Consider the following 144,179-nt stretch of genomic DNA (forward strand, 5'->3'; position numbering starts at 1 on the left):
ATTTATACCTCTTTTTAACCTTTTAAAAAATTATGTCACCTGATTAACAGACATCTATAATTTCAATGTAGAATTTATTAAGCTTTTATTTTATGACTTATTTTTTGAATTTGTTTTAAGAAGTTCTTTTCTGTTTTAAGATCATAAATATTTTATTTTCCCATCTTTTTACTTTCAACTTATTTGCATCTTTATATTTAAAAATACACCTCTCATAGGCAGCATGTCATTGGATCTTGCTTTTATACTCAGTCTGGCAATCTCTGTTTTTTAATTAAAATGTTTAGTACATTTATATTTAATGTAATTATTGATATGGTTGGGTTTAAATCTCTTAGTTTGCTATTTGTTTTCTGTTTATCCTTTCTGTTTTTATTTATCTGTTCCTCCTTGCCTGCCTTTTTTGGGGTTAATCTACTACTTATTTTTCCTTTATTTCCTTGATTTACTTCTTAGCATTATTCCTTTCTTTTAGTGTTTTTTTCCCTAGGGCTAAACTATACTACAGTTTACATTTTAATGTATGTTATTGTGTGCTTATTTCTCCTGGAACTTGGTGTTATCAGCACCACACTCTAACCAAGCGAGCTAACTGGCCAGCCTTGGGGGGAACATTTGTGTCTTAGACTTCTCTCATACTCATCATTATTCATTCATTCAACAAATATGTGTTTAATATCTACTATGTATCAGGGACTGTTCTAGGTGTTGGAAGTATAACTGAACAAGATAGACTCGAAGCCCATAGTCTGTTTGAGGAAATGGAAAAGTAAGTAGGGAACTTGCAAAAAAAAAAAGAAATGTCTGAACTGATCCTTGAAGGCTGAGCAGAAATTGATCGAGTGAAGGCAGGGATGTTAGATTGCTTCAAGTTGTGGCAGTGGTGAATACAAAGACCTAAAGGCAGGAGGAATTGGCAATTTGTTCAGGGAGTAGTAAGGCACTCAGCATGGCTGAAGCACAGTATTAGATGGTGCACATGGAGAGTGGATTGTAGAATAGAGTGCAGGTTGACAAGTAGTTTAGGGAGTCCCTGTTTGGCAGCTTCTAATTTTCTCATTGAATTAGGAATCTAGATTTGGGTCTACAGTATTGATGTCATTAATATTCATTAATTGAATAATGGAAGAGATTCTGGGCAGAACTACCACCTATAAAACATGTGCCTCCTCTAGATGGCTATAATGCCTCAGTTTCCACTTTGGGGAACGTGTCTTTTCAAGTAAAGACATTTTGATTTTGATCTTGATTTTCAAATTCTGTTGTTAGGAAAAATGTGTTATTCCAGAGGGTGCCTCTTGTAATATAATATAAGCAAGGGATTTTCCAGGGTTATTGGAGAAGGGAAGGAGCATCAGTCTCCCTGTATCTAGATTGCTACAGATGAGGAGGTGCCAGCATTCTCTATATACTCTTGAGTAAGTCCTTGCCCTCTCTGGGCCTCTGTTTTCTCTTCTATATAATGAGGAATTTGTAAAAGATTGCATCTGAGGACACTTCCAGCTCTGCCATGCCATGGGTTTATCAACCATTGATGCCTTTATGGGAACTGGCTTATTCAATGTTTCTAGCCATGAAAACTTTCAGAGAGAACTCATGGGAATGTGACCCATGTGTATATATAATAATAAGGCCTCTGGTTGCAAGGGACAGAAACCAACTTAACATAGCTTAGGTAAAAAGGGAGAATTTATCTACAGGCTATGGGGAGGGGAATGACATGGAACCTTAGGACAAGAATAGAGCTAAGCGTCACAAAAGGACCAGAACTAGGGCTAGGAACACCTTTAGAGCTTATTCTCTATGAATTGGGTTTATGTGGTTGGAAGATGAGGTTATTGGTTTGGGGACTGGACAGATATGCCAAAAAGGGTCCTTTCCACCTCCTGGGTTGTTGGTTTTCGGTGGGGCAGATGTGGCAGAAGTGTGGGGAATGTGGGCCTGTCCAGATGAGGCTGGTCTTGAGGAGTGTCTTTGTGGAAGTTTTCTGGCTATAGGGGTGGATAGGATGTGGGTGCACAAGCTTCTGGAATCTGAGGGAACCTGGAAGAAGAAGGGGTGTAGGTGTGACAAACTTCATGCTGGGTCACACAAAGAAATCAAACCTATTTTGGGGGGCTCTTTTGCTGGGCTGGGACTTAGCCTTGCCTGGCTCCCAACAGAAAACCCACAATAGGCTCTTCTGCTTCCAGCCAATTCAACATGGGAAAAGAAGAGGAACCAAATGTTCTTACTAATAAGGAAGCCTCAGGGTGGAGTTAAAGGATATAGTGGGGCTCCTGGCCACATTCCCCCATAAATGCAAAAGGCTAATTGGTGAAAGCAATTCTTAGGGGTCAAAGCAAGGGAAGTGGGGAGTGGAATAGGGGCTGCCTGATCCCATTTCCAATGTCCTCATCTTTCAGTGAACCTTCCCCATCTCTCTGCTGTAGAGTGAAAGTGTCCCTAGGCCAAGAGCCCAGGGCTCCAGACAATCATCAGGATGGTGGGTGAAGGCCCCTACCTTATCTCAGATCTGGACCGGCGAGGCCGGCGGAGATCCTTTGCAGAGAGGTATGATCCCAGCCTGAAGACCATGATCCCAGTGCGACCCTATGCAAGGTAAGTCAGGAGGTGGATTGAAAGGAGGGCAAGGAAGGACCTCCAGGAGCAGTTTCTAGCCCATCAGGAGAGTGGGCAATGCCCCTGCTCCCCATGTGCTGCTCTATACACTTGTTCTTTTGTCCATCCACCTATCGATGCATTCATTCATTTATCAAACACTTATTTCCTGCCTCTGCCTATCCTTTGCTGAAAGGGAGATAATAGCTATTGTTTAAGGAGAGCTTTCCATTTGCAAGGACCTGTTCAAATGCTTTACAAACATCTTCTCATTCACTCTTCTCAACCACCCTGGAGGTACTGTTACTATCTCTATCTGATAGGTGAGGAAACTGGGGCACAGAGAGGTTCATCACTTGCCTAAAAGTTCATCAGGTAGCCTTTGCTAAACAAACTGCCTCAACACTTAGCAGCTTGAAACTCTGCCACTTACTTAGCTTACAATCTTATGGGTGACCCATTAAATAGAGCATCTTGGGCCAAGCTCAGCTGGGTGGTTCATCTGGTCTTGACTGGGCTGACTCATGCATCTGCTGGTCAGCAAAGTGGCTGTGCCTCTGGAGGTTGGCTGGCTGTTGGCTGGCAACATGGGGGCAGCTGAGAAACATGGTTCCAGCAGGCTAGGGAAGAGTGGAAGCATGCAGGGCTCATAGCATGCGCACCACTCTCTTTTCTTCATTGAATTATATTGGACAAAGCAAGCCACAAGTCAGCCCATACTCAAGGTGGGAGGAAATAGACTCAATCTCTTGATGGAACGAACTGCAGGGTCACATTCCAAGGGCTGGGATGCAGATGGGGAGAAAGAATGGGGTCATTTTTGGGCTCCAGGTTAGGAACTCAGGCAACCTGACCTCCAAGCTCACATGGTCACTTTTGCAGTATACTATATTATTATATATGTTATTAACATTATGTTAACTGTAACATTATAAAATGCTGCCTTTTCTACATGGAAGGGGCCCTGTAGCTTGTTCTCTGAGCAACAGAAAGCCAAGTGGCACCTTTATAGTGAGGCGACACTGCACTGCTCTCTCCCAGCATCTCTGGACCAGAGATGCACACATCTGAGCCCTCTAAGGTGCAAGGTGAAGGTTGAAAGGTGAGGGCATGGGCTATTGTCCTTAGCCCTGGGAGATCTGTAACCACCCACCGTTTAGCTCAATTTGTAATTGCTTTGTGGAAAGACAATGCAGGGTAGTGCCTACAAGAATGATGGGTTCCCTGGAGTCAATAAGCAGTGGGTTTGAATGCCTGTTCCAACACTAACCAGCTGTTAAGACTTTGGGCAAGTACTCTAACCTCTCTGTGCCTCAATGTTTTCGTCTATTAAATGGGATCATACTACTACCCTACAACCCATCTCACTGAGTTGTTGTGAGGACTATATGAGGAAATGCATGACTTTCTCATGAAAGCCACCTTTCAGGGAAACTCTTACTATGTGTCAGGCACACGATACCTCATTAATATTGTCTGTAGTGGATTGAATTATGTCTCCCCTAAACTCACTGAAACTTGAATTGTGTCCTCCAAGTTTTATGCATTAGAAACTTGGTTCCCACTGTGACTGTTAGGAGGGTGGGAAAACCTGTTATGGTAATGGAAAGGTGGGGCCTTGAAGAGGTGATTAGATTGTAGGACCATGCTGTAGGGAATGGATTAATAACGGTGATCAGGGGTGTGGTTCTGAGGGCTGTAAAGGAGAGTGAACGAGGAGATTGGCCTCTCTCTGCTCTCTGCTTCCACCATCTTGCACTGTGAGATCCCTGTTACCATCACCAGATGTACTTTTTGGACTTCCCAGACTCAGAAAGCGTAAGTAATAAATTATAATCGCCCAGTTCCAGGTATTTTGCTATAAGCAAAAGAAACAGACTAATACCTTGTCTTAGCTTGGCTTCTCCAAAAGCAGAGCATCAGTCAAGAACTTGGATGCAGGTAGCTTATTTGGAAGGTGATCCTAAGAAGCAGAAGGGAAGATGTAGGGAGAGTGAGTCAGGGGTGTGGCACCCATGTCACTGCTGTGGGCAAGAGGGACTGGATTCTACTAGGTCCTCCAGAGAAGTGTCCAATTTTCCCAAGGAATGTGAGGTGGGCTCCCTTATTCCATTAGTTAAGGTTTGCCCCCAGGAGCATCAACCCCCTGCAATTCTGGGCTGCACTTATGCTCCCGAGAAGGCTCTGAAACAGATGGTGAAAAGAGGCACAGCGTGCATTTGAGACAGGATGCTGTTAGCATGGGCTTGCATGAAACTGTCCTCCACAGCTGGGATCAGAGGGGATGTGAAGGGCTCGTCTACAGCATCTGCTACAGATATAAAGCTCTTACAGGGCATGGAATAGAAAATTAGCACTCAGTAATTGCTAGAGAATATTCTGTGTCTCTGACTTTTATTCTGTCTTAGATGGTTAATTCCTCAAAGACAAAAGCCATGGTCTTTTCCCTTCTTTTCCTTTTCCTTCTTTCCTCTTCCTTTTCTTCTTCCTCTTCTTTCTTTCTTTTTTCTTCCCTTTCTCTTTCTCCACCCTTTGGCCTCCCCATCTTCCTCCTTTTCCTGGTAGCTAATATTTATGCAGCACTATCCATGTATTAATCCATTCAGTCCTCATAATAAATCATGAGTTTGCCTCTAGCTTTTGCCCCTTGGGATGCCTCACCCCACATAGCACACGCTGCTCTGAATCCTCCCCATCCTCCTGAGAGCAAAAGATAAGTGCTTGACCCCACCAAGGGTCAACTAACAGGTCTCTGCTTTCTCCTACCTCAATGGAGCAGGTGCCTTTTTCCCCATGGAATGATCATGAGGGTTAGACATTGGTAAATGTTCAACAACTGGATCACTGGAAAAATTTCCTGGTTGGCAGTGCTTATCCATTTTTATGGTGTAAATACTCCCATCATGGCAAATTTCCAGCTATCAACATGACATCACTGACTGCAAAGTGGGGGAGAGATGCACCATAGCACACCAGTCTATGGTACTTCCACCAGATACACACACACACACACACACACACACACACACACACACACGCAGATAGAGTAGATGTAAATAACCTCAGGAGCACAGATAATAGTAAGGTAACTAAGAAGGGGTGTATTTTGAGTATGATTACCTTTGTCTTTAAGATAATTGATTAAAGTTTATGTAATTTAATTCTGAATGTTGGCTGTGTTTAACAACTGACTTGCAAATTTCTTAAAAATGTAACAATCAGCTCTCACGAGCTGGCATGAGCTGGCCCCAGCACACAACTACTCAGAGGGCTAATGAGTGCAAGTCATAGGTTCTAAGCGTGGCTGTGGTGACTACTGCAGTTACAAAGCCAAGCCAGAGAGAGAGTCAGGGCAATGACCCCAACACCCTGGAACACTGAGCGTCTCATTTGTCTTCAGGTTGGCACCCAACCCAGTAGACGACGCGGGGCTGCTTTCCTTCGCCATGTTTTCCTGGCTCACTCCCATGATGATTAGAAGCTACAAGCACACGTTAACTGTGGACACCCTGCCCCCACTGTCACCCTATGACTCATCTGACACCAATGCCAAAAGGTACCAAGACTCATTTGAGTCACCTTGGGAGAGGAGCCCACCCTAGGTCCTTAGAGCCCTTTTGTATGCTCCCATTTCCCCGATGTGGAAATTGACACCCATGGTGGTGGTGACCCTTTTCAGTGGCTGTTCTCTGAGACTTGGGTTGGACTGCCTGAACTTCTTGGCCCAATCTCTGGGGCAGTAAGGATTAGGTACAGTTGGTAAGGAGAGAGGACTGGTTGGAAGGCTACAGGCTGAGACTGAACCATCCTGGCAGGGGTGTTGGCTGACTTTGATGCTACATCAGGACAAAGGTGGCTGGCATCTCACTTTGCTCTCCGCTGGTCAGACCCCACCTTGGCTGCAGCATGCAGCTCTAGGTGTCATGTTTTCTTTCACCTTAAAACTCATCATTGGACTTTTATGTTGCAAAATATATTTAGGTTGATTCAAATGAAACTGCCCATATTTGACAATTTTGACCTGTAAAAACATTAACGTCACTGGTCCCACCTAATTCATATTCATTATGAACATGTTAAAACAACAGAAGTTTAAGTAGTGGAAGAATTCATGCCATTCTCCTGCTCCACTCCCTAGAGGTAAGCGTTGTTCAAATGTTGGGGTGGTTCTTTTCGAATTTTTCTACTCTGATTAAACACACCTTGTGCTGCTACCTTCTACCGATCAATTCCTCATCTTCTTTCTCCCCCCTCACAGATCACAAGTTTTTGTTTTGTTTTGCTTGTTTGTTTTTTGTGGCTGACCAGTATGGAGATCTGAACCCTTGACCTTGGTGGTGTAACATCGTACTCCAACCAACTGAGCTAATCGGCCAGCCCAGATCATGTTTTTAAAATGCAAACAAAATATGAGGCATACTATGTAATGGTGGGTCACTTTGCTCTTTTCAGTCAAGAGTCTATAAAGATTTTTCCATGTCAGCACAAAGATATCAACTTCATTCTTTCTAACAGCTGCATTGAACTCTGTGGTCCTGATGACCCAGTCTTCAACAATGGGCAAGTTCTTAGAGCCCTTTGCATTTGTCTCTCTTGGAAGTCTCCTTATCTTTGGGCACATGGGGTGAAGCGCAGGGCACAGCCTGGAGTATTTACTTTAAGGGCTGAGAGTGTTGGTCATAGTCTTGTAATTGCTTCTAGAATTGTACTTACCCTCATCTGTGCCCTGGTAATTTCCAAAATCTGCAGTCTGGAGAAAGTTGCCAGGAAGCACTGAAAGAAAAGGTCTATACAAGTGACTGTGGAGGACCGAATTTTCCTTCTACCTATCTGGCCAGTACTTCTCCATCTGTTTTGGGTGTTTCCTTCCACCACCCAACATCAGCTTAGATCCTCTTCTCTTCTGTGCTATCTCCTGTTCTTAGGTGATCTCATCCACTCCAAAGGCTTAAGCACTAAATACATGCTGACTATCTCAATAACACGTGTCCCTAGTTCATGCCTCTCTTCCAGACTCTGAATCCCTCTGCCCAGCATCCAACTGGATGCTGATATCATAAGCATCTTATATCTAAAGCTGCATTCTCGATCCTCAGCTCCAACCTGACAATATTTTTCTCCTCCTCTTCTTTTCCTCTTCTCCGTAAGCTCCATCTGCACAGTTCGTCAAGCCAGAAACTGGGATCCATGCTTGAGTCCCCTTCCCTTTTCCTCCACATGTAATCATCAGTAAGCCTTGTTTTCTCTCTGTGTCCACCTTTCCTTACATCCCCTGCTTCACTGTGCCAGGCCCCGCCTGGATGCTGCCAGTCTCCTACTGCAGTGTCTGGCTTTTGGCTTTGCTCCCCATAATTCATTACTCTCCCAGCAGCCAAATGATCTTCTCGATATGCAAAATGATCTTATCACATTGGCTTAAAAACCTGCAGTGTCTTCCTGTGCACTTGGGATGAAATCTAAACTCCTTCTCGAGGCCTCTGAGGTCCTGTGCGATTTGGGCCTTCAAGATTTGGTCCTGCCTTGGCTCCCAGTGTCTTGTCTCAGCCTCTCTCCTTCAAGCACTGTGTTCCTGTCACACTGGCTGTCCTTCAGATCTCTGAAACTGAGAGCCGTCTCTGCACTGGAGATTTTTCTCTTGACTCCTCTGTTGCTCCTGTTTTCTTGTCAGAGCTGGTATTGAGGCAGACATGGACAGTAGGTGGAGGAAACAAAGGCCTGGGAAGTGCCCAAATGCCAGAGTCATACCAGCTCATGTCCAGACAATAACCCCTGCCCTTCCTGTGTGCCACCTGCCCAGGAAGAGAAGAAAGGAGAATCGGTGCTGCTTGCCTGAAGACAACGCTGCCAGGGACAAGGCAGGGAGGGCTAAACACCTTTGCAAGGGTTTGTCTGCCAGAGCAGCTCCAAACAGCCCAGGGAAAGGTTGACCCCTTTTTCTCTTGCTGTCCTTTCATTGCAGATTTCGAATCCTCTGGGATGAAGAGGTGGAAAGGGTGGGTCCTGAGAAGGCCTCCCTGGGCCGAGTGGTCTGGAAATTCCAGAGGACACGTGTTTTGATGGATATTGTTGCCAACATCCTGTGCATCATCATGGCAGCCCTGGGGCCGGTGAGTGGGGGTGGCCCTTCCTCTGCCTTGTCTCTTAGGTCCCCAGCCTGGCAAAGAGTGTCATTAGTTACTTTCTCTACGAGCTGGTGGGTTGAGTACACTGTCATTATCTTTGTGCTCCTCAGGGGTGAATTTTCGTAAAGCTAATCTTTGTCAAGCACAGCAGCAGCCACTGAAATTAATTAAAAGGTTTGCCTCATAAAGTCAGCGTGCTGACCTCATCTGAGGCCTCTTCCGCCAACCTCAACCCCCAGTGGCCCTCTCCTCCCCCCACTGCACTGTTTTACAGACGGTTCTCACTCACCAAATCCTCCAGCAGACTGAGAGCACCTCCGGGGAAGTCTGGGTTGGCATCAGCCTGTGTGTAGCCCTTTTTGCCACCGAGTTTACCAAAGTCCTCTTTTGGGCCCTTGCCTGGGCCGTAAATTACCGCACGGCGATCCGGCTGAAGGTGGCCCTCTCCACCCTGGTTTTCGAAAACCTGGTGTCCTTCAAGACATTGACACACATCTCTGTTGGCGAGGTAAGCTGGTCCAGAAGGAGTCCAATGTTAGAAAATGAGTCCCGAGTTTTCTGAATCTGTGTGAGATGTTTTTCCTGGGTGGAACACCTGCTTCCCTTTTGCTTGTCCATGTCCTGCCCATCACGTACCATGTCCCTGAAAAGTGAGGTGATGGAGACTCAAAACACTGGAGAGATTCAGGGAAAGGAGGGCTCCATTCAAGCTGGAGAATTTCAAAAAGCTTACTAGTTCCAGCTGGAACAGGGCCCGGGAGTGACTTCATCCAGTCCCTTTGACTATCAATGAGGACACTGAGGCAGTGCAGAGCACCCCATGGGCATTTGATACATCTGATGGACTGATGGATCCAGTCATTCCAATTGTGTAGCATTTGGGGTGCCAAAGCCATGGTGGACTTCAGAGTTGACATTTTCTTAAGCCCTAATCCTTAGCAATAAAATCTTTACCACTTACTCAAGAAAATTTCCCTAATCAAGGGAACCCCAGGTGATGTGAGGAATGAGAAAGGATTTGCTTCTCTCACAGTTACTCTTTTAGCATGTTCAAAGCATCCTGTATCAAATATGACTAGATTCAGCTGCATGTAACAGGAAACCCAAAATAACGTTGGATCAAGCAAGACGAATTTTTTTCACTCTATGTAAAATGAGGTTGGGAGAGGGCAGTCCAGGTAGGAGCGAGGGGAGAAGAAAAAAGGGGGTGCCTTCCAAGTTGAGTTGGCTCCCTTGAAGAATACATCCCCAAAGTCCCATTCAACCCTTTGGCTTACATGTCATTGCCCTTGACATAGTCACATGACTGCACTCCTTCCACAAAGGAGGCTGGGAAATGCAGCCTTTTAGCTGGGCACATTGCTTGCTGCCTTGAATAAAATGGAGTTATGTTCACAGGAAGTAGGGGAGAATAGATGTAGGGTAGGCAGCTAGCAGTGTCTCTCCAGCACACTCCTAGACAGTAATGTTACTCTTTTAAGTCTTTCTTCGCTGGAATTCTTAGTCTTAAAAGACTGGCCTTTCCGAAGTCGTACCAGAATGAGACCCATGAAACTCATCCTATGGTCACCCAGTGAACCCCTCCCCCTTTAAGGCATTTTTTCTCTTCTTCTCTCCTTAGACCCCTGAGCCATCCTGAAAGCCTTCAATTGAGGAAGTGTTGACTCTTCCAAATCCTGAACCCTTGTGCTTTCTTTCCAGGTGCTTAACATCCTATCAAGCGATAGCTATTCCTTGTTCGAAGCTGCCTTGTTTTGTCCCTTGCCAGCCACCATCCCCATCCTAATGGTCGTTTGTGCGGTATACGCCTTTTTCATTCTGGGGCCCACAGCTCTCATCGGGATATCTGTGTATGTCATATTCATCCCCATCCAGGTAATGGCAGGCCTTTGCTATTGTCACTGCTTTACATTTGCATTTGGCACACACCCTTTCCCTGAGGTGGACAGAAGGATTCATTTCCAGGGCATGGACCTGAAGCCTGTGCCCTCTTTGTGCTCACAGTGTGCTTCCTTTTGTTGACACAGTGTAGTGTGAATGTGAATTCTCTGGGGTGTGGGGGTCTGCTTTCTTCATTTGCCAGAGTCCCCAGCACTCCCCTTGCATCCAGGCAATTCATGCATTTATATCACCCACCTGGTCCCCAGTGGCATCCCCAGCCCACGTCAGCTGCCACAACTCCAGGGAAGGACTTGGCTGAGCATGTCAAGCCAACTTCTCTTAGAACTTTTCCTGGCACTTAAACTCCAATCCTTGGATTTTTAGGCCAACTGCAACTCAGCAATTCTCTCTGAACAGAGCATTTTACCTTGATTTCAGATGTTTATGGCTAAGCTCAATTCAGCTTTCCGAAGATCAGCAGTTTCAGTGACAGACAAGCGAGTTCAGACAATGAATGAGTTTCTGACCTGCATCAAGCTGATTAAAATGTACGCCTGGGAGAAATCTTTTACAGACACCATTCGAGGTAGGATGAGCAGCTGCTTACTTACCCTGTAGAATGTGCTCTTCTAAGAGGTTCTTAAGCTTCCCAGGGCCGGGCGTTCCAGAAGGAGGCTACAGGGACCCCCTGAGCTGCTCTGCAGGTCAAGATTTTCAAAGGATTATGGAGATTTTTATAACAGACACAGGTGTCTGTTCTGGTGAACCCAAGGGTGAGCGACATATGTTTTCACCTTTACTGGGGCATGTGGATTCTGGCACTGACCAGTTATCTTTTACAAAAATAATCCACTAAAACATTGTGAGCAGGAAAAGTGCTGTCTCAAGCTGTTTCCTTCACAAGAATATGTCTACACACCCATGCCCACATTCAGGCTTATATGTCTGTCTCCTCCTCGCTTGCAGCAGGCTCATTGTGTTTGGATGGCCACGGACTCAACATTCCTTGGGCAAGGATGCATGTGTAGTTTCATTTCTTTTTAAGATGATATTAAGACTATTTCATTCAAATATAAATGCAAATCTAATTGCAGGGACATTTACATAATTGCTGACATAGACTTAGGTGGTTGGTTAATGATCTGAGCCACTGTTACGATCGACTCTCTGGATCTACATTTACACTTCTGCACCAGCATGTAATTGGGGCTGAAGCTGGATATCTGCACTTCAGGGAGTGGCTTTAGAAAACCCGCTTCAAGGCTCACCAAAAGAAGTGCCCCAGATTGGGACACCAGCAGCCAGCACCATGGGACCCTCTTGGAGGATCCAGAAATACTTTCTCACACTCTGAACTCACTTCAATACTGTTTAATTTGACTTGATTAAATTTTATTCCATTTGACTGAATTCAATTTAAACCAACTCAATTTAACTCAAGTTGGTTTAATATAATAAATGTATACCACGTTGTTACTATGTGCAAGGCCATGGGAGCTACACCAGTGATCAGGAAAAGGTTCTCTGCTGTTAAGCTCAAAAATAGCCATGTTTGTTGGCTCTCCCTCCAGAATATATCCGGGATCCATCTGCTTCTCTCCGTTGCACTGCTACCCAGTCCAAATCCTCTCCCTCTTGGACTATGGCAAGAACCTCCAAAGGCTCCCCCTACTTTCCCCCTCCCCCCTGCAATCCATTATGCACCCAGCAGCCAGAGTGACCTTTTAAAAATGTCAATCAGACCCTGCCCTCCCACTGCTGGAAAATCTTTAGTGGCTTCTTATCACACTTAGATCATTCCAATTTAGTCTTTGGAATGAAATCCAAACTCCTTCATATAGCCTGTTAGGTCCAACAGGATCTGGCCCCTGGCACCCTCCCTGACCTCATCACATCTTACCCTGACCTTTAATAACTCCACTCGAGCCATACAAACCTTCTGTCTGTTTCTAGAACAACATGCCATGTTCATTTGTGCCCCAGGGTCTTTGCACTTGCTGTTTCCTGTCTGGGATGCTCTTCTGCTGGACACTCATGGTGACTTTGTCTTGACTTTAGGTCTCCTCTCCAAGTCACTGACCCAAAGAGACCTTCTGGACCACAGTCCCAAGCTTGTCCATGTCCTACTGTTGCCTCTTAATCACTTCACTCTGTTCATTTCTTTTATATCACCCAACCCAACTTGTAATTATCTGTTTATTTCCTTACTGTCTATCTCCCCCACTGGAAGAGGGTTGAGACCCTGTTGACCCCTATATTCCCCAGCACCAAGCAGAGCGTCTGGCTTGTAGTAGACATCAGATTAAAACTGGATGAGTGAGTGAACACGTGAATTCATGACTGTATAAGGTAAAATGGGGAAAGAGCCACAGAGAAGCCAAGGGAAGCTCCACGGGGGAGAGGGAGAAATGCTCTTGAATTTTTGTGGCTGTCCTTGGGACACTGGCCAGGGGCCCCCATCTGGCAGTCTTCAGGCCAGCATATGTTTTATTTGTTCTCTGCAGTATTTAAAAGGTTTTTTTCAATCATTTCCTAACATTTAAAAGTATGGAGATGTGTCATAAAAATCTGGATCTCAGGCTTTGGAAGGGTTCAAGGTCTGGTAACGCCAGGCTCCCTCGCACTGGGAAGTGGCTGTCCCTTTCCTGGAGGCACGTGTTCCCCCTTCTGCCACACTCCATGCCCTCCCTCTGGCCTTACATTCTGCCCACTCCCTTCATTTAAAGTATGTGCCTGGCCCCCCTAGGCATCTGAGTTTATGATACACAGAGTATCAGGACTGGAAGGGACCTTGGGAACCACTCAGTTATGGCAGCTGACATGGACTGAGCTCCTAGAACATGCTGGGTTTGTGCTGGGGGCTTTCTGTTTTTCCTGTCATCTAAACTGCCACTCATGTGGAGGAGGATCAGGCAGGGCTAATACATTACTTAATGCTGGTGCTTGACATGCAAACTAAGACCACCGTGGGCTGTTTCCAATTTTGCAGATATAAGAAGGAGGGAATGGAAATTACTGGAAAAAGCTGGATTTGTCCAGAGTGGAAACTCAGCCCTGGCCCCCATTGTGTCCACCATAGCCGTTGTGCTGACATTCACCTGCCACATCCTCCTGGGACACAAGCTCACTGCCCCTGTGGTAAGAACCATCTCTGCATCTGCCCTCTCTTGTATCCCAGCACTTCCCAGGTGGGAAGCCCGTCACTCCCTTTGCTGGACGCTGGCATCAGAACACCCAATCACAGCAGGCCGGACTGTGCCGGAATTCAAATGCAACTTTTAGAAAAAAGTGCTCGGGCTGGCAAGGAGCCCGGGAGATCCCAGCCACGATCTTTCCCCAGTCCATGGCAGGGCAGGGGTAGTAGTTAATATGGGAACACAATTTTTCATTTGGGAAAAAAATTGAAACAAAGAGAGCACTTGGGTGTCTTATTCATATATATGAGAAAAAAGAGAGTTTGAGAACATTCTCTCAGTGGGAGGAATTGTAGGTATCAAGAAAGGTAGTGGTGCTGGGATTGGAGTCTGGGCTTAGAAGCCGGGTCTGTCTTGTTTAAATGCTGACTCTACACACGGAAGCATCCCTGGCTCCTAATGGCTGTACAAGTGTTTGCTGTTCTTATTAGCCAGATTGTCATCCAGGCCAGGCAAATGTGTGTTGAAAGCCTCAGAGCGAGAATTGGGATGAATGTTAGATGTTCATGTTTTTTACAAGGAGACCTGAGCATGCAAAGGAAAAGAAATGCTGAGCTAAAAGGAAAATGGCTCCTGCTTAAGAAAGAAACAGCTATGGGCTAGTTGGTTGCTGAGCTGGTTAGAACATGGTACTGAGGCCATCCCTGTATTGGCCAGCTGCCAAAAAGAGAAAAAGTCAAACAAAATAGCTAAGATATTAACCAAGTGTCTGCAGGGCAAATAGTTGGAGGAAGTCAATGAAGGCAAGAGAATAAAAGAGAGAGAGAGAGAGAGAGAGAAGGAAATGAGCAAGTGCAGCATTAGGTAAAGCACACAGAGGAAGAATTGTACCCCAAATTAGCATCTCAAGGGAAAAGGAGGGGTGATGCTTGCCAGGCCAGGATGTTCTCACGGGGCCATCATTTGTGGGACTGTTAATCTCATTGCTGCCCTGTTTTTCTTGGTGAGGTGCTGTTATTTTCTCAGGCTGTTCAGCAGGTCGTAGCTCATGCGCAGTTTACTCTCACATATTCTAGGGCCTCGAACCCAGCCGTGAACCCAAATGAACGGCAGGGATGTACTGAAGCCTGACGGGATGCTGCCCAGTGATTGTGGCTGCTTTCTATGATCCCAAACAAAAATGTATTTCTTTCTCCAGCAACACATCAAGCAAATCAATTTGAAAACTAACTGAGCTCACATACTTAATATTTTCTAACACAGTGGTTTAGAAGAAATCTAGACCCAAACCAAATTCCCTGAATGCAATGCTCTGATTTCTTTGGATTCAGAATTCTCTGTAGTCACTTCTTCTGCTAGGACTGTTAGTGAAAGGTCATCCCCAGGATGCTTGGTCCCATCGGATAGCCCAGGTACTCTGTCAAACAAGGCCTGGGCTTCCTGAGCCACTGTAGTACTTTGGGACCTGGGAGAGTTGAGTTCCCTTTGGGGATGTATTTAGGACCACATGTGATGGGAACATCCTTCATCACCCTCTTAACAAAGTAACTAGGATTAGTTACAAGCCTAGGGCCCTGACCATGGGGCCCATTCAACAGCAGGCAGGATCGCTCAGGATTGTTGAAAGAAGTTGTGTTATTAATTTCTTCAATGGGTGGCTATAGGGAGAGGCTGCTAATTACAAGTCAGATGAGAGATGAAGTCTGAGGGGTGAGATCAAGTATCCCTGGGGTGCCAACAGAAGGGAGGAACGTGTCTTCTCCGAGACTATACGATATTAACTACGCACTAGGCAGGGCTCAATGGGAAAGGCCCCAGTGAAGAAAGGAGGTGATTTTGGGGGGGGAACTGCAGGTGAATAAAGGTTCTCAAATCTGGCCTTGGTGTGTGGGGAGGCACGGCATGAAGTTCAGGTCCTGGGAGTAGGAGAACCAGAGGTTGCTCTCCAGCAGCTAGCAGAGGGAAGCAGGACCTTCCAGGGAAACTTCTGCCTTCATCGTTGGGGCTGGCTGTGGTATAGAGGAAGATGCTTTAGCTCTAAAGAGTCAGATGCCTCCAAGGAACTGAGAGCAGGGAATGAGCTAGGAAAATCAGTATAGGGTTGTGAGTGAATGGTCTAGGTTCGAATAAGGATGTGGTACAGACGGAAGTTTTCAAATGTGTTTAGGTGATGGTCTGCCTCAGACCTTCTCCCTCTGGATCAACAGAGATAAGAGGATATATTTCCCACCATTTTGGTGAAAATCCAAAAGCAGAATAGATTAAGATGCTGCTGTCCCTAATGTGCCAGCCTGTGGTTTCTGAGCCATGAAACGAAAAAATCGTTCCTTTGTGAATCCCGACTGTGCCACCGTTTCTCATCTCAGTGAGCTTTACCACCATGGATATAATGGTTTAGAGCCAAGGCAGCCTCCCATCCTAAACCCTCACCTCTCTCTTTTTTTTCTTCAGGCATTTAGTGTGATTACCATGTTTAACGTAATGAAGTTTTCAATTGCAGTCTTGCCTTTCTCGGTCAAAGCAGTGGCCGAAGTCAATGTCTCTCTAAGGAGAATGAAGGTATAACTAACACTGGGTGAGTTGGGAAGAGAGATCTCATTTGTGGGTGGGAAAAATGCTCAGATAGGGGGATGCCCCCTTGGGGGTCTGGGTCACTTGTTGGTTTGACATTGGAAGAAGGATATCCATTCAGAGTTGGGTTGATAAATGCGCTTGGAAGAGGGAGCAGGCACAGTTTTATAGGTAGTCTTCACTTGTAGGAAAATGAGAAAGAGCCTCTGTAGGTGGAGATGATCTTCCTGAGCCTCTACTCTTTATCCGAGCCATAAGTCTCAAGTTGTTCCAGGAGTAGGCTTTGCACTCAGTCAGTCCCCCTTTACCTAGATTGTCCAGTGATGGGTGTGGTGACGGAAGTGATGAAGAGGGTGGTGGGGGCACCGCATTTATGTAGTCATCTGTTCCCTTTATTCATTTATTCATTCATCAGAGACTTGCAGTGTGCTCCCTATATACAAGGCATGTGGGAAATGCAAATGTAAGGAAATATAAGGGTCTTTTCCCTTAAGAAAAGTCTTCTCCGTTCCAGAATAGGACCAGGTGCCCTAGTAATTTCTATGCATGGTAAGGATATAAGTGACATGCGAGAAGGGCACATGAAGTGATTTTGCAGTTCTGGTGAGGAGAGGAAAAGGAGAAGGGCATTCCAGAATAGCATGTTCAGACATCTATGAATTGAGTGAGTGATCTTTTTCACCCACGTCAGAAATCTGGAAGTGCTCTTAAGCATCCTTGGTTCCTGCACCCCGCTGATCACTTACCTTCCACATCCAACCAGTCAAGAGCCCTGTTGAGTCACCTCCTGACTCCCTCCATTGTAAGAGGCACCGTTATAAGATCGGATTGGAAGGTGCACTGTTGGCTCATCACTTTTGAACAAAACACAGGAATCAACACCATCACATTAACTGTACATATTCTGGTATCAGAAAACCATCAAAGGTCCTTCCTTGACTAGATGAAGGATGGCATTTCTTGAATCTTCGACCTTCACTCTGTCTCTATTGCCCTCACCTTCATTCAGGGCCTCTATCCTCTCTGGCTGAACTATCACAGTGACTTATAAACCAATCCTCCTTTTTCCAACATTGCCCTCCTCCAATCCATGTTGCACTCAGCCCCTAGAGAGCCGTTAAATTATAGGCCTGACCGCTGAAACTCACCTGCTCAAAATCCTTGTCCCCTTGTCTCCTGCAGGGCTGAACTCAAGCCCTCCATCAGTGGGTCCTCAGTGTTGTCTCCTCCTCATTTCCTGTCCCCTTCCTACCTTGAGCTCTGTGCCTCTGTAATCCTGAATTGATAGCTTCGTGCCTCTCATCCCAACAAACCGTGCATTTGCATGCTTCCTTGCTTTTGCCTATGCTGTGCCCTCTGCTAGAATTCTCTCTTCCATTCCCCCCTCCCTCACCTCTGCTTGTACATCACCTGTACAGACTCAGCTCAGGCACCAACCACACGGACCATGTAGTTAAAGAGGCATTTGTCCCAGATAGTATGAGCTAGTGGACTATTTCTGCTGCAGCTTCTCCTGGGGGAATAATTTCAGAATCTCTTTCCTAGATGTCCTAGGTAGAATTGTCAAGGTTGTGATTTGGGGTCATTAAAAGATATATTGGGATGATTCTTGCAAATGGATGACATCTTCCCAGTTAATTTTGTCTCTTTAATCTTAGACAATTCTCATAGATAAAAGCCCCCCATCTTACATCACCAAACCGGAAGACCCAGATGATGTCTTGCTTTTAGCAAATGCCACCTTGACATGGGAGCAAGAAGCCAGCAGGAAAAGTGACCTGAAGAAAGTACAGAACCAGAAAAAGCATTTTTTCAAGAGGCAAAGGCTGGAGGCTTATAGGGAGTGCAGTCCATCAGCCCAGGGAGTGGCTGGCCCAGAGGAACAAAGTGGCAGCCCCAAATCAGTTCTGCATGACATAAGCTTTGTGGTGAGAAAGGTGAGTGTGTTCCAAGGCATGGCCTCTGTCCTTGCTCCTTGTATCGTGCAGCTATGGCCTTCTCAAGGTCTAATACAACTCAGTTGGAGCTGGAGGTGGTGGTGGGATGTCTCTAACCAGGGTCTCTGTTTTTCCCCAAACTTTAAAACTATGTATGTGAACATTCAAGGCATCCTCTTCAAGCTTAGAGGAGATGGTGATTATATTAGTAGTGATTTTCAATGCCTCCTTTGGAGCCTGTTGCAATTTTGAATGGATAATCCATTTCAGGCGGCTGGGCTCAAACTGACTAGCTTTCATAAATCTTTTTAGATTTATTCTTAATTTCACACTGGAGTATTATGGTAGATAATAGTAACTGACAATTATGAGCACTTGTTATTTACCAGGTACCTGATTAACTCATTTAACCACCTTAACAACCCTATGAGGTAGGTACTGTCTCTACCCCCACTTTGTGATTGAGGAACCCAAGGCACAAGGAGGTTAAGTAACTTGCCCAAGGTCACATAGCTAGCAAGTGGCAGAGAAGGGCTTCACCCCCAGGACAGCTGGCTCCAGAGTCTGCACACTTAACCACCATAAAACACTGCTCTTGTAAAAAGCAAGATGAAATCAACAAGCTACCCAGCAAAGGAAGCCAGCCAGGGTCTGTCCTGCTCCCTTTCTGTAGGATTGGGGGGGGGGGCGGGGATAGAGTTTTTAGATGAAGCTGCAGATTTAGGGAATGTTTGGCCTTCCCTGCGTTTCCCACACGCATCTTCTTCTAGCTCTGGGAACTCAGCAGCAGAACTCCCAGGGTGGCAGTGTTGATTTTGCTGCCGAGGGCTCAGCATTCATCTTGTGCCGAGTATTTTAATCTCCCATCTTGTTGACTCACTCTTTCCCCATGTGAGCACTATAGAAGGAGAGGTTCTCATTTATTATGCAATGCTCAGCTCAGTAGCCGGCATGAGAATGGTACCTCTTGTAGCTAACAAGGCTGTCTGCTGTGTATTCATTGGGAACCGTATTCGGTCGGCTGAGTGCAATTGAGCTTTGGTCTCAGTTAAGTCCTGCTGAGTGCAGCCACTTGGCCTTCTTGTCACTCTTCCCGTGCCCATGTGGTGCAGCCCCTGCCTGCTCCAGTCCTGCCTTTCCCAGTTGCTTCAGAGAGGCCCAGTGAACTGCCCCCGTGTTCTAAAGCCCTCCAATTGCTTTACTTCTAATGCTCTTTTCAGTACGTGGGTAACACCTGGATTTGTGCTTCAAGGACATTGTCAACATTTTGTAAAATAAGTCAAAGATGTAGTGGGGACAGCACAGTGTTATGTGGATTAAGGGTAAGCCTTTGGAGACTGTGGCCCTCAGTTCCAGCCCCAGCCACTTTCTAGCTGCTTGTCCTTGGGTGTATTGCCTAAGCTCCTGAAGCTTGTTTCTTTACCTGCTCCATGGATTTTATTAGTACCCATTTCACAAAGCGGTGATGAGAACTGAAAGAGATAGCATATAAAAACACTAAGCCCATAGAAAGTCTCAAGTGATGTTATCTATTGTTGTCATCTTTTCCTTCAACAACATCTAGCTCAACCACTTCCTTTAAATGTCCTAAATTCAGGGCATTCAAATTTTTCCAGGTGTAGCTCCATGATCCCATTAGACTGTATCTTCCACCAGGTAAGGGTGTGTTGTTCTCAGTCATGTCCTTAGCACCGAGCCCAGCGCCTGGCTCACAGGTTCCCAATAATGTTTGTTGAATGAACAAACGAATAGCCAGAAACCCAGAGAATGAATGCCTCATGGATTTTGTGCCGGAGACAAGGATGAATCTAGGAGGATTTTACCTGGCCCCAAGTAGCGGACAGGACTCAAAGGAGAGCCAAGGACCTAGTGAGGCTGGGTCCATACCTGTGGTCTCTTTGTCCCAAAGTCTACATGATGCTTTAGTTCCTTGAAGTTCTTTTAGTGGAATGTAAAAGGATCAGTTTCACTGACATGCAGCTTCAGTGACAAGGTGGGCTCCGTAGGGCAGGGACTCCGTCAGTTCTGGTCACTGTTTTATTCCCTGTGCCTAGCATGGTGCCTGGCATTCAATAAAGACATGTCAAAGGAGTGATTGATGTGCTGGGAGTGGCAGGCAGGTGATGGGCACTCTGGTCTAGTTTGGGGTGGGAAAAGAGCCATATTTGGCCCCATGCTGGGCATCTTTGCTCTAATGGACTGCAGGGAGCAGCTCCAAATGAGAAGTTCTTAGATGTTCCAACTGCAGTATTGCAGTGTCTGCTTGAAATTAACAGTGGGCACCTCAGAGTCTCCATGTGGGCTGTTCCTCTACCTGAGTCATTTCCCCCCGCCCCCAGATATCTACGTGGTTCCCCTCCTCCTTCCCTCCTTCCTGCAGGTCTTACTCAAACCTCAAACAAGGCCCACGTGACTTGAACTTTTAAGTGTGCTCTAGACATCTTCCAGTGGCCAGATCTGCATCTGTTTCCAAGGGCTCTCCACACCACCCACAAAGTGCTAAGGCATGGAGCCTTAGCCTAGGAGCAACCCAGGAGCAATGACTGTTGGGATATTTATACCCCAACTCCTTCCCACAATGGGTGGGATGAAACTAATCAGTTTCCCAGAGTTTCTTCCAGTTTTCCTGTAGGATTGAGCTTCATTTGTCTCCTGTGGGAATTGACCTAATAATGTACCCTTTATGGGCCACCTTTCCTCTCCTATATCACTTCTCCCTTCCTTACTGGTGTTTTCTGTACCTCTGAAACAAGCTGCTTTCACTCAAGTCCTTGATTGGGGGTCTGTTTCTGGGAGAACTCAAGCTAAGACATCTACCTTTTTAGTAAGGCTTTCCTTGTACCCCCACCCCACTCCCTGTCTCTTCCCTGCTTTGTCTTTCTCCATGGCATGCATCTGACCTACCCCATATTTTATTTGTCTCTCTTGCTTCCTGTCCGTCTCCCCCAACTAAAATGTAAGCTCCGTAGGGGCAGATCCAGACTGTTGTCTGTTGTGATTATAGCTGTACTGTGTTATTGCTGGAACTCAGAACAGTGCTTGACACATAGCAGGTTCTAATAGCGATCTGTTGGTTGAATTAATGAATCTGCAGCTGTAGAATAATCCATGAACCCTATCAGTTGGAATAATGTCACCTCTCGGTAATTTCCGATTGAGTTGTTATGGTGCGGAAATGCATAAAAAATGACTTTTGAAAAGCACCTAGCTGTTCATACTTCAAAGGCTATCCTTCCTTGTTCCCCTGGGTTGTATAGCCTTTACCTTCCATTAGATTTGTTTTCCTGGAGTCTGGGTACAGGACAAGCATCAGGTCTGGGGCCTGTGTCTCCCAGCCTAGCACAAGGCTGCTTCACATTTGCGCTTTTGCGTGATTTCCAGAAGCCCTCTGGGCACTCTGCTGTGCTGAGCAAGGGAAAGCACTTAATTAAGACTTACATTCCTGCATCCTCCCAGGCTGTGTGTATGGGGATAAGGTGTGAGGCTGCAGCTGCCACCCCGTAGAGCCAGCAGTGACCCCTTTGATCTCTGCCTGGCCTGGTCAGCATGGTTTGTGAGCGACACCTTTGTTTGGCTCAGGACCCTGTAAGGACTGGGAGAGTGACTGTCTTACCTCTATTTCTCTGCAGGGGAAGGTCTTGGGAATATGCGGGAATGTCGGAAGTGGAAAGAGCTCCCTCATTGCAGCTCTCCTAGGACAGGTAAGCTAAGTGGTGAGTGCCATGAAGATGGAACAGTAACATCACAATGAAACAGCTCCCTCCCACCGTGTTTGGGGCCCTGCTAGAACCCTGGACCCAGCGGATGGGCTTGGCTGCTCTGGGCACCATGCACAACATAGTTCATGGTGATTTCTGGGAGGTTAATGCACTTAACAGCTCCAGGCCCCTTGGCCAGACCACAGCTGAGCTTTCCACACTCAGGTTTGCCCACTGAGGGTGTGTGTTGAACGGTGACTGCTTCCTTGCCCAGAGTTCCATCCCAGTCAAAGGAAGAGACAGGTCATTAAATCCATGGTTTTCCCCGTGACGTGGCCTGTCCTGATTTAGAAAAGCCAGCAAGGCAGCTTGGTAGGGAAGGACATAGAAGTCTGGGACTTACAGTGACTTTAGATGTATTTTTCCTTCATTCATCTCCATATCCCCAGTATCTATCCCAGTGTCTGCCCAGAGCAGATGCTCAACGAAGCCTGCTTCAGTGAAGGAGTGGCTGAATGAATGCATGAACTAAAGCAACAATGTGCTTCCAACTTCTCTGCAAACCTGTTGCAGGAAGGTGGGGGAGGCTGGGTTCTTTTCCCTTCTCTGCTACTTCTAGCTGTGTGACCCCAGGGGAAGCAGCCAGGCCATTGCCTGTATTCACAGGCCTCTATGTTGCCATGGCTTCTAAGTTGCATTCCAAATGAATGAGAAGTTTTCTGGAAAGAAATATTAAGTCCTCTTTCTTTGCACTCTGCTGTTCCTAAAGAGAAGGCTGGGCAGCTGGGATTGCCTGTAGTAGGAAGAGGTTGGAGTGCCTCTGGAGAAACAAAGGCACCAGGCTCAGAAAGGTCCCCCCAGAACCGGGTAGGGGGATGTGTCTTATAAGCTCCAATGTGAGTGACTTTGTTTGGCCTCACTTGATTCATCTGTAGAAAGAGTGACAACTTCTTCCCTGCTTGGAGGCAAAGGTGGGGGCTGAATCGGGCGAGCTCCTGAGGTTACCCAGGATCTGGGATTCAGTTCGTGTGCCTCTGAGATGATCCTGGAGTTGGCAGGCACTTTAGAAGTGACCCAGCCCAATTCTCCACTGAATAATGTGAACCTTCTCTATGTCATCCCATATGAGAGATGACCCAGCCTCTGCTCAGGTGTCTCCAGTGATGGGGAACTTATTATTTCACAGCCAGTTCCCTCTTTAGAGAATTTTTACATATTTTGGAGTGAAATTTGCCTCCTTTTTAATTTCTATCCTTTGACCCATTCTTTCAGAACTTTTCAGAGAAAATAGAATCTATCTCCCGTGCAACAGTGGTGGGATCAGGCCCTTCGCTGTGGTCACTGTGGAGGCAGATGGCACGCCAGACTGCCTGAGTTCACCACCTGTCTCAGCCACGTGCTTACCGTTTAACCTTGGGCAAATAGCTTAACCTTTCTGAGCCTTGGTTTTCTCATCTGTAAAATGAGACTAAGGATAGTTGTGGTGAGGATTAAATGAGTTAATGTGTGTAATAGTTGGTTATAGACTAATTCCCAAGGTCAGTCATGGTGATAAGCATCTTTTACACGCTTAAAACAGTGCATAGAATGTACCCTACACATTCTAGCTACTGCTATTATTACTGTTATTGTTATTATCATTGTCTCTTCTCCACATCTAATTCTCTGTCCCTTGGGCCATTCCTGAGGTGAAATGACATCCCATCCTTGGACCACCTTTGCTACACCTCCTCCCTGCCCCCAGACACACCCCATAAGCATCAGCCCTGACGCTCCCCTCTCTCAATAGCTTTGAACATTGCATCAGCGCTAACACCTGCCATTATCAGATGCCCACCATACGTGGTCATCTTAAATGAACTCTTGCACTCAGGGTCACAAACTAAAGCCCACGCATGTTTTTAACTGGATTGCTCAATATTTTTGAAAAGTCCAGAAGTTCCATGTGAAGCTGAATTTTCCACTTCTCATGAAAAACTAGAAAATCTGGCCATACCAGCCCTGCATCCTGCAACTGAGTCAAGGCTCTCTCCTTAAGACAGGGTCTGTTGGGCCGACCCTGTGGCTCACTCGGGAGAGTGCGGCGCTGGGAGTGCAGCAGCGCTGGAAGCGCCGAGGCCGCGGGTTCAGATCCTATATAGGGATGGCCGGTGTGCTCACTGGCTGAGCGCAGTGCGGGCGACACCACGCCAAGGGTTACGATCCCCTTACCAGTCACAAAAAAATTTTTTTTTTAATTAAAAAAAAAAAAAAAAAAGACAGGGTCTTGCCAAGGCCACCCTTTATAGTGGTGCAGGCTGTGCCCTGCTCCTGGGGCCTGGGTGGGGTGGGTGGGATCCAGCCTGTGCACCTGGAGGAAGTCAGCCTCTTGTGACATGTTTGCACAGAGGGCATCTTGTTGTAGTTGGCACAGGAGTGCTATGCCTGCTAGAGCCGTCCTGCAGCCCGTGCTCTCCAGCTTGCAGCAGGACTCTCCACTGCCTCTTTTCTAACATTTCCCATCTGGCCTCTTCCAGGTGGTGGACTTAGAGACCCTCCATCTGCACAGCTGGGCTTTGCAAGTGTGTGGACAAGATGTCTTGTCGACCCTCTTACACCTTCATAAACAATACGCATGGAGCATGTGGGTGGCGGGGTACAGTGGACATTCGAGGAAAAGTCCTCGAGGTCTGGCATCTGAAGGTTTTCTGGTATTGTTGCTCCAGATGCAGTTACAGAAAGGGATTGTGGCAGTCAATGGAACTTTGGCCTATGTTTCACAGCAAGCATGGATCTTTCATGGAAATGTGAGAGAAAACATATTATTTGGAGAAAAGTATGATCACCAAAGGTAATATTAACTTTCAAAGCATGCAGCACTTTAGTAGTTGGTACACTCCACTACAGATGCTGGTGCCATTGGTAATGATTGCTAAGTGGGTTTCTTTAATGAGCTCTGATTAAACATCCTTCAGATCCGCTGGGCATTGGTTTTTCTCTTCCTGACCAAAGAGTTCAGGAGAGGCACCTTCTGCAGACCTGTAACTGCACACTGAGAAGAGCGCAGAGTCGACACTTCATTCCCAGGGCAGAGAAGCATATGTTCTGGGGTTTTCTGTAACAGGGCATATGTTGTCTGACTGGAGAAAAATGAATCTGGCAATTTTGCTTTAGGATGAGTAACCAAAACTTTGCTTGAAATCGTGAGTAGCAAGTATGCAATTAATCAGCTCTGACATTATTAATGGACATCAGAGCCTTCAGCATTATTGCTGTTAGTGTCCTCAAAATGATCTAATAAAATAAAAGCAAGGTTCCAGACATAATTATTTGACACACTTCAGAAAATAATAGCTTCCTACAGTTCTTTGCTGAGTCTGGTGTGTTGCCAGGTGTGTTCTCTCATTTGAGTCCCATAGCCACCTGTTTAAGGGGATCTGGCATTATATCCCCATTTTCCAGATGAAGAAGCTGAGGCCCAGAGACATGAGTTGACCTGCTCAATGCCAAAGCTATTAAATGGCAGACTTGAGTCTTGGACTTCTGTCTCGAACTTCAGTCCAGCATCATTTGCTCCTGCTGGGGCTGCCTGACAGCTGGGTCACCAAGAAACCTCCCCAAGCACCACAATGCTAAAGTAAAGAGAAATGGAGCTGCTATTAGGAATCTGGCTGTCAATTCTCCAGTGGTAGTTTGGACTTTCCCATCTTATTGTCTGAGCTCACAAACTCTGTCCCTGCTGGCTGGCATGGGTCAGCATGTGGGTTCCCAGCAAGAAGCTCATTACATCACCTCCTCTTCCCTGGCTATGGTACCTTGTTTCCAGAAGGCTCAGGTGTGGCAGGAAGGTCTGATCAGTGTGGGAGTCCTTGGCACCTGCCATACTGCTCTACTCTGCATCTCCTGGCCTGGGGCCCCTTTGCCTGTGCTTCTCCCATCCCCACCTGGAATGCCTCCTCTTTCTGTGGAAGCAGGCTGGAAGGAGAGTTCCTTTGTTTATCAATAAGGATGTTCAGAGGGCAAATATTCACCAAATGCCTGCAATGTGCAGGGCACCATGGGGACACAGACATGGCGCAGGTGAATGCTTGCTCTCAAGGTACTCAAGTCTGGAAGGGGCTGTAAGAGATGCGCAGAAATGACAGTGCACCAAGAGGGAAAGTGCCAAGTGGCAGGAGACTGTGCTTGGATTGTTCAGAGGATCAGAGATCACTATAGCATGGGAGGATCAGGCAACAACCTTGCAGGATGGATAGAGCACCCTTCTTCTGCAGCATCTTTAGCAGAGTTTTGCTCTGAGGGTGGAAATTGTGGCTCTTGGGACCACAGGAAGCAGGAGGGTGGGAGGAAATTTACGATGATGGGTGGCAAGGGGATAAAGATGTGCTGAGCTGTGTGTCTTGTAGTAGAAGATTGGCAAGGGTAATATTAATATTGTAATAATATTAATCACTCCCCTTGATGGAGAATTTGTAGTGCGCCAAGGTGTTGTGCTAATGGCCTTGAGTATATTTTCCTGTTCCATTCTCACAACAACCCAACTGGAGTTATTAGCCCAGTTTTACAGAGTGGAAAGTGAGGATCAGGAAGTTATAGTCACTTGCCCAAAGTCACCTGGCTGGATTCAAACCCCCATCGTTCTGATTCCAAAGCCCCTGGTCTTAGCCATTATGGTCCATGAGTACAATTCTCAGGGCTGTGCCCAGGTTCTCCCCCAGAGGCTGTTGAGTGCTGTGGGTGGGGGTGAGGGCAGCTGCTCTGGCCCTGCCACTCTCTCCCTTGCTGCTGCCCCTTGGTTGGGGAAGTGTGTTGTGCAAAGTCTGAGATGTGAAGCCTGCCCATTGTCATGCATCAAGGGAAGGGGATCCCAGTGATGAGGATGATGAAGATAATGATGATGATGGTGATGGTGATGATGATGATGATGATGATGATGATATCAGTCTATCGGCCAACCAAGCAACCCCTGTGGAAGTACGCAGTCCATCAAGCATTAAGCCTGATAGAAACCAAGGGCCCAGCCATGAGGTCCAGCAGCCACTTGGATGGGTTGCAAACCTGGACTGCCACCAGGTGCACCAGACATTCAGAGCAGGAGCCAGTTCCCAAGGCAGCTGTGTGGGGTACTGCGATGCCTGTGGGAAGATTATGTTTACAGTGGGGTTGAAATGCAGAGAAAACCGAGGGAGGAGAGTGTGGGCTTCTCTTCTTATATGGGGCCTAGACATCCACTAACCACTGACATTCCTAGATAACTTGGTGTCAGAAGTCCCCAAAGTCCCCAAGAAGTGGACTTCTCCCTGGGGCTGAGTAGGGTCCTGCCCAGTGGGATGGCTGTGGAGCTGAGCCCCTGAGCTCTACTGTCCTTTGCAAGATGAGGTGCAAGAGTCCTAGCAGCTTGGCCACGGCAGAGCTGGGTAGTGCCACATTCGTCACACCACCCATCGCCCAGACTCCAGGGCTGGATGGCAGGAGATGCTGAGGGAGCAGGGCAGAGAGGCTGGGGTCCAAGAGCCTGGGTCCTGCTCCCACTCAGCCTCTCTCCCTGTGAGGAGAAATCCCTCTTCTCTCCAACCTGGTAGGAGTGACAGGTGGATAGAGCAGCTCTGTGGAGCAGAGAGTGCTCGGCAGATGTCGAGGTTGCCATTTGTGATCACCCCAGCCCTATGCTGTTGTCCTTCCCCCACCCACACTCTTCTAGGAAGCTGTCCCCAGGGACTCCGCCCACATGGGTGACCCCCTTTGCTGACTGCCCACGAGCAGCGCCAGAGTGCCTGAGTGTTCCCTTCAGGGGTTTCATGTACCCTAATGTCATCTTCCCTAATTGACAGGAGCCCTGTGAGGGGAGGGGCTGTGCCTGAGGCATCCCTGTATCAGGTTGGGGAGGGGTCTCAGGGATCAAGGGGGCACCGGCTTTGGGCTTCAAAGACAGAGCAACTGTCCAGGGAGCCTTGAACATGGTTCCGGCCACCTCCTCGCCTTGTCACGCATCACCAGTAGCGCCCACAGAGGAGCCCGCGGCAGCTTCTCATGGCGCTGACTCCTGACCTTTGCACCCACAGGTATCAGCACACAGTTCGCGTCTGTGGCCTCCAGAAGGACCTGAGCAGCCTCCCTTATGGAGACTTGACCGAGGTGAGTAGAGCTGGCTCGACCTCATCACAGCTGCGTGGCAGCCCGTTTGCCCAGGTCCAGAGGGATCACACTAGCAGGCTCCACATCCAGATGCCCAGAGGACAGAAAGGTCCCAGGAAATGCAGGCAAAGTTCAGGCCCTACCCATCCTGAATTCTCCATCTGGCCTTATACTGGGTGGACATCACAGTGGACTGTGGACGTGGCACCAAGCCCACTTGTGTTTGGCTCAGCGTGGTCACTTCCTGGGGCCACTCCACATCTGCATATCATCTCAGGAAAAGTTTCTGGTGAAAACTGCTTCCTCATCTCAAGGGCCGTCCTCCAAAGCAGGAGCCCAGGGGTGCTGCATGTGGCTGGAGTCTCAAGCGCCCCTTCTGGTCTTACCAACTTTGCCCAGCCCAGGAGTGCAGTGGTCACCTCCAAAGCACTGGCTTGGTCCTGGGCTGAGCCTGCCAACTTGAGTGAGCCAGGGGAGTCACCTTGCCACCTTCCTGTCTCCCCATCCCACTTGTGCCCTCTGCACAGTCTTCTCTGCTTTGTCCAGGAGCCCCAGAAGAGATCAGAAGCTGTTTGAAGGAAGACCAGTTCAGAGCTCATTGTCTTTCTCCACTAGTGCCTTCTGTCTGCCTGTGTTGAGAAAATAGCCACCACAGCCTTCCTGGTCTGCATTCGAGGGCTTCCACTCTGCAGCCCTGGCCTACCCTTCCAGGCTGTGCTCACCTACACCCACCTGCCCGCCAAAGTGTCCACTCACCTCCTAGCCTCTGTGTCTGCTCCTGCTATTGCTACCACCCTTTGACTTTCCAATCCCAAATCTACCTCCTTGAGGGAGACTTTCCCAAGTTGCACAGTCTGAAGTATCTTGCCCCAAAGTACTCAGTTTATGTGACTTGGTACTTGTTAAATTCTGTTTCATAGCATTATAATGTATATATGACTAACCCCCCTGGCTAAAATGTGAGCTCCCAGGAGGTAGGGGACTGTTCTTGCCCACTTCATGTGTCCCGTGTCCAGTGCCCAGCTCAACACCTGGCTGAACGTAATGTGGGTTTGCTTTGGGCTCAGTTGGATAGAATCACCTGAAGGAGGCAACCTGAGCTTTTCATCCTTTCAGGAAATATTTGCTGGACACCTGCTGTGTGCCAGGCATGGTGCCAGGCCTTAGGGACGTGATGATGGACAAGGCAATGGGCCTCCTCTCTTCACAGAGCTTAGGGTTGCCTGGCGGGGGTGTGGGGGAGAGTTGATCCACAGGGAAACGAACAGAGCTCCCTTTTCCATCTGCTCCCAGCCACTTCTCCCTCCTGTCCACTGGCCCATCCTTCCAGGGCTTTCTGCTCACACAATTCCCTTCAGTGTTCACGCTCAGCATGAAGCCCGCCCTGTGGGGCGTGCACTGGGAAGGGGGTCGTATGAGGCAGGCACCCCTCACCCAGCACCTAGTTGCCACTGCCACCCAGGCTTCCTGGAGAAGGGAGAGAAGTGGGTCTCTTCTGCTCGCCATGATGTCTAGTGTGGTCAGGGGTCCCTGAAAGGGCTGGAGGAGCTTGGACACAGTGATGGCCAGTCTGCTTGTCTTTCCCCTGAGTCCCAAGGAGCTTCCAGAAGCTCCTGTCCTCTGAGAACTGCAGGGCGGTGGGTGGGGCCCAATGACGGGCAGTGTCATTGTCCCTGTCTGCAGATCGGGGAGCGGGGTCTCAACCTCTCCGGGGGACAGAGGCAGAGGATTAGTCTGGCCCGTGCCATCTACTCCAACCGTCAGCTCTACCTGCTGGACGACCCCCTGTCGGCTGTGGACGCGCACGTGGCGAAGCACATCTTTGAGGAGTGCATTAAGAAGACGCTCAGGGGGAAGACCGTCGTCCTGGTGACCCACCAGCTGCAGGTGACTGGGACAGGCAGGGTCCACAAGGTCATGGGATGGCACCTGATATGATACCCACAGGGTCTCCTCTTCTGTCTAAACCTGCCTCTCCCATCACCTGGGCAGGGTGGGGAGGGAGTAGGGGGTGCAGGAGACACTCATGACCCCCAGCCATCCTGGCTTCCACGTGGCCCCACCTGCTCCTCTATGTGCACCATCCCTATTGGCTCTATCTTTGGGTTCAGTGGGGCCAAGACCTCCCTCCACCAGAGTGCAGACTCTCCAGGAGCAACTGAGTCCTACCTGTGGGGTGGATATGGGACACCGATCCTCCAGTTTGGGTCTCCTGGTAGTGAGCAGGTGCGGAGCTGAGGGCAACAGTTCAGACCTCACCCTTCTTCCAGCAAGGCCTGGGCAGGCCTAGGCCCAGGGGCACCTTGGTTTGGATGGTGGGGGGTGGGGGTGGGAGTGGACCCTTGGACGAAGATCCCAGACACCCCAGGCATCACATCCCAGGGGAAAGGGGCTGGAGGCCAGGACTTTGGTGTTAAGGCTCTGGGGAAGCTCTTCCCTGCTCAGAGCCACAATCTTAGGCTTAGGAGCATGAATCTCATTGAAGAAAGTGACTGGGCTTACCCTGAGTGAGCTAAAGAATTTAGCAATGTGGGGACAGTCCTTGCTGCATCAGTCCCACATAAGAAGTCCTGAAAGCCTGGTGGGAATCTAAGACCCTCCTCCACGCTGAGACAAGATGAATTTCCCTCTCCCAAACTGTCTCTCTCTCCCCTCTCCAAAGTGAATCTCCAGAGATGTGCAGGGTGTGTGTGTGCCTGTGTGTGTGCGTGTGTGTGTCTCCTGCCTGCGGAGATGTCCCACAGGACTGACCTACATTGAGAGGTCTGTTGGGGCAGGGGAGCAGAGGTCCTGTCTTCTTTACTCTCCTGCCCCCTGCAGGGAGCATGTTAAATAAGGGCCTGGTCTGGGCACAGGAAGAAGTCTCATTGCCTTGCAAGGGTAAGTCAAGCTGGGGTAGGAAGGAAGGGTAACAGCAGCAAATAAGGGTGCATGGCTACAGGATGCTGCGGCCAGCATTTTAGGGTCCTCTAGCAGCGGCCAGGAGGACAAGGCTGAAGGGGGAGGAGTTTCTGAAAGACACAGGAAAACTAGGCTTTCCCAGAACTCTGATGCTATCCTAGCTTGAGCCGACCTTTGCCCAGGGCTACAGCTCTGCCCCAGAATAAGCTCCGAGCATTTGAATTTTGCATGTGAGGGCTGTCTGGGTTTCCTGAGTGTGCTCGATCACCTCCAGGAAGCATCGAGTTGCGCTGGGGTGGGCAAGAGCTCCTAGTTCCTCTGCTGGCCAGGACTCAGAGTGGAGGAGAAGGCAGGATTTCTTTTGGACCCCCACAAGAGACTGGGAACGGGCTGTGGCCCAGCCAGGGTGCCAAACGTGGTAACCACAGCTCTGCGCAGTGAATGTCCAGTCCCTGGAGACAACCTGCAGTAGGGAGGGCTGTCCTGAGGGGTCCTGGGGATCCGGAGGGGGCTGCCTCACACTTGACAAATGTGGGTCAGAGCTGTTCCTCCAGGAGTCCTCATGGAAGAGAAAATCACTGACTCAGTTCTAGTTCAGTCTTTGAAACTCACTAACCAGCAGTATGACCCTAGGCCAGAACTATCTTTTTTCTGGGCCTCAGTTTCCTCAAAGAGTGTATCTTTCCCAAGGTCATTTTATCTCACTTTCTGTGTTTTGAAAAATGCAGGCAGCCACCAGATGGCACTGGAATCTTGGTCCAGCTGTCACTCGTGTGGGAGGAGGGGACTCAGAATCCCAGAACTGGAGCCCCAGGGCTTTTCCAGAACATTTCTCTGCTGCTTTTACTCTCTAGCCCACAGGCAATCCAGATGCTTCTGAGTGCTTGGGTTGGAGGATTGCTCTTCTATTTACTTACAGAAACAAATGAATGAGGAAAGTTTGTTTAGTTCTTGCTGCAGTGAGCTGAGGGCTGGCTGGCCAGAGGCGGCTTCCCCAGGAGCTTCTGGGGTGGAATGTGTGTCCTGGCACAGGCAGAAAAGGCTGTGGGGCTGTAACAGGCCCTACAGTGCCTCATTTTCCCCATCTGGAAAATCAGCTGATGATAAGGCTACCTGCTTTCTTTACTGGGTTGTGATGGTTTGAGAGATAAGAGATGAGATTAGGCTTTGAAAAGTTAGAAGATGCTGTATAAAGGTGAGAGGTGGTTTTCTGGAAAAAGGCTCTGTCAGAACGTGCCTCAACTGGACATTAAAAGCCATGTCGTTCCTGCTTGAGCTGTCTGAGTGAGTGGACAGGAGTTGGACATTTAATCTAGACATAAAGGCTAGAGCTGCCCAAACTGTCAGAACTACTATCATTCAGCCTTTGAGGCACCACCCCCTCCTCTCATACCCCGTCAGGTGTACAATGACCAAATGTAGCTACTTTTTTCAGGCTTCTAATTGAGAGCATCAAAGCTTGACCTTGGATGAACCCTGGAGTACGGGGGAAGACCTCCAGCCAGGGCTGCATAGCCTCTTTAAGTTGAACCATCTTAAATCTCACAACATCTTGCCCACCTCTAGAGAGGGGGCTTTCTGCCCTCAGACATGTTGATCCTATGGGGAGAACTCTGTCTCATTTAAAAATGAAAGGAAACCCCTCTTAGCAGAACTCTTTGATCTCAGGAGCAATATGGAAATGAAAGGAATTCAAATTAGAAAAACAAAAGTGCTTCAGGCAAAATATGGGATGCCAACATTAAACATGGCTATATTTTTATAGCATAGGTAATGCTGGTGTGAACTCCTCAGGCCAGGGAGTGGGGCCTGTTGGCTGGGAACTACGCCATGGTCTACTTCTCCTGGACTAAATGGGTATGATGAGGGGCCTTGTCATGTTATAATAGAGGGAGGCCATCTCTGAGATCATATTTCCCCCCTCTACCAAATCTTGGCTGCAACGACCGTCAATTTAATTTTCCAAATCTCCATGATCAGATTTGTTAGGAGGGCAACTCATTTAAGAAGCAGATGCAAAGGAAGATTCAATGTGCTTCACTGTGACAGCCAAGTACTCATGAGAACTGTGGCTACTACTTCAGTGGTTCTCAAATGGGGGACATTTTGCAATGTCTGGAGACATTTTTACTTGACACAACTCGGGGAGTGGGTGCCATTGGCCTCTGGTGGGTAGAGGCTGGGAGGCTGTTAAATATCATACAATGCACAGAACAGCCCCCCCCCACCCCCAAACAAAGAAGTATCTGGCCCCTAATGTCGGGTGCCAAGGTTGAGAATTCCTGTACCAGATGAGCCTGCAGGATGGGAGTTTGGCATGGGCTCTTGTCTCTCTTACCAAGGCAGAAGTATATGGTAAATCATGTTCATATCTCTGCAGTTCTTGGAGTCTTGTGATGAAGTCATTTTGTTAGAAGATGGAGAGATCTGTGAAAAGGGAACCCACAAGGAGTTAATGGAAGAGAGAGGGCGCTACGCAAAACTGATTCACAACCTCCGAGGGTTGCAATTCAAGGTAACTCTAATATATCTGGGCAGAAGAGATTGGGAACCATCCATCATGACTTCAGGCCTGGGAGAAGTTCTCTCATTTAGCTTTCAGAAGGAATTTTGTTTTGTCTCCAGGATCCCGAGCACCTTTACAATGCAGCAATGATGGAAGCCCTCAAGGAGAGCCATGCCGATAGAGACGAAGATGCTGGTACAATCAGAGTTAGAATCCCACCTCTCTTATTGCCCTGAACTCATGAATGGACACAGATCTGTCTTTCTTTCTCACCCTAGTTTTGGCTCCAGGAGATGAGAAAGATGAAGGAAAAGAACCTGGAACAGACTCAGAATTGGCAGACACAAAAGGTATATACCATTCATTCCCTTGGTTATATTTGTTGGGTATCCACCATTTGGGATAGAGCAGTGAAGGCATAGTGTATGTCATCTGGAACTGTATGGTCCACTGGAGTGTGAGCCTTGGGGCTCAAATGCCTGCATGCAAATTCTGGCTCTACCACTTCCTGGTTTTGCAAACTTGAGCAAGATACTTGACCACTCTGAACTCTAGTTTCCTAATCTGTAAGATGAGGAAGTAATAGTATCAACCTCATAGGTTCTTGCAAAGGTTAAATGAGAAACTGTAGTTAAAGTGATTAGCACAGTGCCTGACACATAGTAACCTTCAATAGTTATTACTATTATTATTGCTATTAGCTGCAGAGAGCAAAGCAATGCACGGGGATTCATTAGAGGCAGAAGCAGTACAAGAGCTGTTTCTCACTCTTTATGGGGAGCACTGAGAAAGGATTGTGAAGCAGCACAGGGATCGAGGTGGGATAAGATTATACATTCTTTCAACAGATAAGGTCTAAGTATCCTTCTATGTGTCAGGTACTAAGCTAGGCTGGGGAGAGAAGGAACAGGTGCCCATGTTCTCAGGACCTTATGGTCTGGTGGGGGTCGCAGGCAGACGGATCATCGTGGGGAATTGTGATAAGAATAATGGGAGTAGGGGTGGGAATAATGAGCAAGTCAGGGAGGGCTTTGCAGAGCGGGCAGCCTTTGAACTGGTCCTTCAGAGATGTGCAGGAGTTTGCTGGGGACACTGTGGTGAGAAGGGGGAGAGGGTGGAGGGTTCGAGGTTGAGGGCACTAGGACATTCCAGGAGGGCAGGGAGGAGAGATGTGGAGATGAGCCCGGAGAGGGCCAGGCTGCTCGATCGCCTCTTCTTCCCCTCAGACATTGCTGCCTCCCATCCCTTCATCCATTCCATACTCCTGGAGCACCTACTGTGTGTCCTGCCCTGTGCTGGACACTGACAGGGCAGGGGTGAACATTCCTCAAAGTGCCCACAGTGAAGCTGTATCTCCAAGTTAGAGTTCTATTCCTCAGTGTGTAGCTGCAAAAACAGCTCATTTCATTAAATTTAAGAAGCCATCCATTTCTTAAGAGCACTAATTTTTACCTCCTACTTAGAAAGAAAAAAAAAAAACCTCTGCCAACTAAACAATATGACATACTATTGAATCGAACACACATCCAGATTTCAGAGGTGTTAAAATGTGAGTCCTCAAATCAATGAAATTTGGCACCCTTAATGGCACTTGTGAGCAATGCAAGCAGGCTGGAAAGACAACATATTTTTACTGCTCCAAAGGCTTCCTAGGCTGAAGTAGAGTACTTGGATGTCTCTTCTGGGCTTTCAGGAAAAGCTCCAGGCTGCCCAGGATTTGGGGTCCTGTGGAGAGAATCATCCCTGCTCCTCATTTTCTATCCACCCTCCCTGCTCTAGACAAGCACATGAAATTGTGAAATTTCACTCTGAAGGGTGACTGGATCCTCAGGATAAACAAATGTGCTGTTAAATTCTCTGCAAGCCATAGGAAGGGAAGACGCGCAGGAACCAGCACTGTCCACCTTGCTGGAACCCAGAGCATTTTCTAAAGAGCAGCAAAAGCAAAAAAGAGCATCAGCAACACCCCTGCAGGGGTAGCAGTCTGCAAGGGGACTTGACCAGTTCCTTCTGAGCCCCAGGATGCAGTTCATAAGGCTCTGCACACGTCTCCCTCCTTTTTCAGTCTTGGAGGGGGACACCAAGTGCGAAAGCCAGGCTGAACATTTTCAAAGAACGGTGCAGGTTGCTGGGTAGCATCACGGTGGCTCTATTCAAGGAGGTGCCCTGGAGGCATGAAAGCGTTCCCTGTCAGGGCCAGGGGTAAAGACTCCACGTGCGGGTGCCCCCTTTTCTAGCTCTATTCATCTCTGTTTATAGAAGCCAGGTACGGCTGATGATTTTGCTTTGGAGTTGACATTTTCATGCTTCTCAATAGAGGAGAGGGAAGAGATGTGCATTCCGTACCGGCCGCTGGGAGCTGCTTTAGCCAGCACCCCTGTGCCTCTGAGTGTTTCCACAAGAACTTGACAGTCACTTTCTCTTCCCCTTGGGGAATGCAGAGGACTTGGGACAACCACGTGGAGGGATTCAAGAGTCCATGCAGCCACTGACCTAGGAGGATACTCTGGGCTTGCTTCTGCATGGTGTGAGCTCCAAGAAGACCAAACAGCCTCCTTCCTGTTCACCCTGGAGCAGATGTGGGTGCCTTACCACTTCCATGCATGCATCATGATTCTCAACTGCCACCTCTGCCTTCCCCTGCCTGGGGGCTCTCTCTGGTAGCTGCCAGCCACAAGTCAAGCTGGAAGTGCTGGGAGACTAACATTCCCAGGGAGTAGCCCTCACCCAGTGGCGAGTAAGAGATGGTATAGAAAAATCCCAGATCCCTCATGTGAAAAAACTTTGAGGTGTATGTCTACACTGGCTCTGAGATTTCACTACATGGGACTGAGCTCCAGTCAGCCACCGTGGTCGCTGGCTGGATGATACGCCTTTTATCGTTGCCTTCCCTTCACTACTCCCTGTAGCTCCCCAATAAGCTACATGTATTCATATCCTCTTCTTGAGATCTGCTTCTGGGAGAAATAGACCAAGACAACCCCTGTGTCTCCAGGGCCAAGCACATAGTAGAAGCTTAATAAACCTTTCTCAAAAGACCAAAAGCCACCTACCTCCCAGGGCTGTAATGAGAATCAAATGAAATAAAATGAGCAAACGTGTGGGGGAAACTTGAAAGCAAAGTGCAGATGGAAGGACGGGCCATCCGTGCCCTTAGTGGTGGTGTGGAGTATGCAGAAGGGGGGTGCCCTCCTCTCAGGGCTGCCACACCAGCAGGGAGGGCCACAAGACTTGTGTTTGTCTCCATAGTTCCTGCGCAGCAACTTGTCCAGGCAGAATCCCCCCGGGAAGGAATCGTGACCTGGAAAACATATCACATGTACATTAAGGCTTCTGGAGGTTCGGTATAAACCAATGTGTTTCTTGATTTAAGTTGCATTTTAAAAATCCTTTCCTAAACTGTTAGGTCCACGTTTTATGATTTCTTTAACAATTAACTCTGTTTATGCTAGGGCCATTTATCAGTGCTTTTATTTTTTTCCCTCTAAAAACTGAAGTCTGATAATGTAGCCTCCTAAATGGAATCATTCTTTATCTCCATTAAAGCTGCCAGTTTCTATTTTATTGAAGCCGCGTGAGCAGCGGCACACACCAGCTAGGGTTCTTCCATCACCTCGCACTCTAATAGCTGGGCATAGTAGCAATCAACTCATCGCCTGCCTTCCGTACAGGATTGCCATCCTGATGTGCAAAACACACCGGTAGTTTCATTCCCTGTCTCTCCAACAGGACTGGGCTTTTGTTGGTTTTTTAAAGAACACCTATCACTTCTATGGTTTTTCCAATATGTTGACAATTTGGACCCATTTTTTTAGCTAGATGGAACAAATGTCCCTGTTGGGTATAGGGGTTCAATACCCAGATGAGTTACATCAACCTAGAACGTGGTTGCAAGGGTGATGGTCTTTTTCCTGCAGACTTTGAATTTCCCATCAAGGTTGGGCCCTGAGGAAGGTACGCCCATGCCACCCTCCCACATTCATAACCCCTTGGACCTCTCCCCTCCTCTTGCAGGGTACCTCCTTTCTCTCTTCACAGTTTTCCTCTTCCTCCTGATGATCGGCAGCTCTGCCTTCAGCAGCTGGTGGCTGAGTCTCTGGTTAGACAAGGGCTCACAGGTGAGTTTCCCTTTGGCACTGGGAAATGTTGAGTCTGTGTCTTGGAGCAAAAAGGTTGCTGATGGAGGGTCCGATTACGCCCAACACCACACAATGAGCTCATTTTCATCCCTCTGACCCTTTTCATGAAGTTGAGATAAGTAGCTTACCTCATGTGATTCAAACTCCTGAAATCCCCTTTGATTTTTTTCAGACAAGCAGCACACCTGGATTTTTATGTGTGAGCTTCAGATTTTAAAGGGTTGGCTAAAAAAGATTGTGCCAATCCGATGCAGCAGGTCTGTGGGGTCAAGCATGTGCAGGACAGGGTCAGTGCTACAGCCTCTGTCTAAGCCTCCTCTGAGGAGGTGCTGGGAAGGGCCAGGAAAGCCCGACACAGATGTGTGTCTTCCTGCCTCTGAAGAGAAACTGGCATCTTCCATCCTGGTGCCAGAAGGTTCTGCATGGCTCTGCTTCTCAAAGTTGCCTCTATGAGGACTCAGTCCCTGCAAATGCTACAGAGCCACTGGGGGCCTTTCTGTGGACCCGTCCTGGGAAGGACTAAGAAGTTTTCTTTCCCCTAGCTTGCTGGAAGCTCTACTAGCCTTTGGCCAATTGTTTTAAAGCTTTTCTGGAACTTTGCTGTGGGGATGCCTGCCCACCCTCCAAAATTACATTTTGGTATAGTTCTGTTGCTATGACAACCAAAGTAAGAAGACATTGGGGAGACTTGGGCAGGGGAGAGGGAATTTGGCACAACTTCCTGAGGCCATTCCCAACGGGAGAGGCCAATGGATAGCCTGTTCCGTGCAGAAATAGCCATGTCTGGAATGCATGTACTCTCCCAAGTCCTCACTCGCTCATGAAGAGCCCTTTCCTTAGAGACCCTGAGGTTTAGAGTCAAGGTGGAGCCTCCTCCTAGGCTTGGTGCTTGCCCAGTAGGCCAATTGCCATTGGCTAATTGAACTTGCAGCAATGGTGGCAGACCCACGTGCTTGCTTCTGATCTCCTGGACACTGTGGGCACAATGGAAGGTGCAGAAAAGTCTCCTCTTTGAGCTGGGCCTTTTATTAGTTCACTCCTCAGGGATGCTTTTACTTTTACGGATCTTCATCCATCAGCCACCTCTGGTTTACATTTCCGCTATTACTGTAATCAGCAAAATGGCATTTAGAAGAAAGATGCTTGTTTGCTCCCCAGAGGCAGTCTTGACTTTTAGCACACAACCCAGGGAAAAATGAAACTGCCAATTTCTCAGGAGGAGGAGATAGCCTCTCCCCAGAAATCCTGGTGAAATTGTGCGTTCTCACTGGGTGGGAGGGAGCCACGGTTTCTTTGAATCTTCCAAGAGCACCTGGTGCTTGCCAGGCTCTCTCCTCCCCAGCAGGGACTCTGGGGCAGTGTACCAGAGCCTTCCCAGCTGCCCCTTGGGAAAAGGAAAGGGAAGGCATGTGGAGCTGGCCCATTGTACAGAAAAGCCCCTGAGTCTCCCCAAAGGCTTGGTGGCGGCTGCTGAGCAGCTCAGCAAGTTGGAGGCCTGTCCCTGATTCCCTGTCCTGTCTGGACTGCCTGAGGGTTGCTCAGCCAGCCTTGTGGAATCCAGATTTCCTGTCTGCATCTGTGCTGTTCCTGGTCCAGCACCACCTCTGACCAGAGGCTCCTGAGGCTCACATGGCTTCTGAGACGGCTGCCCTGCACCCTCCTGGTTTACCTGCTTTGTTTTTCCCACTGACTGTATCGTTTATAATCAGGTGCCCCTTGAGGTCACAGCCACCCAGGAGGAGGAACCATGCAAAGCTTGGAGGCTCTCAAAGGGAACTGACTTGATTTTACCCACCTGACTCAACTTAACAATTACGCACCTCCTTTTAGTTTCTTCTCTTTGGAAAGATTCTCTAGAAAATTCCCATTCTCTAGGCAGTTTACCAATTCTTGGTGCTTCTCTTGCTTTTCTCCAAAGATGACCTGTGGGCCCAAGGGCAACAAGAGTGTGTGTGAGGTGGGCAAGGTCCTGGCAGACATCGGGCAGCATGTGTACCAATGGGTATATGCAGCCAGCATGGCATCTGTGTTGGTGTTTGGCATCATCAAAGGTGTCACCTTCACCAAGACAACTCTGATGGCGTCCTCCTCACTGCATGACAGACTGTTTGACAAGGTACAGCCACTGGGGCTGCAGGCACATCTGGTTATCTGGTCAACAGGGTTTATTGAGAACCTACTCTGGGTCGGGTACTGTGCTGGGCTCTGGGGACAGACACGGCCCTCACGGGGCTTGGAGTTCCATTTGGAAAGTGTCTAATTACTGTCTGTAAAGGCAAATTCCAGAAAGCTGTGGGAGTACATCAGGGGCCCTTAAGCTAAGCTTCAGGTGGAGGTGAGAGAAGCCACTTGAAGCCACTCTGGAGCAGAGGTGTGCAGGCCAAACGGGCATCTCCTGCTGCAAAGAGCCCTGAGAACCACAAGAGCCTTAAGACGTACTTCTGGCTCCTCCGAATTTCTACCGCACTAGGTAACAGCCATCGGCTGTGAGGACTGTCGCCAGAGTGGATGGGTGGGGTCCACCCTTTGTGGGCAGAGAGACAAAGTGAAACTTGGCTTCTTATTGCCCTGGGGCACAAAATCTCTCCCTCCCCCCAAAGCAGCAGCCTTTCCCATATTTGCATCCCAGATTTGGAGGGGAAGTCTGACGTGCAGGGGCTCTCTCTGGACTGCCACAGGCAGACCGAATCTCTCCCACATCCACTCTCATTCATGATGACTACAATATAGCGAGCCTGCTCACTTTCCTATCATTGCTTGACACTGTATTGTACCCTGGAAGAAAGGTCAGGCCCTGGGCTCACAATGCCAACCCTGGCAGAGCAGCTGGGGTTCACTCAACACATACCCCAACTCTGACTGTCTGCCTTTATCCCCAGATCTTAAAGAGCCCAATGAGCTTCTTTGACACGACTCCCACTGGCAGACTAATGAACCATTTTTCCAAAGATATGGATGAGCTGGATGTGAGGCTGCCATTTCACGTGGAGAACTTTCTGCAGCAGTTTTTTATGGTGGTGTTTATTCTTGTGATATTGGCTGCTGTGTTTCCTGCTGTCCTTCTAGTCATGGCTGGCCTTGCTGTAGGCTTCATCATTCTTTTATGGTAGGTCTGTGTCTGTGCACTATTTAAAAAGGAGAAAACACATACACACACACACGCACACAGCTAGATAGGCACAATGACCAGGGAGCAGGTGATATTGAGTGCTTGCTGTCTTCTCTGCTGGTAGAGCACATTGATTTTTTTTGCACTTACTAAACGCCTGGTACTAAGCTAAGTGCTTTGCATTCATCTGGCATTTTAGCCTCAGAGCAACCCTGAGAGATGGATATTATTGGGAGTTATGTCAATAGTCTCAGGCTAGGAAACTGGTAACTGTGGTTGCTGTCTGTCTGCTGCTATGTCCTTAACCATGGGGCTTCACCATCCTTGCTGCTGGAGAAGAGAGGAGACCAGTCCTCAGTCACACTGAGCTTTAAGAAATAGCCCCCGGCCCTAACCATTGATGTGGTTAGAGAAAGGCCTCAGGCTGCTTTGCACTGGGGGATTCCTGCCTAGGCTGTGCAACTCCCCCCACCCCACCCCCCTCCGTCAGGAAAAGCAGGAGGGCAGCAAGATTCCAGCCCCCCAGAAGACCCAGCTCCCTCTGTTCCTGGGGTGACCTGGGGTTCTCAGCAGGTAGCATGGTGTGTACGGGGTAAGGGCAAAGGGTTACAAATCAGGAAAATTTGCACCAGAGCTCTAGCTTTGCCAAAAGCTAGCTGGAGGGCCTTGGAGAAGTCTGAGAAATGCCACAAGCCTCAGTTTCCCCTCTCTCCAGAATGGTAATCATTAAAATATATGCTTCACCTGTTTCAGAGAAGTTGGGAGGATCAAATGAGACTGCACAAGCAATTTCTTAAATTTCTTAAGTTAAAAATGGATTCAAATGTTATTCAAACTTAAGAGTTTCCATAGAAAATCAATGATTCAAAATAATCATGTGTTGTGCTCTTAGGTGTGCTCAGCCCCCAGCTGGACACTGAGGATGTTGAAGAGGGTCCCCCAAATTATAAAAGATTCAGCCCACAAACCCTGGACCTGTCTCCACCTGTAGACAGGGTTGGTTGTTTTCATCCGGGGACACCACACTGAGATCTGAGTTTTAGAAATATTACTTTGGCCACAGTGTGGAGGATGCATGGACCTACAGAAATATTAGGGAAGGCTACAGAGTAGGAGTCTCTAGAAATTTATATTGTGAGTGAGAGTTGACAAGGACCAGGCACGGGCAGCAGCAATGGGAGCAGAAGAGAGGAGCAGAGCAGATTAGAGAGCCATTGCCAAGATAGTGTCATCGGGGTTCCATGGCTGGTGGAATTTGGGGTATTAGGGGGACAAAGAGGCCAAGGACAGCTCCAAGGTGGGGAATGATGTGAAAAGAGATAAAGGTGATGTGGGAGGAGAAGCAGGTTGGGTCATCAAGATTATGAGTTTGTTCATCAAGTCTGCGGTGGTGCCAGGGCACAATGGTACATGTGGCTATAGGGACGCACTGGGGCTGGACAGCCAGACTCGGCACGCATATGGGAGTTGGTGTGACTGTGGGAACTAGCACCAGTGCCCTGGGGGTAGGGAGAGCACTGCAGTCTCCCACTGCCCCCGCAGTGAGAAGGGACACACGGCCTCAGTCTCCAAACTCAAGGCTTTAGTGTGATGACCAAATAAAAGTAATTTCTGAAAGTCCTTTACACAGATAAAACATGTCCTGAGTGTCAGTTCTTCAAATAGATTCCTTGGGTTCGTGTTCATTTTTATAATCCCTGTGTTTGACCATTGTTCTTGTCTGTCCACCTGTTTACGCTGTTGATTTACTTAGCAAAAGCTATTTCTCTGCCCTGCACCCCCTCTTCTTGCTATCAAGACAGGACAGACCACAGCTGCCCCTAACTGTATTATCCAAATGTTTTCAATGAACTCACTTGAGCTCTGAACTAATGAGGTTTCCCCCACCCACCCCACCCCCAGGTTAGTTTTAGCTGAGAGTCAGAGGATGGATTATATTCTCTCTTACAGGCCAGCTACTGTGCACACCCGAGGCCACTGCTCACCAGGGCTCCTGCAGCTTCAACACGAAGGGGAGCTGCACCCTGTGGGGGGTTTGGTTTTAAAGCCAGCTCCTGAGGATATAATGACATCTGTTCAAATTTACCTTTGAAAATGCCTTTAGAAGACCACACACTGGCAGTTGACACACCAGGTTTTCCTCCACAGTTAGATCACTTTTTCTCTGGTTGGGCACCAAAAAGTGGTTGGCTTATATTTAGGGGCAGCACTGTATGAGAAATTCTGGTCTTCAAAGACTAGAATCACAACCTGTGCAGCGAGACATTCCTGCTACAAGAAGCACTCAGAACTAAAACCAAAGAACAGCAGGCTCACATTTCTCAGATCCCACCTCTCCCACAACCAGGGCGGACACCCCTAGAGAAGAATGGCGTGCCTGCTCACTCGCCCTAGTTAGACGGCACCGTCTCTGACTTCAGCACTGTCTGGAGTGCATGATGGATCTGCATGTGCTGAGGGTGGGCCCGCTGAGACCCCACATTATGGCCCTCTCCGTTTTCCTGCAGCATTTTCCGCAGAGGAATCCAGGAGCTCAAGAAGGCGGAGAACATCAGCCGGTCACCCTTGTTCTCCCACATCACTTCCTCCATGCAGGGCCTGGGGATCATTCACGCCTATGACAAAAAGGAGGACTGCGTGACCAAGTGAGTCCTGGGCTGGGCCCCTGCAGTGTCTCCCCACTTTAAAGCTGACCCCGAACAGGAGGGCACAGGGATAACTGGATTGTCCAGCTCAGAGAAGGGAAGCTTGGGCTGCTGGGGACTGACCACGGTGTTAGAGGCGGCAGAATTGGGGGGGCACTCCAAGACGCTTGGCTTCTCTTCCCAGAGTCTGGGGCCCCACGAGAAGTGAATTAGGGGAGCTCATTCAAGGACAACTTTATACTTTTTTTTTCTTTTTTTCTTTTTTACTCTAAAAGTAAAAATGTGTTCACTTCAGGAAAATAGGGTAAAGCAGAAAAAAAAGGAGGAAAAAAATCACTCATAGGCCCCAAACCACAATCCTATTAATATTGTTATACATTTCCTTCCAGTCTTTTATTTTTTCCTATCTATGGGGTTTTCTTTTTCTTACGTATTTATAATCATTTTTCTCTTGGTTTTTTTTTTTTTAATTAACATTTTAAAATAGCATTTTCACATTATTACATATTCTTTGTGAAAATAAATCTCAAAGGCCTCATTTTACTTACCGAATAGACCAGTTTCCTTTTTTTTTTTTAAATGTGGGGACTAGATAAGTAAGTTTCTCGAGTCTTCCAGCTCTAAATTCCTAAATACCATATAAAATGTACCAATCACAGTAGGTTTGCTCTAGTAATAAACAGCCCCAATCTTAGGATTTAACACAATAAATGTTTTTTCTTCCTCAAGTCACAATTTAATGAGGGTCCACAGGGCAAGGTTAGGAAATTCTGCTCCACACTCAGGCACACAGTCTCTTTCCGTCTGGGGCTGTTCCATCCCAAGGGCCTTGGGGGTCTTTTCCAGGATCCAGCTAGAAGATTAGGGGAGAGAGGAGATTGGAAGACTTTATAGGAAATTCTTATGGTTCAACCCTAGAGAAGATACTCAACATTTCTGCACATCCATTGGCCAGATTTCAGTCACATGGGCTCACCTAACCACAAGGGAGTATGGGAAATGTAGTCAGCTGTGTTCAGAGGAGGAAGTGAAATTGAGTGTAATAATCTATGGCAGTTCTGCCACACAGATGTTCTCTCTTTCCTATCTTTTCCTTCTTTAAAAAGCTAGCACACACTTGGATGTGTGCATCTAATTCTCTCTCTTACTGTCTCCATACTTTGCCACCCTAGATGTCAGTGCAGACTTGACATCACAGCTTGTCTTTAGTTCCGTCGGCAGCTAGTCCTGTTACCAGTTTGACCTGAATGTCATCTGTCAAGAGTCCCACATCACATATAGACCCTTCCCATGTCCCGTCATTAGGAAAGTCCATGGAGCCATTCATCTGCCCCCCACCCCCCCGACAAACAAAGCAGATTCAGGCTTTGTCTTCCCAGAGATTCTCCTCCAAGGCTCCCAGAGGGAGCTGAGCATGATTGATGGGGTCTCCCCTCTTCTAACATTTTCTTCCTAGAGAGCTTGGGCTTCTGACATGTGTTGCTTTTGCCACCAGACAAAAATGCTACAGCATTAAAGAAAAAAAAAGGATTTGAGGTCAAGTTCCAATTTGATCCCAGCTAGTGATCTTGTTTGTGCACCATCTAACCGACCACGCAGATAAGACCTCAGATGACTTCTAAGTCACATAAGCTGTCAGTTGAATTTGTAGGCTGTATAGCACCATGATAGAAACATCACAGTGTTGGGAAGAATATTTTGACTAAACTCTGGGAAAAATGAGTGGGAGTGGAAACAGAAAGGAGGAGGGTGCGGCTGAGCCCGGCATGGCTGGTTGGAGGTGCTTCCAGGCAGAATCCTTGGAAGCCTTTGGGAACAGGATGGAAGACCAACGCCTGAGAACATTCATGACTATGCACATGGAGGAACTGAAACTCCTTAGGGGTTTAAATGTTGAAAGGTTTTCATTTTATTCCCAATAATGTCTACCAGTTGTTCTGATGAAGCTCCTTGCCCACTAGGTCAGGGAAGCCCCCTTAGTGGCAGTTGAATCTGATGTCTCTTTTGGTTAATGGTTAGTTCAGTCTGGTTAAAATCTCAATCTTGGACATATTCAAGTCACAGCTCTCTTTCCCCAGAGGCTTGGCATGGCAAGGCTGTGCTCTGTGTGTGTGTATCGGGGTAGGAGCAGGCCTGCAGTTGGGAAGCACCCAGTCTTTTCTTTTAAACACCTCCCTTTTCTCTGAGCCTGTTTCTCTGATGCTGATGCAGGGGGATCAGGGAATGGAGGAGTGGGAAGGACACAACCTCAGGTGACTGCCCACCTCTGGACCATTCTCTCCTTTCTGCTGCTCATTCCTGTTGATCCAGTTCACTGTGCAAATGTGGAATGGCAGGGTGGAGGCCCCAACAGGACCAAGTCCCAAGCAGCTCTGCTAGGCATTGCTACATTGGGAAGATTTGCTGGGCCTCCCAGTGAGTTCTGCCAGGCAACATCAAGACTATGGCTCTAAATGTCATCTTCCCTCTGCATTCCCAACTGTAGGAACCACAGGAACTGGCAAGACCTGCCACCCATGCATCTGGGGACTGAGGAACTCCACGGATGGGTCTTGCCCCCATCCCCTGGCTGTGTCCTTTGTCACTCTGCCCTGTCTTCCTTCTCCCCTCAGCAAGCCCTTTGGCTCAGTGAAAAAGTGGTAGGTGTACAAGATGTCAGCTTCGTCTCCTTGAGGAGACCCCAAGCTTTGTAAGCAATTGTCTTGAATCTTCTCTCTCTGAGTTGGAGAGGGGAACCAGTCAGACACCCTCTCTTCCCTCCTCTACCGTCACTAACATTGACTCTCGTTAAAGACGGTCTCCTCCGTCCTTTTTATAGATCAAGGGGGCCAGTTATCAATTCAAGGGGTGACTCCAAGATAGGGATCCTTTGAAGTTAGAGCAAGAAGTGCTCAGCCTCTTTTGTTCTCAGCTGTGGGCTCAAGTTCCTAGTTCTGGGAAAGACAGAAAGAGCTCCTTTAGCACCATGTGGGATTTCTCAAAATATGTGCAAATCAGAGATGTCCACGGTGGCGAATTCTAAAGAGTGTGGATATATGCTCATTTTGTAAGAGTTTACTGTGTAAGGGCATTCCCCCTTGGCTAAAAATTCCCTTGCCTTATTTCTCTAGTAGCCCTAACCCTAAGTCTGTGGGAGCACAGCCTCACCTCCTGTTTTGTCTGATTTTCTTAATTTTAGGTTTAAGATGCTAAACGATGAAAACTCCAGCCACCTCCTATACTTTAACTGTGCTCTCAGGTGGTTTGCTCTAAGAATGGATGTCCTCATGAACATCATCACCTTCATTGTGGCCTTGATGGTGACCCTGAGTTTCTCCTCTATCAGTGCTTCATCCAAAGGCTTGTCATTGTCTTACATCATCCAGGTAATACCCAGTGCAAGATTGGGCTTGGCCTGGAAGCTCTGGCACAGAATATATCAGGGAGGGTGCTTTTGGATGCAGGTATCAGAAAACCCAACTCAAATGAGTTTAAACAAAAGAGTTTAACTGCTCACATTATTAAAAAGTTGGGCAGTTGTGTGGGATTCAGGCACAGTTGGGTCATGGCTCTTGGCTTTTTGTCTTTCTCCTTTGATGGCTTCCCTCATAGCTGTGCAATGGTGACCAGCAGCTTCTGGGGTCTACAGCAGGAAGACAGCAGGAGGAAAGCATTTCCTACCCAAACCACTGAACAAAAGCTTTACTCTTATCAGATTAATTTAGGCATCCCAGAACTAACTAGTCATTTGATGGGACTGAGATGATTAGTTTAGGCTAAAGGGTGGAGTCACACCCCATCCCACCTGTAAGTCACACAGCTGCTCCGCAGTGAGGAGAGTGGAATAAATGCTGGAGAGACAATCACAATGTCCATGACAAGTAATTACTGGCTTCTCTTCTTGTTGCTCTGTTTTTTTGTTTTTGTTTTTTTCTTTTGAAAAATAACAATAGTAGGTGAACATGTGGCATCTACTGTGTGCTTTGGACACTGTCCTTTACCTAAATTAATTCGTTTACTTCCCCCAAACAACCCTATGATACTGCCATAATCCCCATTTTGCAGATGAGGAAACTGAGGCCCAGGAAGGCTTGCCCAAGATCATGCACCTGTCATATGTGAGAGCCAGGACTTGAACCCAGGCCATTTGGGTCTGATGTTTGTCTGACTCTTGTTCCTTGATACATGCCTCATATTTTTGTCTTTGGAAACTTTTTGAGGTAGTCCTTATCCTCGGTGCTGCAGAGTGCCAGGACAATGTGCCTGTTCGATGCTGTGGGTTCTTTTCAATTACAGTCAATCTCTCTTCAGCTCAGAAAAATTGCTTCTTTTTCTTCTTCATTTTGATGACTTCTTCCTTTTCTCTGTTTTTTCTTCAGTGACTCATACTGTTTGAATATTGGATTTCTTGCATCAATCCTCTACGTTTCTTTTCTTTTATCTCAGTTTCCTTTTTTTTTTTTTTTTTTGTCTTTTTATCTTTATTCCAGGAATTTTCTTTAGCCTTATTATTCAGCCATTCTTTTGAATTTTAAATTTGGTAACCATATGAGTATGTTCATATATTAGTATTTAATTTCCACAAGCTCTTTCTTATTCTCTCAGTTCTTAAAACAATCGTGTATTTATTTATTTATTTATTTATTTAACTTCTCAGTATACATTGTAGTCGTTTTTCATGACCCTTTACCTGTTCCTCTTGTACGCAATATATTTCTTGAATCTCTCTGAGGATATTAATATTAAATATTAATAAAAGTTCGGGTTTTTTCCATCCTAAACTCACCTCTCTTTTTTGGCTTACATCTGTTTTTTTCCAGCATCAGTTTTTCTTTTTGTCTGTCTCACTCTTTCATGCCATTGGTTTTGTTCATCTGTTCCTTGATCTACTTGTACTTGAGGATAGGGGACTGGGTTGAGTTTTCAGGGTTTCCTCTGCCTTTGTATATGCCTTGCTAGATCTCTCCTGATGGGAAGTTTTATAACTATAGGGGTGGGGGACTTTTCCACAGGCTGGCTTCATTTTAGGAAAACAGCCAGGGAGCTGGCCTTTGGGTACCCAAATGTTAGATTTAAAGGTTTTTTTTTTTTTTTCCTAGGGTACTATTTTCAGAGCCCCATTTGTCCCCAGCTAGTTAATATCTTTTAGAGAAAATTGTGCGTGTGTGTGTTCTCATTCTTAGGGATAAAGTGTCAAACTACCTCTAGTTGGGAGAAAGGAGAAGGGGAGGGGAGTTATTGTCTACAGACAGACTATCAATCAGCCAAACTCTTTGTGGGCCCCCTTCTCACACCTGGAGCCTGTCTGGGTTCTGCCAGACAGAAGGCTCTTTAAGCCCTTCTGGCACATTCTGCTTCCATTTTATCAAAAGCCTTTCATCCTCTTTCCATTTTTACAGAAATTTGTAATTTTCTCATTAAATGGTATCTCTTCCCAACCCCCTTGCTGTTAAAGGTCTATTCTTTCTTTTTTTAAAAAAAAAAAAAAAATTCTCCGATATTTTTGTAATATTTTAAATGTATTCTCAGTACTCTCTCTTAAGTGAGAAAAAATGAATTTTCCTTGGATAGCCGGTTTCCCTCAGTGATGGATGTTTTCATTTGTTGTTGCCTAGTAAAATATCAAACAGATGATGCTGAATGGTTTCCCTTAATTGGTCCAAGTAAAACAGCTTTCCCCAACTAAGGTCATGCTTTGGGGCATTATTATCATCTTTCCCTGAGATTGTTTTCAAACATTCCTGTAAGGTCAGAAAAGAATTTCACACATTGAGATCTATGGGAATGCTTCTTCTCCAGCTGGCTTTGTAGCTTTATTGATCATTAGCCCCCTTTGGAGAACACAATCAAAATGACAGAGCTTCACTGTAGAATAAAAGAGACTTCCTAGATGGATGAGAAATTGGTGTGAAATCCCACAGAGCAGGAAGTGAATGCAAAGTAACAGTGTATAACATCCATGGTGGAGAAGAGCACTCACCGGGGTGAGCACTGCCGATGTGGGAATTCTAAACCTGGGAGGGCTGCCCAGGCCTTCAGGAGCTGATACTCTTGCATTTGACAAAATACGTATATGCCCTTCTCAAGGTTCATTCATTCACTTCATATCCACTAAGCACCTACGGTGAGCCAGGAACTATGCTAGTGGATTCAGCAGTGAACAGCTGCTCAGATCCCTGCTCCCATGGAGCTTACATTCTAGTAGGCAGCTGGAATAAATAAGGGGGCGAGTAAATAAACGAGAAGGCTTTGGAAGACTTCCTAAGTGTCATGAAGATAAGAAAGTGGGATGACGTGTGTTAGGTCGGCAAGACAAAGGGAGTAAAGGACTCCGAGCCAAACGCTTACCGTGTCAGGGAGTTTACTTCCAGCAAACCTGGAGGAGGGACTGAAAGATTAGTTCTTGCCCCTGCACAATTAGGGGTTTTATAGGGTTTTGAATTGGGGGAAGGGGGTTGGTAGATATTCTGAGCATTCAGCACTTGGAACAGCTCTGTGGTTTTCCTGTTCTGCACAAGATTCTGCTTTGCACAAAACCTGGTTTTTCTCAGAAAGCACTTTGCTTAAGAGAAAGGGAGGGGGCAAGGGGAAGATGTAGTTAACATGGCTGTGCTTATGCTAAGCTGATTGTGAGGCCTAATAACATGAATATCGGGGGGGTTGGCGGCGGAAGCAACATTACATCTGGCCATCAGAGGAAGCCTCTGCTGGGAGGTGACTTCCAAGCTGAGGCCCGAGTAATAAAAAGTCAGCCAAGGGCTGACCCTCTGGCTCACTCGGGGCCTCACCAAGGCCACGGGTTTGGATCCTATATAGGGATGGCCGGTGCGCTCACTGGCTGAGCACGGTGCGGACGACACCAAGCCAAGGGTTACGATCCCCTTACTGGTCACACACACACACACAAAAGTCAGCCAAGGAAGACTGGAAGAGAGAGCTTCTAGCAGAGGAACCAGAGATGGGCTTTAGGGGTAGGCATGAGCTTGGTGTGTTTGAAGCTCTGAGAAGTCCACGTGGCTTGAGCAGAGTGGTAGAAAACAAGGTCTGAGGGGTTGGCAGGGGCAGAAGATGTAGAGCTTTGTAAGCTTTTTTAGGGGTATCACCCATTCTCTAAGAAGAGGTTTCTCAGCTGCAGCACTGTAGACATTTGGGCTAGATACTCCTTTTCTCGTGAGGGGCCATTCTGTGCATTGTAGGGTGTTTAACAGCCTCCCTGGCTTCATCTACTCCTAAGATGTCAGTATTACTTCCCTAGGTTGTGATGACCAAAAATGTCTCTAGACATTGCCAAATGTCCCCTGGGGGACATAATCACCCAGGTTGGGAGCTGTTGCTCTACGAGAAATGGGGAGCCATCAGCCTGTGTTAAGCAGGGAGGTAGCAGGGGAGGCCTGCTGGGGGCAGCTCTCAGGGTCTGGAACCACACTGCTCCCCACCTTGTTCACCTGCTCGGGCCCCACTGCCCCCTTTCTGTTAAGGCCATTGCTTCTTACCAGAACTTTCTTACCCAGAGTTGCATGACAGACTTCTCATCATAAATGCCTCAGCTGACACAGTCTTCCTTAACCCCCCTATCCAAGGTAACACCCCAGCCCCAGCCCCTCTCCCGCATCATACTGTTTTATTGACATTCTTATCACTCCTGAAATTGCCTTGTACACCATGCTGCTGGTCCACTAAAACGGAAGCCCTGTGAGTGAAGGAATTCTGTCTATCACGTTCAACCCTGGGAAACCAGTGCCCCAACCAGTACCTGGCCCATAGCCATGTTTCAGTAATTATGTTACCTAATAAATAAGCCTGGTCCTGCCTCTAGCCCCCTTGGTGACTGAGGCAGGTGCTGTTGGTGCCCAGCCCTTTCATGGCATGCCAGTGGGCCATCTACTGCCAGTACAAGCCTGAGGCAGGCTGGAAGTGCAGGGAGTTCTCACACTCAGGAGCAGCCTCAGCAATGACTGCAGGGAGTCAGAGGATGTGAACCCCAGCCTCCCTGCCCTGACATGGGCAACTCTGAGGTGTGCTGCCTCCAGTCTCCCAGAGCTCGCAGTGGGACTGAGTCTGATTTGCCCACAGTGGTAACCTCTCATGAACACACCCTGTATGGGCTGCCTTCTCTTCCCTGCCTTATTTCTCCCATTCCCTATCAGTACTTCCTGGGTTCACCATCTGCATTAGATTGCTAGGGCTGCGGTAGTAAATTACCACAAGCTTGGTGGATTAAAATGAGAGTTCTGGCTTAAAATAGTTGTGGAGGTCAGAAGTCCACAGTCAAGGTGTTGACAGGGCCACACACCCTTCTGAAGGCTCTAGGGGAGAATCTGTTCCTTATCTCTTCCAGCTCTGGTGGCCATTTGGCATTCCTTGTCTTGTCACTCCAATCTCTACCTCGGCCTTCACAGTTCCTTCTCCTCCATGTTCTCTCCTCCTCTGTCTGTTACAAGGACACTTGCTACTGGACTTAGGACCCACCCAGGTAATCCAGGATAATCTCAAGATCCTTACACCTGCAAAGATCTTTTTTCCAAATGAGGTACCTTTGCAGGTTCTAGGGATTTGGATGTGGACTTATCTCTTGGGGGTGGGGGTACCATTCAACCTGTCCTAATACACTCCTTGCAACCAAATCTCAGGGTTGCCATCTGAGGATCCCGGCCTGAGGTGGGTGACCTCAGCGAGCCACATCTCCCAGTTTGAGCTTTGACTTTTCCAAGTCCACAGCAAGCTGATGGGCTTCAGGGTTTTTTGGTTTCTTATGGTAATTAGGTTTTCAGTTGCTTCTTGGCCGAGTGTGGAGTAGAGCAGGGAGGGCACCAAGATGCTGGACCCCACCAGGTGGCAGCAAGGGGCCGATCCCTGTCTGTGCGAATTCCCACCGTTCAGAGAAGCATGTGATCAAGTGGATCTGTGGTGGGATAATTCTCACCATCTGGAGTGCCAGGAAAAAAATGCAATTACCGTTTGTTTCTAAATACAAAGGAAGCGTTTAAAGGGAAAACACCCCACCAGGAATATCTTTACTTCTGGGCACTCGCTGGGAACTCTGGGCCTCCTTTCTGTGAGGTCCTGAGTGAGGCAGGGGAGGGGTGGTTCACAAGGGCTGCCCCCTGAAAGGCAGAACAGCAGAACCCGAAGGCGGAAAGGGCTCTGACTGTGGTTGCTTGTTCCTTTACAACAGCTAAGTGGCCTGCTCCAAGTGTGTGTGCGAACGGGAACGGAGACTCAAGCCAAATTCACCTCCGTGGAGCTGCTAAGGGAGTATATTTTGGTAAGACATTAGCGCCTCAAAGAGGAGAGACAAGTTAACTCTGGCAGAACTCATACAAATATTTGATCTTTTTATATGTGAAAGGGATCTTTTTAAACACCGAAATCTGACCGGTCACCCTTCTTTTAAAAACCTGTATTTACAAGACAATCTAAAGTCCTTGATGTTGAAAGTGAAGTTCTTTTTTTAAAAAAAAAATTCCTTAAGTACAGTTTCTATATGCAAAGACAATTCGGTGGCTTACTTTGATTTATAAAAGCTAATATTTGATTGATTAAAGTTATAAATGAAGAAAAAACACTCTAACTCTTCTTTAAAAGCATTTTTTGTGTGTGTGTGTGACCTGTAAGGGGATCGTAACCCTTGGCTTGGTGTCATCCGCACCGCGCTCAGCCAGTGAGCGAACCGGCCATCCCTATATAGGATCCAAACCTGCGGCTGCGGCGCTCCCAGCGCCCCACTCTCCCAAGTGAGCCACGGGTTCGGCCCAAAAAGCTTATATGTTGAACATGCAAGTCCTGCTATTCTTTGAAAAGAAGTATAGACAATTCCAATTCCAGCAATCACTTTTACGGGCCTTTGAATAGTGTTTGGCCCCATTTACAAACTTAATTAAGTGCTTTGAAATATTTTAAACTGTACTTTTAAATTTCATACATTTAATCTCCTTTTTAAGTACCTCAATGATCTAATTTAACAAGCTAATCTTCCTGAGTTAGTATAAACCTGATAAATTAAACTTACAAATATAGTGAGCTTTAAGTTCTCATGACAGTTCCAATGCCATATATAAACAGTAAGTGTTTAACTTAAAATCACGTTTAAATCAATTATTCAATTATACATTTTAAAGTAAAATCACAAGCCCTAATTCTATTAATTATTATGGATACTTGAAACACCAAGTAAGTGGATTCCTTAAACTAAAAATATTACTGTTACAGTTTTTCTTCTCTTACATATTTTTACTCTTCATACTAACTCTTCTAGGGGTTAAAAATACTCTCTAAGAATACAATTATTTTCTTTTTTTTTTTTTTCTGGCTGGCCGGTACAGGGATCTGAACCCATGACCTTAGTGTTACAAGGCTGTGCTCTAAGCAACTGAGCTAACCAGACAGCCCTTACAATTATTTTCTTAATTAATTGAGGTTGCTTGTCGACCAGAGATTTGAGCTGGTCAGCCATGCTGATGGGGCACATGGATTCCTACTTCTGGTTGTTAACAGAGACTTCGTAACTCAATGGAAGGGTTGGTGTTGTAATGAAACCAAGCTGCTCTTATCCTTAAACAGACTTTGCATTTCTTGGACTCTAGGAAACTGAAATGTCTTTTTCATTTAACTCTAAAGACCTTTGAACTTGACATCCTGCATTCTATTCATCTTCCGACTTCTAGCACTATGATGACTCTTGCAGGTATTGAAATTGTACCTGATTGAACACTGCAAATCTCAAGGTTTGATCTGGATTTATCATGCAGCTTCCTGGTCACAGTTTGGACCCTTGCCTGGGCCTACAAGGCCCAGCATGAGCTACCTTTTGCTTATTCCTCTAAGTCATCCATCTCTCTATTTACCAAGATCCAGCCACATGACTTTTCTTTCTGTTCCTCAAATTTCCCAGGCTCGTTCTGGCCTCAGGGCCTTTGCACTAGCTGCACCCTCCCTTCATTCCCCCTCACCCCACACACACTGGTCTAGAAGGCTCTGGCCTCAAATCCTCTTGTAGCTGGCATCTTCTCAGCACTCCAGGTCTCAGCACCAATGTCACACCCTCACAGATGCCTTCCTCAACTCTCAAGTACTTTTACTCCCTTTGTTCCAACCTACCACACAAGTCACAGTCTATAGTCCATTGCAATACCCTGTTTTACTGTCTTCATTTCTGATTTTATTTCTTGTTTATTCTCTGACATCCTCACTGGAATGTGAGTTCCTTGAGTGCAGCTTCCTTATTGTTCTAGTTCAACACCATGAACACCAGTACCTAGAATTGTGTGAATGAATGAATGAGTGAGTGAATGAATGAAATGAATGGAAAAATGAATGGCTATTAACCTGTCATTGGTTATTCTCTTTTTCAGACCTGTGTTCCTGAATCCACTCATTCCCTCAAAGTGGGGACCTGTCCCAAGGACTGGCCCAGCCATGGGGAAATAACCTTCAGAGACTATCAGATGAGATACAGAGACAACACCCCCCTTGTTCTCGATGGGCTGAACTTGAATATCCAAAGTGGGCAGACAGTTGGGATAGTTGGAAGAACAGGTTCCGGTGAGGACAAGCTCTGCTTATGTTTCTTTTAGGTTGTTTTCTTTGAATTTCCACTGGATGTGCTAATTAAGCCACACCAGAGAGTGATGTGTATGTGTGTTGGATTGGCTGCTTTCCCCCTCAAATCTCTTTACTGTAAATTAGGATTTCAGGTTGGATGGGTGTGTAGAGATGGAATCAAATGCACATCAGTTTTTGAATTAATTAAATGAGAATCATTCTGGTGAAACAAGGCCCAGAGGATGAGTTGTGTGCTAATGGCCCCTGCAGGAACGGGCAGGTTAACTGTGTTAGGGCAACCCACCCTCCCACACCTGCTCTCATCCTCTCCTCTCCCCCAGAGTGAGGAATGTCTGTCTGCACAGTCATCCACACAGGGCCATTTTCAATGCATTAAAAATTCCCCTAATTAAATGCTTGGATATGATGGAAGTACATACTGATGTTTGATTTGTTTTTCTTGCCTTTATTGTTCCCAGGAAAGTCATCATTAGGAATGGCTTTGTTTCGTCTGGTGGAGCCAGCCAGTGGTACGATCTTCATTGATGAGGTGGATATCTGCACCGTTGGTCTGGAAGACCTCAGAACCAAGCTGACTGTGATCCCCCAGGATCCTGTCCTGTTTGTAGGTACAGTAAGGTAGCTGTTTTTGATCATTGTGCATTCCTATTTTTGGAGAGTGAAATCAGAACTACCGGGAAATTTGTGAAGTCCCCAGAGTGTGGCTGGCCTGGGGCTGTTCTGTTTGAGGGAAACAGCATCCCAAAGTGCTCACAAGCACTGCTGGTGTCTGTTTGTGAGTAAAGCCTTGGGAGGAACTGGGGACTAGGGCCCTGAGCTTTTTTACTTGCATTTTATAAATATTATTAATAAGCAACACTTATCTACATAGGCTGAGCAGGTATCCCAATGGTCCTGGACAGCTCTGGTTTATGCCTGTGTCCCAGCATCCCCAGCATCAGGTTTAGCAATGGCCACTCTCAAAAGTACCCCAGTTTGTGCAATAAAATAGGAGGGGTCTCCAAAAAGATCATGGAAAATGTGCATTATGAAAAAAGAATGCATGGATTTCAAAAATTTTTTGTGCCAAAATGAACTTGTACTATCTTGTGCCATCTACAATTTGGGAGAGAAATATTAATCTCATTCATGCCCTAATTGAAGGGGACCAACGATTAATAGCAGGAAACAATAGCCAACACCATAGACATCTCCATTAATTCAGCACACACAATTCTGATTGAAAAACTACAGTTGAGCAAACTTTCTGCTCAATGGGTGCCAAAACTGTTGTGCCCAGATCAGCTGCTGATAAGAGCAGAGCTCTCGATGGAAATTTTAAACAAGTGGGATCAAGATCCTGAAGCATTTCTTTGAAGAACTGTAAGAGGAGGTGACACATGGCTTTACCAGTGGGATCTTGAAGAGAAAGCACAATCAAAGCCATGGTTACCAAGGGGTGGAAGTTTCCAGTCAAAGCAAAAGTGGACCAGTCAAAGCAAAAGTGGGCCAGTCAAGAGCAAAGATCATGGCAATGCTTTTTTGGGATGCTCAAGCCATTTTACTGTTTGACCCTGGAGGGCCAAAGGATAATCACATCTGCTTCTTATGAGTGTTTTGAAAAAGTTCACAAAAGCTTTAGCAGAAAACACACAGGAAAGCTTCACCAGAGAGTCCTTCTGCACCATGACAGTGCTCCTGCTCAATCCTCTCATCAGACACGGGCAATTTTGTGAGAGTTTCAACAGGACATCATTAAGCATGCACCTTACAGTCCTGATTTGGCTCCTTCTGACCTGTTTTTGTTTCCTAATCTTAAAAAATCTTTAAAGGGCACCCATTTTTCTTCAGTTAATAATGTAAAAAAAAACTGCCTTGACATGGTTAAATTCTCAGGACCCTCAGTTCTTTAGGGATGGACTAAACAGCTGGTATCGTTGCTTATAAATGTGTCTTGAGCTTGTGGAGCTTATGATGAGAAATAAAGTTTACTTTTCTCATTTGTATTTTTAAATTCCATTTTTCTACAACCTTTCTGAAGTTCCCTCGTAAATGGTTACCATATGTATGTAGCCATCTATTGGGAAGAATTCATTCGCTCTATGGAGTGAACAGAGGCTCTTTCCAGTGGAAGAACAGTAGGAATACAACTTCTCTGGGGCTCAAGACCCGATGTCCAGTCACAAGGAGAAAGCCACAGTTTGTCAATCAGTCCAGTGTAGTGGCTGTCCCTCTAATGGGAGGGACATATCTCCCACTGAGCACCAGATAAACTAGGGGAACTGTATTTAGAGCTTGTTGCATGGAAAACACATTCTGCATCTTGAAACAGACTCACATCCTGCCTCTGAGATGCTCCACCCTCTGTGAGGCCTTGGGAGCTGTAGATGCACCTCTTGCTTCTGAAGGTCGAGTGAACGGAGTACCAGACTGAGTTGCTCACTTTCCCTCACTCTCTGCCACACACTGTGTCAGGTCAGACCCACTCTGCTGCATGCTGAGAGGCCCAGGCGTGTTCTCCTGAGTGTCTCTCAGTGGGGTTTTGCCTTTCCCTGCCTGCCTCGGTGGTCTCTGCTCTGTCACAGAGCTGTGGGTCCTTGGGCTCGAGGCCTGAGGTCAGTGTTTCATGGGCCTTTGTCCTGGGCTGGGCACTGCTCTTGAGCTGCAGGGTCATCACACATCACCTCCTATGCTCTCTCACCTGCTGCAGAAAACCCACTCCCCCACATTCTCGTCCTCAGAAATCCAGCTCCCTCTCCTCTTCTTCACTGCAGGTATAACTTGGATCCCTTTGAGAGTCACACCGACGAGATGCTCTGGCAGGTTCTGGAGAGAACGTTCATGAGAGACACGGTAGGTCTCTGGGGTGTCCAGGATGAGTCTGCATCCCAGGACCAGTGCCCCAGATACCTGGCCCAGGTTTCAATTTGACAAGCACTGGGACCAGCATTTGGCCAGGTTTATCTGCAGGCACCACATAAGTCAATAGAATGCAATCCTCATTTGCTCTTTATTATTAATAAAAGCAACAACAGATAATGTTTACTAAGGCTCTGCAATGATCCAGTCAAGAGCTCTACATGCATTAACTCACTTGATCCTTACTACAGCCCTCTGAGGTTGGCACTCCTACCCGTAATTTTAGAGATGCAGAAATTAAAGCTCAGAAAAGTAACATGTCCTGGCTAGCGAATAGCAGAATAAAGACTTGAACCTAAGTCCATGCCTCATTTGCTTATCAGAACAGACAGGCCTTAGAAAGATGGGGGGGGCACAGGAAGGGGCATGTTCCAGGAATGGAAAGTATGGTTGATTTGAGCGGACTGAACCATCTGTGAGAGGGGACCCTGTCCTATAAGAGTTGCAGCCCCAGTTGGGGTCAGCAGGGGAGCATGAGCACCTCTGCAGCCCAAGGGGATATTTTTCTAAGATTTGATACCAAGATGAGCATCACCCAGAGCCACTTTAACTTGTCACACTGCATAAGTCAAGCCCTGTCTTACCCTTCTCTAATGACCAGAAAACTCTCCCGTCCCATCTCAATTTTGTCCGTGGAAATAGCCACCCTGAAAGCCATTTCCACTTGCTTGTGAGTTCTCCGGAACCGCATGTGCATTATTTGTACTCTTTTGGAGAGTTGTCTACGGGGATCTATGAGTCATACTGTGATTTTAAATTATTAATGTCCGCCTACTCACTGGTCTTTCCCTGGTGCCTGTTTGCAATATTGAAATGATTGTTGTTTCGCACCTTCTTTCCCACAGTAAAATAAAGCACGCTGATGAATGCAAGAGAAGGGGGCAATCAATACAGATGATGCAGGGTGATTTTATAGATCATCCACATAAATGCGGCATTTTCTGTGTTTTATAGATAATGAAACTCCCAGAAAAATTACAGGCAGAAGTCACAGAAAATGGAGAAAACTTCTCAGTAGGGGAACGGCAGCTGCTTTGTATGGCCCGAGCACTTCTCCGTAATTCAAAAGTAAGGACACAGCACAGAAAATGGATTGGTCAAATTTTGGATATTTCCTGCAGCGCCACTCAATCCAGGAGGTAGAGCCACGCGTTCGTCTTTCAGCAGAGAGAGAGCAATTGCACCATTTAAAAACCAATCACTTTTCCTTAAGACAATTGAAAAATAACAGCCATTTACAGCAATAGCACCTTCCTCCCCTGCATGTCCCCCTGGGAGGTCTTCCTTAGGTATTCTCTCTGCTCTCCAAAGTGGTTTAAGTTTGAAAAATCTGCCTCTCAACTTTTCCCCTTTGTCCCTGAACAATTCTGAGTCCTGATAAACAGTACCCAGGACACCTGAAAAAGCCATCAGAATGCTAGGATATGAGAACTGTAAAATTGATACCAATTTTTCTTAGTGACTTAACCACCCTTGCTTACTGATTTCGAGGAAGAGATTGCTGTTGCCTTAGAAATCCCGTTCGCTGAATCCTCACCAAAGGTGTAACCCTTTGTGCTAATGGCAGGGGAAAGGGAACCAGCATGTAATTGGTACCTGCTGTGGCACTGCTAAGTGGTTTATGTGTCATCTGTGCATTTCATGCTCATAATAGGGGAAGTTATGTAACATGGCCAAGATCAAGCAGATTTAGGAGCTGAGTTCAAGCACTCTGATTTGCAAAATTAAATCAGTGCAGTGGTAGGCAGAATAATGCCCCTTCCCCCCAAATATCCATGTCCTGACACTAGGACCCTCTGAATATACTCGTATTACCTTATATGGCAAAAGGGACTTGCAGATGTGACTAAGTTAAGGATCTTGAGATGGGGAGATTATCCTGGATCTGGGTGGGCCTTTATAAGAAGGAGGCAGGAAAGTCAAAGAGAAAGAAGGAAATGTAATGCCAGGAAGAGGCCGTGAACCAAGGAAAGCAGATGGCCTCTAGAAGCTGGAAAATGCAGGACTTCCCTAGAGCCAGCAGAAGGAATATAGACCTGAAAATATCGTGGCTTTAGGACTTCTAACTTCTAGAACTGTAAGATAAATTTGCATGACATCTCTAAGTTGGTGGCAATTTGTTATAGCAGCAATAGGAAATAAATATAAGTGCTATTACACCTCACACTGACTCACGTTAGCACAGTACATAAAACCTGTGTGGTGTTTCTTCCTACCAGTGTTTAGGGTTAGAATAAACCACTTAAAAAGAGGAGTAAAGAATGTACAGCCTTGTTCCTCCAGCAAGTCCCTCTGAGGGAGATGGAGGTGATGTTTATTTGGGTCTTTTTCTGACTTTTTGAGATGTATGCTTAGCTCATTACATTTCAGCTTTTCTTCTTTTCTTTTTCTTTTATTTATTTATTTTTTTTAAAGATGACCATTAAGGGGATCTTAACCCTTTACTTGGTGTTGTCAGCACCACATTCTCCCAAGTGAGCAACCCGGCCATCCCTATTTAGGGATCCAAACCCATGGCCTTGTTGTTATCAGCACCTCACTCTCCCAAGTGAGCCATGGGCTGGCCCTCTTTTCCTTTTAATAGAGCCAAGACTATACATTTCCCTCTCGGTACAGCTTTGGCTTAGTGTAACTTGTACAGTGTTCTTTCCTCAACAGATCATTCTCCTTGATGAAGCCACTGCCTCCATGGACTCTAGGATGGACACCCTTGTTCAGAGCACCATCAAAGACGCCTTCAAAGGGTGCACAGTATTGACCATCGCCCACCGCCTAAACACAGTTCTCAACTGTGACCGCGTCCTGGTCATGGAAAATGGGAAGGTGCAGGAAGCTCTTGTTGGCTTCACCTCCCCAGAGGTTTCAGTGGTTTGGGCTTCTGGGTGGGTGGATCTTTCCTGACAATTTCAGTTCTTCTCCAACTTTCAGGTGATTGAGTTTGACAAGCCAGAAGTCCTTGCCGAGAAGCCAGATTCTGCATTTGCCATGTTACTAGCAGCAGAAGTCCGATTGTAAAGGTCCCTACATCTGATTTGAGAGGAGGAAGTGCATGTGTGAGAGGAGGAGGATGAGTCTGCAGGAGGAGGGCGGTCATCTCAGCAGGCAGCCCTGGTCCCCAGTCCCTCCCACCCATGGAGTAGAGGCTGAGCTGGGGCAGAGGTTGTTTCCCCTGCCTCATCCAGCCCATGCCACCTCCTCACTGGGCGGACTTGGTGTTGCTTCTGGGTGGTGAACAGAGGCAGGCAAAGCTAGTGGATAAAAAAAAACTGCCCCTCACCTCCTAAAACCCCAAAGGTCCCTCATATGTCCCCAACAATACTAATTTAGCACCTGAGGATAGAAACATTATAACTTTCAGTTAAAAACCAGTCAAAGAAACAGAATGGGAAAATGGCTAAGGATGGAGTTTGCAGAAGTTTCTTTGTCTTGTTACCAGAGGGAAAATAAAAGAGTTTTCTTCCTGTTTAACTTATTCACTTCTATCTTGACTATGTGACAAGCAGTAACTACACAGATCTGTAGCATGAAAGATTGATTACAGTGTTTAAAAAATAGTTTCTTTGGATCATATTGTATGTTCTAATTGATCTATTAGAATAACCAGGAAAACAAAATACTGGAGTTTCTCTATAATTGACATTTTTATATCATCTTTATTGGTCATCAAACCACAGTAGGAAATTAAACTACCCTGAAATGTTGCCTTGCAATTATTTTAGTGAAGATATTCCAATTTCTGTACTATTTTCTCTCATAGACGACCTTCATTCCCTTCTCCCTTGACTTGGTAATAAACCCTCACAATCATTTACCAAATAAAAAGCTTTCTTTCCAACCTCAAGGTTTGCTATGATGGATGCAGTAAAGACGTATTCCCAGTAGCCCCAGGAGTGAGTGCTGCTAATTCATGTTGACATGTGGAAAAGAAAAAAAAAAAAAAAATTCCAGTGGGCTCTCGTACAGTATTTGCCAAGGGCATATCTATAGTTCTGGCTGTTTTTCATTGCTCAGGATTGAAGGCGCCTGCAACGTTTCTGGTGAGGCTTCCTGGACTGACTTTCCAGCCCCCAGGCTGAGCTCTAGATGCAGCACAGGGCAGGTGGTCAGCAAGGCTTCCATTCAACGTTTGCCACCTCATGCCCCTTCTGAGTCTTGCTCATGTACTCCTCCTGTTCTTCCAAACATGGAGGAAGGCAATGTTGGTCAGTAGGAGCACTCAAGAAACACCCACGGCAGCTGCAAGTGACAGCATCTGTGGACTCATTTAAACAGGGCCCTGGAGCCTGGCGGTTTCCCCTCCCTTCTTCATGTGCATACTAAGGGCTTAATCTGGAGAGGCTGAGGTTTCTGGCAGACAAGCCAGCAACCAGCATCTCAAGGATTGGGCTGGTGGGTTTGCCTACAACAAATCATTGTCCAGTGCTCCTCTGGACAGGGGTCTGCCAGACCCCCTAGGCAGGGGTCTGCTAGACCAGAGGCAAGGCAAGCACAGCTGGCCCCAGGTAGAGATCCCAGCCTGATGCGTGTGTTAAAGCCCTGGCCCAGGCAGCTAGGCAGCCTCTCTGCCTTCAGCAGAGGGTGCACACTAAGGAGGGTGTGGATGAAAGGACATGAGCCAAAGGGTTCCTTTCATGGGCAGCTCCATGCCGAGGTGGGGTCTCCCTGTGAAAGGACACAGTGTATCTTTACATGGTCTGAGCTTCCCCCCGTGGTGGGTGACCCTGATCTGAGGTCATCAAACTCATATCCACAGGGCTGAGTGAGGCCATCACCTTGACCGATGTCCAGTGACTCCCTGGCTACAGCAACCAGACCTGACAGGCCCTGCTGGCCCTGGGATCCATGCCAGCTGTGTGATGGAGGAGTGATGCTTTATTTTCCACCAACTTAGCACCAGACAGACGATCGGTCTGTGATTTCAAGGAGGTGTTTCCATGAGTGCAGGGGATAGGCTACAACGATCCATGTTGCTGATTCAGACACCCTGAAGCTGAATCACCTCCTATGACTCCTTTTCTGCCCACACCGTCCTTGGCTTGTACTGGCAGAAGAGAATACTGACATTGATTCTGAAGCATTTTTCTACGGATTATTTCACTGAATCATCACTTCACCCCATGAGCTGGAAACTGAGAGGCATTGAGGTTAGTGACTCAGCTACAAATGCACAGGAAGGAAATACAGACTTGAACCCCAACCAGCCTGACTCTAGGGTCCCTTCTCCTAACCCCTCCACAATAGAGTCCCTCCTGCCCTTTCTCCTCGACCTGTTGTAGGAACAGTGATGGCTGTCAGCATCATACATAGGGGAGATCGACTTTTGGAGGGATGGCTGTTTGCATGACACGCAACAGCCTCAGTGAGCCTCCACTTCCCTACTCCTCACTGTCACTGCAATATCAGCCAGGGAGAGACTATGCTGAATAACAATAACCAACATTTAGCCAGTATTACTTAAAACATAGGCTCAGTTCACTGAATTCTTACTGTATCCCTGTAGGGTAGATACGTGCTATGGTCTGAATGTTTGTGTTCCCCCCAAATTCACATTTTGAAACTTTCTCACTAATGCAATAGAATTAAGAGGTGGGGCCTTTAGGAGGGATTAGGTCATGAGGGCAAACCCCTCATAAATGGGATTGGCACCCTTATAAAAGAGGCTCAAAGGAGACTTGTTCACCCCTGCTTCTGTGAGAGGACACTCAGAAGGCACCATCTATAACGTGGAGAGCCTTCACCAGACACCAAATCTGCTGGCACTTTGATCTTGGACTTACCAGGCTCCAGAACTGTGAGCAATAAATTTCTGTTGTTTACAAATTATCCAGTCTAAGGCATTTTGTTATAGCAACTCAAACGGAATAAAATAGTAGCAGTATTATTTTTATATTACTGATGAGGAAACTGAGGCACTGAGAAAGTAACTTGACCAAGGTCACCCTGCTAGTAAGATTTGAATCTGGGCAGGCTGACTCTAAAATGTTTGCTCTTAAATTCTATGCAATACGAGATTCTCCTGGTGAGAAAGAGCACAGCGTTTGGGATTGTAAAGCCTACATATTGGTCAGGACAGACTCAGTTATGTCACAGTAACAAATGACCCCAGACCTCAGTGATTTGTTTCTTGTTCATGTGACATGCCCGTCACAGGTGAGCTGTGGCTGTGCTTCTTATCATCTGCACTCTGTGACCCAGGCTGATGGAAAAGTCCCTGCCTGGAACATCACCAGTCCTATGGCAGAGGGAAGACAGATGTGGCAATCAGAAGTGATACATGCCACTTTTATCCACATTTCATGGGCAAAACCAGTCACATGGCCACTCTTGAGTTCAACAGAATGAGGGTGGGGGGTATACTTTACCTGCAGGGAGGGGCGCCACAAAGCCCAAGGTCCAAGCTCCTTCCTGCAGAAAGTTGTATAATCTTTCCATTTGAAGGGGAAGCAAATATTCTGAGTAATACTACAACCTACCACAACCTGGGTTTGGATCTTGGTTTTGCCACTGAGTGTCTGTGTGATCTGGGGAAGGTAGCTTGCCTTCTCTAAGCCTCCATTCCCTCATCTGTAAAATTCGGAGTTTGGACCGAATGCTAAGGTCTTTTTCAGTCCTGACTTTCAATATAGGAGAAACAGAAAGGAGCTTTGAAAACAGCTTCTAGAGCATTAACAGCAGGATTTAGACATTGAGAGGGATTATATTGCCTTCTAAATGTAATTAAACATTTCCTTAAATGTTAAATTTATAAAGTAAGTTGGACAACGTTTAACCAAGTTCTGAGTCTTCCCTTAGTGTCTATGTTGATGCTCATCAGGAAATAAAAACTTTGAAATTTTATTCTCGTTTATTTTTTGGTGCCACAGCAAAGCTGTGCTCTGACTTCATCTGCCCATAGGTTGATCTTATGCTCAATGTTGTGAATTAGAACCTCTTGAATATCCTTTGTTAGGTTCCAACAGAGAATGGAATAAGCCACTTATGAGCATTGTTGGCATAAATTAGTAGCAAATCACCTGTGACATTGTTGGGAAAATAGAATAACTTAATTAGGCCCCTTCACCTTAGGTCAGGTTGGGGGTGGTGCAGTGCATTCTTTGTAAACCAGTTGTGTGTGGGTGGAGTTAGTGCACATGTGTGGCACTGCTGCTTGGCTGGCATCTGCCTCAGGTGTCCACCACACAGCCATTCTCTCCAACCTATGGCTTCCAAGGAACTTTTTGCCAGTCACCTAGCTCATAGACCTGTGTGTGAGGGGTCTGGTGACCCGGCCTGGTGTGCAAGGGGACTGGGGACCCAGCCTGCCCTGTGAAGGGTTTCTGACCCAGTCTGTGAACAGGCTTGAAAGGTCTGTGAGTGCCAGACCTGGCCCTAGCTCGTCAATTGGCCCAGTCAGCAGGATTATGGGCAGGTAAAAGAGCTTGACAGACATGTTTCACAGTCAATTATGTCCTGAAGCTAATTTTGAGGATAGCCAATCTACAGCAAGGATGAGCAAACTGTGGCCCCTGGGCCAAATCCAGCCTGCCACTTGTTTTTATAAATAAAGTTTTATTGGAACACAGCCATGCTCGTTTGTTATCTCATTACCTATGACAGCTTTCACATTCCTACGGCAGAGCTGAGTGATTTTGACCAAAGGTACATCCTCAAAGCCAAAAGTATTTACTATCCTGGCCCTTTTCAGAAAAAGTTTGCTGACTCCTGGTTTTAGGCATTTGCATATGATATGACTCATGTCAGAGGGAAGTCTGCTGGTTGTTGGGGTGGGTTCTAGAAGGCATTCCCATTGTCTGGTCTGTTTGTGGTGTCTGAAGCTGTGGCAGCCTTCTTGTGACCATGGAGGAAGTGGGCAGATGGATGGAGCACAAGTACTTGCTTACGACACTGAACTGCTGATTTGCCAACCCCACGGTCACCCTACCTCTTGTCTACAAAAGATACATTTCCCTTATTGTTTCAGCCAGCTTGAGTTGGGCTTGCAGTTACTTGCAGCCGAAAGCATCACAAATGATGCAGATGACTTGTGCTCTTCTCCTTCCCAGGAAGATGCTGATCCTCACCCAAGGAAGAGAGAACTCCAGTCCCCACCCTGGGAGTTTACACCATCTTCCTCCAACTTAGATGTGGCCCAAAAGAGCATTCGTTCACATGTGAGCAAGAGGCCGTTTCCAATTCTCATCTGTCCCCAAAGCTTCTGCCTTTTATGAACATTTCTCTCACTTTCCCTCCCTACTGCCCAAGATCAGAAGGACTCAGAAAGAACTCAAAGATTTGAATCTTGCTATTCAAGTGAACAAATCTGAAATTGGCCCAGAATTGTTGGTAAAAATGTGAAATGTTCTTTGCTAAGAGCTAGAGTCACTTTGGCCAGTACAGCATGATTTAAAATGAATTGAAAAATGCAGGAGGTCAGTCTGGGGTCAGATGGACCATCAAATAAATCACTTTTCTTTTGGCCCTGCGTAGAAGGTCACTCCTGGGTGAGGCTAAATCAAGCACTGAAATCTTCAAATAAGTGCTGATTTCCATGGAGAGGCTCTGCCTGACTTCATAATGTGCATGTTCATGGCTTCTGCCGAAAACCTTTCCCTCTGGTGGGACCCACATTAAAGGGCCAGATCACATCAGCTTCTGTATTAGGACAAAATGCAGTAGCGGTTGGGCTGATTTTTACCCTCAGCTCTGGGAGACTCTGGGGTTCTGGGCCTCCTTCACCTGGCAAAAATCACACCCAAAGAAACCTAAGTTTGGTTTGTGGTAATTCTTTTGCATTAAAAAAAATTTTTTTTTTATTATAGTACAATATATATAAGATCAGACTTACCATTTTAACCATTTTAAGTGTACACCTCAGTGGCATCAAGTACATTCGTACTGTTGTACAGACATTGTCACCATCCATCTCATACCAGAAGAGAGGGTCTGGGATGGTCAGATGGCCGACCTCAACCCACCATGTCCTCTACCAGATTCTTGACTCCATCACAGGAAAGAATTCAAGAGCAGAGTCACAGTAGAAAGTGAAAACAGGTTTAATACAAACAATAAGATATATATGTATATACATATACCTCATGGTATGTTGCGGCCTAGCTCCAGAGACTGAGTGATGGCCACAATAAGTTTAATACAAAAGTAAGAAATACACGCTTTACAAACAAAGTGCAGATTGGTTCCAGGGTGAACAGCAGCCTGCTAAAGGCAAGTTTAACACAAAAATTAAGAAGTACATACCTCATAGGCAAAGTGCAGGCTGGCTCCAGAGAGAGTGAGCAGCAGACCCACATTCTTCCCGGATTCAACTTTCATAGTTTGGCTATCTATACATATTCATGCTATCTAATGAATATTCAACTAAAGGGCTGGTTCTCAGTTATGTGACCTAGTCTTGCACACGATCACTTGGTCTCTTTTAGTGCATGCTTGTTGGTCAAATTCCATCACGTGCACTAAATGCACTTGAAATGTTCTAGGCGCTGTCTAGTGCCTCAAGTGGAGGGTCATTTAAGGATAAACTCCTTTTCACTGAGCATGCTTGGCCACCAAGATTATACAAGTCTGCGTCCTGGGGTCTCAGTCTCTGGTGCTGGTGATGAAAATAAGAGCTACAGGTCAACAGTAGCTTAGGACTCAGAGGCAGGGCTTGAGTCCTAGGGGAGTGGTTTGACACCCAGGGGAGTGGCCTAAATCCTGATCCCAGGGGGACTGAGCACCTCCTATCTTCTATCTCCAGATATTTTTCATCTTTCCACACTGAAACTCTGGGGCTGTCCGGTTAGCTCAGTTGGTTAGAGCATGGTGTTATAACACCAAGGTCAAGGATTCAGATCCCTGTACTGGCCAGCTGCCAAAAAAAAAAAGTAAAAAATAAAAATAAAAAAAGCAAACTGACACTGTACCCATTAAACTTCCTCCTCCTCCTCCCTCTAGTCCCTGGTAACCTCAATTCTACTTTCTGTCTCTAAGAATTTAACTGCTGTAAGTACCTCATGTAAGTGGAGTCATACAATAATATTTGTCCTTTTGTGTCTGGCTTTTTTCACTTAGCATAATGTCTTTGAGTTTCATCCATATTGAAGTGTGTATCGGAATTTATTTCCTTTTTAAGGCCACTCTAAGTATGAAGTGGTATCTCATTGTGGTTTTCAATTGTATTTCCCTAATGACTAGTGGTGTTGCTCATCTTGTCATGTGTTTATTGGCCTTGCATTTCTTTTAAAGAGAAATTTGCACAGCCTGTCGTGCAAGGTTCCTTCTTTAATATGGCATTGTTGAATGAATATTCTCACTGTGTCTCTATGGACAGAAACATAGAAACTATAATTATTAGCTGTGAGCTAAGTACCTGGCATACGTTATAATGTTACATCTTTAAAACAACTCAGGAGGTAGGAATGCTTCTTCCTGTTTGCTCGGGGAGATGGTGGACTTTCTCTGGGTTACCCAGATAGCAGGCGGAGGACAATGGATTCTTACTCCAGGGCTGGCTCTCTTAGTCCGATCTCTTCACAGATTAGGAAACTGAGGCCCAGAAAGCCTAAAACCGGTCCAAGTTCACCCAAAGAGTGGCAGGAAGAGGATTAGGATACTGAATTCCAATTTAGTGGTATGTCCATGATGCTGCATTGTATGGCATCAGCCTGTTCTCCAAAAGGCTGAACCACAGAGGAAATAAAAATAATAGCTCTTTCTTCCTCAAGCAGCTTATAATATTATTGGGGAAATGACTTAAAAGTACCAAGGAACATACAGTAAAATATCAGAGGATGGAGTGTAATGTTAGGTGGTCAGCTCATTCATTCATCGTTTCATGTATTTATTTGCTCACTCATTCAGTATTTCACCTGATCATTCACTTTTGTTCCTTCTTTCTATTAAAAAATAGAAGGGTGAATGAAGGTTGGAAGAAGTGAGAACAATTCTAGAAATGACCAATGGTCATTGTAGGACAAGTAGGGCCCATGAAGGTGATGAGGAGCAGGAAGGGTGTTCCTGGCTCCTGGTTGGGGAAAGCATTGAACAAAGACCTGGAAGAGAGAATGAGCCTGGTTGAGGGAGACAGCCAGCTACTGCCTAATTCGGGCCAAGGACTATTTGGCAAATTGTCAGTACTTCACTGTCTGCATCTCCAAACACAGTTGGTGACCACCAACAGCTTCGATACAATTGGTGATGGGAGAACAGTTTGTTGTAGAAACAATTAGGGCAGGAGCTTGGGAAGAGTCCTTTAGCAATAAAGGGAGTCTGGTCAAGGAAAAGGAGGGGCCCGCATGCAATCCCCATGCAGCAGAGCAGAGCCAACTAAGCCACAGGGGACAGAAACAGGGTCGGTTCCACCACATCACCCCTCCTGGTACAGGATGGGCATCCTGAGGGCAAATACTGCCAGTGATACACGAAGGACACATCTGCCAGCCCACAACAATGCACAGTGCCCCCACCAGCAGTGGAAAAAACAGGAGAGCCAAGTCCCCTTGGCGCATCATTTAAATTGTTTGCCTCTTTGCTTCTGCAATTGGTAAATCGAAGATCATCTACAGCACAGGATCATTTAGGAAATGATGAGGCCACTCTGCAGAGAGCACATTTGGCTTGGCAGCCAAAAGGGTTCTTTGGTAAGTGGTCGTAAAGGCGCTACAACCCTGATAAAATTCCTCAGTTTTCTCTGATGCAGCGGTTTGAGAGCCAAGTGTCCTCACTCTAAGCAAAGGCAACATGTTACTATTTGGACCAACAAACCGGAGGACAGGAAAGTGTGGCATACAGGCAAGAGCATGAGCTCTGGGATTCTAGTAAATACCATCAGTCAGTGTTCTGCCCACATCCCTCTGGTTGCAAGTGCATTTCAGTGTGCTTTTGCTACCAGTAGTTCAGTACCTTTATCTCTTCTTCTCAGGACTGTCCTTACCCAAAGAAGGGCAAAAAGGCCTAGAACTTTACATTCCTCCAGGGATGCTCTGAGCCAAAAGGCCCAGCTCCCTTGTTTTGGGATGATTCTAAAGTTTAACTTACACTTCTAACTAAGTTCCCCTGCAGATTCAGGCTGAAGTTAACCTTGGCAGAACTTTATCTGAAATTGTATTCTTCCTGGGCTTTTCCTCTTCCTTGTCCTGCTTCCCTCTGGCCCTTACAGATTTTCCCTGGGAACTCTTTCTTGATAAATCAGGAGCATACAAGTCCTTATCTCAGAGTCTATTTCTGGGAAATCTGACCTATCACAAGGGGTCAAAGAAATCTGAGCTCAAACTCGAGCCCCTCATTTCCAAATCTCCAGCACCCCCTTTGGGACCACCACCCACTCTGTTCAGATGCTGCTGAGTCCACCAGTTGTCTCCAGGGGTGGGCTTGCGTCTAGACTGGGCCAATCAGAGTGTCACATCTATGTGGTACTGTGAGAGGTTTGGGGGGGGACACACGACCTCACCTGGGCCAGTCAGAGTCAAACCCAGGACTTTAGCTGGAACTAAGGGGGGAAAGAGAGTTCTCCTTCTTGGATGGTGGGTACCTCAGACCTCTTTAGATTCAAGCTTCTAGGTGCCACCTTTGATATCACAAGGAAAGAGTTTACCTGAGAATGAAGCCAACACAGAAGAAAGCAGAACGAGGAGGTGGAGAAGATGTTACTGTGTACCCTGGGCATCCCTCCTGCTGGCCCCAGAGCTTCTAACCCCTGAAATACTAAAATGCCCCCACCCCTGAATGGGGTGAAGGACACTCACCAGAGGGCCCAGGCCCAGGCCCAGCCCCAGCTTATGCAGACAGGCTGGAAACTAGATACTATTTCAGGCCCAGGCCTCCCTTGCACAAAATACATGCATCCTCCCTGGAAACATGCAAAATCAGACCCTGAATCACGGCTTAGGCCCAGGTGGGTTCCCCTGCTACACGGTCCCACCAGCATCTTAAAATACATAAATACATTTGTTTAATGCTTGCCATGTGCCAGACACTGTTGTAAGAGTTTTGCTTGGATTACCTCATTCAATTCTCATAACAGCTCAGTGACTACTCTCTGTTGTTATCCACATTTTGCTCATGAGGACACCCAATGCTACCATCTGAATATTTGTGTCATTCCCAAATTCATATGTTGAAGCTTAATCTCATCTATGAGCAACGGGCCCTCATCAGACACCAACTCTGCTGGTGCCTTGATCTTGCGATTCCCAGCCTCCAAAACTGTGAGTAATAAATTTCTGTTGTTTACAAATGACCCAGTTTTTTGTTATAGCAGCCTGAATGGACTAAGACACTGAGGCACAGACAGGTTAGGTAACTTGCCCAAGGATCTTGCATTTTTAAAGTACAATTAAACTTTCTCAATGCTTTTACATCTTTAATCTCCTTTTATTATCACAATAGTTTTATGAATTGGGATTATCATCCCTCACATAGAATTAAAAAAAAAAAAACCCAAAGCCTAAAAAGTTGAAATAAATTGCCCATGGTCAAACAATGGTTCTCAAGTCGGAGTTCATTCATAAAACCATGGAAGCTCAGAGGTGGAAGGAACTTTGAAACCATGCACTTCCAACAGCTCATCTAACTAGAGGACAGACAGAAGGTAAAAGGAGAGAGAGGTTCACCTAAAAGCACACTGAGCAAGTTGGGGTCTGGAGTTTTAAGTACTTAGTTCTTTTATTCTACCATGCTCCTCGAATACTGCGAGACTCTCTGTCTCTGTCTCTCTCTCTCTCATACACACACACACACACACACATCAAGGATTATTCATTTCCACCCTCAGCCCCCAACTCCCCACCCCAGGATGGCCTCTGTTTAAATTCAGAAGGGGTAGAGGGTCCATGCTAGTTTTGGTCACCTCTGATGGGCTAGAGTGTGTTTTGGCTCAAACCAAAATGGCTTTATTTGTTCTTGGGAAGTGTCCTCAGTGTCCCAAGGACTTTCAGGTTCCCTGAAATTTTAGGAGAAGAAAAGCCAAGAAGGGAGGCAAGTATATAATCAAGAGACCAGCATCCCAAAGGGATGGTCAGGGCTCCCGTTGTCATCTTCTGTCCCCCCAGATTGGGAAGATCTGAGGGAGTGAAGCTGGAGGAGAATGGGAGTAGAGTGCTCGGTCAATCAGACAGACGGACAGTTGAGCAACCAGAGCCTGCAGGCCCTGTAGGCTATTGTCAGTGCAGAAAAACCATGGTGACTGCCTGGAAGGAGACTACAGCCGAGGAGAGTTCATAAGAGAAGGTCAGAAAGAGACACCTGTGTAATGAAAACTCTCATCTGCACTAGACAGGTAATAATGCAAATCAGCAGAGGCAATGCCAAGGCCAACCGCTAAGCCAAGCTCCTCCCTTCCCCCTTCCAAAAAGCTAATACATGTGGATGTCACATATCTCCTGAGTCCCAGTCTGCAGCACAGGTAGAATGAATGAAGGCAACAGCATTGAAATGCACTGCGTTAATAGACCCAAGCAGAAAATAAATTAAAACGACTTTCATAAATGAGTCCAAGCTAGGAACAGAAAGAAGATGCAAAGGACAGTCAGGGGTGGGGAGTTGGAGAGGGGTGGGAAGGCACTGAAAAATAATTATAAAAGTTATTTATTTGAAGCCCTTGGTGACAGCAAGCCCAGAGATGAGCTCTCTGATTAAACTGAAACATGAAAACATGGCTGTAATTCAAGGGATTGGCACCCGAGAGGAGAAGGAAGATGAGAGTAAAGGAAAATTGGAAAATCCAGAAAGTGAAGAGCATGCTGCTGCGTAATTGCATTTTGCAAATGTGTACAAAGTTAAGTCCCTAGGGGCAGAGTTCCACTGGGGAAAGACATGGGACATTGGTGGATGGAATGTCAGAGAATCCTGGCCCAGTGGCTTCTGGCACCTGCATTACAGATGGAGGTCTCCTGAGGATGCCAGTAACTGTACTAGGAGAAGAAGGCCAGGACCAGTCATATCTGGGCAGTGATTAGCATTTCCAAGGAAAAACGAACATAACGCAAGTGTTTCCTAAGGCTTCAGGCTCCACAATTTCCTGTGAACTAATTGGAGCCAGTACAGTGGGATCTCAGGCTGGACAGTGTAGTTTGGTGGCCTACCCTCACTGGTGCCTCTTCTCCTCAACTGGTGAAGAAAAGGCAGGAAAATCATATTCCTACCTATAGCAGAAGAACATGACACCAAACATTCCATCTGCTTCTCTCCCTCCATTCCCAGCTCCCTTGCATTAGGGGAGGGGTTTGCAATTCCCTTGCAGTTTTGGTTAATAGGCTGAAATGGAAGAGCCAGTGCAAAACCTTCTAGATGTCTCTTCCCCTGCTTTTTCCACAGATGACATTTCAGGTGTTGGAGCCTGGCTCCTGGACTCCATAATCCTGGGCTCCTGAGTAATTATATGAAGAAGAATCCCACCTTCCGTTCCCAACTCCTAGCACCAGCTGACCTAAATAGAACAAATGGCATGAGTGAGAAATAAATTTCTGGCATGTTAAGTGAGAGATAAGTCTTTGATGGCTTGAGATTTTATTATGGCAACATGGCCTAGCACACTCTGACCAATACCTAATAGACACCAACTACCATCCAAGTTGACCCCTGCGAAAGTGTTATGACATCAGCGAGCAGTTTTAAGATTTAATTAGTTGAATTAAACAAGCATTTATTGAGTAGCTGCAAAGTTCCAGGCATTATGCTACCTGAGGCTACTGAGATGAAGATCCAGGGTCTTTCCACCTATCTACTAGGCAGGTTCATGAGAACATGATAATGATGCAGTGTGAGAAGTTTAATTGTATTGGGCTCAAAAGTACCACGGAGAAACCAGAGAGTTTAATCCCTGGTTTAGGATGAGTGGTCCTCCTCTCTGCCTCTGCAGTATCCTGGCCCCTGTCGTTACAGCATTTTATAATTCTCCGCTGGCTTGTTTGTCTTCCCCATTGTGTTGGAACCTCTTGATGGCAGAGAAAGTCACTGTATTCCCAGTGCCCAGCAGAGGGCTTGGCCCATAGTTGGTAAGAAAAATAATGGTAAAAAAAAGCAAATAAGCACTGCAAAAGTGAGCAATTTGATCAGAAACAGCTTAAGATTTCATCACAGACCTAAGAAAATGTGGGTTCTACCTTGCTTCAGCTTCTAGGCATAGTGAGGAGAAAGGTGATGCAAGGAGGGGCTATCCAAGGAAGGAGTCTAGGGGTTGGAGAAAGTGCAGCCCAGCTGGGAAAAATCAGCTGAGCCAGGAGAAGCCCGACCTTTAAAAGCAAGAAGAGAAAAAGCAATTCAGCACAGTAAGGTCATGGAGGTCCCATGAGCTATTGACTTTGTTAAATCATTAGTGGATTGGCTGTTGACCAGAAAATAGCATCTCTCCTCCTTATGATTTCTAATTTATCCAAGAGCCTCTCTGGCTTTCTGGAATTTCTGTTAACACATTTAAGCATCTTAATGATAAATTCCAGGTGTCACAGTTCTTACTGGCATTTCCCCCAGGCTGAGACCTAAAGCTGATCCTGTGTCTGGGAATCAACAAATACTCGATAAGCCCTTGCTATGAACTAAACGCAGTGCTAGGAGCAGGACGTCTCAATAGACAAGACGTATCTAACCCTTGAGGAGTTACAGACATATGCTACACTGTCTAATAGGCCCTTGATGTGGGGGTGGGGTGCAGAGCAAGCTCAGCTAACATCAAGCATCCAGGTGGCCCAGGACATGCAGCCAGGCTAGTCTGGTGCTCACCCTGGAGGCTTAGGATAGGAGAGAGCCAGAAGTGGGGAAAAGCTGTTTTTTAAGTATCAATACCACGGATGTCAACTCCTGTTCTCAAGTTTAAAGAGGAAGTGCAGGGCCAAACATGGGAGAACTACTGACAAGTCAGAAGTCATGAGAAGACTGAAGTAGAGTAGACAGTGAGGAACAAGGATGGGAGGAGAGAGAAAATTCAAGACAGTTTTTGCTGTGAACTGGGCTGAAGGTCCCAAAGCCCATTTCGATTGGTCATTAACCATACATTTGTGGGTGGGTGGGTTCCTTTCAAGGATCAAGGTGTGGATGTATGTTTGCATATCACTTCAAGCCGTGACCCACAAAACCCACTCTGTCTTAGTCCTTTCAGGCCGCTATAACAAAATACCTTCTACTGGGTAACTTATAAATAGCATAAATTTATTTCCCACTGTTCTGGAGCCAAGGAGGTTCAAGATCAAGGTACCAGCAGATTTCGTGTCTGGTGAGGACTACTCTCTGCTTCAAAAGTGGCCCCTTTTGCTACGACCTCACATGGTGGAAGGGGTGAACAAGCCCTCTTAGATCTCTTCCCAAAAGGCCCCCATCTCTTAATACCATCACTATGGGGGTTAGTTTTTGACATATGAATTTGGGGCGGGGGAACACAAACATGCAGATCATAGCACTGTCCCAAGGTGGGTTTGAGGTCAAGAGAGTCCAGTCCAGAGGTTGAGATTAGTTTCAAAGCAAGCACTCCTGCCCTTGACTTCTATTTTTCGAACATCGGAGAGGGTACATAGAGACCCCGGCTGTTCTGAACACATTCCTGATTTCCCTCCCATCTACTTTGCTCACGTGCCACAGCAGCTCTGAGCTTGTTTTTTTCCCCTACTACCTTGAAAAACTTCATCTTCCATGCCCTGCTCCCCAGGCCTCTTGTATTTCCCCCTCAGATTCTTAGCCTAAAGATCTGGCCTGCAAATCAATGCCCTTCTTGGAGGGTGAAGGGTAGACCCAGCCAGGATGCTCATTAGTGGGTAGGGGATCAGGAAAGACGAGGAGCATTCATTTTTTAAACATTTTATCTCATGACCTATAGAACAGCTCACCAAGCGCCAAACATGAAACACATGCCCAGCAGAGGCCCAAGCATTTGTGTGCACAGGCTCAGGATAGCACTACCTGACTCTGCTATGGAACACCACTGAGATTTCTTGGGGCAGTGCCGTTGGGTGTTGCAGAAGAAGCATTCCACGTCCTTCTAGGGGCATGGTAAACTCTCTCAGTCCGTGCTGAAATTTAGAGGGCATCTGCCTGTGTCTCTGTGATGATGCAGACCCTGTGGTTCACGGTTAGTTTCCCTCCTCAAAGCTTCAACATCTTCAACCAACTTTATTAAATGTGCTTTGATGGCAGGGCACGCCTTAGATTTCCCAAATACAAAATGATCCTATTTTATAACACTGCAGGCACCGTGTCGCTTGAATACATCTCAGTGCTGGAATCTATCCTGCTTCAGCCAAGTTGTTGAGAAAAAGTCCCCAGCCATTTTCTATTCATCGCAGATGTTGAATTTCCTGACATAATTGCCCAATCCTGGAGTGTCTCTGCCTCTCAGCCTCACAGCTTGAGGAGATTGGTACCATTTCCTTACAGGTAGAAGCAGAGAAGGAGGGTTAATTCCCTCACAGGCAGCTAAAATATCATTTTTTTTTTGTGAAGTGTGAATCCGCTAGGAATTAGCCTAATGCACACACTGCACTGGAAGTGTGAGAAGTAGAATTCAAACAGGCCTGTAACAGCAGATGGACCTGTTAAATGCCCACGTCAGCCACTTGCTGGCACACTGGGCCTTTGAGCAGACCCTGCCCCAGGGGAGTCCTAAATCCAGATATTTGCAACTGGCTGCATATTCCCCCGTCAACATCTTTCCTGCCTTGCACCCTGATCAGCCTTCCCATCCTTGACTTCTTTCCTCTCAAGGACTCTGCAACAGGTCTGCATCCTGCCCAGGCATTAGAACAGTGCTTCATAAAGAGTGTTCTCTGGAACCTAGTGCCTCAAGATGGACTGTGAACAAAGCTTTCCTCAGTCAAATACATTGGGGAAAGGCCTCAGACCTTAGTCCCCCCGTGGAGATTTACAGTGCAAGTTGGCTGTGTCCTTGTTTGGGTTTCCCTAGAGCATTTACTGAGACAAAGATTCCTGTTTCCTTGAAGGTATGGGAAGTTGTGTGGCCTGTGCCCACTGTGAACTGGAGCTCAGTCCTACTGAGGAATTTTGGCAGCCGGTTAGAACATGCGACTCAGGTCATTCCACTCACAGGGCAGCACGGGAGAGCTGCAGTGGTTACGCACCAACTCTTGTCCCTCTCTGGTGAAGACTGCTCCTAGGGAGTGTTAGTTTCTTGACGTTTCTTGATTGTCTTGTGTGGGCAAAGTGGGCTCCAAGTGCCAGCCAGACAAAGCCTTCAGATAAAGAAATGCAGGTGCTCACAGTGAAAGGGGCCAGCATGCTCTGAAGTGCACAGGGCAGGGATACAGCTGGACACTGACCGTGGCCAACAAAGCTTATTAATCCAGCATTTTCAAAACTTATGTGACCACAGAACTTCCATTTTTAAAGAACATCAGTTCACACAGGGTGACAAATTTTGGGTAAATATTAGCAGGTCGACATAAAAATCCCAAAGCTGAATGTGGTGCTTATGTTATAAGAAGATCTTGGGATTTTTAGCCAAGAGAAAAAAAGATTAAGAAGATACCTGAGAGATAGGGAAAGTCTACCAAGTGTCATCAGGCAGGGGAGCAGACCAAGCCTTTCTCTTTGTGGAAGCCAGTGGACAGATTTGGCTCAGTGAAAGGAATAAGTCGGCAATGGTTGGGCCAGTTTCGAAGGGGACGGAGGGACAGTGAACTTCCCAGTGGTGGAGGTATTCTAGCAGCATCAGGGATTTTCTGCGCATGTGTGAGGAGCAGCTGGGGGAGGAGAGGAGGGAAGATAAAGTGAGGGGACACTTGATAGAAGGCTGGACATTTGGCTCTGAGATTACATGGTTTTAACTTTTTCAGTTTGATTTTTTCCTCCAGATTTGTAGGGCAGAAAGAAGAGAAAAGCTAGGGTACTTCTCCCTGAGTCTCTCTGCTTACTTGGCATTTCTAGTGCTAGATGTGTCTCTTGGCTCTTCATGGGCTGCCTCTTCCAATTTCTGCTGGAAGGTCCCAGCTTCTGAACTTCGAGCAAAAGATGGAAGATTCACTTCAGCTCAGAAACTAAATATTTTGTTTGCTCACCAGCCGAACTAGGTCCTCTCTACACATTTGCCCATTGGCAGAGGAGAAATCTGCCCTTGTCACAGACCTGGGATGGGAGGAGGGTCAGGGACAGTAGGGGCCCAAGGTCCTGAAGTCATTGCCTGATATGGCAAAGGACATTCTCTTTCTATTTTCCTTTACCACTATGTTAAAAGTCCCACAAGAAACTCAGCCTGTATTGAGACTCCCTCAACCTTGTCTCAAGCCTCCAGATTGCCAAGGAGGCGGGCAGCTCTTCAGGCTTTTAACTCAGAAAGTTGTGCTTTGCTGTTGATAAGAAGTAATAGTTGTCCTTTGTTCAAAGAGTCAGAAAAATGGATTAGCCCCTTGGGAACCTACAGATTTGGTTTAAATTAATCTTCCGAAGATGTGTGGAGAACATGAAAAAAAAAATCCCAGGTTAATAATAAAAAGAACTGAAGCACTTGACAGAAAAAAAATGAAAGAAAATAAGTGAATGTAATTCCCCAAATCCCAGGAGCATTTCTCTTCCTGCTCCCTGTAATATTCTGTATCCCGACAGAACAGCCCTGAGTAGGTGGTGTGGCTCCTGGACCCTGCTACCTCAGTTTACCCAGTGCCTTCTGACACTTCCCAGATGAGAAGTGCCCTTTTGAATTTTAATTCACCCCCAAAGACAACATTCTGTGCTGGCTCCAGGGGAGATAAGTGCATTAGGAAAAAGGAAAGGAGCTACACCTGTCATGACCTGTCTTCTCTCAGATCCAGTCCTGCATTCTCTATCCCACTTGGTGTCACAGGAAACTACAGTTCCCAGAATCCTTTACTCCTTGGGTGGAAATGACAGAAGAAAAGCTGGGATTTTCCTCCCATTTCTCTCTGCTTACTATAGGGTCTCTGGCAGTGGCTGTGTCTCTTCCATGGCTCAGTTTCCATCGTCAGTTCCCCCTTCCATTGTTCCAAGTTCTTCCTGGAGCCCTGGCCATGGCTCCTGGACTCTGTAGTACCATCTCTTGCTATTGCCTTTCCAGCCAACAGGTAATAGTGACCTCCTGCTGTTGCTAATTTCTGGCTGCCTCACTGTCCCCTGCTTGGCTCCATGGCTCTTGCATTACCAGTGTCACCATTTCCCCATATTAAATGGCTTCTGTTTGGAAGACCTGGAGTGCTTTCTGCCCTTCTGACTAGATCTTGATTAATGTAATGGTCTGTCCTGTGGGTTGGAGACAAAAAAACAATCCCTATTACCCTCAAAAAGGTGATCCCCTAAATGTGTGTGCTAAGCAAAAGCCAGGCTGCAGGGAACAAAGACTTGGGTCAACATCTTGATCACATAATACCCACAAGGACCCCCTCAGTGTCATAGTTCCCACAATTTTCCTCTGTCTTGGCCCAGCACATCCTGGGACTTTTACTATCACTTACTATTATTATCCTACTCTACAGATATGGAAACTGAAGCCTAGACAGTTGAAAGCAATTGCCAAGGTCAGTGTGGGGCTTGAACACAGATGCTGAATCCGGAGCTTGTGCTCCTGACCACTGTACAACTCTGATCCCTTGACATGTTCTCCATGTGGTCCCCAAAATAAGCACAATCAAAGGCCCTCTGTTTCTGATCTGCTCAGACCTGTCCTGGTTTATTCTAGCTTTAAATGGAAGTTGGGCTAAAGAAGAAGAAAAAAAAACTTTCTCAATGTTTGCATCTTAGATCTCATTTGACTTCTAACCAAGATAAATCCTAGGTCAGATCTGCTGTAAAATGGCAGATACAGCCCCAGGTCCTGAGTTCTTGGGCTAAAACTGTGGGGATCTCTTCATGGATAAAAATGCTCTCTCTAATCCTCTCCCTCTCCTACTATCTGTATGAATACTCTGAGGGCATTTGCAAGATGCCGAGTGAGGCCCCACTCATGGAACAGAGCAAAGCTCATTATTCGATGAGGGGATAGGGCCATGACTCGAGCCTTATTAGTAAACATCTCTAAACAATGGACTACAACCATTGACACAAACTCCTTTTCTTCCAAGAACATTTTAGGTCATAGACTAAGAGGCTATGTCCCTACCCATTCCCTGGGAGCCAGGCCTCATTAAGAAAAGAACTTAGTTGTGTCCAAAAGTTACCCAGAATAACAAATTAACAAAGCTTTTTATAAACCGTGGCCTTGGGGATGAGGAGGAACTGGGTTATTCCCAGTGAATATGCTCCACTGGTGCAGGAAGCCTGTTGTTTTCCAGAGTCCAGTATAGAGGGACTGGAAGGGCACAAGGCACCTATCAGGGAAGAAAAGAGCATGCAAAAATCAAATTGGGTCTTAACCTGATTTTGTATTGGGGAACTGTTGCTGAGACTAGAAATGCAAGAGGGAATTTGTTTTAGATTTTTATCATCACCACCATCATTGTCATCATCAACATTATCATCTTCAGCCCCAAACAACATTTATTAAGTCTGCTGGGTTAGCCACTTTGTTATGCTTGCCAAATAAATTGGGGGTAATAAATTATGAAATTTGGGCCCACATATGGACTCATGTCAATCAATCAAACAACCATTTTCTGGGTATCTGAGATGTGCTAAACTACTGGTTTTCAAGCCTGGCTGCACAGTAGAACTATCTGTAAAGATTTAAAATGCGATAGTGCCTGAGCCTCACATCAGACTAATTAATTCTCATCTCTGATCCTGGGACCTGGCATTTGTATTTTTTAAAGAGCTCCACTGGAGACTCTAATGTGTAGCCAAGGTTGAGAAGAGCTGGAATAAGAAATGTGCTAGGAACTATAGAGGAATAAAAAATAATACTGTCCTCTGACCTCTGGATACCTACTGCCTTGTTAGGAAAATAAGATGCAGTCAAGTCACAATGGATAGGTTAAATAATAAGATAAGACAATAATATTTCAAAGTAGCACATAACTAACAGAGAGAGAGCTCACAGGATGAGTGGAAGGGCCAAAAAAGTTCAGAAATTGGGGTGATAAGAGTAGGTTAGAGTATTAAGGAGCACTTTATGGAAGAATTGGAAATTGAGAAGGGACTTAAAGGACAGTCAGATAGCAGTTGGATCGTTCCAAGCAGAAGTGGTTTCAATAGTTCTAGAAAAACAGATTAAATTTGTTATTTTCCAGAAGTAGCAGACAGATCAAGAATGTATTTAGTGGTGGATCAGTATGAGAGAAGATAAAATAGGTAGGCTGTAGATACATTAATTTTCTTGGCTGTAGTAACCATTTCACCATGTGTATGTATAACAAAACATCATGCTGTACACCTAACTACAGCCAATTAAAAAAAAATGGTAGGTTGTGGGCTAGATTGAAAACGACCTTGACTGCCTTCTAAGGAGCTTGGCTTCTATCCTGTGGGAGGAGCTGTTGATTTCTGAGCAGGAGAGTGACAAGATGCAGAGATTTTTAATTTTTTTTCATTGTGGGTTTGGATTTATACTGTAATAAAATGTAGTGTTGACTGGAGTGGAAGGGAAGGGTGTGGGGAAAGAGAAGGCATTTAGAAGGCTGTCGTATTACCTTGGGAATGAGAACTTTGGATAAAGCAGTGGTTGTGTAGAGGGAGAAGAAGACAGAAGAGATGCTCTGGCAGAAGAATCAACGTGCCCTAGTGAGTGACGGGATATTGGAGCTCCCAGCTTAGGTGACTGAATGGGCGATGACACTGTTAACCTATCAGGAAGGGCAGCTAGCCTGGTACAGCAGAGGATCAAGTCTTTGGGACAGCTGGCCTGAAGTTAAGCCATGGCTCAGTCACCTGTTAATCAAATGAGCTTAGATTCTTTGAGATTCAGATCCTCATCTGTACAACGGGACTTATGATATCAGCCTTGCAAGTTAATTGGGAAGATTAAAACTAATGTGTATTGGATGCCTACCATAGGGCTTTACGCAGAGTAATAGCTCGGTTGATGTAATCATTGGTAGCATCACTATGAAACATAGGAGAAGATGTTTGGAGGGATGGAGGTTAGGTAGCTAGTTGAGTTTTAGGCATGTTATATGTGCAGGATATCTCGGGTGAGATGTCTGGAAGGCAATAGGAAATAGGAGCCCAGGGCTAAAGTTAAGGCCCGAAATAAAGATTTGAGGGGTTATCTGCATAGAGGTGACAGCAGAAACTCAGGGAGGTGGATGAGATTGCCTGGAATAAGGAGGAAAGGGGTCCAAGAATGGGTTTGGGTTTTGTATCAGTCAGGAAACTGGTTACAAGTGACAGAACCCCAACTCAGCTGGCTCAAGCAACTTAAATAAAAAAATAAAAAAGTGGAGGAGGGAGAAATGTCTCATGTCTATTAACTCAAAATAACCAATGGTACTGGAGTTGGTACTGTATATACAGTTTCACACATGGTTACCAGGTTGAAGGTAGGTGCTCAAAAGATGTCATGAATGTCACAAGGACACTTTATTCTGCTTTCTTCTGGGATGGCTTCATTCTCAGGCATGTTTTTTCTATGTCATGGCAAAGAGGGCCCCCAAACTTTATTCTGCCAGCTTAGAAATCCCAGCAGAGAGAGGACATCTTTCCCAACAGGCCAAAGCCCTCCCTCCTACAACTGTTTCTTTTCTGTAGATAAAGTTTTATTGGCACACAGCCATGTCCATTTGTTTATGTATCATCTACAGCTGCTTTTGAGCTGCAGCCACAGAGCTGGAGTTACTACAGAGACACCATATGGCCTGCCAAGCCTTAAATATTTACTAGCTGATCCTTTACAGAAAAGTTTGCCAGCCTCTGCACCAGAATCTAAGTTCATAAGAGCAGGAACTTTTGTCTGTTGTATTTACTGTTGTATCCCCAGTACTGAAAGACTGCTTGGTAAATGGTAGGCTCTCAGTAAATATTAGTGGGATGAATAAAGGGAGGGGAAGTAAGAAGTGGTTTAGTATAAAGACTAGATGTCTGATACGGAAACATAGGACACCAGCACTTCAAAGGGACTGGCTGAGGGACTTCAGGAAGGACAGGGGAGGAGAGGAGAGTCAAGGAGCCAGGTCTCGGGAGCTCGGCGAGCACAGCAGCTTAGCGGGGAGGTCCACTGCAGGGAGGCCCATGAGGAGGTTGGTGGATCGGGATGTTGAGAGGACACTGGTGGGCTTCCCCAAAGCCATTCAGCCTGTGAAGGGCGAGGAGGTGGAAACAGCTAATGTGAGCTACATTTTGGGACTCGAGAGAGCAAATGCTCAGCAACCAAAGGTCAGCTGAGGAGGGGGACAGTCTCTTCGCACTCAGATTGATAGGAGGGGTAAGGGCAGACCAGGAGCAGAGGAGGCTCAGCTCTTAAAATGCATGGGTTAACCTCTGAGTGCCCAGCCTGCTTGTTCCGACGTCAGTCCTGCAATCGGCTGAGAAGCTGCCACACAAAGTCCCATATCACACACGGTTAAAAGGATCTACTGTGCCTTTGTTGACTAACTCTCATTTCCCTCCAAGAGCCAGAGCTTTGGGCTTTTCCCAGTGGGTTTAACATCTTCTGAGTCTGTGTAATAAGCCCTGGGGGAATTATCCTGTATGCTCTATGATAATTGAAAGCAGAAAGTATAAGGGCTGTTGTTGTTGTTTTTTTTTCTTTGTTTTTATTATTATTATTTTTCCCCTTTAGCTTAACTCAAAGTCCCCTTCTGCTAACTTTATCAGAGTATATTAACTAATGTCAAAATCACCCAACTCAGTTTCAGTTGCATTGGAATCAATTTAAACATTTGCGGAGTCAATTAGAGGCAAGATCAAGAGTTATGGCTCTATTCCTCGAGTGCCAGATTCCTCCCAGAGGAATTCTTTACATGCTGGTTTCTCTGCATGAGCCCAAAGTGAGCTCAGGTTAGTGAAAGGAGCACCCAGCAGTCTCAGGACTCGGGAGACACTCACAAAGCCACCCTCCCCTGCCCTCCCAGCCCTTCCAAAGTAGGCCTGTGAGGAGGGGGTGCTTCCCAGTCTCCTTTGATTCTAGGAAGGCGGTTGTGGAGGGACTTGACTACGTGGACTCCTTTTGAGGGGAAGCAGTCTTGGTGTAAATGTATTACCTGGGCTTAGGTATCCATCGACCCCCTTGGGATGTCATTTCAGGTAACCTTTTGCATTTAGGTTTTCTTTGAGAAAGCTGCTTCAGCTGTCGTGCAAGTGGGGAGTTAGAGGTTTGGTTATGTTATTCCCTGGGAAGAGAGAAGACACACTGCTGCTTAACAAAGACTCTCTCTCAGGGTGCTGCCATGTTTTTCTCACCTTGGCTGGTGGCAGCTACTTGCAAGGGCATGAAGTTAAAAGCAGTGATGTGAGCCCCTGATTGAGGCCCAGATCCCACCCCTCTCTTTTTGGCAGCTGATTCTTTTGAACGAAAATCAAGCCAGAGCCAGACCACAGAATCACAGGGCACATTGGATCAGTAGACATGGTGGCTTGCTGAGAGTCCCTCCCTCTCCTCGCAGGTCTCCCATTCTGCAACCTCCACCCCAGGGGCTCACTGACCCAGTGTCTCTCCCAACCCTACAACTGAAACTGAGTTGGATGTCATTGGAAGCATGCATTTGTTGAAAAACAAAAAGGCTAAACTCAGCCCCTAAGAAATAAAAATTAGATCAATAAACGTAAGTGGGGAGGGTGGAAGTGGGGATGGTTAGGCTCCTATTAACCCATGTTTAGGACAGTCCTACCTCTAAAGCCCTTCCTGTGGGACCCCTTTGCAGTCCTGCGTGTTCTAGCTTGTTGCCACTAGGGGCCACTGTGGTTAGGGATTAGTACCAAGAACAGAGCTGTTTACAAAGAAGGAAAAAGAAAAAATACAAAGCAACGATTATTTCAGTTCATGAATAATTTTGTGATTTCAGAGGATTTGGGCAGTGTGCTTGGCCCCTGCCCTCATTTTGCAAATATGTGACACCTTTCTTCCACAGTGGCCCTGCCAGGATGGCCCCATCAGAAGGTCCCTCTGTTTGATCTACAGTCCTATGTTGACAGGTGCAGGCTGCCGTGGCTGATAAGGGCTACACTGAGCTCTGTGCTTCATCCCCAACACAGTACTTAGGAAGAAAGAACTCTTCCTTTTGGAGAACTCTTCCAAGGATACAGATAAGAGTTGGATTCTCAATTACAAGTCCCAGGTAACAAATGTGGGAAAGCACAAACTAGAGTGGGGAGGCGAGGTGTGATCAGCTCATTTCCCAGATCCTGTAATTCTTTGTCAGGCTAAGACCAAGATAAGGAACTGTCAGTGCTTCAATTTAATCCATTCAGCATTTATTGAGCACCTGCTATGTGTAGGATACCTTACTCGAGTTCAACAATATCTATATAAGCTCTCTTTGGAAGAGGTGGATTAGAAATTTGGAGGAAGGGGGAAGGGGAAGAATTGAGAGGCTTTTGAGGGCTCATAGGAACTAGGAAAGTAAGAAAAGCCTGTAAATTGCATTTATTTAGTTTACCAAAAAATAGAAACTGAATGGGGGAAACAGTGAATTAAAAGGTAGGATGCAATGCTTTATTTCCTGTGGCTGAAAACACAAAAGCTGGAAAAATGAATCCCTGCTGAAGAGTGATTTCCTCCATGATGCTAAAAGGTCACAGTAGCACTGTTATTCTTTTTATTTTTGTCATTCTTATCTCGAACATTTTTTGCTAATGTGAGCAACTGACCACAAAGGACATGCAGCATTGCTTATCTATTTAGCTCTTTTCAATTTGAAAACAAGAAAAAACAAAACAAAAAATACCCCATTCCTCTCTGATTGGAAATAGACCTGAAATCAGCAGCATTAATAATGGGGTCTTCATGCCACAGCATTTTGGTCTGTACTCCGGCGCTCTTATGGTTTGGCACTTCAGGCTCCAGAAGAGGATCTGTCATTTCCGTGAGGGCAGAATCCAGGCAGGACTTCCACACTTGCTGCTTGACACCATTTCCTGGAAGTAATCAATGCTGGAGGAAAAGAAAAACTGGGAACCATCATCACTAGATTCTCCTCCTGCAGCCAGGAAGCCTTGATCTGGGCAAGTTTTGGTGTCTGTTCTAGCCCCCCAAAGACCGTGGAGGATTTCTGGACACAGTCAAAGTCGAGAACTGTGTGTAGAGGCAGAGGGGAGCAGTCCAGGAAATTCTCACTCATCTTGGATACCCATGCATATAAGGAAACTTCTTTTTCTTTCTTTACCTTCCATCACTCTCTAATGATGGTGCAATGAGCATTAGGGAAAATGTGTGGAGAAAGAGCCTGGTCCATTACCTGGCACGTCGTATATGCTCAACAAATATGATTCCTTGTTCCTCTTCTCCCTTCCCTGTTGACTTGCATCCCCCTAACCAGAAGCTGTCAATTCAGCGACCTCTGGTGAGAAAGGGCTGGTGTCCTATCTCAGGCTCTCTGGAAAAGCCAGAGTAGTCAGCTCTTGGGGCTAGAGAGCGATTTCTTTGGGCTCTCCAAGGCCAGGCAGGGGAGCAGCATTGGAGTGAATGTGAAAACCTGGATGAAAAGCTGACAACCAGAGATACCAACTTAATGGAGAGACTGCAGAAGTATGAAAGGCCTCATTTTGCTGAGAGTAACAGCAAGGGGCTTCAAGTATCTTATGTGTTCTGCATGAGTTATGTATTTTCTGCTTGTAAAGCATTTGACAGGTTATAAATGCATCAAACTGAGCAGATTTGTTGTGCAATGCAGTACACATATGCTGAGTATCTTGGTAGAACCATAGCCACCAGGGATGCTTTTCTTCTGGTGTGAAAATACAAAGACAAATACCTCCCCTTCCTTTGATCACAGTTCCCAGCACAGAGATCTCTGGATTTACATAAATATAAGGATGAATTTGTATGTCTGGAAATCACATCTACCAGATTTCTCAACTTTATCTCTTTTATGGAAGGCTCAGCACTCAAGGACTCCTAGAAATGGAAGCAGCCCAAAATGATTATTGACGCTAACCTCTCCAAGGAGTTTTATCTATATCCTCCCTGCCCAAAGGACGATCCAGAAATAGCAACGTCAGCGTGGCCCAGAAACCCATTTGGCCATGCAGAATCTCTGCTCCACCCAGATCTAAGGAATCAGTATCTGCATTTTAACCAGACTTCCAGGTGACTCCTGGGCACATTAAAGTTTGAGAAGCAGGTTTCTCCTTGAGCTTGGACAGAGACTTCCTGCTTAATTCAAAACTTTCCTGCTCAGTAGCTGTCACTGAGCTTTCTGAAGCAGCGTGTAGTAAGTCAGCCTGCTCTTCTCCTAGCAGAGCAATTAATCCACTCACTCAACAAATATTTATGGTGTGCCCACTCCTGCTAAGCATTCGTGGGCGAGGAGAGATAGACGTGAAGGTGGCAGCTGTGTCCCATCGCTCAGCCTGCTCTCAAAAAGAGGGCCTTCCAGATCCCTTCGTCATCCTCTTCAGCTCCTCCGAGGTGTCGAAGTCATTCTTTCAACATTATTTCATTCAAAAGATATTTATTGAATCTCTCTTAAAGTCTGGCACTTCAACAAAACCATATATGTCTAATGTCACCTGAGGCATTAGTAATTTAGGGGGACTTTTGCTTCTGCGGTCTGGACAGAATTGTCTGGGAGCCTCTAGCTTGAGTCCCATCTCTGTCACTAACTAGCCATGTGACACAGAAGTAGGGAGGGAGGCGAATTATTTTACTTTTCTGGGCATCGTCATCATGAAATGAGGCTATTGGAACATGTCACTAAGCTCCCTTCATGTTCTACATTTTATTCCAGATTGAATGAAAGGCAGGAAACAGAGACGCTGCCACAGTGTGCCTCTAGGCCCCGCGCTCCTTCCTTTCTGCTGTAATTACAGAGCCCCTCCATCCCCGGTGTTGAGTATACCCCGATGTCCTGGAAACGCAGCAGTGATAAGAGCAAACACAGCCTCTGCCCTCATGGAGCTTCCATTCTAGGAAGGAAAGACTGAATACAGGGGACCCATGAATGTGTCTCTTGACTTGCTGTGTTCTGGCCCATGCAGAGGGGGTGTTCTTGGAAAGGCAATGAGGGGGCAGGAGGGAGGATTTGCTTCCTCTGTTGCTGTGGCCCTTCTCATCTCTGTTTTGCAAGCAGCCTTCTTGAGAAGGAGGGAATGAATAAAGTAAAATAAAACTTTTTGTGATTTGCCAAACAGACTCATTCATTTAATACCAACCTCCACAAGGAGCAACCATGCCCCTATCCTTATGCAGCAAGAGGAAGAAAGGAGGAGAGGAGCAGAAACCCACAGCATCAGGGAGGCAGCCAGTCCCACTTCACCCTGCGGGGGAGAGTCTGACTCAGCAGCAGGAAAGAGCCGGCTGCAAGTGGGCTCCGAGGTGTGATTTCCAGAGGCTCGCTCACCAGGCTGCTCCTGTGAGCACTTCGGAAACAAAGCTCTGCCATAAAGTGAAAAATGCTTGTTTATGGGCAGCACGAGGAGTGGATACTCTGGCCCCGTGTGGAGTCTGAGGGTGAGGGCTTCAGACCTGACTCACAGACATTTCCTGGGCAGGCTCTTTTAAGTATTACTTTGTCACAAACAGCAGCAAGAATGGAAGGGTAGACTTTCTGCCGGACGCCTGCCACTCTGCTGGCACAGGGAACTTTTTGCAGGAGGAAATAATACCTTGAGCATGCTTTGTGACAGAGAGGCATCTATGTAGTGTTCCTATACAAAGTCTACGTTCTTTCCTTCAGACACCGCCAGCTTAATGCAGCCTTTAGACCCAGGTCCCTCTTGGGACAGGAACTCCTCTGCTTGCTTGGCCACTGTCTCAGTCAGTTCCTGCTGCTATAACAAAATATGATAGACTGGGTAATTTATAAATGATAGGATTTTTTTTCTCACAGTTGTGGATGCTGGGAAGTCTAAGATCAAGACACTGGATTCAATGTCTGGTGTGGGCTCACTCTCTGCTTCCAAGATGGCACCTTGTTGCTGGTGGAAGGGACAGAAGGGCCAGGCAGCTCTCTGAAGCCTCTTTTATAATGGCATTAATCCGTTCATGAAGGTGGAGCCTTCATGGCCTCATCACCCCCCAAAGACCCCATTTATTATTACCATCACCTTGGGGTTTAATATGTTCAAACCATAGGAGCCACCAATCCACCACCCTGGGGTCTCCAAGAGGTCTTCACTGTGATTCAATGTTGACTGCTGAGCATCTACCAAATTCAGGATCAGCTCACCTGTAACTGCATAACCCAAGGAGGATTTACTCCTCTCTACCCTCTTTCCAGTTCTGTGGCTGTCCATGCAGAGCCTCAGTGACTAAGTTTGGGGCTGGAACTTTGGCAAGATTCTAGGTCCCATCAACCCCTTTGCATCTGTTAGGGTTCTGGGCTACATGCACAGAAAGCAACTTTGGCCTCTTTATACAAATGGAAACTTATGGGAAAGACTACAGGCAGGAGCTGTTCTACCTGAAGCATGACTGCCACGGTCACTACCATCTCCACCATTGCCACAATGAATGGCCTTCAACCATTTACTCTTTTTTTTTTTTTTTTTTGTCGTTTTTTTTTTTTTTTTTTTCGTGACCGGCACTCAGCCAGTGAGTGCACCGGTCAGTCCTATATAGGATCCGAACCCGTGGTGGGAGCGTCGCTGCGCTCCCAGCGCAGCACTCTACCAAGTGCGCCACGGGCTCGGCCCCAACCATTTACTCTTGCTTTCATTACTTTCAAGACTCAAAGTCTGGGGACAGAGTATCCTTCTCAGCTGTCCTGGAACAGGTTTGGCTCCTTCAGTCTATGCAGTAAAAGGTGATCATCTGAAATTATTTTGTACCAAGTCTACCCCCAGTGAGGAGGGGCAGGAGGTAATTCCCCAATAGGAAAGTGGCGGGCTACTAGAGAAAGTGACAAATGCCAGGTAGCCAAAGATAATGGATGTTGACTACATAGTTGGCGCCAGCTTCCATTTTGCAAAAGTCAACCAAAAGAACAATATAACGGAAGGTGTCTAAACTCTCCTAGTTTCATCCTCTTTGTCTTTTTATATCCCTTTTCTTTCATTGTCTTTTGAATATTCCAGAGGCACCATCACATAGAAAAATCCCCCTGGAATAGTATGCAGGGACCTAGTCCCAGCCCCACCATCCCCCAGCGTGGTGTCCTCTTCTGTGAAATGGAGCTAGTCCTGCCAAACTTGCAGATTTTCCGTGAGGACTCAATGAGGAAACAGGTGTGAGCATTCTTGAAGAGCAGAGCATGTCCTGTAATTGAGAGATATTGAGCTCGCTCTGAATGGGCCAGCTGTGCCTGATCATCAGCTTTTCATTTCCTCCCATGCTCCCTCCCCTGTTCGTTTGCTTTTGCTCTGGTTTATTTATTTAGTTAGTTTAACCCTGCTTTATTCCTCATTGGGTTTGGCTTTCAGGTGGCAAAATTTCCTCCTGGAAATTAGTTCCCTGGTGGGCTGGTTTTTGCTCACATCCTGGCCTCTGTGATTTCATGGAAGCTTTTCTCTACCGCTTTTGGATTCTATGGGCAGCTGATCCAAGAGCTGGGATAAGTGTGGGGTTGACCCTCTGATGGGCAGCCTTCCTCAGCACCCATAAAGAATCAGGGGATGTCTTCCTCCTGCTCAGTGACCTCCACCCCAACACATTTTCTTCTTCCTCCTCCTCTTACCCCTGAGTTGGCTGCATTTGGACCTCTGTGCCCCAACAGGCCAAGTAAGATGCTGTCAGCATCTCTGCCCTTGGCTCTCAAGGTCTGAATGTAGCACACCTTCCTAACTACTCCAGCAAGATGTCATTCAGATGTAACAGGAGCAGACAGAGATTCTCAACAGGGGAGAACCACAGGAAGACAACACCCTTGAGTCCTCTTGAAAAGAATACCCGACAACAAAATACAACCAATTAAGAGAGAAGTCAAAATAAAGAGCTAAGGGTGGAGAAGACAAGGAAAAAGGGCAGGTTCTGAGCTCTGGAGTCACTTAAATATGAACCAGGACTAAATAAATTGGAATTTATAATTACAGAATAGCCTACAAATATCATAAACCTTGAAAATTTAAAAAAAAAATTAAAAACTGACGAGAATAGGGGGAGGGTAGTACTCATTTCCATATCTTCCTTGGAATGGAGTATGTAAATACTATTTATATAAAATTGATATAGACAGCTAAAAATACATGATTCAACCTTTTCAAGTTAGAATAATTATTATTTTAATCTAAGAGGACTCTTTTAGGAATTAATACCTCTGGTGGTACAAAAATTTTTATTTGAAATCCATAAATTCTTTCAGTTTAATGTCAATTTTTTTCCTACTAAATTCAAGTAAAATTAAATTAAATTAATTTGTTAAATTAGCATGTATGGTATCATCCACTTCATAGAAATGTGTTTTAGTTGATTAATCTGGCCTCCTACTTGTATGTATGCATAAGAGAAAGGTATTTGAAATGATGTTCTTGAAAGTTTAAAGTATTCACATTAGTTTCATGATATCTATTTCTGGTGATTAGATTGCGGGTAATTCTTTTATTTCTTCTTTACAGATTGGGCATTGCTTAAATCCTTTATAGTAAACACAAACTACCCAAAGCAATCTACAGATTCAATGCAATCCCTATTAAAATTTCAATGTCATCTTTCATAGAAACAGGAAAAACAACCCTAAAATTCTTATGGAACCACAGAAAATCCCGAATACCCAAGGCAATCATGAACAAAAAGAACAGAGCTGGAGGCATCACACTATCTGATTTCAAATTATACTACAAAGTTATAGTAATTAAAAAACAGCACAGTACTAGAAAAAAAATAGGGAATCAACCAATGAAACAGGGTAGAGAAGACAGAAATGAATTCATGCACATATAGTCAACTGATTTTAGACCAAGTTTCCAAGTATATGCAGTGGGAAAAAGACAGTCTTCTTAACAAATGGTTCTGAGAAAACTGAATTTTCACGTACGGAAGAATGAAACTTGGCCCTTATCTTACACCATATACAAAAATCAACTCAATACAGGTTAAAGACTTAGACATAAGACCAAAAACTCTAAAACTACCAGAAGAAAACATAAAAGAAAAAATACATAACATTGTTCTGGGCAGTGAGTTTTGGATTTGACCCCATAAGTGCAGGTAACAAAAACAAAAATAGACATATGGCTTTACAACAAAGGAAACAGTTAACAGTGTACAGAGACAACCTACAGATTGAGAGAAATTATTTGCAAGCCCAACATCTGACGAGGAGTTAACATCCAAAATATATAAGAAGCTCAAACAACTCAATAGCAAGAAAACAAAAAACCCAGTTTTAAAAATGGGCAAGAGAACTGAACAGACATGTCTCAAAAGAAGACTTACAAATGGCCAACAGATGTATGAAAAAATGCTCAACATCATTAATCATCAGGGAAATACAAATGAAAACCACAGTGAGATATCATCTCACACCTGTCAGAATGACTTTTATCAAAAAGATAAAAGATAAGAGCTGGTGTGCATGTGGAGAAAAGAGAACCCTTGTATACTGTTGGTGGGAATGTAAATTAGTACAGTCATTGTGAAAAACAGCACAGAGGTTCCTCAAAAAACTAAAAATAGAATTGCCATATAATCCAGCAATCCCACTCCTGGGTATTTAAACAAAAGATTTGAAATCAGTTTGTCCAAAAGACATCTGCACTCCCGTGTTCACTGAAGCACTATTCACAGTAGCCAAGTTATGGAATCAACCTAAGTGTCCATCAACAGATGGATGGATAAAGAAAATATGCTATATAAACACAAAAAGAAGGAAATTCTGTCATTTGCAACAACATGGGTAGAATTTGAAAATAATATGCTGAGTGAATTAGGTCAGACACAGAAAGACAAATACTATGTATTATTACTCATATGTGGAATCTAAAACGATCAAACTCATAGAAGGAGAGAGTAGAAGGGGAGTTACAGAGGCTGCAGAGTGGGGGCAATGGGAAAGTGACGGTCAAAGGGTACAAAATCTCACACAGGAGGGATCTTTTGTTCTTTTTTTGAATTCTATTGCACAGCCCACTGAATATAGTTAATAATAGAGTATCATACATTTCAAAATTGCTAAGCAAGTAAATTTTAAATGTTCTCGCCACAAAATATGTTAAGTATTTGAAGTGCTGGACATGTTAACTAGCTTGATTTAATTATTTTACATTGTACTCATAACTTACAACATCACTTTGTACCCCACAGATACATGATTATAAGTTATCAATTTACAATAAAAACAAAATAAAAGAAATACAATCATTACTAGAAAAAAAAAAGATCCTAAAGAAGAGAACTCTGGGTTAATTCAAAAAATCTGCTATAGGGACAAATAATTTAATATGAATTCTCAGAGTAACATACATGATTATTCATGTTTACATAAACTAACTCAGTCACATACTTTTTAAGCTTAAAGACTTCTGATTTGGAAATTTTTCCATATGTTAATATATGGCTGTGTTGTTGTTAAAGTATGACATCCAGGCTTTCTTAATCCATGTTGGGGTTTGGAGCCGGTGATAGGGTGAAGAATGAACTCTCTGTGTTAAAGGCAAATGAATTTATTATGATCAGTCCTAGCAGAGTGAAGCAAAAAGAGAATACGCGATGAATTAATGATGTGAAGGAAGAGCTGAAAGGAAAGACTTGTCAGAGTGACAGCAAGCTTAACAATGTGACTAAAGGCCCTGTTTTTATGCCTCCACCACCTCCAATTTGGGCTTGATATAGTGACAGCCCCATACTTTAAGACTGTCTCTCGTTCCAGTTATTTTTCCCTGGGTGGCAATTTTTGTGCTCTCAATTCAAGGAGAGTAAGCTAAGAGCAAGTGGGTTGTGGGGGAAAGGCTCGGCCTGTGGAGATTAGAGTAGTGATATGACGCTTTTCCTAATTCCTAGTCCCTCCTAAGGAAAAGTACTGGGGAAAACTGACAACGCAGTACCCTCTGTAAAAGCAGGCAGCTTTAAATTTTAATTGATCTGGGAAAATTACATTTTCCTAAATTTATGCTTTCATTCTGACCCAAGCCTAGACATTGCTGCCACCAAAAAGCACTGATGTTTAACCAGGGACTTTAAATTTATGCCAAGAAGCAAGGAACAAATGACCTACATGTCCTATCCATTTCTATTGAAACCATGGGAAATCTTTGAAATTGTTTGCCATAAAAATCAGAGAATACATGCATATATAGTTACCACAGAAAAATACGTGGCATCATTTTTGTGTGTATTTTAATATAAGTTGTACCATACTCAATATAGGTATATAAATGCATATAAAGAGGTCTCAAAATCTCACCTCACAACAATGGTGATCTCAGGGAGAAGGGAGGGGACCAAGATTAGGCATGGGGAGCAAAGGGACTTTAGCAAAGTGACATCTGCAATGTCCTCACCTCTTTTTTTCTCTCTCTCCTTTCCTTCCTTTTGTTCTTGTTTTTAAAGAAATACAGTCATACTCTACCTCCAAAATTAAAACTTGCTGTTGAAGATTTGGGAATAATGCTCCTCAGAAAAATCTGACTGAGCTCAATTATACACTTAGTTAAATTGCTTCACTGGTTGTTTTGAAAACTGATTTCTGCATAGTAGCTAGGTTTTGTGATAGAGCCAGTTCCATATGGTCACTGGGATAAATGAAAACACCAAAGAGATGGTATTTTGATCTGATGTTTTTACCTGAATAAATATTACTTGCACCTGAGAAGAGCAAGGAATATGTTCATGAGTGGTACACAGTAGTCACTCAGCAAAATGCTGAATGAATGAAATGGATGCATGGGTGGGTGGGTGGAAGGATAGATGGATAGATGGATGGATAAATGGACGGGTGGCTGGGTGGGTGGATGGATAGGTGGATGGGTGAGTGGATAAATGGGTGGGTGGGTAGATTGATGGATAAATGGATGGGTGGGTGCCTGGGTGGATGGATGGATGCATTAATCTGATATGAGAGATAATAACATGTTAGATTAAGGATGACCATACGCGCAGGTTATGTCAATTCAAAAAGAAGTTAAAACACGTTCTTACTCTTGGCCAATAGCTGGCTTTATTTTTTGCCTTAAAAAAACCCCAGCAAAATGAGGGGTTGGACAAGATGATCTTAGTGTAATACTGAGCTGAAGCTGAGATTTTGCAGGGGTACAACTAGGGAGCAACAAACTGTTTTCCTTCTCTCCCAGTGGAATGAGGGAAAGCATACAAATAAACAGTGAAATCATTTAGAAGTGTGGTGGGGCGATTACACATGTCACAGGGAGAGCTACGGCGCCCAGAGGGGCAGCAAAGCATCCGCCAAGCCGAATCTGCTGCGTAAATATGGGTGATTGTTCCAAAAGGGACAGCAGAAGGAGACAGACAGTCACTGGCAGCCAACTTCGCTCTGCACCCCAAATGCGATAATGGAACCAATAATCCTGTAAGGAGAAGCAAGAGACTCATCTTCCCATGGGCACTCAGGGAAAGGGGACTAGAAGGAGCCATTTTTGCTTGACTAGCATGATGTCTTTTCCTGAAGGGTCACCTCGTGCTCCCTGGCTTTCCTCTTCTAGCTCAGGGTCACTGCCCTCTCCTCCCCACAGTGGCTCTTTATATTTATGTAGCTTCAGATGTGGAGAAAAACGAAGACCAAACATGAAACAATACTTTCAACCTGTGTTTGCTCCACTCCATCCCAGGCCCTCAGGGAAAACAAGAACTTTTCTCAGAGCTCTAGAAGGCTTGCGGCAGGCAGCTTACCAGAAAACACCTCCTGGGTGATGCAGCAAAGAATCTGCAGGCCACGGTTTGAAAAGTTCTGTGCTGTGTGATGCCCCGGGGCCTGTGATTTTCCAGGAGCTGCAGGGCATTATCACAAAGGGAACGGCTGGAAATTAGTGAAAAGGAGAGAGAAATGGGTCTGCCTTTTTCATACAACCATCTAAAGAGGGCAGACTCAGTCTCTGGGTGGAAAGAAGAAAAGAGAGAGAATAGAAGTCCCCCCACCCCCTCCCCACTCCCACCCCACAGAAAGACTGGCAGTGATTGACTCTGGAAGTGCCATATACGCAATCTCTACTTAAAACACATGCTGTCAAACTTGTTTTTCTGCGCCTTGAAAAATTCTGTCAAATGTCATAAGCCATTCTGTCAAGAAAAGTCTGTTTTTAACTTGCTGGATACTTTGCCTTGTCTCCTTCTTTAGAGCATTAACCTTCCTCGTTGGCTGTTGGCTGAAGTGATGGAGGAAATGGGGGCTCTAGTTGGTCACCCCAATGACTGAATGTGCTGTTTGGTGACATGCTAAGCCACAGGCCTCAAACTCAGATGCTTGCAGGGGCTGGGCAGGTAAAACAAATGAGTAAAGCAGGCCTGATGGGGACTTTGGTGAAGTGGACTGTCCTTGTCCCCCTTAAAGGGGGACCTGGTCCTTAGCACCAGGGGACTGTTGATCTGCAGGTCTGGTGTTGCCAGATCTGCAGATCTGTTCATCCGCTTCAGAAACACCACTTATCTTGACCTTTATATTTCTCTGAGTTTTATTTTTCTATGGGTTGCTGTTCAGCTTGCAGTAATTACTCCAGTGGCAAAGCTGTGCTATCCCCCATCTTTTAGGGAATTGTTTTGTTTTCCTTATTTCATGACTCTAAAATATGATTTACCAAAGGCTACTTTGTCTCTCTTCCACAATACCTTATTCAAGGATGGGCACTTAACCCAGGCTGAACCAATCTTAGTACCTTGTCCTCCTGGCCACAATGATTGGTCCAGGGGCTGGTCCTGTGACTCAAGTTGGCCAGTCAGTACCCTTTCTTTCTTTTTTTAATTGGAGCTTGGGAACAAGAACTTCTTTTCACGGTGAAGCTGGGGGGGGGGGTGTCAGCTGAGGAATAATTGGTGGCCCTAACTCCAGCTTTGTGGAAGAAGTCAGTATAAGAGAACTGGAAACACCCAGAGGTTAGAGAGAAAGAGTCCGGAGGGCAGTCAAGTTCCAGCCTCAGTTGTCTCAGAGAGCAGCTCCCTTCCCTTTCTTTTCAAGGACTGATTTTATGAGGAAACGAACTTCCCCTTTTTGCCTAGCTATTTTGAGTTGAGCTTCTGTCACTGGTAACTCAAAAAAATCTGACAGATATGTGGACTGTGGAGCCTGACTGCTTGGGTTCAATCTGTGTCTGACATTTGCTAACTGTGTGATCTTGAGAAAGTTTATTAACCTCCTTGCCTCAGTTTCCTCATCTGTAAAATGGGGACAATATCAGAACCTACCTTGTAGGGATGTTGTGAGGATTACAGAGTCTATGCACAGAAAGCACACAGAACATAAATGTTGTCATCAAAGAGTGAGCAAGTGGCAAAAAGTGATTAAATACCCAAGAGAGAGGTATTCTATCGGTGACTGAAGAGCCACTTCTGCTCAAGGACAATTCAAAACCTAAAAGGTGATTCCTCTTCTATCAGGTTCTCACCCTTCAGAGAAGAATGGTAACTGCATAAGAAAGATGTTTTTCTTTTCATTTCCCAAAGAGAAATAAGAAAAGAACTTTATAAAACAAATTCATGTTACATCAAGAAATTGGAAGACAAGCTAGACAGGAACTCTAGAACAAGGTGGAATTCATTAATATTCTTAGAGGGATGGAACGTTGAAGAGATAGAGCCATTATAAGATCTTTAAACACCCACTACAAAGAGATGTTACTAATGGGTGAGTGTAAGTATAATTTAATGCTTGCGTTTATGAAAAAAAACAGAAAATGACAGGTCTGTAATTTTTACTTCAGTAGAGGAGGTAATGGAAATGATGTTCAGGCTTGGAGCAGCAGAGTGTTGTGAAAGTTATGATTTAATTAGGAACTGTAAGCACAGATTCAAACGAGGGAGGAACTCTCATTTTGCAAGCAGTAGGTTCATTGACATCCCCCAAATATGAAGAGGCAGCAAAGAAGTGAGCTACCAACTTCTCCAAGAGGGCTCACCTGAAATCCAGCTCAGGGTGAAAATCCAGGGCCCTGGGGCCAAGGAAACCTTCCCTGCAAGCTGCCTTTATCACCCAAAGCCTTTGGTGCTGGTCTCAACAGAAACAGTGACGTTGTCAAGAATAGGAAAGAGAAGAACAAAGTTAAGCAGAGATTTCCATATTTTAGAGACTGAACTGAGAAAGGAAGGGATTAAATGAATGTCAAAGGGATTGTAGTTTTGATAGGAGAATCCTAATCTAACAATAAAACATCAGGTTGAGGCTCTGTTGGAGATCTTCAGGAAGGGATGTGAGAGCCATCCAGAACACAATGCCAGAAGTGTGAGGGAGACAGATCCGTTTAGAGTTGATTTTACGGGTATTTTGCCCACCCCCACTGCCTCCACAACACAGCATACCACTGTGAGTTATATTGACATTCACAGACTGGCATGCAAGGTTTTGGCATTAAATCCCTTTAAACAGAAATGAGGGTTTCATGCAAAATTCATGATGCCTGTGAAGCCCTCTCCATTAAAATGGTGGGGGAGAGCATTTAGAAGACTAGAAAGCTCATATCTTTGCTTGACCTCGCTATTTTTCCAAGGATGGACTCAAAAAAAAAAAAAAAAAAGACTTGAAAAGTGGTTATTTCTAGGTCAGCTATCTCCTCTCAGAGGATCAGAAAAAGGGTGGCTTACCAGCCCCCATATTTATTTTATTTACTGTTATTTGAAAAAATTGAAAAGAGAAAGTAAATCAGAGACAGACTTGGAGAGTCCATGGAGACTGCTCTCCATGGGTTGGTCTAATTGGCTCCATGACAACTTGGTCTGGAGACAAACCCAGGGCCCCATACCCAAAACAATTTCTAGGTTGTCCCAAGGACACCAAGTTTAATTCAGAGAACAGTTGTGTCTCTTTTTAGTGTTCCTGAATGCTCATACCTTTGCATAGTTGTCGATTTAATCTCCAGGTTATACCCACAGGAGGTGGCCAGGTGCAGAGAAGCAGAATTATTTGAACCAGATAACATGGATTCCTGTCCCAGCTCCCACTCTGATTCTGATGACCTTAGGCAATCACTCTTCCTCTCTAAGCCAGTTTCCTTTTCTGTAAACTTAAGGGAACTGCAGTGTGGTGGCCTGTAATGTCCCTCTCAGCATTAAAGTTCGATAAAAGAATTCTTTTCTATGGTAGAAAAAGAAGCTATAGTGTGAACCGTATAGAAATGTCTTTTGGGAAAAGCAAATTTAATAATGAATGAAACACGGACTGAGAAGGCCAGAAAGAGCAGGACCAGCACCAGGACTGCTGGAGACAAAGCGGCAGGAGTAGAAAGAAGGTAGTTCTGGGGAGCTTGGAGGCACAGAAAGGAAGCGACATGCCTTGAAGAACGATGTGACCAGAATAAATTAGGAGAAAGGGGAGCAGAGTCAGTGCAGATAGTATGTGGGTTATACACCAAGCTCAGTCCTGAGGTTCATTATTCAAAGTCATGTTTTAGATTCACCTCCTTGAAGTTGTCCCAGACCAGTCCCACCCACAGTGTTCAGCTTCTCTCAGAAAAAATCAGTGGCTCCTCACATCTAGAGAATCAAGTCTAAAATCCACATCCAGTTTCCAAAATTTGTTTCCCACCTCTCTCTCCACACCCCTCTCTAACCTGCTTCTGTCAAAGCCTGAATATTTCACTTTCTAGACTGTTTCTAAACCTTCTCCCACTCTTTCTTCTTTCTGGAAAGCCCTTCAACTCCCCCTCTGCTCAGGGAAATGCCCTCATTTATCAAGATCTATGACTCCATTTCTGACCCCAAAAGTATTTTATCCATCAAGTCCCACAGGGGTTTCAGGAGTCTACCACCATATTTGTGACCTGCAGTGGAGGAGGTAGAAATAATCAGCTCTAAAATATGAAAGCTGCAAAATCAAAATAATAATATTTTAAAAACCAAATTATAAAAATATTTTGACAACAAAATGTTAAGTTTAATATGGGAACTGGATGCATTTTAACATGATTACTGTGTCTTGGGGTGGGGTCTTCAAAGGAAAGAGTGCTTGGGGCTTACAGATATCTCACATGAGAAGAATCTAACTGAGACCCCTGGTTGGAGGACTCTCTCCCTCCTTCTTGCTTCTCTGCTTTGGGGATATATCTATCACAGCACTAATTGCACTCTGCTCTGTGTCAAAGTAGCCTGTGTCCTCTGTTACCTCCTCTGCTAGAGGAGCCAAAATCCTGTTTTCTGCAAGGTCCCAATTAGCAGCCCATGGGCCAAAAGACAGGTTTTTCAAATCAGATTTCACCAAATTTCCAGATTTCTGGCTTCTTTTTAAAAATTCAGATGATCTGACTATACCAGATCAGTGTTACTTTGTACCAGGTAACAGGTAGCTGGACCTGAGTAGGTGGGGCATGCAGCTCCTGTTTGCCATGCCTTCCTGTGCCCACTTTAGTCAACTGGCAACTACAGGCACTGAGTCTGGGACCCTCCTGTCTTGTACCTTTTGTGTAGCACCTCCCCCTCTTCTTCATACCTGGCACAGTATCTTGCATAGTGCAAGGATTTAATATGTCTTTGTTGAGTAAATAAATGATTGCAGGGTTTGGAGCTTGATGTCCTCAGAATTCATGGTCAGAATCAGACTTTGAAGTACACAAAGCAAACTTTAGCCATTTACGAATAACATGACACTATTTTCCCTTTTCCAGCTGGCTGAGGAAGGGAACCTAATAACAATCTATGTAGAGTATAATTGGATCATTTTACTGAAAATGATCACAGCAGTAGCAAATTATATCTGTATGATGGATCTCCAGCATTACCAAATTTTTTTGTCAAATTTGCAGGCAAATTATTGTCTTAACGCCAAAATGATGTATCCAAAGATTTGTTAATGTAAGAGTGTCAGATGCAATGGAAATTCGTAATGAAACAAACTGAAAGCAAGATGAATGTGTACTATCTAGTGCTTCCATTTTTCTTTTATCAAATAAAATTAGTCTTTTCCCATAAATTGACAAAAATACCCTTTACCAGATGAGAAATTCAGTTGAAAAGAATGCCAGAGAATCCTAAGCATTGTTGATCAGAGATTTCAAATTTGTTTCTGAGATCCAAGCTACAAAGGTCAGGTTTGAGAAATATGTTCAAAAACATGCTCTTCCACAGCCTCAGCTTTGAAATTTAAGGTGATATTTTCAGCAAAATGGCTAGTCTATGTCAATATGGGTGAGCCTCTCGACTTTCCAGCCAGACTCTAAGCAACTTAAGGGTAGGGGCTCTGTCTCATCACCCAATCCGTTTTCACTTTCCTGCCTCTGTGGCTCATGCATATCTGGTGCCTAAATATTTGACTACTTGGTTAATAAACACACCCACTTCATTTGCCCTTAAATGCAGCAAACGTTCATGCAACACTCTTCAAAAAGTAGCAAGCTCTAAAATCTGGGAAGGCCACAGAAAAGTGAGTAGATTTATAAGGAGAGCTTTTGTCATTAATAATTCATGCAGGTAGAAAACTACAGTTGGAGAAAACTTGCTCCCAATGCTATGGGTAAGTTTCTATATAATGCAGTGGAAATGTTACCTGCTTGGTAATGAGGAATGGGATTTATATGTAAGCTGATTGTCTCAAATCCAATGTACAGTAGTTGTTCAGTCCTACAGATAAGGATTGACTCATGGAATACTTGAATCAAGTGAATAATGAACCAAAAAGTAGTAGATATTTACTGTATCATTTCACAAACCAAGAATATACCTGATGTTGTCCTTTAAGCATGATGTGTGTTTCTATTCCTTGACCAAATAATTGTTGAAACCAATAGTCACTGAGACCCAGATTGGTGAAGGGATGGGGAAGACTAGGTTATTTGTAAAAAATAAGTCCTCCCACCTTCTTTATTCAATCTCCATGGGAGGAGTGAACTTCCCCACCAGTGCCTCGGTTTTGGGCTGAGCCATGCAACTTGCTTTGGCCAATAGGATGTTAGTAGATGGGACTACAAGCAGAGTTTTGAGGTATGCTTTAGTGGTTGGTATTACCCACTGGTGCTTCTACCATAAATATGAGAACATGCCCTTGGTGACCAACACTCCTTCAGAGAGGGCCCTGGGCTGAGACTGGTAAAGCAGGAGCACCCGGCGATGTGCACACATGTGAGCGAGCGTACACTTGGGGGCACTTTGTAATAGGGCAATAACTGAGTGATACAGGTGCTCTACCTGCCCAAGGCCGGACAGCTAGTGGGTGGAGTTAGTATGTGTAGCAGGTGACTCGAAGATTCACAGCATCTCAGCTCTCCATCTTACAGGGGAAGGAGGGGCACATGCAACTGGGAAATATTGTCCTTGGGGACTCAGAAAGCCGGTGGTTGGATGGAGAGAGACAGAGAGTGCAATGCGTGTTGATTCTAGAATTCTACAGTTGGACTCCTATCACATAGCTGTGCTCTGAAGGAGGGCCCACCTACACTGCCTTGAAAATTTTGTCATCTAAGAGCTACATGAACAAACTAACTGCAGACCCCAGACTATCTTTCTCTCCCTCCGTCTCTTTCTCTCTACCCCCCTCCTCCTTTCTTCCTCCCTCCCTCCCTCTTTCCCTTCTCTGTTCCTCTCTCCCTGCCTCTATCTCCCCTCCTCTCCCCCTCTCTGCCTCTCTCTCTCCTTCCTTCCCTCCTCCTTTCTCTGCCCTTTCCTTACTCTCTCTACCTCCCTCCCTCACCTATCTCTGTCCCCTTCTCTTTCACTTTAGGGATGGAGGCAGGGTGCTACAGTTGACAGTACACTGGATAAAGTCTCAGGAAAACTACATTCTGGTTCTGCCACTATCTCTCTGAGACTTTGGCTAAGTTACTTTACCTCTCTGAGCTTCATTTTTCTCACCAGTGAAGCAGAGTTGCTAATAACCTCCCTTGCAGAGGCATTGAAGGGATTTATGAAATAATTTCTAAAGTCCTCATGACAGTGTCTGCTCTAGCTCTGTCTCTGGGAGAGGCAGCTATCGCTTCCTTTCACAGCCTCTCGCAGCAGAACAGCTTACATGTTTTCCTCCTCCGTCAGGTCACAATGTGCAGAGCCAGCAGATTGTAGCATCTTCCTGTCAAGAAAATTGGCACGTGGCAACCTCCCTGACTGAGCACACAGGTCACCAGGGTCCTGCACTTCTTCTGGAAGAGCCCTGTGATTCCCCTAACAACTCTTTCCTTACTCATAAGTTTAAGGCATTCCCCTAACAACTCTTGCCTGAGTTATTCTTATTATAAAGGTAACACGGCTTAGTCTCCAATCTGGTCCATCGACTTTACCTCTTATTTCCCACCTCAGGCCCAACCAGGTTTCATTTCTGGAGCATCAGTCAGGTTTCAACCTCCCAAGTCACCTTCCTTCAGCAAACATGTACCTTATGTAACTCTCACTCTCTGCTTGGCATGTGGGGTGGACAGAAGAGTCCCTGTCTTGTCCTCTGAGAGCTCATGATCTCCCTCTAGACGGGCAAAGAGCTCTAGAAGGAAACGTTCCTTTATTCAACCAGTATTCATTGAGCACCTACGACATGCCAAGCTCAGTGCCAGGCCCTGGGAATTCTGTGGCAAATGAAATGGATGCTGGTGGAGACTTTCTCTCTAGACCAGAGCTGTCCAGTAGAAATATAATGGGAGCCACATTTGTAATTTTAAGTTTTCCAGTAGCTATCTTAAAAAATAAAACAAACAGTGAAATTAATTTTAACAATATATTTTATTTAGCCCAATATATTCAAAATCTTATCATTTCAGCACACAATCAAGATTTATTTTCATTCTTTCTTTTTCATACTAATTCTTTGAAATTCGGTGTGTGCTTTGCAGTCACAGCACATCACAATTCAGACTGGCCGCATTTCAAATGCACAGTAGCCACATGTGGCCAGTGGCTACTACACCAGACAGCACAGGTCTAGAGAGACAAGCAAGCAGTGGCAGATGCTGTGTGCATGTCTATGAAGAGGAACGATGCGATAGGAAGGGAGCCTGGTTCAGCTGGGCCTCGGGATGGGAGGTCGAGAGGGCAGGAGCAACAGCAGATGAAACACCACTGCTGTGCCAGGATTCAGCCAGGCTGATGGGGGGATATGAGGGTGAGAAACCCTGGAGGGAGGCTGATGAAAGGAATTCTAACTCTGGAATGGCACAGATCACAGCCACAGGAGGCATTCTGGAGAGAGAAAAAAAAAACTGTGGTTCCATGAGACCAACAAGTGGTTAGGCCTCTGAACATTAATTCATTTATTTATTTATGCACAAATATGTATTGAACAGCCACTATGTGCTGGAGATTGTGAAGATAGATAGTTTAGTGGTGAATAAGATGGTCCAGTTCCCTTCACCATAGAAGTCACATTGTACTGGGGGCAGGTAGACAATAAACAAGCAATAAATAAACAAGACAGTTTCAACTAATGGTAAATGTATGAAGGGGTGGGAGAGAAACGGTAAAATGACAGGCTGGGGGAGGGCTAGACACAGTTTAGGTTGGGTGGGGAGCAGTGCATTTTCCATTTGCTGCTGTGGACCCCCTCCCTGGTCTTCTCTGCCCTGCTCAGAGTCCTAGGAGGCTGACCTTTGCAAAGTGCTGATTAGAAAAGAATAAGGAGATGCGATGACTGAATGCCACGTGATGTCCTAGGCTGGATCCTGGAACAGAAAAAGGATATCTGAATAAAGTCTATAGTTTGATTAATAGTACTGCATCAGTATTAATTTCTTAGTTTTGATCATTGCACTACGGTTATGTAAGACATTAATGTCAGGGGAAGCTGGGCGAAAGTTATATGAAAACTTTGCTAGCATTGCAACTCTTAAGTCTAAGGTTATTTCAAAATAAGTTTTTTAAAGTGCATAGTTCAAGATGAAAATACAAGTAACAGTGAGAAATTTGCATTTAGCCATATCCACAAGAGAATAATACTAAATCACTGGGAAATTTTAATAGCATCATTTTTACACTACAGGGTACGGCATTTAAAACTCAGCTGTCCTGGCAAGGCTGCTTTGGTGCAGACATCAAGTTAAGTACATCCTCAGAGCCTTCCCTTCAACACAGGGCAGAGGGATGAAGCCATCCACATGCACCTTCCCCACTCTCTACATCCCCAGTGAGTTGCATGAGCTCAGGTTTGATCTCTCTGGGCCTCAGTGGTTCCATCTGTAAAGTGGGAGACTGGGCTGTGAGATCTCTAAGTTCCTCTGGGTCTGAGATGCCCAATTCAGAGGGCAAATTTACTGGGTGATAATCATATCCCAAAACTCTGGGGCCCAGTAGCAACAGCCAATAGAACTCATTCTACTTTTCATGTTGTAGGATTGCCTTGGTAGGAGGCAGTACTAACAACAGCTACAAGAGTAACTGACACATACTGAACTCCTGCTATGTGCTGGGCACTATTCTAAGCACTTCCCAATTACTAAGGCCTCACCACAACTATCATTACCATCATCCCCACTTTATAGATGAGAAGGCTGAGACACAGAGAGGGAAAAGGAGTTGTCTGCGTCCCATCACTCATGAGTGGTACAGTCAGCCCTCACCCTGTGTATTGGACAAGGGGCATGGGCTGTCCCGTGCCTGGAAGAATCAGGGATGGGGTGAGGGGACAAGATGATGCAGTCTGGCTAAGGCAGATCCTGCCTTCCATCACAAAGCAGGGACAGCATATACCAGCTAGTGTCTACTTCTGCTGTCCCCAGGCCCCGGGGTCCACATGCTCAGGCCCAGTCGGGGTCCTGACACTGAAGCATGGGGAGGAAGGAGCACTTCAGCAGCATGCTCCCTCCAGAAGCAATTCCTTTCAGCTGCCTCCCCTGGGGAATGTGGGGAATATCTCTCTCTCACATGGATTCTTCTCCTACCTCTGGCTTATCTCTTCCCAGCTTGGCTCTCTATGGATGGTGTGTGCTCATGTATACCTGCAGTTCATTTATTTTGTTTCCTCTATTGGTTTTACAAAAATTACAAAGCGATAAATATTCATTGTAAATATAATTCAAGTAGCACAGAAATGCATAATGGAAGAGTGAAACACCACCTTTCTTTTTCCCCAATTCCTCTATGCCCATCTCTGAATCCTACTCTGTGGGGGTAATCGCTGCAAGTAGGCATTTTCTAAGAAAGTGGCACTAAATTTTTTCATACCAAATACAGGCCCTATGAGAACAAGGACTGCCAGGCTTGCGCACTGGTGTACTCCCAGGAGAGGCCTGACATACAGTAGGTAGCCGATCACATTCATTCAGTGTTGAGTGAATGAATGAATGATTTGTTGTGCAACTTCTTTTTTCTTCATGAAATAAACATATCATAGGCACTACTCCATATCAAAGCTTAGATCTACTTCATTCTTTTTTAGTGACTGCCAAGCATTTCACAATCCAGAAATACCTTAAAGTATTTAGCTATCTCCTTATTAAAAAATGCTTGAGCAGTTTGTGGTGTTTCTATTATAAACGTGGTGCAATGCGCGCCCCCCCCCCCCCTTATTTTAAACTTGTATTTCTGTACACACAAATGAGAACATTAGTAGGAGAGATTCTCTGTTGTGGAATTGCTGAGTCAGGGTGTACATAGAGTTTAAATTTTGTCCTAGAGGTGTTAAAGGACCCCATGGGAGCTGGACAGAGGGCACAGGGAAGGTACCGGGTTTTCAAGGCCACCACCTCTTCCTCATGGGGTTAAATCAGTGTCTCTCTGCTCAGGCTTGGGTTGGAGTTTATAAGAAAAGCAAGTTCACCCTTCAGGGCCATAGCCAACGAAACCCACTCTGGAAAACTGCAGGGGCACTGAGGGCAGGGGGCTGAGAGGCCAGACAGAGATCTTTCTACCTGGACATTTCTTATAGCTCCTACTCTAAGTACTTGTGATTTTTAAAATATTTTCACTTGCTTTAGCTTCTCTGGATCTTAAAATCCCCATGATGCAGGCCGGAAAGCTAATGTCACCATTTTACAGAAGAGGTCATTGACAGCCCAAGGTCACAGACTTGTCACACTTCTCACACTGGTAAAAGCACCTATGCTCAGGGATAGCAGCAAGACAATCAGAACCAGACCTAGAGTGACTTTTTAAGGGTGAAAACATCCTCAGGGTTTTTAATAGGTAACTTGTGTTAGGAGGAAAAGGGAGTAGAACCTTCTAGGTGTCAAACCTGTAATATGTTCTGTTGGCCCCCAAATGAGGGTCTCCAAACAGCTCCCCAGAAGAGATGGCACAGCTGGAAGAGAGACTTCAGAAAATAGAAACAAGGCTGCAGAGACACTGATAAGAAACGAAAGCCCATTGGGTCTTCTCAGCTCGGGGCTTGGGACAGTTTAACTATTGCCTCATATAAACAGACCACAGATAATTTAACAACCAGTCATTCTTGTTAGGGTTGGTTCTCAATTCAGTTAAATCGATTCACTTAATTGTCCTGGTCGGATGGTTTGATAACCAGCAACAGCAACAGCAACAAAAACACTGCCTGAAATGGACACTGTTTTTAACTGATGTCTCTTTGAGAAACCTCTCCCTGGTGCTTCATCCAAGAGAACTCATCAGAGTGAGCCCTAGGAGTCTGCATGAGCAAGTAGCCAAGAGGACCGCCTCTCCTGCTCAGGGTTGCTGAGCTACTAGTTAGTAGGTCTGGAGCCGCTGGCAGCACCCTCTGGGGAGAAGCTTCCTGAAAATGAAGACCGTGGTGGAAAGCAGGCTGAGAGATGGAGAGAGACAGAACCCCTGAAACCAAAAACAGTAAAATGGATGAGAGGAAGGTTCTTGAAACTAATTGGGGATGCCTTTAAGAAAGAATAATCCATTTACTCACTTATTAGATGTGAGCCTTGGTCTGATTCCACCTTGGGGTGAATTTCTTCTGCTTCAAAGTCATATGGGGTTGGGAGATAATCCCAGTCTCTGATCAGTAACAGAACATAGAACCTATTCCAGGGGGAATTTGAGTGGCATTTGTGTAAACAAGTGAAGTAGGTTTCTAGACACTCTATTGTCCCTGTTGGGATAGGACAGATCTGTGTATAGACCCACACATGGTCTGCAATGCACCTCTAGGCTGTCTTATTCTTGGGATGCACCTCTTATCTATGATTCCCTGTGCACGAGCACATGGCATTCACTCACTCATCCGTTCACTCATCCATGCTCATTCAACAACACTTTTGTGCATATGGGCCATGCTTCAGGTACTGTACTAGGCACCATGTCTCCCTTTACGATCTGGGGGTCCAGTGTAGGAAATCTGAGAATTCAAGGTGAACTCTGTTCCAGTTATATGAGTGCGAGTTCAATCAGATGGGTGCCAGGGACGTACACACATGATCAGAGGAGGGCTTCGGTGGCCACATGGGAGCAAGAAAAACACTGTGTTCAGGACGTTGTTACCTTTTTCCTGGACTGTTACGAACCCCAGTCCTTCCTCACCAATCAATCCTATTGAGCTCCTGCATTATTTTCCTGAGACACAGCTCTGAGTACCCTTTATCCACATCTTGCAAAGTGCCACATTGCCTCCAGAACAAAACAGTCCTGCTAGCTTATCCCTTTAGGTTTCCTACTCTCTGAGCACACTGTGTGCTATGGTTTGAATGTGTCCTCTCCAAAATTCAGGTGTTAAGACTTAATGGCCGGTGCGATGGTAGTAAGAGGTAGAGGACTTTAAGAGGCAATTAGGCCATGAGGGCTCCTCCCTGATGAATGGGATCAAGGCTCTTATAAGAGAGGCTTCATGCAGTTTGGCTCTCTTGTCCTTCCACTCTCTGCCATGTGAGGACACGGCGTTCCTCCTCTCTGCAGTATGCAGTGAGAAGGCACCAAAGGCCAGCACTTGCTGCATTTTCCAGCCCCTGGAATTATGAGAAATAAATTTCTGTTCTTTATAAATTAAAAAAAAAAAAAGATATTACATTGGGACACAAAATGTTAAGCACAAGTAAAATAATAATTATGATTGTTACTAATAATTTTTTAATGGGGATATAATTTATATACAGTAATATTTACAGGTCTTAAATGTACACTTCAAAGAGTTTTGACAAATGCATGCCTCCTCCTGTCAAGACTCAGAATATTCCATCACCCTAGCAAGATCCCTTGCATCCCTGCCTAGTCAGTCTTTCCCCATCTCCCACCTCAGAGTCAACTACTGCTGTAATTTCTTTTACCACAGATTAGTTCTCCCTGTTCTAGAACTTCATGCCAATGAAATCATACAGCATGTACTCCGTTAGCATCTGGCTTCTTTCACTCGGAATAATGGTTTTGAAGTTCATCTGCATTCTTGCAAGTAACAACTGAAATTTTTGAAAATTTCCAGTAGGGTCGGCCTGTGGCTCACTTGGGAGAGCATGGTGCTGACAACACCAAGTTAAGGATTAAGATCCCCTTACTGGTCATCTTTAAAAAAAAAAAAAAAGAAAGAAAGAAAATTCCCAGTGTACCAGGTACTGTGTTCAAGTTAAATTCTTTACATCTTTGTCATAATCCCTTGGTGTGTTAATATCCTCATTTTGCAGCTGAGAAAACAGAGAGAGGTTAAGTAACTTGCTCAGAGTCACATTGCTAGTCAGCAAATCAGTCACAATTTGGGCTCAGGTCTCCAGAGACTGAGGCCCAAAGAACCTTGTGCATCTGTCTCCTGCCCCGGGCAGGTCAGACACCAAGGCAGGTGACCCATCATTAACCACCTCACTCTCGTCCACCCTCGGCCTTGTCCTGTTTCTGCTCTCCTGTACCAGGCTGAGATCTCATCTTCTATTCCCCTCCCAAGGGGGTCACCTTCACCCACCTCCACCTGAGCAAGCTCTGGGGAGAAAAAATAGAGTGTGTAAGTGTGCAGTGACTGCCCGGTGAGTTACGGCTCCATCTTTGCTCCTGAGTGATGACTGTGTGCAAAGCCTGACCCATAAATACAGTTACACTCCTGGGCCTGTCTATGGCAAGAAAGATTATCTACAGCTATAAAAAGGGTAAGGTGATGTTAAAAAAACAACTGCCACTCAGATAACCCAAATTAAACAAAAGCCTTTTTGTCTAAGATGACACTTGATTCAAAATGGAATTTTTTTTGAAGGGTGCAAAGTTATTAGTCATGACTTACAGATAAATCCTAGAGTTGTGCCCATCTGTGCATTTAGCTGAGCCTATCAGATCCAGGTGACAGTGGCTGTGAGGTCATGGGGTGGCGTGCATCACTCAGCAGCAATGAGGAAAGGGAACAACCGTACCTGTTTAGAAAGCCCGCTGCTCAGAAGGGCAAACCCCATGCTCCTGGTAACCCAGGCTTCTTTCTACACCCTCTGCAGACCCTTCAGCCTAAACTCCTTGAGATAAGGGCCAGGAAAAGACCACCTGAATTCTCCAGCAAGCAGGTCGGGGTGGGAGGAGAGCAGGCAGCTGTGGGCAAATGAAATTGAGAGGGTAACAGGGGAGTACAACAGCTTCTACTGTTGGCCTTGAAGGACATAGAGCACTTCCTGGCTGTGCCATCTTGAGCAAGTTGCTTAACCTCTCTGTGCCATTGTTTCCTCAGCTGTAAAATGGGAATAATAACAGGACATATCATCAGGCTGTTTGAGCAATAACTGAGTTAATACATATAACATCCGCAGCATGGTTTCTGGTGAATAATAAGTACTCAACACTTGTTTATTATATTGCTATTACTTTTATTGCTGTCAATGGTACTGTGGCAGAAACATCCTAGACTGGGAGTCTGTCAATGCAGATTGTCATCTTGGCTTTGCCACTAACTTGCTGTGTGGCCTTGAGTAAGTCACTTCCTCTTTCTGGGTCTCAATTTTTCCCTATCTGCAAAGCCAAAAGGCCATTCCAGCTCAGATAATTTGCTTTCTATACTTCTTGAAAGGACAATATTCAGGCAGAGCCTTCCAGCTCTCCTCCCTGCCCCTCTGCACTCATCCCCAACACCTGAACTGGCCTGAAGATGTCAGCAACCTCTTTGCATCTCAAGATGGAAAATCTGGAACAGCTTCGAGCTCAATTTAGAAAACCAGCTTCTTCCAGATGAAAAATGCATCTGCTGGCTGCTTCCCTGAAGATGATGCTTTAAGTCAAACCGTCCAAATCCTCGCTTGGCTACTGACCAGCTACTTGACCTTGGGCAGGTTGCTTAACCTCTCTGAGCCCCAGATTCCTCTTCTATTAAGTGGGGGTAATAGTAACAGTTGTCTAATAGGGTTGTTGTGAAGTGCAAAATGTGATTTTGCACTTAAAAGAGTTTAGCATCATGCCTGGCTCAAAACGAGTGCTCAACAAATGTTATTATTTTTATCATTATGATCATCATCATGGTTATTATTACTTCCTTTCCAGCCCGGGGTTTCAGGTACAAGCAGCAGAGAGTCAGAAAACATAGCTGCCTCCTTCTCTGCTCCTGGGAGACATCTGTTTCTGCTGCCCTCCACGTGGGTGCATGTGTACAAACACTCACACACCCCATCGCTGACTGCCTGGCTCCTAGGAGCACCTGGCCTATCTGTCCTGCACAGTAAGGGCAGGGGCAAGGGCCTGGCCTGCACCTTCTGGCCTAAACACGATGATTTGCAGGCCAAACTGGGCTATTTCTGCAGGTTCTCCAGCAATTTCAGCTGCTCAATAAACACAGCCTGTGAGTCAGGAGTCGGGTAAACTGTGTGCTCAGACCCGTATTTAAGATCATCCTTGGACAGGAGTTGGCAGTCAGAAAACCAAGTGTATAATTTTCGATTCGTGCATCACAAGCTGCCAGGTTTGCTGAGGCCACAACTGTTGCTTCTGGAATTTGTTTTGCAACTGGCTGTACTCTAAAAACAAACGAGCCCTGGACTTGTGCAAGGAAGAGAACATATTGTGTATGGGAGGATTTCTGAGGCCAAATATTACACTACCCTACCGCAACCTCTCTCTCTCTCTCTCTCTCTCTCTCTCTCTCACACACACACACACACACACGCACACGCGCACACGCACACGCACACACACATACACACACACACACAGAGCCTTACCAGGGGAATAACACCTGCTTCCATTCATCCACTCTGGGGTTCCTCTTTATCTACAATGTTTGCCTTCTTCTTCTTGCTCCTGATTAGGGCACATTTTCCTCTCTCTCTGGGCCTGGCTTTATTTCCACCTCTGCTTTATCCAGGCTTGAGCTCCCAAATGACCACAATTTGGTACACATAACACCTTCTATATTCTTTAAAGGCAACAACCACCAGCACAGCAACAGTAATAATGATGATAATGATCACATGGTGGCCTCTTTCTATATGTCAAGCACGTGCTAAGTGCCTTATAAACATTATTTCACTTACTGTTCAAAGCAGTCCTTGGGGGCCCGGTCCTGCAGCATTATTTCTGCCTCACAAATAAGGAAAGTCAGGATTAGAGAAGTGGAGTAACTTCGCTGAAATCTCCACAGCAGTGACAAATGATGTTGGAGCTTGAACTATGGGAGTCTGACTCCAGAATCCAGGTTAACCCCTATGCTTCACTGTCTTGAAGAGTAACATGTGGTCTTTGACAGTATTTTTCAAGTCTTGGCTTATGAACCATGAAATCATTTTAGTGGATCATGAGTACCCTTAAAAATAGTCGACACAAGACTGAAATATGGTATATCAAAGTGCATTATCTATATTAATGACAAGTATTGTTTCAGGACACCTTTTTATCAGTTTGATTTATATGTGTGTGTGTGTTCCTGTTTGCAAAATAAAGTGTATCTCCTCAGCTTAGTCACAACCAAAAACAGCTTGAAAGTCTCTGGTCTGTAGGGTCCTTCTGGGAAAAATGCTGGGTGTTTCAAGTTGAAGTTCTGCCTCTCCCCCTCCCCTGCCTTTCCTAATTGTAATAATATTAAAGGTAATGATGTCTCACAGCTATGGTGGATGTGAAATTGCTTAGCAAATCATAAATGGTTGCCTACAAGTAAGTTCCAGGTTGATTTTACTTTTGCTGAGTGGTTTTGTTCATGTATCTGCAGGAGGGTAGAGGGCTACGTGTCCGGGGACATCATCGCAGGTGCTGATGGAGTTTCCCATCTCACTGCCCGGCGGCTGCTGCAGTCTGCTGGCCCTCGGGGTACAATTTCTTCCAATTAGAAGCTCAATGCCCAGAGGTTAGCTGCTTAGGTGACAGGGATGGAAAAGCTTCCAGTCTTTTGGGAAGTGTTTCCAGGAGAATTTAGCCCCATCGGCCTTTCCCCAGATGTCCAAGGGCTAGCCAGGGCCTAAACTCACCCATTCCCATCAGCTGGCCCTCAGCTGCCCGGGAGAGCTGGGACAGGAGTCTGCTGGCTCCATGCCCTGGAGGCCCGTGCTCACCTGTCCTCTCACAGGTCAAAGAACTCGGGGGCTTGATGCCCAAGACAATCTGGGACTGTACCATCAGTACCAAAAATGGCAGCAACCCTCTGGGTTTACAAAGGGCCTTTCTTCTAACAAGTTCAAGGTAATTTCTTGGATGTTGGAGTCATTTCTTCCAAGGCCACTGTGGAAGCTGTGGTTTTCCCTGCCAGTTCTTGATATTAGGGTGGGGTGAAAGGATGATAGTTTGAAAGTCTGGCCTTGATCCCCTGCACAGGGTGTGGGCTGGGCTTGGGCTTGCCTGAAGTTTGCTTTCCCAAATCTTCCCATCTCATTTCTCAGCCCTGTTCTCATTGTCACCTCCCTAAAGAGCCTTTTTAGACACTTTTCCCTAATTATCTTCCACACTTCCCCTGCCCATAAAATGTTAATAGCACAAATACACTGTATGTTTATGTAATATATGTATCTCTGTGCTTTATACAGAAAAAGAGCAACATTTTTTGCACCCCCATTTAGGACTCAAGTTTTGCCCCCTTGGGGGTGATTTTGCCCTGTTGAGAATGCCTGCTCCAGAGAGAGTACTGATAGGACCTAGCCTCTCAAGGCCTTAGCTCCTCATCTCTATGCTGGGACAGGACAGTCATAGCACCTCCTCATGGGGCATTATAAGAACTAAAAGCCATACTGCAAATAAAACACTTAGCCCAAAGCTTGGCACAAATGAAGCACTCATAAGTACTATCTCATTATTAGTAGTGATAATTATAATAGTTAACATTTATTGGGGATTACCGTATGATGGGATTTGGAGCTTTTTATAAATTCCGACTTAGTTCTCACAATAATCCTGTAGGTAGGGACTATTATAATCATCACTTTATAGATAGGCAAAGTGAGGCATAGACAAGTTGACTTATCCAAGGTGACACAGCTGGTAAGTGACAAAGCTAGAATTTGAATCCAGGGAGTCAGGTTCCTGGGCTTACACTCTCGGCCATGTTGCTATGTGTATTTGACATGTAAGCACAATGTTAGCATAAACATTAGTGCTAGTACTTTAACCTTTTCAGTAGTGGCAGGTGGCCTTGCTGGTACTATGGCTTCAAATGGGTTCTGGCCTATGTGGTCATATTAGGGCTTTGAAATGAACTTTGATTCTTCCATCCCAGGCAGAGCTGCCTGAATTACATACAGACAAGGGTTAAGTTATTGAGTTCCCACTTCCTGGCCTGGGAAAACTACGCAGGGATCCCCAACAACCATTTCTCCTCTCTGGAAACAAGACGGCACAAAGCGTGGGCTGCTGCTGTGGAGATGCGTGTTGCTATGGTAACAGATCATGCCTCCTTCCTACCCTCTCCAAGGTGCTCTGACACAGGCACTGGTTTCTATGGTAACAGGGTGAGTGGAGGGTCCATGAAAAAAGGACTTGTGTGTGTTCTGACATGGGGGCAATTGAAATGAATCCCGGGCATTTGGAGGGCTACCCTGTCATATGTCAAAGAGAAATGGTATCATCACTGCAGGAATAGTCCCAGCAGGTAGAGTATTAGAGATATCAGAGTTTCTTAGCTTATTCTCCCCTGAAAGTTCACCTTTTGTCTTTTTTTTTATAAGGACAATTTAAGACTTCAGAAAACAAGATGAAGAGGTAGAAACCACAACTAAGAGAGAATTCTCAGGGGTGCATAATTCAATTACTATGCAGGCAATAGACCCACAAATACCTTTTAAACATGGCTCCAGATCTCTCAGAGAAGTTTTAAAGAATGAAGGCAGCGATGCTGTCTCTCTTATCTGAAGCTGCCGGTGACTGACAGCCTCCGCCCTGCAGGCTGCTGTGCCCTTCAGAGCCCACGCCTTGCCTGCTGCCAGGAAGGCTGGGCTGCTCCCCTCCCATCCCTGGGGCCGTGGCTGACTGCACCCGGAGCTGGGTCCACATATCAACATTCACTTTGCCCTTTGCATGCTCTAAAGGTAACAGGAGGCATGGGAGGAAAGCCAAGTTTGTGTCAGCCCAGTATTCTAGGAGCAGGTTCAGTGGGAGAGACCATCTGGCAAGGGCAACTGTTTTGCATCTCCTGGGTCAGCATACGGGATAGAAAATGAGACGCGGTAGCTAAGGCTTACTGGGAGCTACTATGTGCTAGGCACAGTTCTAAGCAATTGACGTCCATTGACTCATTTCATTTTCTCAACAACCTGATGAGATAAGTAGAGATAGCCCCATTTTAGAGATGAGGAAACAGGCATAGAGAGTTTGAGTAACTTACTCAAAAATGGGCAAAGGAGCTGAACAGACATTTCTCAAAGGAAGACATACACATGGCCAAGAGGTATATGAAAAAACGCTCAACATCACTAATCATCAGGGAAATGCAAATCAAAACCACTCTGAGATATCACCTACCCCCCAATTAGACTGGCTGTTATAAAAAAAGACAGAGAATAACAAATGCTGGCAAGGATGTGGAGAGAGAGGAACCCTCCTGCACTGCTGGTGGGACTGTAAATTGGTGCAGCCATTATGGAGGTTCCTTAAACAACTACGGATAGATCTACCATATGATCCAGAAATCCCACTCCTGGGGATATATGCAGAGGATTGGAAAACATCAGGTCAAAGGCATACCTGCACTCGCATGTTTATTGCAGCTCTATTTACAATAATTAGGTAATGGAACCATCCTAAATGTCCATCAATGGATGACTGGATAAGGAAATTGTGGTATATACATAATGGAATACTATTCAGACATAAAAAAGAATGAAATTCTACCATTTGCAGCAACATGAATGAGCCTGGAGAAAATTATCCTAAGTGAAACCACCCAGGCACAGAAAGAGAAATACCACATGTTCTCACTCATAAATGGGAGCTGAATCCATAAATAAACAAATGAACAATAAAGAGAGAAAGAGAAAGAAAGAAACAAACAACAATCACAGTAATACGTTGAACTTTTAGGAAACTAGAGGTGGAAAAGGGGAGCGGAGGGGGAAGAATGGGGGCTAATGAGGAATTATTGGTCAATGGACACAGAATGATTGTGTATTGTGATGATGAATAAGCTAAGTATACTGATCTAACCACCACACATTCTACACAATTAATGAAAATCAACATTGTACCCCACATGCATGTATAATAAAAAAGAAAAAAGAAAAGAAAAGAAGAAGAAAAAGGTCTTACACTTAGTAAAGAGCAGAGCTAGGATTCAAACCACACAGTAGGACCCTGGATTTGGGCTGTAGCCATGGGAAGCAGCCAAACTGGTACACTCACAGAAAGCTGGGCAGAATGTGAGCTTGCCACCTGAAGAGGTAGGAACCATATTAAGGCCCTGTCGGTGACAGAAATCCCATGGGCTCATGTTACAGAGATGCTAAAGTATACAGCTAGCTTCAAGCACAGCTGAATCCAGGCACTCAGTCCCTCAGCTCAGCTCAGCTCAGCCAGTGCCCCTCCTGTTCCTTCCTTCTTGCACTCTCCCAGATGGTGGCAGAGATGGCTGCTGGCAGCACCTGACTGATATCCTATTTAGCATAGCCTTACAAGAACAAGAGGACCTATCCCCCCAGCATGCCAGCCAAGTCTTGGAGTTGATAATGTTGATGTGATTGGTCCAGTTTGGGTCACATGCCAACCTCCAAACTGGTCATTTGGGTGATGCTGTATCCTCATGGATCAAACCTGGTTCATGTGTCCAGCTTTAGAGTAATGGTGGGAGAAGGCTGAGCATTGGTAAGGGGAGTCCCATGTGAAAATCAGGATGCTTTGAGCAGAAGAGGAAGGGATGCATGCTGGAGAGGCAGAAACAGCAGCTGTCCTCAGCTAACCTTGGCTCTCTGGTTCATATAGAGAAATGGTGGACACCAGACACTCATTAGCCAAATCCTGCATCTATTGCTTCTGCCCACTCTGAGTCCCCAGCTGTCTAAGGCACAGATATGAGCCAATCTCTCCTTCCTCCAAGGAGGGAGTAGCCAGCCAGTGGGAGGCATGCCAGGCTGGTCTCTGCCGGGCCTGCCCCTCTTGGCACTTGACAGGACACCTCCTCCTCTTGGAGCCTGCTCTCCCCCTGCACGGCGCGGCCCCATTACCCCCACTTCCCATGTCTCTCATCTGCCTCTTTCCACGTTCACCTCACCCAGCTCTTTCATGAGAGATGCTTCAGATCTTTCATCTTCCTTTTTCTGCCCATCCTTGTCCTGGCAATTTCCCACTGTCATTAAGAACCAAAGCCCCAGCTCCTTCGCTGACTTCTGAACTTTCCTCACAGCTCCAGTCTGAGCACCTGGAAGCCCAGAAGCTTTTCTTGAGGGGTCTCTGAGCATTTCCAAGCATGTGCTTTAGGGAATTGATTAAGGGAGATTCAGAATCTCTCTTTTGCAGCTTTTATTGCCAAGGGGCACAGTAGCTGAGGGGTCTGTAATGCCAAGTTTGTCTCTTTCCCCTCATACTCTGGGCTCAGGCCAAGCTGTCCCTCAGTGTATGAGTGTATTTACTTCATCTCTCCTTGGCCTTTTCTCTCTTTGAACTTCCGTACACTCTCATGCTTGGCGCCCAGGACCTGTCTCCCCCTGTGGCTCCGAGGGTGCTAAGGTAATGGGAATTAAGGCACATTTCTTTGGCTGGCAGAATCTTTGGAGGGTTGTTGTCCACTGCATCCTACCCCTTCAGGGGAATTAGAGAGTGTTCAGAAGTAAAGCTGGCTCTGAAAGGCCACATGACAGGAGTGGACTGCCATGGTCTGAATGTTTGTGTCCCCCAAAATTTATATGTTGAGGCCCTAACCCCAGTGTGACTGTATTTGGAGGTGGGACATTTGGGAGGTAACTAGATCAGGTTATGAGGGTGATGCCCTCACAATGGGATTGGTGGTTGCTCTCTCTTCACAAGCACACACTGAAGAAAGGCCATGTGAGCACGCAGGGAGAAGGCTGCCATCTACAAGCCAGGAAGCGGGCCCTCACCAAACATGGAATGTGCCAGCACCTTGATCTTAAAATTTCCAGCCTTCAGAACTGTGGGAAATAAATTTCTGTTGTTTAAGACACCGGTCTATGGTATTTTGCTGTAGTAGCCCTAATAGACTAAGACAGAGATGTTATCAGCAGAAGCTAACCTTCCTCCCTTGTTCAGAGAGCTCAGGTAGGCTATGACCAGATCTCTTGGAGCTCAATGCCAAATTTCCAAACCTTAAATTCTTGGTTTCATGGACATACCGGGTAAGGGAGAAATGTAAATTCTTTACCTGTCCCTCATGAGGTAGTCATTAGTGCTGTTCACTAAATAGTTTTCACTCTCCTGGCACAATGTAGGATTACATTTCACTACCCCCTTAGTGTTAGGTGTGCACAGGTGATACCCTTTAGCCAATGAATTGTGTGTGATCTCTTCCAGGTAGAAGCTATAAGAGCGGATGTGTAATTGATCATGTTTTCTTTTCCTCTCTTTCCCTCTGCCACAAGAAGCAGCATTAATATGACAGCTGCTCCATCAGGCTGGGTCCTGGGGTGAGGAGACATGAAGCAGATCCCACTCCCCCACACACCCCACCTCTGATATGCTATGTGCCGTGAATGTGATGTGAACCTGTCATCATAAACCACTGGGATTTAGAGTTGCTCGTTATTGTAGCCTGTCCAGACTGAGGGTCAAGTCCTTTTACCAGGGGGCTACAAATGGATCAAGGCCTGAAGGCACATTAGCTCAGTGGAGATTTACCAACTCCATTAGCCAAGGAGAGTCTCTTCTCCTCCACCCACCAATTCTTCATATGGCTCAGTCCTTATCTTTCAACTCTCAGCTCAAATATCACCTTTTCCAGGGGCCTTCCTTGACTGGAACGTATTAAGACGCTCCTTCCCAATCACTTTATCTTTTTTCTTTTTTCTAATTTTACACTTGAAACATACTTGATTATACATATTTAGAGGGTACAGAGTTGACTATTAGTATTTGTCTACAATATGTGATGATCAAAACAGTACTATCAGCATGTTCATCATTACAAATCATAATCACTTTGTGTCCCTAATCCCTCAGTCTCCCCCTTTCCCACCTCTAGTGACCACAGATCTGTTCTCTTCTTCTGAAAGTTCAATGTATTATTGTGATTCTTTTTCTTTCTTTCTCTCTTTCTTCTTTCTGTCTTCTTAGTCCCCTCTTGAGGGGAGGACATGCCATTTGAGTGAGGACACGCCAATCACTTTAAACCATCATCCATCATAGCACTTGTCAAAATCTGATACAATCATTTTTACTTTCCCCACCAGAATAGATGCTCCTTGAAGAAAGAGACTTCATCTTGTGAATAATTGTACACTCAGTACTTAGAATCCTGCCTGATATCTACAACTTCAATAAAGTTTGTTGAGTGAGTGAGTATGTGAATGGAAAAGAAAGCAACAAAGAACTTTCATGTAAATATGTGTCCATCCATAGCCATCTTGGCGTAAGATGCATCCTGGAAATGAACAGGGGATTGGCAAAGGTTGAAACTCTTGTCCCTGCTTTAACCTCACTGTCAGTACTCTTTTGATATCAGACCTCAATATATTTAGGATATTATGTCTTGCTAGGGGTTAAATGTGTCCCCCAAAAGTTTATATATTGGAAACTTGACCCCCATTGTAACAGTGTAAAGAGGGTGGGAAATCCAATTATGGTATTGATAGTTGGGGCCTTTCAGAAGTGATTGGATCATGAGAACTGTGCCCTTGTGAATGGATTAATCTATTCATGGAGTAATGGATTAATGGTTTAGTGGGTTATCAGGGAGTGGTTCCAATGACTTTATAAAGAGAGCAATCGAGCAGGTTAGCACTCTTGCTCATGCCATTCTCACCATGTGACACCCTGTGTCCCTGTAGAGAGTCACCACCAAGAATAAGTCCCTCACCAGAGATGCCCCCTGGACCTTGGACTTCCCAGCCTTCAAAACTGTAGGAAATAAATTTTGTTTCTTTATACATTACCCAGTTTCAGATATTCCATTGTAAGTGACAGAAAATGGACTAATACATGTCTCGATAGCAGTCAATTGTCCCAGTTCCTCCCATCAGCCCCTCTGATAGGCTGCCTTAACCTCCAGTGGGCCCACTATCTGTTTCATTGGGCAACCACACATCTCCACGGCTACAGCTTTATGTGCTGCTTTGTGGTGAGTTAGGCGTGCACTGCCCTTAGACTGCAAACCCTCGAGGACAGAGACTGAATCTTTATATTTGCATTTTTAGAGGTCTCCCTCAGCACTGATCCTATAGAAAGAGTTTAGGAGATGCTCTTTGAGGGAATGAACTGTCTTCTATTGTCTGTAATCATTTCCTACGTATTAGTTTGGTTACTCCAGTAAGACTGGAAGAAGGTGGCTGGAGGACAGAACTTTGTTTTTCCCTCTTGTCTTCCTTGTGTCAAGCATGTGTAAATGCCCAGTGAATATTGACTGACTTCCTTTTCCTTTTTCAGGGCCTCCTGAGTTTTGCCTTTCTTACTGCATGTGGAGGACAGGAGCTTGCAGATGTTGCCAGTCAGCTTCCTACAAACTCCATGGATCTCAGGGATTCTTAAAGGAAAAAGTAAATTGGGGGAGAGGGCTACCACATAATACAGTGGACTTATTTCCAAGATTTCTAAATCCCACATTACAACACTCTGTCAGAATAAAGAGTTTTGTGTCATGTTCAGATGCATGAGGTAATTTTGGAGTTGAAGTTCAGATGCCCAATAAACATTGGCCAAATGAGTAAATGAATGAACAGCAAAAACCAAGATGAGCTGCAAAATTAAAATTTTCTGTCTCACATGCAAATGACATCAAGAAAATCAATTATACCTGGAATGGAATCTCTTCATTTTCTAAAATTCTTCCAGAATATCAGAATATTCTTCAAAGGGAATCTGAAGCCCTTAGACATTCTAAGATGCCAGAAAGATCCTGATCACTTCTGTCTTGATATTACAGTCGAATGCTCAATGCACACAAATGGTGCTCCACAGATGGGTGCCTGGGGGTCAGTTACCATCTTGCATTCATGTGTTCCTCACATCTGAGTGCTTTTATGCTCCGCACAGTGCAGACTTGCGGCTCTCTTGTCTGGTGTAATCCCTGCTCTCACTGAGCCAATGGGGGAGTCAAACATGTTAATAAATGCTGGTTTCAAAGCTTGATATTCTATCAGAGGAGGGTACAAGGTACAGGGGATACCAAGGAGAAAGTGGTTAATTGCCTGGTACAGTCAAGGATGGCTTTGAAAAAGACTCTTAAGCTGAGCTTTTAATGAACAGGAAAGGACATTCTAGGTAGTCAAGACAAGACTGCAAAAACAGAGGAGTGTGGAAGAGGATGGCACATTTTGGGGAACAGCAGCTGGTTTAATATTGCTGGGGAAAGGGCATTTCCATGCTGCCATCAATGTGCTTTTCATCAGTTTTTATAGTCTTCCCAGCAGATAGTACCAAGCACACAGACTCACACACATGTGCACACATGTAAACATGCACACACAAACACACTGGGTGGCACTGATCTCAAATACACTTTGTGTACTTTTAGTGGCCCATAAAGTCTGTTTCAAAGGCTTAGGACTCACGTGTAAACACACACACACACACACAAGCCTGGGATACATGACCCTCTCAGTGCCTAAGTTGGCACATTCATCCTGTCTGTGTAACCAAAGAAAGTAGATGTGAATCTTGGTCCAGAGAAATACTGGGAAAGTATCAAAACAAATACAGCAGATATATAATTCCCTATCTGATCCTCTGGTTTGCTGGTTTTTCTGCTAAATTTAACAACCTGCTCTCCTCCACATCTCTGTTATAACAAATAATGTAGCAACGGCAGCTGCCAATCCCAGACCTTCCCAACTACCTGAAAACCAGACAAAAGCTGACTCCATCATTCCCTTCCTGGGACTAGTGGTTGCAAGAACCATCCCAGCACGTGCTCAACCTGACCGATGAATGAATGATCAGGGCTCATTTTGGATGACAGCTTTATGGTTTGTTATATAAACTCATAACCCCTAAAAAGGTTAGAATTGTCAGGGTCAATAATAAAGATTTGTATGTCACTTTAGCATCAAAATAACAGGTTCAGAACTCCTTTTCCTCAGCTTTATTCTGGTAGGCTAGCGCCACACACACCTGAGCCACACCTGTAACATGGAGAGGTGCGAAGTGGGGAGGTGATACGGAGACCCCCGCAAGATGGGAGCCATCTCTATTGATGGGCACAGTGTTCCTGCCGCAGCACTACCATTCTGGTTAAAGGCAATAATGATTGCCCTGTCTAAATAGGAGCCAGTTACTTTTGTTTTCACCAATCCCATGAGCAGAAAAGTGAACTGGCATGTTCTGGAAAAGAGGAAGTTAGTCAAATGCCAGGATATAGATCTAGTGGCAGCCCGTGGATGGGGACAGTGCTGTAGCATCCAACTGCCTCCCAATCTCTGTTTCTCACTGGATCCTGCTGTGTTCTAAACACCTACCAATATGACCAACTGGACTGCAAGGACTTTCTAAAAACGAACGTTCTAACTAAACTATGGGTTTCTTCCCTTGAAAGGCAACCAAGGGAGGTTCGTTATCTGGTGACTCAACCATTATAATCTGTTATTCCCTAGAAAAGAGAGGGATCTGAGGAGTGGAATACAGGTTTGGGAGAAGGTCCACAGCTCAAAGGGTGCCAGCATGAGCTGTAGGAAATTATACCAGGGTGACCATAGATGGATGATGCTAATGGGACCGAGACAAACCTTGTTTAGTTCATCAGTTTATCCAGGTCCATCTGTAAAGAGTTTGTAAAGAGTAGAATACAGATTTCTGTCAATTTTTCTGAGCCTTAAACAACTTCTGCTAAAGCTATTGGCCATCTTGAAGAGGTGAGTCACATTTTCCAGGGGTAGTCACAGATGAGCTCCACTGTATGTATGTGTCTGTTGAAATAGAAGACAAAAAAGGAAAACGAAAGGTAGGGGAGGGCCAATCCAGGTCCATGCAGCATTGAAAGTGCTGAGCGAAGTTGACATCAGTAGGACAGTTGGTTCCAGCAGAGAGAGCTGGTGGTCTTACTACAGCATCCCAATCAGAATGCTCAGAAGGGAACCGTTTTAATTTTTTTTCACGCTGCATAGTCTCATGAATCTCGCCTTCCCTCAAAGTCCAGCAGCCAGCATTTGCAGGATAGTGATATATTTCAATTCTGTTTTTATTAATAGCTTCTCATATTTGGTAAAATCAAATCATTAAGCTGCTGCACAGAATGTTAATATGAGGCATAGGCAGAGGAGCTGGGCTTGTTGGGAGATTCTCACAGTTACACACATGCATATATTTAAAGCCAAAGGACTTTATAGAATTTACCCTCTGCACTTCAAAACACCTTCTGCATTTAGCTCAGAAAAAGAAATGTTTCAGTAGGCTGGTTTAGAGTCCCCTGCCCATTGTTTCTTCCAAGTCTTTTAAAGCTCAGACTCACTGTCTCCACAACATTTTATAAAAATCTTTTTCTATTCACCTCTTTTGGGAGCTTTCCATCTCTACAAGTCAATTCCTTTAAAATGAGTTTTGAAGATTTGTATATTTTTAATAGCATATTTGGAAAAGAAAGGGATTTGTCAGTCTGTGGATAAGAATATTATACACACAAATACTCACAAAATATTTTGAGGCCTGGAGGACAAATCTTCGCATTTGTTTTGCTAAGTCTTTTCAACACAATTCGGCTCCTGAGTTTTCTTTACTGAAATCCTATCTTTGTTGATTGCTTTGCTTCTTGCTCAGCCCTTGGTGAAAAGCTCCCCAAAGCAGGAAGATGTGCTGCTGTATCTCCCTTATCATCCTCCTTCAGCCAACTTGTCCAGGAGGCTGCAGCTGGTAGAAAATGTGTTGCATGGAGCCAGACTAGACTGTGTCCATTTGAAGTCACTACCCCCAATTTCAGCCACACAAAAGGACTTTAAAATTGAGCTGCAATCAAAGCCTCTTTCTCTTGCTTGTAGTGGGACCCAGGTCCGGACTGAAGACCTGCCTCCCGCACATGTGCATCTGCTCAGACAACTGTTAGTTATCTGTGCTGGTGGAGGTTGGCAGCAGGGCTGAGGACGCCACATCATTCATACCTGATTTTAGAAGGCACTGAATGAGTTTGGTTCTGATGGAGCCAATTTATATTCTGGATTACTTGCTGTAGCTTGGCGTAAGAGACTCCGTGTTATTAAAGTGAGGTCACACAAGGCAAGGATGCTGAACTATGAGATCCAGAAGAGCGGGGAAGAGTCAAACTGGGGTTAGACACAAAGCTGATATCAACAAAATAGTTGGTGGTGAACCCACAGCAGGGCTGACTCTTGACTCAGAGATTTGAGGAGGTATGTTTTTGTTTTGTTCTTCTCAGGACCATTTTTTAAAATTGTAGTAAAATAAGCATGACATAAAATTGACCACCTTCACCATTTTTAAATGTGCAGTTTTGTGGCATTAAGTGCATTCACATTGCTGTGCAACCGACCTCTAGAACTCTTCCTCTTGCAAGACTGAAACTCTGTGCCTATTAAACAAAAACTTCCCATTTCCCCTCCCCCAGCTCCTGGCTACCACCCTACTACTTTTAAGACACTTTAAAAATGTCTTCTCAGGATCATTTTAAGTGCCTGTGCTCTTAGGGTTCTTTTAGTCATAAGTGACAGAAGCCACTGGAACTGCTAAAGCAATAAAGGAAATTTATAGGCAAAAGAGAATCCAAGGAAGGGCTGAGTGGTCAGCAATGAAAGCAGGGATGGGCCTCAGGAACCATTGGAGCCCAGGCCTCAAATGTCATCACACTCCTGCCCCATCCTGCATCCTTGCTTCTTTCTGTAGTTAGCTTCATCTCCCATGCTCTGCAGAGGGGCGTTCTGTACATGGCAGAGAATATGGCTACTGGCAGCTGCATATTAGCTTCATCCACAGGGACACACTGAATTTACAAGCTCATTGGTTCCAATACAAATTCCCAGGGAAGGTGCTTATTATTATTTTTTGTCTTTTTAAAAAATTGATTATGCATATTCATGGGGTACAAAGCTGAACATCACCACCTGTGCCCAAGGGAAAGTGCTCATTGACTCAAGCAGATCAGAGGACCATACCTGAACCGTCAGCCATGGCCAGGCTGGCAGGGATACAATCATTGGCCCAGTTTAAATCAGGTGCTCACCTCTGCCGAATCAACTATGGCTATGGGCGGGGCATGTAAGATCATGACAGATCCCATGGAAACCCCATGGGTAAAGGGGAGGACTGAGGGAGTTTCCAGAGGAAAGTGTCAGGGGTACAGAACAGAGTTAACCCAAGGTATTCCCAATCGCACTCTTCACTTCCTCTTCCTCCACCATCTGTCCGTGTCTTTCAAAGCCACTCATACATTGCTTGCCACCACCCCCTCACTGTGACAATCCACCTCCAGGAGGTGCCCCCTTTTCTAGATCTTTCTTTCTCACTAGCAACAGGAGATATTGAGGTAGTCGTCCACGTAGTGCCTGGCACATGTTCTCTCCCCTCCTCCCCCATCTCTCTTTTTCCAACAAAAGATTACCTGTTAAGATCTTAAAATGTAATTTTAAGTGTTTTAGTCTGTTTGTGTTGCTCTAACAGAAATACCTGAGACTGGGTAATTTATAAGGAAAAGAGGTTTATTTGGCTTATGATTCTGGGACAGCTGCATCTGGCATGGGCCTCAGGCTGCTTCTACTCATGGTGGAAAGTAGCAGGCAGAGGGCGGGTACAAGCAGATCACATGGCAAGAGACAGGAAGCAAGAGAGAGGAAGCAAGAGAGAGAGAGAAAGTGCCAGGGTCTTTTTAAGCAATGAACTCTTGTGGGAACTAATAGAGCGAGAACTCACTCACTAATCCCCCCTCCCCCAGGGAGAGCATTAATCCATTCATGAGGGATCCACCCCCATGACTCAATCAGCTTCCAACACCGCCACATTGGAGATCAAATTTCCACATGAGTTTTGGAGGGGACAACACATCCAAACTCCATCATTAAGTATTCTTGTACTTTACAGTAAAGACTAAAGACCAAAACCTTTTAATGGTCCATTACACCAAATTCACATTGCACGGTGGCATCCAAGGCATCTGGTCCCCTAACCTCTCTCACCTGAGCCTGCCCCGCAGCACTCCTCAGATGCAACAGCCTCTGAGATGCTGGCCAGAAGACAGAGGGACGTTTTTCTCCTCATTCTTGTTATTATCCTCCTAATCTCCTTGTTTTGTGACATTTAACAAGGCGGGCTCCATCTGCGTTTTTATATTGGTCAGATTATCCTTGCCTTTAAAGAATTGTCCTGGCATTTGGGCTGAGCAGATTCATAGGCAGGCAAACACCATCTCCACAGCACATTAGCTGAAGAGCAAACCCAACTGCGTCTGGGGAAGCCTCCATCTCAGGCTGGCCAGGGCCAGAAATCTGTTGCAGCAGTGTCCCCATGGGGATCCCTAGAGAAGCTCAGTGCTCATAAGCCTCCCAAGGTAAATCAAAGGCCCTCCATATTGTCCACGTTGTTTAAAGCAACACCACTGAGCTTGGTCAGTCCCTCATGTGCTTTAAAGACCATTAGCCCCAAGTGAATTTCCAAAGACACTTTCGAGGTCTGCTGCTCAGTCTGAAATGCCATTCACAACTTTGAACAAAGTCAGAAAAAGGTTTTTAAAGTATTTATGCTGTATTTCTGGCCACACGTATTGCCCCAGGGTTTCCTGCCTCAAAAGCAAGATGGAATTATAGCATTTAGGGTCAAGGAATTTTTTTTTTTTTTTTTTTTTTTGTGACCGCGCTCAGTCAGTGAGTGAACTGGCCATCCCTATATAGGATCCGAACCCACGGCGGGAGCACTGCTGCGCTGCCAGTGCTGCACTCTCCCGAGTGAGCCACAGGGTTGGCCCATCAAGGAATTTTTAATATGAGCCAGGCTTGGTAATAGCCAGGGTGAAGACAAAATTATTTATTGAGCACTTACTGCATGCCCATAATGCCTAAGATTGTGCTCAGAAAAGCTTAAGATGTGATCCCCACCCTCAGAAGACTCACAGTCTACTACAGTGGAGCCATTAGTAGATGACTGCTCCTTATGTCTGCCCGATGGCCATTTTCCTTTATGCTACTACAGATATCCACTTTCCTCTGGAGAACCATCTCTACTCCACTCTCAGATTGTGTGGCTTCGTAGCACTGCCTGTTTCCAGATTCCACAAATGATCACATGACTCAGGTTTAACCAATCCGAACGTCCCATCCCTCTTGTTGGTTCATAAATGAGCATATGACCTAAGGCTGGACAATTACATCAATTCTGGGAATTTTACTGTCTGTCTCTTCATTAGCTTGTAAGATGGCAATATGGAGTATCTGGTGGTTTTACACTCTTCCATTTCACAGATGAGGGAAATAAAGCACAGAGAAGTTACTTGTCTAAGTTTACAGAGTCACCTGGATGAAAAGCTGGGATTCAAATCCAAGCAGACTGGTTTCCTAATTAACGCACTGCTAGGTTGCCTTTCATATAATCCACACACCTCTCATTACCAGCCAGCAGAGAACTCTTTCCATTCCTCATAGCCCTTTCTTCCAGAACAGTCTCTCAGATCTACCAGAAGAAATGATCTCTGGTTTTGGTGCATACCATAGGTTATAGGGCTGATCTCTGGGTGAAGAGCCCAAGGATCACAAAAAAGGCAAACAGCCCACTAGGGTGCTTAGAAGGGTTCTTAACCTGCCTTGGGTCCCTGGCCCCTCTGAGAATTTGATGAAAGCTATGAATCCATTCCCCCCAAAAGTTTCTATATACCTTCAGGGTTAAATGTGATGAGGTTCTTACAATTGCAAGTGACAGAAACCCAATTCAAATCACTTTGCTCAAAAAAAGGAAAGTATTGGCTCATGTCACTGTGATACGAGCAAGAATGCAACCAGGCCCAAGGGACAACTGTAACCAGGGACACAGCCTCTTGTTTTTTCTCTGCTTCTTTCTATGTGTGGATTTCATTCTCCCTGACCCATGGTAGGTAACATGGCTGAAACTGAGTCTCATTTCACAATGAGAAGCCACATTTTTGTCCCAGTTCAAAAATAACTTAGAGAGGGACACTAGTTGCCATGGATTGTAAGCACATCCCTGTGGCTATAGGAGGAGAGAACTGAAATCAGCAAGTTATCGCCCAAGAAAGAAGGTGATATCTTTGGAAGAAAAAAGAGTGTGGGGCAGACAAAACAAAAGTGACCTCAATAAAGGTAGGATCCTGGGTCTAGAGCCTAGAACTGTGTCTAAAAAGTAAAGTGGGGGAACTGAGGATATTATATGACTAATTCAGAAAAACACTGACCTCAGTCTCAATTATTTGAATGATTCAAGGGAAACGTTTTCACCAAAATTACCCAGAATGCAGCCTCCAAATTTTCCATTCTTTGACTATGAATTAGTAACACGGCTCATATTCCCATGCCCTACCGAAGAGAAAGTTCTTTTAGAAAATAAAAAGAAGGTATGGATTTTCTCCTGAGAAATATAGCACTTTGTAAGTATGAAGTTTCTTCTGTTTCCGCATTTTAAAAGAGACATAAAACACATTAGATCAGATCGGTCTTGTCCAGGCTTTCTATACCCAATATTAATTCTGCAAAATAGTTAGAAAATGCTCAACGGGCTTTCTAAAGGCTTTTCCAACTCCAAGTTAAGCCCTTTTCAATCTGTCCTCTGCACAGATGCCAGGCTACTTTGCCTAAAACATTACTTCATTATGATTCTCCACAAATTCCTAGTGTTCAAAACTGCACGTTGGGGACGCGCCTTCTAAACCAAGCTCATCTCCAGCTACTCCATATGGGGTTGCCTCCTCGGTCCTTCACAGCTTCATGTCTATTTTCACCTCTGGCATCCTCTCCACCTTTTACCCCAAACCTCCTTCACTGTTTAAAGTTTAGGTTGATTTTCACCTTTGTCAAGGACTACCAAGCATCACGGAACACACTAGTCATTAACCTTCTGCTCCTCAATTCATTGCCAACTTTTTCCTGTTCTGTTCAATCTGCAGGGAGCTAACCCTTGCAAACTCCATTTCCCAGGCTTTTTTGTTAACTAGCTCCCAGGTAGATTCATCCAATAGGTGGTGAGAAGCCAGAGGACAGCTCTGAGGAGTGGCATCTTGAGTAGTGACTAGTCTCTTCATGGTCTGCACTAGCCTCTGAGCTCTGGCAATAACAGCCTTTGCTGTTACTAATCTCTGGGCTGCCTCACTAAGCCTGTTTGGCTTCCCAGGTCGCCCAACACCTCTGTAACTTTGGGATGAGCCCCCCATATTAAATTCTCTTTATTTGGTGTAGATTAACTTTTCCCGACTGGACCCTTTCCAAACCATAGGACCACCTTTCTAATTGCTCTCTTCTCTGACTTCCCATAATGAATGTTGTACTTATTTCAATAATATTTCTTTATTTTAAAAAAGAAGTACAGTTTGTACTATTTCAAATAGTACAAAATAAAAGAAAATTTCCTTCTCATTCGGATACCCAGTCCTGTGTTTAGAGTAACCTAAAGTTAATAATATTTGTATGTTCTTCCAGAGATTTTATATGCATGTCTGTTGGTACATGTTTTTAACAATGGGAGCATACCATACCATACTTCTGCAACTTTCTATATTTGTTTAATAATATATTTTGGAGAGCTTTTCTTAACTGTATATATAGATCTACCTCAGCCTTTTTATAGGCTGCCTGGCATCTCCTTACATAGAGTATGATGGTTTATTTAACCAGTCCGCTATTGATGGATATTTAGATTGGTGTGTATGTGTGTGTGTGTGTGTGTGTGTGTGTGTGTGTGTGTGTGTGTGTAGTTTGGTTTTTGGATTTTAGATTGTCTTGTCATTATAAACCATCCGTGTGCATATAACTTTACATACACTAACAGGCTCAGTAAATTACTAGAAGAATTGCTAATGCAAAAGGTATGTAAATTTTTATTTGCTGGACCTGGCCAAATTGTCTTTCACAGAAGTTGGTTCCCACCAAGATTATATGTAAGCAGTACTTCCCCACCATCTTGACAAAATGGATATTATCAAAAGTTTTGTATTTGCCAGTCTGGTAGGTAAAAATGCTACATCATCCCCAACCACTCAACCAGGGTTATCTCCTCAGTCCTCCAAAACTTTGTGCTTATTTTGATATGCATTTTTCACTATCTCCTGCTGTTGTCATTACCAAGTTAAGAGCAATCATTTTTGAGGACCCTCTCTGTGCAAGACCCTGTGCTATAAACTTTGTATGCATTTTTTTTTCTAAATTCAACAATCCTACAAGGAAGATATTTTCCTTGTTTGGCAGAGGGAGAAAATTTAGGCTTAGAGGAGCCAGAATCCAGTAATTTGTTCAAGGCCTCACAGCTGGGAGGCGAAAGAGCTGGAATTCTGTCACAGAAGAATGGATCCTCTAAGGTTATGACCATTCTATGACTTTATATAATCCATTGAATTATAGTTGAAATGTTAATCTATTTTCAATATGGCTATCAGCATCTTCAGCTTCTTAAGGTAGAAAGAATGTCTTATATTGTTTGGTAAATGAATGAAGTGCCAAATACTCAATTAAGATCTGTTAATTGAATAGAATACTTGTCCAAAGACACTACTTATGCACAATAGTATTTTGTAAATTGTAAAACGCTTTATAAATTACTACTTTCTTTTCCATACCAGGAACTAGTATAGCACCTGATACAGGCAGAAACTTAAAAAGCATTTGCTGAATGAATGAATGAATGAATGAATATATGGATGGCCTTTGGCCTGTGTTTAGAGCAGCTTTCCTGTTCTAGAGATGACCAGTGGACTAGAAGAAGATCAAAAGATGCTCAGACCTGACGGAATTCCAAATATCTTATCCTGGACTCCTCAAAGCCATCATTTATGGAACTCTTTGATGTCTCCCAATAATCAGACAGAACTCACACAGAGCATAAGCTTGGCTCTTGCTAGACAGCCTGGACAGGGGAAGAGCTAAAGAGGTAGCCTTGTCACATGAATGAGAATCATGGTCCCTCCAATCTGGAGCTCTGCTTCTGACGGGACATCTATGGAGAGACTGGAGGAGCATCTGCCCCTCTGCCACGATGGTAGAGTGACCCCCACAAGAAGGCTTGGATCCCATACAAGTTTAGCAAGAAGCTATTTATCCATAAAGTCACCTAAGTTAAAAATATATTGTAAGCCTCAGCCTCTGCTCAAAATCAAGAATGTCATAAATTTACCAACTGTGTATTAATTGACTACCACTTTTTATTAATTGCCTCCTCAAACTTTTTTTGGGGGGGGGCACTTAATACAATTGAGGGAAAGACGAGTTTTTTACCCCACAAGAGCTTCCATTCCAGAGTGAATGGGAGGAAGACAATAAACAGGTCTGGTAAATGCTATGAAGAAAATTAAATAGCTACAGGGTATAAACCCAAAGGAAATGAAATCAGTATGTTGAAGTGATGTCTGCACTCCCATGTTTATTGCAGCACAATTCACAATAGCCAAGATATGGAATTAACCTAGGTGTCCAACAATGGGTGAATGGATTGGAAAAAATGTGGTGTGTGTGTGTGTGTGTGTGTGTGTGTGTGTGTGTGTGTGTGTGTGTGTGTGTGTGTGTAATGAAATACTATTCAGCCATAAAAAAGAATGAAATCCTGTCATTTGCGGCAACATGGATAGTCTTGGAGGTCATTATGTTAAGTGAAATAAGCCAGGCACAGAAAGGCAAATACCACATGATCTCACTCATCTGTAGAATCTTTCTTAAAAAGTTGATATTATAGAGACAGAGAATAGAGCAGTGGTTACCAGAGACTGGAGTGGGATGGGGGGGAAGGGAAAACAGAAGGGAGAGGTTGGCCAACAGGTACAAAATTACAATTAGGTAAGAGCAATAAGTTCCAGTGTTGTATTGCACAGGAGGGTGGCTATGGTTAACAGTTATGTTTTGTATATTACATAACAGCTAGAGGAGAGGCTTTTGAATGTTTTCACCACAAAGAAATGATAAATTCATGAGGTGATGGTTGCATTAACTACTCTGACCTGTTCAGTATACAACATATATATGTATCAAAACATCAGATTGTACCCCATAAGCACGTGCAATTATGTGTCAACTAAAATAAATATTATTTTTACAAATAGGGTGATGGGCTTGAGAGTGACTTTGGAACTAGCAGGCGATCAAATAAAAGCTTTATTAAGAAGGCAGTGTTTTATTTTTGCTAACAAAAAATTCCTTTGTTTTTAAAAGAAAACTTCCTCTACTCACAACACTTCTGAGACCAAATGTGTGGGTTTTTCCACACCGAGGAATTCTCCAACTCTCTGCAGATACCAAGTAGGTGTCCTACAGTTTAATTCAATTCTGACACTAACCACCTGGAGTTAGCATAGACCCCATAGGTTAAGGGCTCAAGTTCCACAAAACCACCCCTATTTAGATATCAATTGTGAGTCTGGGCCTCCTATACTTCTGACCTACCAGCTATAAGTCAGGGGTTCCCACAACCCCCTCCTAGGGTTTGACAATTTGCTAGAATGACTCACAGAACTCTGGAAGCCACTTTACTTATGTTTACCTGTTTATTGTAAAGGATAAAACTTAGGAACAGGCAAATGGAAGAGATGCATAGGGCAAAGTGTGGTAAGTGAGGGGATGCGAAGCTTCCGTGCCTCTCTAGGCACACCAACTTCCTAGCACTTAGATGTGTTCACTACCCTGGAAGCTCATCAAATCTAGTTGTTCAGGGGCTTTTATAGAGCTTAATCTCCAGCAGTCCCCTTCCCTTCCTGGAGGTTGGGGGCCCATCCTAAGGCTATCCAGGGGTCCCACTCTAATCTCATTAGCATAAACTCTGGTGTGATCAAGAAGGGCTTCTTAAGAATAACAAAAGAGGGGGATAGGGAGAGATTGGACAGGGGCATGAAGAATAATTACAATTTGTAACAATATACATATTAGTAATATTGATTTGATAAACATTTGTCAACATTGAATCCCCAAAATATGTATAATCAATTATGATTCAATTTAAAAAATTTTTTTTAAAGTTAAAAATAAAATAATAATAATAATAATAAAAGAATAACAAAAGACCTTCCTATTGCTCAGGAAATTCCAAGGGTCTTGGGTGTTCTGTGCCAGGAACCAAGGACAAAGAACAAACATATTTCTTATTCTACCACAGTTCCGTTTAATGCTTTTGGCCTATTGACTTTTCTCTGACTACATATTCACAGCATGGGCTACTATATTTGTTTAATCTTTCCTCTATAGATAAATATCTGAATTGTTTCCAATGTTTGCTATCTTCAACAATGCTCTTCATCCTAAACCTTTTTAGGAATATTACTTTCCACTCTGTTTTGTTGATGAAGATGAAGAGAAAACATAAACCAATGTGTTTTAGGACATGATGAGATATTTAGTCAGGATTCTAAGGAACACATATAATGCATTTTTTAAAATCAAACTTCCTTTCGTGTTGATCCACCTCTGTAGTTCTTGACACTTGGGAATCAATTTTACTACCATAGTACCAAAACTAGAGGCAACAAAATAAATCATGTTGAACAGCTTCAAGTTAGAAATTTAATACTAGTGATAAATGTACAGAATGATTCACCAGATGAACTGAATGCAAAGTTAGAGTATTCAGAATAGAAGAAATCTTGCAGATGGTACAAAGACAACTTTGACATTTAATCTAACTGCATAAAACTGAATGAGATTAGAGGGACTTTGAAATTACAGTTCCATATGGCTGCTGTTATAGAATATCACCAGAGACTGTTATTGAGTTTGTTGAACACTACTTATAATAAAAAATTATTATCATCCAAGGAAGGAGGAAAAATCACTGATTGCAAAGGTAGACACTCCATTGCTGTAATTCAAATGAAATCACTGGTACATTTGTCACACTGAAGAAAACGCCATCCCCAGCCTTTTCCCATCAAATTATTAATGGGGGATTGGAGATTATTTGATAAAATGCTGACAGGGAAGCACTTTGAGCAAAACAAGTGTCAGTGACACTCAGAGAAACAGGTGCTGATGAATAAAACATCACGGCAGTAGAGTACAATGAGGTGTGGAGATGATTTGGACACGCAGCGCGTGTGGACTGATTTGAGTGACATAGCCCATTCTGTGTGAAGAAAAATAAAACAATCACAGGCTTCAAAGAGGAGATTTCCTGCCAGGGAATCTACAAATGAGATTTTTTTTTTTTTTTTTTTTTTGGAAATATGACATTCTTCTATGGTGATTCCACCTTTGAGATGCAACTCACTCAGGTCAGCAAAAGATTCAAGATAAGAACAGAAATGACCCTGCAGAAAGTATCTTCCCCCCCTTATATTCTGGATAAAATTGAATTAGACTCTCCCCTTGGATCAGAACTCTCCATGAGTTTTCATGCTGAGGGCCTGCCATGCCTGTAGCACACCTATCAAGGAAAAGGAACAGTCCCAAAGAACTAATAGAAAAACACACACTAGAACTCACCTGCCGTCAAATTGCTCAATGTCCAGTGCCGTTGGTGGGAGATTTCTCTGGTTTAGTGAAACCCATGTCATTTTCTCCTTATTGGAGGTAAATTGTCTCTTTTTCTTGCATAGTTGAGTTAGCAGTCATCTGTTTGCAAGGCTTATGTAGTTGTAATACAGCTTTACATTTTGGACTGTCACAGCGCGTGTACCACTCCAATGCTAAGGCAGTCCTATCATCTTTCCAAACTGCAGCTCCCCATGTGTAAAGGCTGGGTGAGCTGGACAGACTCTAAAGGCTCTTGTAGCTTTTACATTCCGCAGTAATAAGAAGCTCTACGTTGTACGAGTTTAGACATCCATTTCCTCCTGAACTCTGAACGAATGTGTAACAAGCTCTTTTTCCACTGTCTATTCTCAATGTTGAAAAATCTTGAGCTACTTTGGTCAAAAGGCCTTCGATTTAGTACCAAATGTACAGCTAACTATTTCTTTTCAGCAATGTTAACATTGTTAGATTTCCAACTGGAAACAAGAAAAACAGTGTGAACAGTAGTTGACTACCCATTTTCTCATATACTTTATCTCATTTGATTCTCATAAAACTCCTTTTACCCCCATATTATGCACAAAGACACCGAGGTTCTAAGATGCAAGTAATTTGTCCACCATCATACAACCAACAAGTGGAGAAGCCAGAGTATGAACCTGTGTTAGACTCCAAAGCCCAGTATTTCCATGACACCTCACAACTTATAAATATTAATGGCTAACTTTTGTTTAAGTTGACAAATCATAATTGTATGCATTTATGGGGTGCAATGTGATGTTTTGATGTTTTGATGTACGTATATAATGTCGTATGACTGAGTCAGGCAAATGAACGTATCTGTCACCTTGCTTACCTATCACTTTTTTATGGTGAGACATTTTAAATTTACTCACAGTTATTTTGACATACATAATGCATTATTTTTGACTATCGTCATCCTGGTGTGCAATAAATCTCACAATCTATTCCTCCTGTCTGTCTGAAACTTTGAACCCTTTGATTAACAACACCCCATTCCCCCGTCTATGTGAAACTTCCACCCTTAAATCAGCAGCTTGTCATTCCGTCCCTCCTCACCCCACCCCCTGGCCTCTGGTAACCATCATTCTACTGTCTACTTCTATGAGTTCAAATTTATTGGATTCCACACATAAGTGAGATCATGCAGTGTTTGTCTTTCTGTGCCTGGTTTGTTTCACTTAACATAATGTCCTCCAGATTCATTCCTGTTGTAGCAAATGGCAGGATTTTCTCCCTTTTTAAAGGCAAATAGTATTCCATTGTGTACACATACCATATTTTCTCTACCCGTTTAGCCGTTGATGGACACAGGTTGTTTCCATATCTTAGCTATTATGAATAATGCTGCAATGGACATGGGAGTGCATTTATCTCTTTGATATACTGATTTCAGTTCCTTTCAATATATATCCAGAAGTGGGATTGTTGAGTCGTATGGTACTTCTATTTTTAGTTTTTTGAGGAAAACTCCATACATTTTTCCATAATGGCTGTACTAACTTACCTTCCCACCAATAATGTCTGAGTTCTCTTTTCTCCAACAGTGTATGGGTTCCCTTTTCTCTGCAGCCTCTCCAACACTTATCTTTCATCCTTTTAATAAAAGCCGTTCTAACAGGTGTGAGGTGATATCACATTGTGGTTTTAATTAGCCTTTTGGTAATGATTAGTGATGCTCAGCATTTTTCATGTCCCTATTGGCTATTTGTATGTTTTCTTTTGAGAAATGTCTGTTTAGGTCCTTTTCCCATTTTCTAATCTGGTTATTTGTTTTCTTGCTATTGAGTTGTTTGAGATTCTTATATATTTTGGATATTAGCACCTTGTCAGATGTATGGTTTGCAAATATTTTCTCCCATTCCGTGGCTTGTCTCTACATTTTGTTAACTGTTATTTTGCTGTGCAGAGGCTTTTTAATTTGATGCCATCCCATTTGTCTATTTTTGCTTTTGTTGCCTATACTTTCAGGGTCATATACAAAAAATCATTGGCCAGAACAATGTGATGGAGATTTTTCCCTTTTTTATTCTAGTAGTTTTACAGTTTTAGGTTTTATATTTAAGTATTCAATCTCTTTTGAATTGACTTTTTCATACTGTATAAGATAAGGGTCTAATTTTATTCTGCATGTGAATATCCAGTTTTCCCAACACCATTTATTGAAGAGACTGTCCTTTCTCGATATGTGTCCTTGGTACTTTTGTCAAAAATTAGTTGACCACAAATGTGTGGATTTATTTCTGAGTTTTTCTATCCTGTTCCCTTGGTCAGTGTTTCTGTTTTTATGTCACCACCATGCTGTTTTGATGACAATCACTTTATAATATGTTTTGAAATTGGGGAGTGTGATGCCTCCAGCTTTGTTCTTTTTGCTCAATATTGTTCTGGTTATTTGGGGTCTTTTGTGCTTTCATACAAATTGAGGGGTTTTTTTCCATTTCTGTGAAAAACAACATTGAAATTTTGATAGGAATTGCATTGAATCTGTAGATCTCTGTGGGTAGTATGGATGTTTTCACAATATTAATCCTTCCAATCCATGAAAACAGGATATCTTTCTATTTATTTGTGTTTTCTTTTATCAGTGTTTTATGGTTTTCAGTATTCAGTCTTTTACCTCTTAGGTTAAATTTACCCTTAGGCATTTCATTTTTTTGTTGTTGTTACTATTATAAATAGGATTGTTTTCTTAATTTCCTTTTCAGATAATTCATTATTGGTATATAGAAATGCCGCTGATTTTTGTATGTTGATTTTTGTATCCTGGAACTTTAGTGAATTTATCAGTTCTAACAGGTTTTTGTTGTTGTTTTTTGTTTTTTGGTGGAGTCTTTGGGGTTTTCTAGGTATAAGATCATGTCATCAGCATATAGAGTTAATTTTTCTTCTTCCCTTCCTATTAGGATGCCTTTTATTTCTTCCTCTTGTAGTGACTAACTTATTGAGGAGTTTCTGTGTGCCAGCAACTGTGCTAAAAGTCATAATGTACCAATTTCTTACCCAAAATTTGTTAGGAAAGTAGTATCATTGGCTTTTTTTTAACAGAAGAGGAAACACACTTGGAGAGTTAGAAACTCAGAGCTGAGGATCAAATCAGGCAAGTTGGTTCCTAAAGTATAGTCACTGAACCACTGAGCCATGCTGTCTCCTTCCCACCGTGAGGAGAAAGGTAGTGTTACCTGCTCTCCAAAACACCAGAGGGTACAGTGTTTTACGTCGTGTCCCCCAAAGAAAACTGGTCTTGCTCTCTCTGACAGTTACCTAAAGTGATGCTACTTTGGCACTGATCCTAAGAACACAAGGCTCCAGCCTGAGAATGCAAGGCTGCAGGTTCTCTGACTCTGAGAACACACCAGCTCTGAGAACTCAAGACCGAAATGCCTGCCCTGGACCACAGCTCTATGACTCTTCCTTTCGAGTACAACTCACAGCTGAATTCACCATATCTCAAGCAGGGAATTACCACGATGGAGTTTGAGAAGATCTAGAGCACAGTAGAAATGGAATCCCAAATGATTAAAAAGGCCTGGTGTGTAAGAGCCCTATTTAGTCTGGAACAAGGAAGGCTGCACAGAGACATGACTGAGCTGGATGGTGAAAGTTGCCTCAGTGACCAAATCCTGCTACAAGATTTAGGAGATCCCTAAAGCCTTGAAAGGAAATCTTATTCGACAATCTTGCCACTTTTAAAGCATGTGCCCTCTAGCTGCAAGCCCTGCACACCTCTTCGCCACTCCCTCTATCTGTTAGCCATTTCTAGCCTCATTCACTGATGACTCTGGTATTTGGCTAAGGTCAGCCATCCTTCCCCGTGGCCCACGCTATCAGATCAATCATTCAAAAGCTGTCTATCTGCCCATAAAATTCTATCCTTTAAGCTGGTTTGCTCAACAAACCCTTCCCACCCCCCATTCAAACCTATTCTCCAACCCCATGGAGACCTCTGGTCATTAACTCTTATATTTTTTCTATACATAGAAAACCCTCTCCTTCATTCTCCTCCCCTTCTCACCTCTCTCCCCATGCTGGCTAGACCTTAAGGGCCACAACTAGTGCCTACACCTCCCTCCTCTTCTGTCCTTTCAACACAACTGCCCCGACCCCAACTCTAAATAAATCTGACCACCTGATTCCTCCATGACTGCATCTGGACTGCTGAGCCCACTGGAGAAAATTACCACAAGAAAATTACATTGATACTACTAGAAAAACTCACGGTCACCGATCTTAACTGTACAGTTCACATTTCTATTACTAAACTTTTCTCATCTTAAATCTTAGATTTCCTTGCCTCCTCACTTACTGCTTATCCTTGAAAACAAATATGCAAATATTCCTGCACTAGCACTATAGTATCCACCGTTGAGACCCCAGCCAGACCTCCTTTACAGATAGGGGCACCCATTTCCAGGTCTCTGTGGAAGCTGGCACCTTTCTCTGGAGGATGATCCTTGGATTACAGAAACTGCCTCACCCAGAGATGCCTGGGATGTTATGCACCCCACCCCACTTCCAAGAGAGTACCCAACGACCCTGACTGATGCAGGGATCTAGAAATCCAGCCCCCTTGCTTCAAGGACAGACAAACTCTGTGGAAGAATCCATAGTCCAGAACTCCCTGAGGGATCAGGCTGAAGCTAGCTTTCTGTCGTCAGCACCACGCTCAGCCAGTGAGCAAACCGGCCATCCCTATATAGGATCCGAACCCGTGGCCTTGGTGTTATCAGCACCGCACTCTACTGAGTGAGCCACGGGCCGGCCTGAAGCTAGCTTTCTGAAACTACACATTTCCCTAGCTTTTACCTTGTGTATTAGTCTATTCTCTGTTGCTTATGACAAAATAGGTGAAACTGGGTAATTTATAAGAAAATGAAACTTATTTCTTACAGTTGTGGAGGCTGGGAAGTGCAAAGTCCAGGGGGTGCATCTGGTGTGAGCCTTCTCGGTGGGAACTCTACAGAGTCTTGCAGTGACACAGGCAATCACATGGTGAGAATGGCAAGAGTGCTTTCATGTGCTCTCCTTATAAAGCCATCACTCCACACCCATGATAACCCATTAATACAATAACCCATTGCTCTGTGAATGGATTAATCCATTCATGAGGGCAGAGCCCTCATGAACCAATCATCTTCTAAAGGCCTCACCTTTCAACACTGCCACGTTGGGGATCAATCTTCCACATGAGCTTTGGAGGGGACAAACATTCATTCCATATCACCTTGAAACATCCTGCTGCCCACATTCTCTTACATATTTTTCTTGAGAATGCTGCTCAGTAAATCACCTGCACAAAAATCCCCATATCAGGCTCTGTTTCTAGGGAACTTAACCTAAGATAACCATCCTTTTTTTTTTTTTTTTTTTTTCTCCTTTCCTCCTGTTGGAACTGAGTGATCCCTGAGTGATCCTATTCAAGGCTAACATCTCCTCCTGTGCTCTGAGCACCAGGCTGTTCTGCTTCCCAGGAACCTTGCACAATCCATAATCCCTTTTCTTTTTCTTGACTCCTTCCCATCAGGATTGAAATACACTCAAGCCTCTCCCATCTTAAAAAACAAACCTCCCTTAACCCCATCTCCTTTCCAGCTACTGCCTGTTCTCTCTCTTCCCTTCCACAGCTAAACTTCAGTATTAACTTGTCAGAATTTTTAAGTAATTTCTTTTGTGCTTACTTTTCTCCCTCATATGCAGAATATAAATGGTCCACATTGTGAAAAGATTAGATATTTTGGAAAAACTCAAAATATGGCCAGAGGGAGCCCTTTAAGGATATGCCTGCCACTCCTATTGTTATTTTGAGCTTTCCTGGCATACGAGCTGGTGAATGCTGCTCCATGGTGCTGTTTACATAAATCTCCTCCGTGTTCTCACCTCCTACTCTTTTCTCAACCCACTCCAATCTGGTTTCTTCCCCTGCCACTTTACCTCTGACCTCCATGTTGCTAAATCTAATGGACACCTTTCAGTTTCCATCCTACTTGATTTCTCTCCCTCATTCTTTGGTGCATTCTCTTTTCTTGGCTTCTCTATCTTTGTATTCCTCCTGCCTACTTGCTTCTCCTTATTGGCTCCCTTTTGAGTTCCTCTTCCTTTAAACACTGGTTAAATGTTGGTATCTCAGAGATCTGTCTGGAGCCTAATTTTTCTCGCTCCACACATGCCTTAAGCAGCCGTACGCATTCCCAAGGCCTTAATCACCGTCTCTACAATGGACTCACAAATATCCAGCCCAGGCCTTTCCTCTGAACCCCGGACTTATATATTCAACAGGCTTTGCCGAATCTCCATGTGGGTACTTCAAATACACCTTAAACGGAATATATCTAAAATTAAATGCACAATTTTTCTACCAAAGCTGCTCCTACTTCAATCTTGATAGCCTTAAGAAATGGCACCACCATCCATATAATTTCTCAAGTCAGTAATTTAGGAGTCAGTTGTTCTTTCTTCCCAAACTTATATTCAATCAATCACTGAGTCTCATTAATTCAATCTCCTAAATCTCTCAAATATACACCCCTCTACTCATCTCCCCATGTCAGTATACTAGTTTAGGCCATCATTATTTCTCATCTGAAGTATCACAAAAATCTCTATATTAACTGGGGTTAGTGTAAGAAGTAGAAATCATTTTACCTTTTTTTTTTTTTTTTTTTTTTTGCTTTTAAAGAAGTTTATTATGAAATATGAACAATTGCTGAGTCTAGGTGGTAAGTATACAGATGTTTATTTTACTAGTCTTTTTTATTGTATATTGACAAATTAGAGTTGTATATATTTATAGGGTGCAAAGTGGTGTTGTGATTTTTTAATACAATGAGGAAAGATTAAATTAAGCTAATTAACATATCCATCGCCTCAAATATTTAATACTTTTCATGATGAAAACATTAAAAATTTACTTTATTAGCTATAATAAAATCTACAGAACTCACCATGCTGTGCAATAGATCTAAAAAAGATCAAATTTATTCCTCCTGTCTAATTGAGTCTCTGTACCCTTTGACTATCACCTCCCCAATCCCCCCAATCCCCAGCCTCTGGTAACCACCACTCTACTTTCTACTTTTATGAGTTCAATTGTTTTAGATTCTATCTATAAGTGAAAATCCATGGTATTTATCTTTCTGTATTCGGCTTATTTTACTTAGTGTAATGTTCTCCAATTCCATCCATGATGTCACCATTGACAAAATGTCTTTCTTTTCTCAGTCTGAATAGTATTTTATCGTGTGTATGTATACCACATTTTCTTTATCCATTCATCCCTTGATGGACACTTAGGTTGATTCCATGACTTGGTGATTGTGATTTAAGTATAAAGGAATTCAGTCAAGGAAATAAGGAGCTTACACAGTCCTGGAAGGACTGAAAAGCTCCGGGCTAAGCTTCTGAGAATAACATCCAGAAAACATCACAGAACAGACCCAGCAGGGGAACTGCTGCCCTGCCACAGCCAGGAAGTTGGGGAATCAGGGGCCATCGCTGGAACTGTTGACTTTAAGAGCACACCACCTTAGATGTGATCAGGGAGCACAAAGCCAGTGGAGCAGCTCCTTGTCACCATGAAGCTAGTGACTGACACTGGACTGCTGGTTCAGAGAAGGTCAATGGCCTTGACGATTCTTGCCAGCTGAGACCACCTTCTGAATCTCCAAGATGCAACCCACTGGTGGATTGTAATCTGCTCTAGAACCTGAGCTACAGCCTCGTCTTCTGCAGCGCTGGCATACAGGAAGGGGTGCTTGAGGGAGGCCGGATTGGACACTGAATGACCCATCGCCCATATCTGCCACAATCTTCCCATTGGCCCCTCCTATCTACTCTTCCCCTCCAACCCTTTCTCCTCTCTGCTACCAGAACAGTGCTTTTAAAAGCATAAGACAGATCATGAAATCCTCCTCAAGCTCTTTGGTGGTTTCCCATTACTTTAAAAATATAATGCAAGTTCTCATCACACCCGGCAAGTAGTGTTTATCATTTGCTCACAATGTGCTAGGCACCGTGCTAAGTGACTTTAGTGGATCAACTCACTTAATCCTTGAAATAAGCCTATGAGTCAGGTACATTATCCTAGTTTTACAGACAAGCCAGCTATGATTAAGGGCCTCCTTTCTACCTTCTCCAGGAAGCGTCCTCACACTCAGCCCCTGCTCAATAATAAAGGCTTCTTCTTGGGATCCACTTCCCTTAAGAGGCAGGGTGGATTGAGAATATAGTGGGGATATTAAACCAGTGTAACTTTTGTCTTTGATAATCCTTCATCACAGCTCCCCCATCAAGAACCATGCCTAAGAGACTCAGACCATAGAATTTCTTCTATGATGTAGAAAGCATACTCCCTTTTCTGCTCTCAGGGCTGAGCCATGAGACTCAGCACCATGGGAAATAAGGTAAATGCCTTGCAAAGAGAAAGTGTGAGATGAAACACCCTTCCACCCTAGTGAAGTGTGGGAAGAAGTCAGGTGAAAATGTGAATGTGTCCCCACATTCTCCCTTATTGGGTGGAAACTTTGCTGGGGGTGGTAGAAATACCCTGCTAGATATGGGGCATCCAAGAACATTGTGGGCTGGGGGTTAGAATGTTAGCATACTTCAGTGAACATAGCCTGGAGAAAATCTACATCTACCTGGCCATTGGCACAGGGAAATAAAGCAGCATCCCAGAGTGATCAGATAGAAGACCCTGCTGTGACATTCCTGGCTCTCCCAGGTTTGTATATAGACTGCAGGTGATAACCAAAAAATCTGCTCTGACCAGGTCAGCTAAATTATACTGCTTTGGGAGGTCTGGGGTAAGTCAGTAGCCATGTCCTCCTGTCTTAGAAAATGTTACCATAAGATCATTTTTGCTTAGCAGCAGACTTAATGTCACCAGAAAGCCATAACATAAACTAAAATGCTTCTTGTAACCCTTGTGTAACCTAGTAACAATCCCAAATCCATGTGTCATGTACAACCAACAAAAACCTGATGAAGTGATTAGGTAAGTCTGTCTTTCTCTCTCCTTTGACCCTCCCCCCTTTTTGTGATTATAACATGCTAAGCTCTGCTGGCCATCTTCAGAACACATTTTTCAGGGTGACCTGACTATGTGTCTCCCCGGTTGCAATCATCATATTGGCTCAATAAATCCTTGCTATGTATATTTGGCCTCAGTTTCTTTTTAGGTCAACACAGGGGACCCAGAAGTTCCTACATGTTCCGGTGTGGAAGACAGGTACAGAGAGGATGATTGGTGTAGCAGAGGCCTGGGGCAGGAAGAGGGGTCATCAAAGAGACCTCGATCACCAGTGGCAATGACAATGGCAGCTAAGCAAGCACCAGTTCAGCCATCAGACCAGCTCAGCCACCCAACAGCAAAGATTGGAGGAGGAGGACAGCATGAGGACCGGGTGTCATGGCCTCCATGCCAGGAGGACTCAAAGCTTTCCCTACCTAGAAGTAAGTCAGGAGGAGGGAGAAAGAAGCACTGGCTTTGAATTGACCGAGAGAAACTGTTCTAAACGAAAA

At 45.0% G+C, this 144,179-nt stretch overlaps 1 protein-coding gene across 4 annotated transcripts; it reads left to right on the forward strand.

The window, feature by feature from the left end:
• Positions 1-2,482: 2,482 nt before the first annotated feature.
• On the forward strand, positions 2,483-60,812 carry ABCC12 (ATP binding cassette subfamily C member 12). 4 transcript variants are annotated; one of them, XM_063111591.1, is made up of 29 exons: positions 2,483-2,601; positions 6,002-6,157; positions 8,561-8,708; positions 8,998-9,231; positions 10,425-10,598; positions 11,043-11,190; positions 13,594-13,742; positions 16,190-16,297; positions 17,968-18,246; positions 21,876-21,947; positions 24,650-24,774; positions 27,986-28,058; positions 29,742-29,945; positions 33,340-33,474; positions 33,585-33,666; positions 33,741-33,815; positions 36,715-36,804; positions 37,480-37,583; positions 39,523-39,720; positions 40,484-40,710; positions 43,221-43,358; positions 46,567-46,723; positions 52,513-52,602; positions 54,689-54,878; positions 55,358-55,517; positions 57,653-57,731; positions 58,752-58,865; positions 60,456-60,620; positions 60,726-60,812. In XM_063111591.1, the coding sequence occupies exons 1-29, from the start codon at positions 2,483-2,485 to the stop codon at positions 60,810-60,812; spliced, it is 4,080 nt and encodes a 1,359-aa protein (XP_062967661.1). The 4 variants fall into 4 exon arrangements, with proteins under 4 accessions (XP_062967661.1, XP_062967660.1, XP_062967662.1 ...); XM_063111590.1 differs by having other exon boundaries at positions 33,585-33,660; positions 33,744-33,815; positions 46,537-46,723; XM_063111592.1 differs by lacking the exon at positions 8,998-9,231 and having other exon boundaries at positions 33,585-33,660; positions 33,744-33,815; positions 46,537-46,723.
• The last annotated feature ends 83,367 nt before the right edge of the window (positions 60,813-144,179 follow it).

Source organism: Cynocephalus volans, chromosome 10, assembly GCF_027409185.1.
Source record: "Cynocephalus volans isolate mCynVol1 chromosome 10, mCynVol1.pri, whole genome shotgun sequence".
Lineage (NCBI taxonomy): Eukaryota > Metazoa > Chordata > Mammalia > Dermoptera > Cynocephalidae > Cynocephalus > Cynocephalus volans.

Coding starts and splice junctions, on each gene's coding strand:
- ABCC12 (XM_063111590.1), top strand. CDS start 2,483: ATGGTGGGTGAAGGCCCCTACCTTATCTCAGATCTGGACCGGCGAGGC. Junction 46,724..52,512: donor CATTGTCTTACATCATCCAG/GTAATACCCAGT, acceptor CCTTTACAACAG/CTAAGTGGCCTGCTCCAAGT. Junction 58,866..60,455: donor CACTTCTCCGTAATTCAAAA/GTAAGGACACAG, acceptor TTTCCTCAACAG/ATCATTCTCCTTGATGAAGC.